Raw genomic sequence first — 144,179 nt, 5'->3', positions numbered from 1 at the left:
TTTGTACACTAGACATTCTGATTCAGTTGAATGGAGGGGTAATTCTAAGTTTTCAGGGCATATTTTTGTAAGGAGTACTTCTTGTTCCATTATGGTATTATTCACTTTTTCATAACCTCGGCCACTGCTATTTATGGCAATTGTATTCGTTTGCTTTTGTTTGTACGCTTCTTCATTAAAATATGGTTCTGTGCTCTTAGTGTGATTCCATTCACCTCAGTTCTTTCTGTTGACATTTCGCTTATTGAGAAGTCTTTTTTGTAATTTAGTTATTAGTTTTGTTAGTGGTTTCATTTTGTTTAACAGTAAAATAAATACATTTCTTTTGAGAAGAATTGCACTGTCCATCAATGCTTCTAAGATTAATTTCCTACGATAGGTTTTAAGCTTTCAACCTGATTTCTCTCCTGTTTTTATAAGATTTTGAAGGACTTTGTGACAGTATATTTTGCCTAAAATACTTTTCTTGGTATGCTTACTTTGCACTATATTAAAATTTGAAGAAGTAGTTTTATCTGTACTGATAGGTGATTTTCTGTTAATTGTTTTTTGGTTTGTTTTACATTTTGATAGAGGAAGCGAAGTTGTTGTACTTGAAACATTTTGTGTTTCACTAAATGATTGTATTAGCTGTTTTGTTTCAACTTTTTTTACAAATTCTGCTAGAGATGGATGCTTATGTTGGACACCTTTATTTTCATTTGTTCTAATTTTGCGTTGCTTTCTACGGAGTTGTCTTTTGGTAGGCATTCTTTAGGGTCTGTTGAAAAAAATAAAGAAGATATGGGTTGGGGTGTTCTGGAATGTATGTGTGCTGTGTGCATGAGTGTTTGAGTAAGATGATAAAGATGTATGTAATGGTGTGTGATTGTGCATTGGGAACTAAAACTAGTAGGGGTAGGTATTCTTGAATTTATGTGTCACTAAACTGGGGTTCAGATGACAAAAAAAAAGTAAGCTAGTGGTGTGGAAAAGTACAAATAGTAAATGTAATGTATACAATTAAAACACTTGTTTGTTCTATAATATGAAAATTGTAGTGGTTCAGTTGGCTAATTTGTGTGTCCAAAAATAGACATTTGTGGGCCATTCTGGTTGTAAATCGCTGTTTACGACATGGACATTTTTGGACAAAATGGTATAAAATCTCTATTTTAAGAAACCAAAATAGCTGGTATTAATGTTATAGTATATTTGATTAATAATATAAATAATATGGTGATATTTTACTTACTTTTTTTTTAAAATTAACAGGTAACTTCTTAGTTTTTCTTTCTTCTTCGAATTCAGCTGCTTAAAGGTGTATAAGTGGTAGTTGATTTTAGGAAATTGAAAAAAGTACAGTAAATTCATTTAGCAGATTTTACAAGGTAAAAGTCTGTTTGAAAATGTGTTCATCTACCATAGCTCTCAAGTCACACGCTTTTGGCGGGTGTCACACGCCTTGTAAAGGGCAGACTCACCCGCCAAGCCTCCTGCACGCCCATTCATTCCAATGGGCGTCTCACCCGCTAAAAACAAAATCGGGTGATTTCACCCGCCTTTAAAACAAAAATGGTTGAGAGCTATGTCATGTACTATACAGAAAATATGCATACCTGAAGTTTGTGTTCATGCATATGGATATGCGTGGAGCTGCAAGTAGAAATCTTGAAGACTTGTACAGTATTTGTGGTAGATGCTGCTTGCCAATGATATGACACTTGTACTCAGAGAGATTCAGAGTACATTTGCAGTGCTGATCTATGATGATGCAGTTAGATGTAGAGGTCTTGAATGTGATTGGTGCATGGTCATGTGATTTTTGAGGTACATCCAATGAGGGAATGGCAGAGAGAGTGTAGTGGAAATGGTAGAAGGGCTGTTCATGTTACGATATGTCCGCGGACATGGCGGTAGTTCCAGGACATGGGGAGTTACATCTGGGGATTTTTGGGTTCAGAAGTCATGCAAATGAGAATAAGCACTGAAAGGGATTGGTCAGGAAAGTTTGGTGGGTGTGTTGTGCCAGGAGAGATTTTTTGAGATACTCTTTTTGCTGAGAGAACAAAAGATAGCTATGGCTGTGTGTTTCAGAAAACAGATTGTTTGGATTTTAGGAGATTCGTGGATACATTGGTTGAAGGTGCATGCAGAAAGCTGTGGAGTATCTGTAGATCTTGGATTCCCACATGTGGAAGTACACTGGCATGGAGTACGTGGAATGAAGGGGTTGGATTTGCTACCTCTCTGTGCTACTTTGGAGACAGAGCAACATCCAGACATAATTGTAATTCATTGTGGAGGGAACAGTTTAGGGCATGTGACTGGAATTTTTTTGCAATTTGCTATGAAAGAAGGACTGAGGAAGGTTATGGACATGTTTCCTAATTCGCAAGTGATATTTTCACAGATTGCGCAGAGACAAATGTGGCTTCGTTCTTCTTCATTTGGTCCACAAATGGAAAAAGCAAGGCGCAATGTTAATAAGGCTGTTTGTGGCTTTCTAAGAGATTTTGGCATGTCTTCTTTTCACAATGAAAATATTATGTTTTGTAGTACATACATTTTTCGCAGAGATGGAGTCCATCTTACTTATGCTGGCAATCAGATTTTTCTGAGAAATGTACAAAATGCATTGTGACCTTTTTTGGAATTACAACAACGATTTTGAGTTAGGTGTTAAGCATTTATAATTTTTGACTTACAAACACCACCCAAAGGGTCTTTTCAGAGCCACCACTTCTTTCCAGAGAAAATTACAATGTTTGTGATGGAGTAGTAACCCAATTTTTTTAATGTTCGCGAACTGATCGCGGACTTCTAAAAAATACAAAGAGCCCTGCTTCATTTATTTTCACTTCTATTTTTTAACTGGGAAAGGCGGCTCTGAAAAGAGCCTTATTTTTTTTGATTTTTGTAATTTTGTATTTTTTTTCAGACACGACACAGTGGGAGAGGAGGGTAAAGGAGGGTAAAGGGGGGGCCACCAACCACAGGGATAAGAAAGGGCGAGCTGAGAGAGGAAGATGTAGAGTGGGTTTTATTTGGGTAGTGAGCAGGTCTTCTCGTGCTCTGAGACGATAGTCTCAAAAGCACTCCGAAGTCGCTCCCCCCTGCAGAATACTGTGTCACAGTACATACATACAACTGTGACCCTCGAAAGGTAAGGGTCATCAGCATTCTGTATGGCCTGTGAGGCAGCTTGAGAAAGACGCTGTCCCACAGAGGTGGTCCTTGTGGTGACAGGATCAGAAACAGAGGATGAAGTAGAGGAAATCAACCTGCTACGTTCTTCGCAAGGTACAACCCTGCGAATAGCCCCAGAGTGAAATGACCTCAGGTGTCACTTCATAGTAGTGGTCCCAAAGCTGTAGTTACCGTGCTTCCCGCGACTGAGTATCATTTTGCACTCATTGCAGGTAACATGGTTCGCACGAGCCTTAGGACTATTCCCATGAATGGTAAATAACTGCCACACCCAAGACTCACGCCTGGTGCGGGTAGTAGGGATTTCCTCTACCTCATTCTCATCATCCTCTTCTTCCTCCTCCGCATCCTCACTCCTGTTCCCCTCTTCAGGCCCTTGGGGAGGTGGTGGTGGTGGAGGGGGTGGTGGTGGTGCTGAAGCAGGTGCAGCACCAAGTGGCAGTTCAGCAGCCAAGGATGCCATGTCGATGATGGTGTAGTCTGCAGGTGGCAGCAAAAATCACTGTGTTCTGAAGAATAGCCAGAAACACAATGGGAATAAGCTCTTGGGCGTGGTCTTTTATAGGGGTGCTTGTGCGCGGTCCGCGGACATGCGCACTGTGCGCGGACAGATCGAACACAAAAAAAGGACTTGTGGCATGGTGAGATTTTATTGAAAAATATTATGGATTAACTGAAAATGTACTTTTAAATTGTTCGGGGACACGAACAGTGTCCGCATTTCAGGACACACGATGAGCGTGGGCGCGGTCATATGATCTGTTTGCGAACTAGTCTGCGAAGGAAGCGCCTGTCCGCAGGACACCAAGTGCACGGAGATTGGTTAGCACATGCGCATTGATGTCCTACGGACACTGTTCGGGTTCTGAAGTAATTAAAAGTGCGTCACACGTGAAACGAATATTTCAGGACACCGCGTGTGTTCTTAGAACAGTTTAAACTTGGTAGCGAACAGTAAGGACAGATAAAGTGTTCTTCAGGACACGTGTAATTTAGTTTATGTAGGAACATTTCAGGACACCAATTGTGTTCTTAGAACACTTTCAATTGGGTAGCGAACACTACGAACAGTTGTACTGTTGTTCAGGACACATCATTTTCGTGTATTTACGAACATTTCAGGACAGCAATTGTGTTCTTAGGACAGTTTTAAGTTGATAGCGAACATTACGGACAGATATAGTGTTCTTTAGAACACTTTAATTTTTGTTTCTTTACGAACATTTCAGGACACCACGTGTGTTCTTAGAACAGTTTCAACTTGCTAGCGAACAGTACGAACAGGTGTGGTGTTCTTCAGGACACCTCCATTTTCGTTTATGTACGAACATTTCAGAACACTCGCACTGTCCGCGGACACTTTTATTGTTTTTAAAAAAAAACAGAAACTGTTCACAATACAATATAAAAATTAAACTTTATTTAACATATATTAATAATTTATGACAGAGAAGGTGAGGCAGAAACAGAAACAAAAACAGGAGAATTTGGGGTTTCAACATGATTGGTATTAGGTGAGGAAGGGATGGAAATCTCATCAAAACGTTTTGGATTATGGAGAGGGTTTGGGGATAATTGACTGGGATATGGTGGGAGGGACAAGTACATGTGGGGCAATGGTATGACGTTTTTGTTTTAAAATGATCTTCAACAAAAGTTTTCAAATTATTAAAATTGGTCAACAGTAAATCAATTTTTTCTTTTATGTTGTCAAGCGTGTTTTCCATAACAGCTTCTTCAGAGGTAGTTTCTATTTTGTTATGCTCTGTATAAAAAATATATATATATATGTTAAATGTATACAAAATAATAATAATTAAATGGTTTATATTATAAAGTGTTAACCATTAGTTTCACTATCTTGTGACATTTCTTCATGTGGGAAATTGTCCTCTAGCCATTCCAGAGTACTAGACATTTCTGTGAGAAAAAAAAAAGAAAAGATAATATATTTTTTAATCTAATACAGAAAGTTTATAAATATATGAGTAACATGAAGTACACTTACTATTTCTGGTAAGATAAGTCCTATGTATTCAGTGGGTCTGGTCTTGTTCTCAGTTCTGTTGTGTCTGTGAGGTAATTATGTTGGAAGCCAATTTATGTTCTTGTGGTATATTCCATTTCAGAACATATTGTATTTAAATGAATGGTTAGTGTGTTACATATATGGGTTACATTTCTTATGTATTACTATATATAATGTGTTTGTGTGCTGCTTTTTGAATTTGTTAAATGTTCTTATATTATGATATAACAATCAAACATACCCCCCCCAAAGTTTTTAGGTAGTGGTACTGTTCTCCGAACATGTCCGCGAACATTAAATAAGTTCGCGGACATCAAGTTCATAAGAAGAGATCTAGTCAGTTCCATATGACATGTATATAAAGTCAAAGTCATTATTGTTAAGTTTTGCTACTAAAAACCTATGAAATTCCGTGAAAAAACTTTGTTAAAGGGACGTTATGGTTAAGTTGCGCTACTAAAAACCTATGAAATTCAGTGAAAAAAACGTTGTTAAAGGGACGTTATGGTTAAGTTGCGCTACTAAAAACCTATGAAATTCAGTGAAAAAACTTTGTTAAAGGGACGTTATGGCTCCAAGTAAAACCGAAAAACCCTTGAAATTCGCCAGTTATGGTAAGCTAAGCAACCATAACTCGCGCCACCACCGTGCTCTGCTAAGACTAACACCCAGGACATCAAAGATGACATCACAAATGTCATTGATGACATCACTGATGACATCACATGTGCATTTACCTTTCATGAAAAGTCTGTACAAGGGTTTCTTATTGTAATGTTAATTTTAAAAAAAGTGTCAATGATCATTGGAATAAATATCAAGGGCTATTTAGTCCATCCAGTATACTAAGGTGCTCATGTAGAAACATAGGCATTGTGTGCAGCATACATGATGGAGGTGCAATATTCATAAGCTTGCCATGTTGAATAGAGAAATGATAACTGTTTTCTTATTAGTCTTTTGCATACTGTGAAACATGTGATAGGTAGATAATAAAACACAAAGGCCCTCATTACGACCCTGGCGGAATTCGGAAAACGATGGCGGAAATGCAATACCGCCATCGAATAGCGCTCGGTGCGACTATGACCCGTCACCGCAAAGTACGAAGCCATTAGCGACACCGTAGTGAACGCCAACGCTAACTGCACCAAGCACGCGCGCGCGCGCCATGCCAAACCGCAAACACCACCATGGCGCAAGGGTACGCCAATTCTGACCCTAGCGGACATGTACCTAACGCCATCAAGCATGGCGGAATGTACCATTCCGCCATGGTGAGAAGTACGGCATCGCGAATCAACCGTAAACGGCCCCACTGAGTGCCTGTACACCGCTCCCTGCCCACAAAGCACAACTCCCCGTAGGTGCAATGAAGTCACAATGCAACCAGTGAAATGTACAAGTCACCCATGCATGCCAACGAACAAAAGAAACACAAGAGGGGCCAATGGGAGCTGCAGGGCACAGATGGCACGAATACAGAAGCCATCCCAATCGACATGACCACAGTCCCCCACCAAGAAACGCACGCAAACACAGGCACCTGTGACCAGCAATATTCCGAGAATCACATCATTCCACCAGTCCACCTGGCTGACCGGCATCTGTTACACAAAACCCAATCCCCCGCCCCTGAGCAGGACAACATTCAAACTGTCATATTGGCAGCCCCCATCCCTGACCACACGGGCTTCGTAGGCAAACGCGCCCAGTACAGTACCACGCAACTAAACTCCGAAGCTGGAACCCAATGCAGATCTCCTCACAATACATCGCCCCCCAAATAGGCACATGCCACATCACTTGCAAAGAAAAACGCTACACGGGCCAAATCAGAATAGTAATTTAATGCACATCAAAATCACCAAGCCCATACAGCCATCAGGCCATGAACTCCAAAACACTTTTCACCATTGTGGGCTGCATCCGCAAGAAATGACCAGCCACTACTTGTGTGACGCCCTGTTCCATCATGGTACACAGAGCCACATTCACGTACGAAAAGGCAACATGGAAGCGCACAGAACCGCAGGGCCGTCCCAATGGGGAGGCACTAGTCCAGCTGAAAGGCCGAAATGTTGCTCCGAGCCACCAGTACTGCGTAAGGGCATGTGGCCCATTGGCGATCGTCCCATAAGATCGTAATGCTGCTCCACTGATTAACACGAAGCAGCAGGTGTCGGGAGTAAAACCCATCTGCAGGAGTGGCATACAGATGGCAGTGGCAAAAGGGGAGGAGATACCTGTCAACCAAAAGAAAAGAAAAAGAACAGAATGGCCATCAGAACTACATTCCAACAACTCACTCCAATGATCACACTAAATCCACAGCCATATGCATGCTAGCCCACTCCAAAGGATCATCACCACCCAAAAACCACTTGCGACTCATAACCATCTATATCGAGGTGCAAACACCATCACGAACGAGTGTACCTGTGCATGCGTCTGTCAAAACAGAATCCATCAGATGGGAATGTTAACGTGCATGGACACAAGTGTCTGAGGGCGCGTCGAGACAGGGAGGGCTCAACAAGGCCAGATAGACGATGGTCCCACTATGGCAGCCCTGCATCACATAGCGTAGGGGAGGCGGATAGATCCCAAGAAGCCCTGTACATGGCAAACTCTGTATCAAATCACCTGCCCATGCATCCATTCATCATTCCCTCATCCCGGGATTAAAACGCCTGAATATTTACTCACATAACATTAGAAATATCCATTGAGTCTGTGCGTTATGCAGCCTGCAAAATCCACAGTGCCCCAGCCCGGAATTCCAGTGTAGTGAAGTAACATGTATTTGGGAACGTCCGGCCTCACCGCCCACGTCGCAATTGCGCATCCCAAACTATTCATATCAATCATTGCATCCTCGCCATGGCCCCTGTCTCAAGGACATAGAACAATAGTACGTTATATTTGCAGTCAGACCTGTGGGCATTTCCTCGCCGCTAGCTGAAAACCGAAAGCGCCGCCCTTCGAATTCCTCATTTGCAACATCACGTCGAAGAGGCATCTGTGGCCGTTTGAAATCACTAATTATTCCATCGAGTGCGGCTGTGTGTGAAAATGGCAACTGCCTTCACCCACAAATGGGACGCCCCACCCGTCGTTGCAACTCGGTACAGTGATGCATGAGGGCCCACCGTTACTCGAGTACTACGTTCCACTGACCCTTCACAAGTCTGTTCGCGACTGCACAGATAGTATGTGAAACAATGGGACCACAGCAGAATGAACATATCAAACAATCTTACACGGCCATCGGGTACAAATACATGATTGCAATAGCAAGATGCCATTCCCCGAATTGCAGCGTTGTGCGCGGGACGTGCCCGGCCAAAGGGGAGAGCAGTTTGCACAGGTGGAATGAATCACCACAGGTGGAGGCCATACAGCCTGAAAACACATAAATTGCACAGCCAGTCTCCTCCCACACCCACTCCGAAATGCTACCGGCAGGACTCGCGATGTTGGCCCTGGGGGACCTGATAGCACTGCAAGTACTCCAACTCCAAGAAGAAGACGAACACCAACTACAACCGGCCGCACGGAGGAGACGCAGGAGGAGGAGGAGGGCAAGGCAGGGCCAGCAAGGGCCGCCAGCACAGCCACTACCACCACGCAGGCAGCCCGCAATCCCACGCCTCCGAGCACATCCGTTCAACCTCACTGATGAGCAGATCCACACCCTCTACCGTTTGGACCGGGACACCATAACCGCCATTGTGGACATGACACAGGCTGACCTTGTCAGCATGATAGATAGCCCAACCGCCATCCCACCCCTACTGAAGGTGGTGTCTGTACTCCACTTCCTGGCCACAGGCACCTACCAGCACACAGTCGGACAGTTGCATGGCATTTCTCAGCCACTGTTCTCACGGACACTATTTCAAGTGCTCGATGCCCTCCTGCAGCACGCAGACGACTACATCTCTCTACCACGCTCGGAGCAGGAAATTACCAACACAAAGGTGGGATTCCATGCACTTGCCGGCATACCGGGTTGCATTGGTGCCATCGACTGCACCCATGTGGAATTGGTCGTCCCACATGCCATGGAGGCCCAGTACCGCAACCGAAAACAATTTCATTCCCTGAATGTACAAATGGTGTGTGACTCCAACAGGATCATTACACATTGTTGTGCCCGATTCCCTGGATCAACCCATGATTCTATGGTCTTGAGGAACTCTACAATACCACGCTACATGGAGCGACACGCAGGGAACAGATCCTGGCTACTCGGTGAGTCTCATTACATGCATGATTATGTGGGGTATGTGATTTGGCAATGACCTGGCAGGAAGGGGGGGGGGGTGCGTACGTAGCAATGGCATTCCACATTATACGTTTCTCGTCCACATACAGGTGATGCTGGATATCCACTGAACCCACGGGACCAGCATGAGGAGGACTACAACCATGCCCACTCACGTACCCGTGTAGTCATTGAACAGGCATTCGGCCTACTGAAGGGTCGTTTCCGCTGCCTCAGCAGGTCTGGCGGGGCACTCCTGTACCGCCATGTGAAGGTTGCAAAGATGGTCATGGCATGTGTCATGCTCCACAACAAGTGCGTACGTAGAAATGTGCCCATGCCCCCTGACGCAGAACTGCAAGCACCTGATGATGGTCATGATGAGGGTGGGGATGTGGCAGCACCTCATGGAGTCTGCGAGGCACCGGAGGCCCGTGACATTCGTCAGCATCTCATTGATGTATGCTTCTAGCACTCACGCCTGGTGGCTGATACATGGACACGGGACTCGTGGCACTGTGTGTGTCTGGGACATGCACAATATGGACTGTACGCCTATGATGACCTAGTACACAAAGATCAATGTCCACACATCTCATTGGTTGATCGTGCACTGTTTATGGCATATGTGATATCATGTTAAACACCCTATCGACCCGCCACCCAAGTGAGCCCAACACACCCCCTCCACCCTCCTACCTCCCCCCCGAACACCAGTGTCCAAAGATGCTCATTGTCAGTGGGCTGTCGCTATTGCAAGCCCCCTCTGCGGGTATCAGGGGCACCCCTGCCTGTGGAGCGCAGGTTCCTCCCAGATCTACGTTGGGGGCTGCCCTGGACGGAACTTGCAACGGATGATGTGTCTGCCTGCTCACGTCCATGCATGTCCCTAAGGGTTTGCGAGAGCTCAGTGAGCACACGGCGCACTGCGGCAAGTTCGGCACATACGTCTTTGGACGTCGCATGCAGTTCCCCCCTCAGGCTCTCGGTGCTTCTCTCCATTTGGACTCTCAGGCTCTCGGTGCTACTCTCCATTTGGACTCTCAGGCTCTCGGTGCTACTCTCCATTTGGACTCTCAGGCTCTCGGTGCTACTCTCCATTTGTGCCCTTAGCGTCTCTGTACCTCTCTCCATTTCTGCCCTAAGTGTCTCAGTTGATGTTTCTATGTCTGCCTTAGTGCCCCCACATTCATCGGCATGGTCCTTGAGGAGCGTGGCCAGTTGCTGCTGTTGCACGATTAACTGGTCGAGGGACTGTTGCCTCTGCTGGGCCATGGCCATTTGCGGGGGTGTCACAGAGGGGCTGTTGTCCTCATGTTGCCTTGCCACAGGGCTTGTGGGGGATGGCCAGTCGTCGTCTTGTGGGTGCCCCTGCGTGGTATCCTCATGTTGTACGGGATGGGACAGACAGGGGGATTGGGACAGGTCATGGATGGATCTGACTTCGACATCCCCGTTTTCTGTGTCGGAGCATGCTGCCATCAACGGGGTGTCACCTATGGTGCTGCTGCCACCAGAGGCAGTGCCTTCTGTGGCATCCATTGGGGGGACCTGTGGTGGTGGTGTTGTGGGCATGCTGGCTGCTGGGGTGCCTGTTGATGTTCCCTCCTCTGTGCTGCCACATGATTTGTGCTGCTGCCGTGTCTTGATGCGTGCAGCTGAGGTGGAGGGTCTCTGGCCGTTGGTCTTGGCCCTCTTTGCAGGTGTGCTGGTAGGGGTGTCCTGTAGCTCGTCGTTTGGATCGGACTCTGTGGTGGAGTAAAGGAGGGCGAGGGTTATTGATGGGTCTGTGGGAATTGGAATGGCATTGTATCACATGCATTGGGGTGGTACCTGAGGGTGATTTGGGTCGGGGCCTTGGAGGTGCTTTCATTTGTGTGTGGAGTGAGGGTGCAGTTGTTTGGCAGCCTGCAGTTAGGGTGTGCCTGCTGCACGTGTAGTGCGTGTTTTAGGGGTTTTTAATTATTTATGTATTTATTGTGGGTTTTTACGTGCGCTATCAGGCCGATGTGTGTGGACGTTCTCCTGGACATGTGTTTCTGTTGCACTATGTGGACGCATGGTACTTCACATGGATGGACTGTGTGGATTTGGCATTGTTTTATTTGGGCCACCTACCTGATTCTTCGGATGTCTGCACTCCTTTCTCCATCCCTCCGACTCCCTCTATGCTCTCCATTCCGATGGTGGAGGCACATATTTCTTCCCAGGGGGTCAACTTGATGGGTGATTCAGGACCTCCCCCGGTGGCTGTGGCAATGTTGCGGTTGGCAGAGAGTATGCTGCGGACGCGTATCCGCAGGTCGTCCCATCGCTTGCGGCATTGCTGTGGGGTGCGGGGTGCGGTCCCCACTGCACTTACCCGCTGTGCCACCAGAGCCCATATGGCCTTCTTGTTTGCAAGTGCCGTTCTGGTCATTTGCGTGGAGAAGACGACGGCAGCATTCTCCTGGAGGGTCTCTGTTAGCACGGTGAGTTCCTCACGGGAGAAGTGGACCTGCCGCTTGCGGTCGCACGCTTTCTTCGCTACTTTTCCCATTTTTCTTGGTTTCGCTAGGGTGGATGACGGGTTGGGGTGTGTTTCAGGGTAGTGATTTTAGTGGTTGTGTGGTTTTAGTGGTTTTATAGGTGTACGGCGGGATGTTTCCCGTTCCGGGCCCATGTTTTAGCTTCCGTTTCCGTATATTTCCGGTCACCGTACTTTCCGGTAGGCGCACACTGCGGTGACCGCTAAGAGGGGTGGCGGTATTGCACCTAGGGCGCCGTACGGCGGCGGTGTGGGCCGTTTTGGGGTCATTTCCGCCATCGCGGACTTTGCACTTCCGCCATGGCGTGGTGCTCGTGCCCGATGGGTCGGAATGGGCCGCACTTTGCTCCTTCGTGCAATGGCGGAAACGCTATTTACGCTGTGGCGGTCCGGTCAGTCACTTTCCGCCAGGGTCGTAATGAGGGCCAAAGAGACAACACCACATACAAATATGAGTATATACAAAGAAATAGAAGTAGTAGCAAAAAGTGTTCATAACCTAACTGATTACCTTTATGCAGAGAAATGATTGTTCTGTTTCAAAGCTGCTACTTACCCTATATATATATATATCACATGATGTGCCTGGTCTCTAAGGAAAGTAGTGTGAATACAAGATATAAAAATATGAGCATATACAGGGAAAGTACAGTAATAAAAAAACAACAGAACTATCAGAAAGTGCTGACAACTCTACTGATTATTTTAATGCACAGAAAGGATTGCTGTCTTTCCAGCTTGTGTCTTCCCCTATGTATATGTTTCATATGATATGACTGGATCCTAAGGGAATTATTGTAAGAACATACTTGAAGGATAAGTCTACAAATATACTACCATTTCCACTTTTAATTCCTGACTGTTACTGAAGAAAACCATGTGGCCTAGATATGTCAGTAAAGGAAAAAAGGCGGAACCAGACATGTGATGTCATCAGTGATGTCATCAATGACATTTGTGATGTCATCTTTGATGTCCTGGGTGTTAGTCTTAGCAGAGCACGGTGGTGGCGCGAGTTATGGTTGCTTAGCTTACCATAACTGGCGAATTTCAAGGGTTTTTCGGTTTTACTTGGAACCATAACGTCCCTTTAACAAAGTTTTTTCACTGAATTTCATAGGTTTTTAGTAGCGCAACTGGACGTTATGGTTCAAAGTAAAACCAAAAAACCCCTGAAATTCGGCAGTTATGGTAAAATAAGCAACCATAACTCGCGCCACCGTGCACTGCTAACACTAACACCCAGGACATCAAAGATGTTTTTGTATACATTTAACATATACATTTTTTTTATTACAGACCATACAAAAATTCCAAGCATCTCACAACAACAATCAGAGGATATCACTCTACAACAGATTAATCAAAAAATGGACGACCTTATGCAAAATTTTATGGATTTGAAAAACTTTGGGCCTCATTACAACTCAGGCGTTAAGGGTTAACGTCGTCGTTAACCCTTAATGCCTGATTCCAATTTTAACGGCTGCTTTTAGCAGGCGTTAAAATCCATGGCGCTAAACCGCCTTGGTGCTAATTACGGCACCGTAATTTACGGTGCCGTAATTAGCGCCTTCCCCACTCCCATTATGCCCTATGGGGCAAAAATGGGAATGGGGAAGGGTAAATGGGAAATGGGGATTTACCGCCCCACTCACCTTGGAATCGGGCGGTAAATCAGCCATCCACCATGGTGTAAACGTAGTTTACACCATGGTGGTAAAGTTGGTGTACTTACCGCCTGGGTCGTAATGACCCCATTTGTGGAAAATCATGTGAAACTACCAACAGCACACGATTGTCCAACCTGCACTTGTCCCCCCTCACCCTATCCCACTCAGTTAACCCCAAACCCTGTCTATGGACCAAAGCGTTGAGATGAGCTTTCCTTCCCTTCTTCACCTGATCCCAGTTATCTAGAAATCCCAAATTCTCCTGTTTTTGTTTCCGTTTCTGCCCCACCTTCCCAGTCATAATTGTATATATATATGAAATAAAGTTACTTTTCTTATATTCTGTTGTAATTACTTTCAGTTCTTTGTGATGAAACCAATTTAGGTGTCCAGGGACAGCGCGGTTGTTCGGAAATGTTCGTAAAGAAACGAAAATGTAACTGTCCTGAGGACACTACATCTGTCCGTAATGTTCTCATGCAAGTTGAAACTGTTCTAAGAACACTCGGGGTGTCCTGAATTGTTCGTAAATAAACGAAAATGGAGGTGTGCTTGAAACGCTATGTCTGTCCGTATTGTTAGCAAATAAATTAAACTGTGCTAAGAACAAACGGCTGTCTGTAACTGTTCGTTTTACATGTGACGCACTTTTAATTAGTTCAGGACCCGAACACTGTCCGTAGAACATCAACACGCATGCGCAAAACAATGTCCGTACATTGGGTGTCCTGCGGACGGCCGCTACCTTAGCGAACATGCTAATAAGACAACAATTGGACTACTGTGCTGGAATGGTGAAATTCACTATAAACTCACAGGAAGATCCACAAGAATTTTTAATGTACTTACTACTGGAAAACAAAAACATACCTATAAATGAAATCTTCCAGATTTCATACATGTGGAAACATACATGCACTCTCTGCAACAATGTGACACAAGAACAAATCCCAAATGAGCGCATTGTGTATATATCAATACCTAATTGTGAATCCGTTCCATTTCAGCAACTTGTACAAAATGCAAACCACGGTAGATTATGTTACACCTGCAATTCAGATATTCGCTCCACGTTAGTAATGCAAACACATAGTAAATACGTAATACTAATGCTTATACGTTACAATGCAGATGGGACCAAAAACAACTGCAAGCTGACTGGATTCACACATGGTCAAATATCACTTGGTAGGAAAACCTTCACAACAATAGGTATCATCTACCACGCAGGAGCCACAACCAACTCAGGACACTACACTGCATATATAAAAAAGAAATGTGGATGGTTTGAATGTAATGATAGTACCATTACTCTAAAGCAGAGATTACCAGCAAATCTTACAAATGCTTATTTAATGTTCTTAAAACCAAAATTTGATAACTAAACTGTACTTCAACCTTAAGTACACTTGTAGTAAAAAAATATAAACTGTCACAATATTCCAAAAGCTATCTAACTGCCCAAAGATGCTACAACAACTAAACAGATAAATTAGGACTACTCAAATAAATATAAAAATAGACAGTTAGAATACGCCAATTGGTATCTAACTGTCCCAAAATTTAGAAATATTCAAACAGATAAATCAATACCACGAATATATATCAACATATAAACAGATAGAATATGCCTACTGGTATCTAACTGCTCCAAAACTGTACAATATCCGAACAAATACCTAATATCTTACTGCTCCCAAAAACTGGAACAAATCAGTGTATAAAGCATTAGCCAAAAACAACAAGCAAACACTGAAAACAAACAAACAAATAAACTGTAGCATAACAGAATTTTTTTTTTTTAATCCAGCATGAAAGGTAGGGAGCACCCTGCTTGCTTCATCAGCAGGAAGCTGAAGGAACCAGAAACAAGGTGGGCAACCATAGAGCGTGATCGCTTTGCTATTGGGTGGCCACTGAAGAAGTTTAGGCCATACTTGTATGGATATACTTTTGTGATTCAGACTGACCACCAACCCTTGAGATGGGTGATGCAAATGAAAGGGGAAAACCCAAAACTACTGATATGGTCAATCAGCCTGCAAGGCAGGGCTCAAGTCGAGGGTCCACGCGGGGGGACGGAGTCACCCACTTTTTTCATTTTTTTTTTCCCACAGACCCAATGATTTTATCACTAAACACAGAAACTGAGCAAATTGCAGAGTACTCTCGTTTGTCATCGACTAAATATGAGGGTAAAAAAAAAAAAATGTTGATTGTACAATGTAATAACTCTTTATAAAATACTAATACTAACATGCTATTTTCTTTTATCACAGAAATCACAGAAATGAACAAGAAAAACATGGACTCCCGTTACTAAACCAAATAGTAAGTATAACATCATAAATACAACCATCGCAGCATATCACACCCATACTGGCTTATAACAATGTTCCTTATAAATTTGTTTTTGACCCAAAGTTATAAGCCACTCTGAGTGTGATATGCTGTGTGCTTCTGGCCAGGGCATACACTCTTGAGTGCATGGCATATGACTGTGATATGCTGCAGAGCTTCTGGCCAGGGGATAGACTCTTGGGTGCATGGCATATGACTATGTCACACCCATAGATTCAAGCATTGCAACCATTTTAATGTCTGCGGACACAAGGAAGGTCCTAGAACACATTCAACTTGCCAGAGGACAATACGGACAGCGTCCTCAGGACACCCCCATTTTCTTTGTGTACGAACATTTCAGGACACCGCGACTGTTCTTAGAACACTTTCAGCTTGCCAGCGAACAATACAGACAACGTCTCCAGGACACCCCCTGTGAACATTCCAACACCCCACGAGTGTTCTTAGCCACTATGAGTGTGATATGCTGCTATACTTGTGGCCAGGGCATAGACTCTTGGGTGCATGACATATGACTGTGATATGCTACAATACTTCTAGCCAGGGCATAGACTCTTGGGTGCATGGCATATGACTGTGATATGCAGCGGTGGTTGTGGCCAGGCCATAGAGTGTTGGGTACATGGCCAAATGGCCATGCACCCAACATTCTATACCCTGGCCAGAACCACTGCAGCATATCACACCCATAGATTCAAGCATTGCAACCATTTTAATGTCCTCAGACACAAGGAAGGTCCTAGAACACATTCAACTTGCCAGAGGACAATACGGACAGCGTCCTCAAGACACCCCCATTTTCTTTGTGTACGAACATTTCAGGACACCGTGAATGTTCTTAGAAAACATTCAACTTGCCAGAGAACAATACGGATAGCGTCTTCAGGACACCCCCTACGAACATTTCAGGACACCGCAACAGTTCTTAGAACACTTTCAACTTGACAACGAACAATACGGACAGCGTCCTCAGAACACCCCCATTTTGATTATTTGCGAACATTTCAGGTAACCGTGAGTGTTATTAGAACACATTCAACTTGCCATCGAAAAATACGGACAGCGTCCTCAGGACATCCCCATTTTGTGTATTTACAAACATTTCAGGACATCACGAGTGTTCTTAGAACACATTCAACTTGCCAGAGAACAATACGGACAGCAACTTCAGGACACACCCTACGAACATTTCAGGACACCGCAAGTGTTCTTAGAACGAACACTTTAAAGTTGACAACGAACAATACGGACAGCTGTCCGAGGTCGGCAGCGAATGCAAGATGGCGGGCACGACAGAAAATCTGACGCGCATTACGCACCACACCGCCCAATCAGCGAACACGTTGCATGTCCGCGGACATGACGCAAGCCGATGGGCCAATCGGGGTGCTGTCCGCGGAGCGAACAGGGAAGTCCGTCCGTGAAGCAAACACAGATATCACTAATTTTTTCCCTTACATTTTGGTCATTTCTAAAAAAACTACTGGACGGATTTACACCAAGCACGCTTTCTGGACCAAGCCACCGCTCCTGCCGCAAATTTGGTGTAAATCGGTCCAGCGGTTCGGGCTGTAGCCGTGCGCAAAGTTTTTTCCCATTATGTCTATGGGAAAAACAAACGTTTTGGGACCCTCCCTATAACTTTGCCCCCCCTGGACCAAACCTCTCCAAACTTTGCAAAAAAAATTCAGAGTGGGCCATATACTTTTTTTGCAAAGTTTGGTGAGAATTTGTCCAGAGGGAGCGAAGTTATAAGCCACCCAAAAAGTGCTCTTCCTATGGAAACAACAACTTAACCATGACTACATGGACGCTACCTCGTCCATGTAATATATATATATATATATATATATATATATATATATATATGTATAACTTACAGATGTTAGCTCAATCCTACACATGTTGAGCTGTCTCCAAAAAAAGTGTTATCAAGAATATCCCAATAGGAGTGTTTGTAAGAGCTAAAAGAAACTGTAGTCAGACCATATGTTTAACGAGGAACGTAACTTGCTGACCATGAGATTCAGGGAACGGGGAAACACAGACACCTGTGTGTCTAACACACCAGCAAGGGTTTCAAAAATTACCAGAGACTCTACTTTGCAAACTAAGGCTTAGAAAGTGCAAACATTCAAACATACGACCAAACAGATAACTAAAAAACATTCTAATATGCTATATTCAGGTATCAAAAAACATTAGTATCTATTGCACTTGAATTGTGATCTGAGTAAATGTATAGATGCCAGACCAGGCATCATTTATACTAAAGCAACTACCCAGGGAAATTATTTGATTCCATCATTTATGAGTAAATCAGAGGTCAACATTAACCCTGCTAGGACTTGGTTACAACCACCTGTAGAGGAGCAGGTAGATGCACATAACCCACCCCATCGCCACCATCATACTGGAACAGCAGGAGAATAGCTGCATGTTGGTCCCCCTGTGTTGTCTCTATACCACATTGAATGTAATGTTATACACTCAGAAAAACAAACCGAATGTACCCTCCCATCGAGAGAGTGGATGGATGTCTTCATTTATCCTTTGACATCATGGAACGATGAGCGACATCTTACGTGAGCATAGTAATATCATAAAGAAAATATTCAAGGACATGCTGAAACAATATGAAAATACTTAAGAATCAGAAGTTACTGAAGTAACAAGAGAAACATGTACAAAATGATTCAATAATTGTGAATTCAAAAACAAGATAAAGTACCATGTGGATCAATAAATGTGTATATACGCAGTAAAGCAAGGAACACAAGACAGATAGAAGGTTGCTATAGAGGAATATATAACATGGTTAGGGCAGCCATAATTGGAAAATGGATGCTGGCTTGGGCAAAGATTCCTTCTAACTACTTCAGAAACATACCACAGATGAAGAGTCAGGAGACACTAGAAAACAGCCTTGTGTGCAAATGAAGAGGAGTTTATGTTGGCCTGGGATCAAGGATGCTTTCAAGAAATAACTGCAAAGCACAAAGGGAGGCAGATGGATAACGACATGAGCGTGAGACATAATTCTCTTAGATTAAAGAAGATGAAAACATGTTCAAGAGACAAGTATTGGACACTTAACAGTTAATAAGGCTCATGCAAGATGGGGTGAGCAAGCCTTTAGAGGCCAAAGGAGCAATAAACCACAGTATAATTGAATCAAATAGCAGTAAATAGGGGGTCAAAATTGATACATTTGCGGTCTCATTACATGTGAAGAGGAAGTTGAAAACAAGGGCTATTAATTAAGCTGTGATTAAAGATAAATGACATGCCCATATTGCCTTGAATGTCCTAGAACAGAGAGCAATGGCAAGGTCAATGCCAGATGGGAAACTTCGGCTTATGGTCAAGCTAATGAGAGATGATGGACTAATTGGACTAGTGGGGAGAAATCTGACGTGGCTCAAGCACCTGGGTTTCTTTTTGCTTATGTGCTGCTAGCTGAGCCGAAGGTCCAAGGTTGGGTGGGATGCCAACTAATCAGTGGGACTATGCAGAAACCTAATACACAATGTTGCTTAGACCAATCCAATGCCATTTTGTCTGCTTTCATCAGAATTATATGTATTTAGAGGTAGTTTGAGGTGTGTCTTGCGCACAAGAAGTAGCCAATGAAGTCCTAACCTGTATACGTCCTATAAGTGGATTTGTGCCCCTAACCAATCCCTACTGCCAGTAGGTTGTTTTGCAATTTGCAACGTAGAATGTTGTCATAGATGGTGTATATTGGGTATAAGACCTCTGTGTAATCAAGTTTGTGTGTGTGACTGCAATCATCAGTCCGATGTCTGCCTGTGTACCCTGCTTTATTCAATTGAGAATAAAGTAGTAGTGACATATTCTTTAAGTCTAAGTACTGATTCAGGGAATAACAGTGCGGTGTGCGCTAGTCCTAATAATTATGATTTTGTGGTCTGATTGCTGCAAGTATCAGCACATTTGGTCTCCCTGAGCCAACACCCTCATATTAAACCAAACATAAGTAGTGCTGACTTGCGCTAGGACCTTAAGACTAGATCGCAACAAATATAGTCCACATGTTATATTAATGTCCAATGAATCCATTTAATTGATACAGTTGTCCAATGAATCCATTAACTTGATACAGCCTACACGTGTTTCGACCAAAAGGTTGTTCTCAAGGCCAATCTGGAAATAGAAGCTCGATGCGAGATGTGTGGAAAAAACTGAGTATAGGCAGGTATGATTATGGACTGAGATTTTCACAATTCCCTTTATTTGAGACCACAATTTATACCATGGCCGAAAATGGATAGAAATATTTTAAGATGCTAATTACTGAGTTTAACTTCTGGTGCAGGAAAATTGATTCATGAGTTAGAGAGAATGACATCAGGAATGATGTTAGCCATAATGGACATAAAACGCCTGCTGGCAGCAATCATTGGAGAGAGTGCTGATGATGTTTGGAAGCGAGCAGGATGCGCAGGTATGACTGCACAAAACACAACACACAATGGAACACCATTTAATAATAGCAAAGCAGATGTATGGTGGGCACTGAGTGCAATATCCTGATACATCAGACATGGGTGCCATTATGACTAGGAAAATGTAAGACGATGAGGACCCTGTCACTTATATTCAAGATGATCAAGAGAAATGGTGCCTTGAGATGTGTGAACTATGGGACAAAACAGTGGCATTATTTACCACATTCTGTGTGAGTGCAATGGCAGCTGAAGAAACAGGTGGGAATGGAAGTGAAATCATGGCCAGAAATACAACTGGCCATCGTCCATCATGGCTGATTAGTGCAGGAGAAAAACAAGAAGAAAGCTGACATTAGAAAGCAGGAAGAAGTAAATTTGGTTCAGATCAAATTGTCAAAAATAGCCATGAAGCTGCATTGACGAGTAATGAAGGTGGGGTGACAAAGGAGATGCAACCAGTACGGCAAGGTAATGCAATGTATCCCCTACATCAAAGTAGGTATAATTATTGGAGAAGATGAAGCGGTAATGGGCCTAGAGGAGGAGGAAGAGGTGCATTTCAAAACCCTCTGGGAAGGAGAGGATTTAATGGTGGACAACCTCAACAATGTTGGAATTGCAGGAGAACAGGACACATAGCTAGAACATGTAGAAGCAGAGGAGGCCTGCTCAAAATTGGCAAGCTCCAAGAGGGGGGGGGTGGGCTATATTCTGCAATACAATACAGAATCACAGGAGTATTATGCCCAAGATCACACGCAGGGTCAGCATATGCGCCGCAACCACAGCAAAAGAAGCAAGTGCCATTACAAATGAAATCGCCAGAAGGGCATTTACAGCAAATGCCCATGCAAACAGAACAGCCACAACTTCAGTAAATTCAGGCACAACAGGCTATGGTACTACAATGGAATATGAAAACAGCAGTTCAGCAAGCACTCACACACAAATTGGGAAGTGTGACTGTGGTAGGCGGAAATCCTTTCACAGGTAGAGGGATGCATTTATATCCACAATAGGACAGCCCAGAGAGTGACCTCATGTGTTCAGTACTGTTTGGGACACCAGACCTCCAAGAGAAACCAAGGGTCATGGTGACAATAGGAGGCAAGACATTCTCATTTCTTGTAGACACTGGAGCAACTTATTCTTGTGTCTGTGAGGCGAAATAGTCAATGTCAGGTATTGCCATGAATGCGCAGGGATTCTCTGCGGCAATACATTTACAGACGAATTATCAATCTCTATAGAACATGAAGTATCAATGGCGTTTTTATATTCTATGCAGACGCCAGTTAATATATTAGGGCGAAACTCAACATGACAATGGGTCTCATTACACGGATGGCGCTAAGGGATTACCGGCACCGGTAAGGGCACCGGTGCCGGTAATCCCTTAGCGCCATACTACGAGGTCCCTCAGCGGGTCCCGTCCTTAACGTGTGGCCAGACCACACGTTAAGGAAGCGACCCGCTGAGGGACTTCAGGGCAAATAACGGTACCGCTAAGAGCGGTACCGTTATTTGCTCCTTCCCCATTCCCATTGAGCCCTATGGGGGCTCAACTGGGAATGGGGAAGGGCCTTGGTGAATGGGGAATTACCGCCCGTCCAACCTTGGAATGGGGCGGTAATTCCCCAATTCACCAAGGCGGACTCGGTAAAATACCGGCAGCAACCATGGCGCTAATAGCGCCATGGTTACCGCCGTCTGTGTAATGAGGCCCAATATGTTTTACTGATGAAGGAATAGTGAGTTTCACCCTCGGAATACGTTATCTGCCTGGGAGGGAACTTATATTAGCCTTTACAGGCCAGAAGGCATTACAAGGAGTACCTTTAGTTCCTGATGTATTTTTGTATGAAGTGACTGTTGTATTATCATGGTTACCCATACTGATAAACACCCTATTAAGAATACCTGACAAGTTTTTGTTCAGACCAGAAATATGATGAAGAAGGGCAGATTATCCCCTTAAGGTTAGAAGCAGCAATGGTGGTCAGAGACGAAAGAGTGGTTCTTCTTGGGACAGATGATGAGGGAAGAGGATGGAGAACAGTGATAGCTCTCAGTGAAAGATGCAGGTTGACAGATATGACAGATAAAGAGCTGTTTAAGGATGAACATGCAGACGATGAGCTAGTATTTTCCATAAATCTCACTTATTGGATTAAAGTAGAGAATAGAGAAATTACGCAGAGAATGGTGATGGTAAAAAAGGTCCCGACATTCCTCCAAAAACGATTTAGAGAAAGTACTGAACACTTTATGGACCACAAGTCCATATGATGTGGGTATATTTAAAGGAGTCGGAGCAGTTAAAATCAAACTTAAACCAGGAGTTTGTTTGCCTTGTAAAAAGCAATACGCCATGGCTAGAGAAGTGGATGAAGGTATATTTGAGATCATCTAATGAAGCAGGACATATTGGTGCCATCTGACTCTCCATGTGTACCCATGTGTACCCAGTGAGAAAATTGACAGGGGAGTTGTGGGGGGGATTTATACAGGACCTTTGCCCTCTAAACAATATAGTTGAAGCTGTGTTTCCTTTAGTTCCAATCCCGTGACACTATTGTGCAGTTATTGATTTAAAAAATGCATTCTCTTCAATTCCCCTTCATGAAGACTCTTAAGATTTGAATTCCTACTTGTATAGAAATATCAGTCTGAAACATACTCCATTGCCTCAGTCCTTCAGATGGATCTAAGTAATGTCCAGCTCAAAAGCACAATAGTTCAATATGTGGATGACATTTCTGGTGTGCAGTGAGACAGAGGAAAGAGGCAGAGGCGATTCAGTGAAGCTGATGACTATACTCTCAGAGAAGGGGTATAAGGTGGACAAAGAGAAGTTACAATATCATCAGAAAGAGGTCTTGTATATAGGACAAGTGATTTCCCAGGAGGGGAGGAAAGTGACACCTGAGAGAGAAGAAGCAAATATGAAGACCGTAGAATGTAAAACAGTGAGGGCAATGCTACAGTTTCTTGGCCTATTTAATTATTGTGGGACCTGGGTTTTTAATTACAGTATTTATATTCAACCACTTTTAAAAGGACTTAAAGAGGTACAGGAGGGCAAGAGCAATATCATTAGGACAGATGAGATGACTGAAGGATTTGAAGAATTGAAAAAGGCAATCAGTACAGTCCCTGTGCTGGGAATTCCAGATTAACATGAAGAGTTTTATTTATTAAGTTATGACAGCAGTTCTTACACAGAAAATTATATTAGGACATGGACACAGGCCATTGGCCTATTATAGTGGGATTTTAAATCCAGTTATGAAAGGACAGTATCCCTAGAGAAGCCTTTAGCTGCTGCTGCATTCATGATTGCAAAAGCTTCAAGGTTTACAATTGGAAGTTCAGTAACACTATTTGTAGAGCATGCATTTGTTAGGGAGATTGCTCACAAACATGCTTAATTCCCTCTACCTTAGAGCCCTCCAGCTCTTTTGCTCTATTTTTGGGCTTTGAACTTTTCATTTTCAATGTGTTTTACATTTTTTGCTCATGGACTATGGAGTCTCACCCACTACATAGGCATCATCTTTTTACTTGTGTCATCCAGCACCTTTAGTGCAGTGATACAGGGTTGTCTTTTCAGACTTCCCACTTTAAACTCCATTTTCTGGGACTGACTACTGTTTCCCAGAACATGTAAAGTTACCATTGACTTTACTAGTCTTTTTAAATTTAAAGACTCAGTACACCCTATCTCCCAATAGAGTACCGGAGGGGTTAATAGTTATCCCCTTTTGTCTGATTCTCATGGAATATTGTTATGTTCCCCTTTCTCTAGGATTTTGCTGGTGGCAGTGGTATCTACCAATTTTATTGTACTGCGGACTATGAAAATAGCCTCTGTACCGTTAGAGGCTATGGTGGTAGCCTCAAACGAAACCCGGTAATCCATGTTTTTTCTAACTTAATTCCGGTTCAGTTCTTTTGCCATATCTTTTTGTAAAGGTCTTTCTAGTGTTTTACTCTGCGCGCCAAACCAGCCTTGGTTCCTTTGTTTGCCGTCCTTTGGCGGGCTTCTGCACAGAAGCCCTCCTTAGGCGCCTGAGTGTCTGAGTGGGCAGGATGTGAGGGAGGGGTTTCAGGCCCCCTACACAGTGTCTCCTTGGAGACCCAAGTCACACTCTTGTTGATTGGCTAGGTGGCTGTCCTGCCAGGACAGCCACCCTGCTGTGTGATTGACAGCCAGGCTGTGTGAATGGGGGATTTGGTGCATAAAAAGCCAATCTCTGGGACTGGAAGGCAGAGTCCCCACTGGAACGAGAGTATCAATGAGGAGCTGAAGGAAGACGACTGCTGCAACTGCTGGACACCCGGTGCAGCCCTGATGCAGGTCCAAATTACCTGAAACTTCAACGACAGAGGAGATCTGCAAGGAATCTTCTTCCCTTGAGCTTGGTGGGAACAACCAGCTTGCCAAACACCAGACACCAGTCCTCATCCTGGTTGAATTTGCTGTGCATCACTGCAGTAGATCGGATAGCCAGTGGGAAGAGAACCAGTTTGGGTTTTAAGGAGCGCACCGTTTATTCAAGTTTTGTTCCGCTGCTGGCTTCTTCCCTGGGCAGTGCAGGACCCTCCAGCATTCCTCCTTCTTGTCAACACGACTGAAGCTTCAGGAACCGCGAGCCTGCAGGAACTGCCAGGAACAACTGCCTCAACTACAGCATTCTTCTTCTTTTAAGGTACTGTTCAAATCCAGTCGTTCTTTCCGTCCAACTGTGGTGAAAGTGCTTGAAATCTTTCACCTCTCCGAAAGCTTGTCCTTATCTTCTCCTTTAAATAACTTTTCCTCCGACTAACTTCGTTTTGTACTCTTGGCAAAGACTTAACCACAAACTACTCTGAACTGTGTGATCCTCTGCAAAGACTCTGAACCATTAACATTGGCCCAGGCCTATTGACTTGAATCCTAGTTGTAGTAGTTTTTTCTAGATTGCCCTGCCTATAACTTGTTGGTGTTGTTGATTTTGAATAACCTTGTATTTTCTCCCTTTTAAATTGCTGGAGTGCCATTTTGCTCACACTTCACTTTGAGCTTAACTTGTCCAGAATTGATTGGGTGTTATTGTAGTATATTAGGGCTGTGATTTTCTGCTTCTTTATAATAGTGAGCTGTTTTACAAGTGATGGTGTAAACAAATGTATATTATTTTACTCAGAAACCTTGAATCAGTGTTTGTTTGAACCGTAGTAATTGCTGTCCTTTGTGTCCTGTGTGTAACTTCTTGTACTGCTCACTTTACTCTTGAGATAAGTCTGGCTGCTCAGCCATCACTACTATCGCTACCTGTAGTCTTAATTGTGTGTGGTGTTCCCAAAGGGTACTGCATATGATTCTGCCTAACAGCATTATTTGCAATTTTAGAGAAGCTCAAAAGTACATTGACCACACAAAGAGCTTCAGGATACAAGGTACTTATATTAAATCCTGCGATTAAAATTGTTAGATGCAAGACAGTGGGCCTCAGTACGGGGCTTGGCGGTAACAGTGCCAGTGATACCAGCCGGGTTGTCACCCAACCCATAATTATTTACCGGTGCGTGATTTCCCGGTAACACCAGGGGATTATAACCCATGAAAACTCTGCAGGCGATTGCCGTTCCGCATGGCAGGTCTGACCAGGTCTGACCTTCCAGGCAGGATGACACCAGCTGCAGAGCTATAAGTTAAGTGTGCCAAGTCCGGGAAACAACTGTGCCAGTAACCTTACCAGCACTGTTATTTCCGGACCGGCACACTTATAATGACACCCAGTAAATCTAGCAACATTCATAGCTGAACCAGGAGAGAAGGAGGATTTTATTGATGATTGCACAATGTACATTGAAAATTACAAAGAAATTCCCCCAAGTTTGAGAAAATACTATTGGGAGATGTGAAGTTGTCTTGATTGATGGCTCTTTGAAAATTGACCAAACGACTGGTGAAAGGCATACTGGATCAGCAGTGGTAAAGCTGAACTGAGAGGTTGAAATTGAAGTAGTGACACACGTGAGATTGCCTTTGCATTACTCAGCACAGGCTGCAAAATTAGTGGCGCCTATTGTCGTGCTTCAGAAATTCAAAGATGAAGAAGTGACGGTGTATCTGCCTATCTGATGTCAACTGTACACGCAGGGTTGTCATGTTGGAAAAGGAGGATCTTCGTCCATGCAGACGGCACTCCAGTGCAACATGCAGCCCTATTGTATAAACATATTTAAATATTAGCCCTCCCATTAACTTTAGCAGTTTTAGAATGCACAGCCCATACTAAAAGAGAAGAGGTACATTCCTGTGGAAACATCCCCCACTGAGGCAGTGTATTTATTTATTTAATTCATGAATTTATTTGTAACACGCTGGAACATCGCCCATAGGCATAGACACACGGGGATAAGACAGACAACAAAAAACAGGGCAAACAATTAGACATGTGGTATCAGCACAGGATACAAGAGAATTATTCAAAGGGAAAGGTCTTCAATCTGTGTCTGATAGACAATATGGTACTGCATACTATCAGATCTAGAAGCAGGGCATTACATAGCCTAGGTGCTGCTGCAGAGAAGCATCTATTCTGCACCTGTGATAACTTTGCTGTAGACACTTCTAATAGTCACATACGGTTAGACTGTAGTGCTCACCTAACCGGTAGCCATGTTAGCTGTTTTGTCAGATACACAGGGCTTTTCCCATAGAGGCATGCATGAGTGATGCACAATGTCCTGAATAGGATCCGTTTTTGAACAGGAAGCCATGTAATAACCTTCTTTCTGCATAAACATGATCAGTTCTATGAAGGCCAGTAACTTCTCAAACTGCATTGCTTTGGACCACCTGCAGACGGCTGAGCTCTCGCTTGTGAATGCCCTGCACAATAATCCAAGTGAGACCCAATTATCGCACAAGCTAGTATAGCGATATCTGCTGTATCAAAGAAGGGCCAGATTTGCACCAGTAGCTTGATATAGTATGAAGAGTGACACACAAGATTGATGACATGCCATTTCATTGAAAGTTCTGAATCCAGTAACATACTGAATGTTTTTACTTTCGATAGTGTTGCCAGATAAAAATCAGCAACTTGAAAGATGGAGTAGGCAGGATCCATTTGGCGCAGCTTTGATTCAGTTCCAACCATCATAATTTCAGTCTTTCCATTGTTGAAAACTAGCCCATTTAGCACCATTTAGTGCTGAATTAGATTGTAGTTTTTCTTGACAGTCAGTGAATCGAATACATAATTGCAAGTGAGTGAAAAATGGCACTGGGTGTCATCCGCATAGTTTGTGTACACAATGCGTTCTGTGTCCAAAAGATTGAAGAGAGGAACAGTGAAAATGTTGAACAGTGTTGGGGACACACAGGTCCCCTGTGGTATGCCACAGTCCAATTCATATCCTTCTGACCTACTATCCTCTTGGAATACTCTAGCAGTTCATTTTGAAAGTAATTACACAACCCAGCTGGACGCCTCTGTAGGAAACAAGGCAGAGTTTTGTAATCGGCAGGCAAAAAGACTGGATAGCACTGAAAAGCCAGTTATGCCTCTAGAATTATTGAGTATAACATTGGAGCGACTCCACTAACCTGTGCAAATGACTCTAGAGAGACTAGTTGCAACAATTGCAGAAGAATGGTCCTTGCCAAAACTGTTAGAACATGTGGCACAGTATATTGTAAATTGCATTGTGTACCAGACATGTACTGCAGGGCACACTTTGTGAACAGTGAGAGGAGCAATTCCTAGACCCAATGGCCACTTTCAACACCTACCTATATATGCTGGTCGTGGTATGTCCTTTTTCTAAATGGATCGAGGCAGTTTCTTGTACAATAAGTATTTCCAAGATTGTGTGTGTGTGAGAATTTGCAGTCTGACAATGGACCAAATTTTGTAAATGAGCTTTTTGAGCAAATAGTTCTTCTATTAGGCCTTAAGCATACGTATTCCTCTGCATATCATCCACAAGTGAATAGTTTTTGTGAAAGCTTAAATGGATTGTTGAAGGAGAGGATAGCAAAAGTCCAAATTACTTTGAAGAAGGGATGGCTATATTGCCTATCCATTGCTCTTTGCGCCTTAAGAAACCAGCCTGGCTCAGATCACCCTCTAACTCCTCATGAATGGTGACTGGACACTGCATGAGAACTCCCTTTGCTTTGCCAACTAACTTAACAACTGATGCCCACAGTGTAGCGAGGGTATTAGGTGACAACATGAATGAAACAATGACTGCAAGTGTTTCTTTAATGTCTCAACAGGTCAAAAACCAGAGGGAGGGATCAAAGAGAATTTACAAAGACAATCAATCTATTGAAGTAGAAGATTTGTTGAAATAACCCAGCATATACCCAGGAGACCAGGTGCTGGTACGAAAATGTGTGCGTACCTTGTAGCACGTTCCGCTTAAGAGGTCCGTACAAGGTTGGAGAAGTTACCCCAACAGCTGTAAAATTAAAATGAAGGTGAGCTTGATTACATTTGCATGTCATTAACCCATATAAAGGAGAAACTCTGAACCATCCTGAAGGTACTGTAGGTGAAGCAAGAGAAGAAGATGATCTGCCCATGCAGCCTAGTTTGATGGCCAGGAGCAAAGACAAGGAAAATGAAGAGCAGAACAGTACTTTGAACCAAGGGCCAATATCTTTCAATTTGGACAGGCTCACAGAACATTACATTGAACTATCAAAGTTGAAAGAATTAAAACACACATCCATCTTTATGCCACCTGTTGCAATAGCATTCCACACATTCCTGTTTGCTGTTTTTACCTACATATTACAGTCTTATCCAGCTAAGTATAGCTCAGTGGCAATGTGCTTGTCTTAGAAACAAGATGACGTAGAGCAACACAGGTTTGAATTCAGGGTCCGCGCTTAGAAACCTCTCTGGTACTAGGCACGTTATAAAAAAACAATGATAATACTAATAAGAAATGTGAATATAGTTAAAAAAAATTGAAATCCTAAGAATAATGATATCATTTTAAAAATAATTGTAGCAATCAGTTTGCAGTTCTTGATCTAAAAGTGTGCTACATAAAGAATTACAGAGTTGCATATTCATAATTAAAACAACATGAGGAGGTTTCAGAATATGAGAGATTCATTGCCATCAAGAAAATCGATGAGCTTTCATGCAATACTAATTGTGTTGTCATTTTGTATTATGATTGGTGTTTTCCTCCTGATTAATGTGGCATTCAGACAGGTTATGATGAATAATGCAGAAATAATGGGGAACAATGAGGCAGTTACTATTATCCCTAATGGAATCACAAACAGCATTTTCTATAATCTTATAAGACATATAGTTAGATTTAAAAGGGGTGTTGGGGAAAACCATGAAGATATAAATACATATCTTGATAAATCAGCTCATTTAAAAAATAACCTATAGTATCAGCCCATGAAAAAGGTCGGAAGACGAACGTCAGATGAAAGCTGCTATACGTTTTCCCTAATACCTTATGCTTTGTTAACCTCTAAAAATTATTCATAGCCACAGAAGTATCAATGAAAAAGGCACATTGCCTGACACACCTTGCACTTTGCCTGACAAGAGGACAGTTTCAAGGCAGAACTGCATCCATAGAGTGGATGAATAAAGCGACATCTCAACGAGAACACAATTAGGTACAAGATTTAAAGGCAAGATAGAAGCCTGAAACAAAGCATCACAAAATACAAACAGCCTTGTATAGATGTGCCCCAGCCCTCTAACAATCACCCCAATTATCAGCAGAGAACACTTGGGCCATCAAAGACTCCCTGTCATAAGAACGGAAAACTCAGCCAGGCGGCTATGCTACTGTCTTTATTAGCAAACAAAATGACAGGTATCACACCAGAAAAACAATTATCCTGCAGAGCTCTCGTATTCTATGCATGTGTCACCGGCTTTATCCTGGTGTGATGTCACAAGTTCAGGTTCCATCCCAGAAACCTCTCACACATTTACATTGGTCAGATTGGGTAAGATACATTTAGAACATATATGGGTTAGTTCTACAATTGGATAGCAATATGTAGGGGCTCCTCCTAGCACCACCTCTACTAGTATCAATCTAAAATGTTGCAGGGTTGCATAGAGACCATTAGGCCTTACAACAAATGATATCCCCACATGCTCAGTGAATCTGGATTGGGCAGAATTTGTCCTCCCATCCCTGGGACTCTGGACAGCTACCAGACTGAGTGTACCTTTTCAAGGCAATAGGTATGAATATGGAAGTGTGAAGTGTTCCCTAATTTTGCATCTCTGATCAGCTAAGCCTGGGAGAGTGCATTCAGTTGGCAGTTCATGGGCAACACTTTCCTCCCTCTGGTTTGATGGGAACAGCTGTTTTCATCTGCCTCAATTCAATGGGCATTGTCCTGTTCTGCTGGGTCACTTGTGTTGAGACCACACAATTAAGCTGTTTTGCTTATAATTATGAAAATTTTAGCCGGATTTTCTGCAGGTGGTTTATTGTCTTGGTAACTGGAACTTTCTGTCTCCACTTGTCCTTGGATGGGTGCCTTGTCTCTGCGCACCTATGCCTGTGGTGATCATGTCAGCATTTCACTGTATTCAAAGCCTGTCTCTCTTTTGCCATCCATTTCAGACACCTATAGCTTCCATATCATTGCTTATGGCTTATCCATGTTAGTAGCAGTCATGGGATGTGCAAGCTAAATATATGAATACTTTGCATCTTGCGATTTCGGCTTTGGCAAAGGAAATTAATATAAAGAGATATGCATGTGTGTCCATCCTCTATCTACGTGAGTCATAAGCATGTGCATCATGCCTATATGCAATAAACTAGTGCATGTTCATGTAATCTTCATGAATGGGTGAATATGCACGTCGTGATGTCATGGATGATGTCATTGATTTCTAGCTTTGCAGTCCATCAACCTTCTCGATTAATGTCATTTCCATATCATCCAAATCATCGATTGGGTATGGTGTGAAGGTCTGTATGAGAGAATAACCCTTCTCACACCTGTGATACATCGAGGATTGCTTTGATGAGCCTAACAGTGAGGCACATCTGTTGTTTTTACTGCCTTCATGTTGACAGTCGTGTGGGGGGCATGAGAGTCAGATGTGTCCCCCCATCTACAATTCCCCTCTGGTCAACCTGATCCACACTACCTGCATGATTCTCTTGGTTTATCTGCAATGTCGAGAGCCAAACCTGTGTTATCCCTCAGAGATGTCATTGTCACGTAACTGAGGAACACGTCAAGGTTGCACCAAACCCATTTTCCCCAATAATCATGGGTGTTGTAGGGAATGTTCCTGTCAAGAACAGGGGACACTGTGTCAATTGTGATTTCAGTGCATTTTGTGTTTTTGTTTCTTCATCTTCTTTTGTCTCTCCGTCTATCAGCACTTTCATCCATAAGGACTTTTTAGTTGTCTTTCTACACTGCATGATAATTATCCAGATGACACAAACTGTCAGCAACACTAATATCAAAGATGCTGCCAGCACTTGCAGTCCATTGGCCATCCATGTGAGAATATATATGACAGCCATCTTTTGTCATTTCCTATGTTTTTAGTTTCTGCCTCCATCTTTGTGCGCAGTTCATATCATATATCTTTTCTTTCTTTTGTTGGTATTCATTTTAGTAAACCATTCTATTTGTATGTCCTTCTGAGGCACTACTAATGCTGGGGTGTTCAGATGTACTAGTGAACATATTCCTTCCCAGTTGGGTGGCAGCTGCAAATATGCCTTCAACCCGCAGGCCCAATTGTGGTCCATGAGCACTGCTGTTCCAATCTTCAAGCCTGGTACCTTTGAAATCTGCTTGCATCCTTGATTTTCCCCAACCTCTACGTTGCCATAATTCTAGAAACATAAATCTGCTTCCTTGAGCGTATGATGGGCATGGGCCTTGCTTCGTTTTCTACTCATTTGAGCAGTTTGGCCCTCGCTTCCCATTCATTGAGGCACTTTCATTTTCTTACTGTACTACTCCACTGGAACCACTAGGAGAGCATGTGCTTTGCTCCCAACTACTCCTTCTTTCCATCCGTCTGTCGTGTATACTTGTCCATACCCCAGCATCTACGGTCTTTCCCAGCGTCCAGGCATTCCTCCTATTTCTGTGTGTCCTGTCTTGGGACACTGTAACTCCTTTGTGTCACTGTCTGCACTTCCCCCTTACGTGGTCCCTCTGAAATATAGTCTATACTTGTATCTGTATTCCAGGAACTGTCCAAAATTTCCTGGGTCTTTTTGTAGTTATCTTTGTATGGGAACGTCTTCTTGGACATGCACCTTAATGTGGCACGCTTCCCTTGAAATCATCCTCTTGTGGTGCGTAGCGATAAATGCATGAAGCATTGCGCTCTTGTCGCTGGAATTTCAGTTGCTACAAATGTTCTGGATGCACATATGGGATAGGGGATGAGAGAGCTGAGCACATATGGGATAGGGGATGAGAGAGCTGACAACAGAGCTCTCTTTTGTAATTTGTTTTACCACGTTGGCCATGTGGCTATAACACATTTTGTTTGATATATGGGCCGAATGAGCTAAATAAGAATTTCCCTGGTTAAAATCTACTCCTGCATTGTGCCAAGCTCATTTTACTTACTTAGCAGTGCATATTACCTGCCCATATATGACTTCTGTAACAGCATGGATCGAGGTTATGTTTGTAAGGGTCAAAGCTTGTGCTTGGGAAACCATCAACCATCATTGAACAAGGAGTGTAAAGAGGTAGACACAGCAGAAGGCACACAACATTATCACACCATTACAAATTACATTTAATTTCTTGTTGTTCTTGAGTGCTTCTTTGTTTTGTTCCAAGGGCTAATGCAGCTCACCTGAAAATCCTGACAAATGCATATGGCTCAGACAGTTCTTACTTTCTTCTACGAATACCTATTGTAAGAAAAAGAACATGTGTTTAGTCTAGGCGTGCCTATTGTCCTTCCCTAGCTCTCTTGCTATGGACCTTGTTATCCACAGGTGTTGTTATTCATCTTTGTCTTTGTCTTCCTCTTCCATCAAATCGTCTTCTTTTAGATGGCATGAGGTCTTACATCTTCAGGGCTTAACGTCTCCTATGAGGTTCCATGCTTTTTTTCCCATTCAGTTTCACTGCATGTTCTGTGGCTTGCTCTACAATATAGGGGCTCTCGAACCTCGGTTTAAAGCAGGGCCATACAAAACTCGAGAGTTGGACTGTGTACCCCAGATAAAGTAGTGATTGCGTGAGGAGTCTTTCACTTGCAGCTGGGATGATGTCTTTCTCGCTATTCTTTGACCTCTCCCTCTGCGCCTGCAGTTGACGAGAAATAGAAGATGCACTAGTTATAAAAGAAGCCACATATTCGTACATTTCATTTCCAAAAACATCAGAGGTTGCATTTGCATCTGGCAATGCCCTAGTGGGAGAAGCCAGGGGTAGTCGCATGCACTGTCCTGTTACCACCTCATAGTGAGTTAAGTGGTGGTCGGACCCGGGCTGTTTGCGCAATATAAACAGTGCAAAGGGCAAACAGTGAAGTCATCCATTTATTAAAGTGGCTTTTATTTTCGCAATCTTTTTTTGGAGTAGGCCATTTAGGGGCTCACTCACTCCGTTCGGTTGCGGCTGATAGGCACAGGAGAATTTGTGCTGTATCTCTGTTTGGGTTGTTATGTGCTCAAAAGTCTAATTCACGGTTGTCTGACCACAGGACCTCACACACCCCCCATCGCAGGACTACTTCTCTAACAAGAAATGTTGCAGAAATGTTGCAGCCTTGGGGGCATCAGGTTGTGAGCAGGGGTCAGCTTTTATGCATCAGGAGAATTGGCACACAACCACTATCATATAGTGGTAGCCCTGGCACACCTGGATCATATTGACATGATCTATGTGGAGATGTTGGAATGTAAAGTATGTAATGCATTGAACATTTTACATGTAACACAGTTCTCCATAAACTCCTTTCTCCTCCACATTCAGAGGGGCTCACACCATCATCCCGCAGCCTCCAACTACATAGAGCCCTTCCACCGGGCCTGGCGGCCTTCCCCACCACCTGATTTTGTCCCCTCATGCTCTGCCTGGAGGCTGGCTGATTGGATCCTACAACCAAGAAAGTCTGGTGCCAGAAGATGTCATGCAAACAACACACCCCTTGTCTTGGCCTTTCTCCTCCACCTTTAGAGGGGCTCACACCATCTGCGCGCAGCAACACACCACATGGATCCCTTCCACTGGGCCTGGTGGCCTTCCCCATCATGGCCATCACCACCTGACTTTGTCGCGTTATGCTCTGCCTGGAGGCAGAGCTGATTGTATCCTACAACCAACAAAGTCCGGTGGTCTGAAGCCAGCAATGAATGCCAACCCTCATGCAAGGGCCTCATATAAGGGACACTGGAGACCCTGTCTGGGCCTGACCGGGGCTTATGTTTGCTAGGGCACAACTCGCTGCACTCCTCTCCCTGCCTTCCTAAGATCGATCCAATCTTGCCTCCCATGCTTCCACTCCAGCACTGTAGCCTGTAATCCTACATGGAACTCTTTCACCCCCACACATTATGTTGGAGGAGTCTCACACCACCGGCAAACAAGGTGAGCACTGTTAGGGAGAATTTTCACCCAAATGCTAAATTCCCTCTACCTTAGAGCCCTCCAGCTCTTTTGTTATATTTTGGGACTTTGAACCTTTCATTTTAAATGTGTTTTACTCTTGTGTTCTTTGGTTATGGAGTTTTAGATAACCCCATAAGGCATAATCTTTTTATTGTTGTGTCACACAGCACCTTTAGTGCAGTGGCACAGGGGTGTCCCATGGACACCCCAAGGTTTAAATACCTTCTCTGGGACAAACTACTGTTCCCTAGAGAATGTAAAGTAAAATTGACTTTGCTAGTCTTTTTAAAATCATAGACCCAGCACACACCATCTTACAATGGAGTGCTGGAGGGGTTACCTAGTAACCCATGTGTCTCCACACTCTTGTAGCAGTCAAATGCTACTGTTTCCTGTCGAAATGGCTGGTGGCAGTGGTTTTATAACGAACTACCATATTTTTCCTGACCGCGAACACCGGTAGCTAAAAATCAAGGTAGACATGTTTTTCAAGATGGCGCACCAGAACCCTCCGGTCATCTTTTTTTGCTGTGTCTTTGTGGAAAGGTCCTTCTTGGGTTTAATTCAGTGCACCAAACCAGGTTTGGTCCCTTTGTTCGTGAGCCTTTGGCGGGCTTCAGGACTGAAGTCCGCCCATGGCGTCTGAGTGTCTGGGTTGGGCAGGAAGTGAGGGAGGTGCCTGAAACTCCCTCTGGTTAGTCTCATAGGAGACCCAAATGCACTCTGGCGTGATTGGCTGGCTGACTGTCCGGCAAGGACAGCCACCCTGCTTTGTGAGTGGCAGCTAGGCTGGAATGAATGGGAGAAAACTGTTTAAAAGCGAGTCTTCAGGACTGGAAGGCAGAGTCGACAGCTGGAAAGAAAGAACCGAAGACGAGCTGGAAGAGGACAGCTGCTGCAACCACTGGACAATTGGTTTGCCTAGTGAAGCCCCACCACAACCCCAAATTGCCAGATCAACAATCGACAGAGAAGCTCGTTCAAGGACGGCTTCTCCCTTTGAGTTGGTGGGACCAATCAACTGAGCAAACACCTGGATACCATTCTCAGAGCTGGTTAAGGTTAACCAGGGGGAAGGATACCAGTTTGTGTTTGGAAGCCACAGCTACTTGAGCTAAAGTGATGCCATTTTGTTTGCTCCGACGATGATCCTGTGCAGTGGTGGAGTCCCCCAAAGTCCTCCCTATTGTCCCCACGACTGAGGCTCAGGAACAGCGAGACCTGCAGGACCTGCCAGGAACCAATGTCTTCAGCTGCATCTTTTTGCTCTACTTTTAAGGTACTGTGTTATATGGTTCAGAGATCCCAACTCTGGCATGGAAGTTCATTCAACTTTCCCAACTCGCAGGCAAAATCAGCTTGTGACCCGATATATCTTTCTTTACCATCTGAACTTCTTCTAAAAACCTTTACAAATACTTCTCCATTTGTACCAGAACTGTGCTATCCTATCCAAGAACACTAGACTATTGACTTTGGCCTGGCCCTATTGAATCAAATTGACCCTCCTTGTACATTGAACCTTTGCATTAACTAAAAGAAGTGTTTTCTAACCCTTTGTACAAACCTATGCTTTTTATTCCTATTTAAAAGTGTTGCAGTGCTATTTGGCTCCTTTTTCTCGGGAGCGCAAACTGTCTTAATAACTTAGTGTTTGATACTGTAGTATATTGGTGTTTAATATTGAGTTGATTTCTACTAGTGAAAGTTTTCTAAATGACTGTGTAAATAAATGTTTAAGTATTTTTTACCAAAAAACCTTGAGTGTAAGTGTCTACTTGAACCACTGTGATTGCAATACTTCTGTGTAACTGCTTTTGCTGCTCACATTCCCTCTTGAGATAAGCCTGGCTGCTCAGCTCGCAACCAAAAGTGTGTGGTACAGACTTACACCATAGGTAGGTTTTTGCTTACACCTGTAGTCCTAATTGTGTGTGGTGTTCCCAGAGGGTACTGCCTGCAATTCTGCCTAACAAGCACTGCGATCAACAAAGCTGCACCTCTTCTGCTTCTTTCACCCTGTCGTTTACCAGACTTGACTTTCCCCCATTCCACTTGCTCTTGATACTTTACTTCGCCCTGATCTCTTCCTGGTCATCTGAGACACTGCTGCTGATTTTCACATCCACTGACAATTCTATGCGGAATTTTGACTTGTACTATTAGCCGGCTTCTGCTCACCACTGCGCTGTGTACTCCCATCATACCACTGCTACCTGCTTGCATCTTCTGCTGCTCTGTCATCTCCTTCCGCTGGTCTATTCCATTTCTTGTCTGTCCCATCCCTTCTTCTCCTCCCTCCCCTCATTATTGTCAATGCTCTTACACTATCTGAATTGTTGTCAGGCCTAGCACAATAGTTACTTGTTTGTCATTTTGAATGACGTAAGGCCTTGTAAGAATGACTATTGTATTTTCCCTTGTTCCCTCCCATCATTGAAGCACTTTGAAATACTTTTTTGTGTATAGGCGTAACGCGGCTGTATGCTCTGCCAGATTAGGGCAGAACTAATCTTCCCCAATGTGAGTTGCAAGTACCTCTTTTGCCATATGAGTAGGATAATGCAGTTGCGTAAGTACAATCGGCAATAATGCTGTTGGGGGTACTAGCTTGCCTGTGCTTTCTTGTCACCCAAAAGCATCCGTAGGGGATATTGGCACTCCTTTCTCACCTATAATTCCTACTCCTCCGTCAGAGCCCTTCCTTGAAACTCCATTATCTGCGTGTCTGGCAGTGCATTATAGCCTTTCTTTAGAATCATATTGTGCACATGGATACTTGTGTTTTGTAGAGGAGCAGCTGAATGCCTGTGCAGGAAGCCCTGCCCCTATTCTGCCCATATGTTGGAAACCAGAAATTGTGACATGTGCAATGCCAGTAATGATACCTAAACCTATACCACAACAAACCTTTGACACAAGGCATCCACTGAGAAAACCCTATGTGAGCACAGAGGCCATATGTAGAGTCCATAGGTCTGGTGAGGGAATGACAAAGAGGATGTCGGTGAAAATTTGCTTGGAGGAGGCACTGGTATAGGTGTCAGCGATAGGGTGGCCTGGGTTGGAGACCAGGATGTCCATTTAAAACCTCTTCCTACCAGATTTAGTGAGGAGAGCAGGATAGCTAATAGAGAAGCAGTTAGAAAAGATAGGAGAGACAGAGATCACCATAGAGTAGGTAGGGAGAGGAGGGAAGAGGAAGGGAGTGGGACGGGGTAGGGAAGAACACTAGGGAAGGACACAGGGTAGGGTGCAAGCAGACGAGACAGAGACGAGAACAGTTGACAGTTGGGCAAGACGACAGGCGCTGAGATAGTGGTAGAAGGTTAGTTAGATGAGTGCCTTGCTAGGAGAGAAAACCACAGAACGGCAATACTTTCACAATGCATTCTTTAAATCCAGGAGAAAAGCACACCTACTTTTGGGAGTCCTGAGTAGTGGAGAAAAGGTCTAGGATTCAAAATGCAATTTCGAATACTCACAGAGCAATTTTAAATACTTTCACAGTGCAATTTTTAAATACAGGAGAAAAACATACTGAAGTTTGAGAGTCCTGAATAGTGGGGAAAAGGCCTAGGTTTTACAATGCAATTTTAAATACTAACAGCGCAATTTCAAATACTTTCACGGTGCAATTTTTAAATACAGGAGAAAAACACACCTAAGTTTGAAAGTCCTGAATGGTGGGGAAAAGGCCTAGGTTTCACAGTGCGATTTGAAATACTCACAGTGCAATTTCAGAATACTTTCACAGTGCAATTTTGAACAGGAGAAAGCACACCTAAGTTTGAGAGTCCTGAATAGTGGAGAAAAGGCCTAGGTTTCCGAATGCAATTTTAAATACTCACAGTGCAATTTTAAGCAGGAGAGAGCACATCTAAGTTTGAGAATCTGCTGTGTGGAGAGGTATTCAGGGTAGAGTGAGGTTCAATACCTAACCCGGCCACTCCTACCTTCCTTAGTTGCTGGTTGACGGCTGGCCTCTGGCTTCCCCTGCAGACACAGCTGGAGTCACCTCTGTGGGAGCCGCCCTTTGCCTTTGTGCCCTTAGGCGCAGGGGCTTCTGGGCAAAGGGCTGCCCGGGGAGGGTCCATTAAGTTTAACAAAATGGCCAATGGCGGGAGGTGGGCAGGAGAAGGAAGGAAGGCTGCAGAGAAGCAGGTGCGGATGCTGAGTGGGGAACTCAAAAATGTTGCCAACAAATTTAGATTGAGGACCTAGAGGGGTCGAGGGCTCCAACTCACCTGGGCACGCCTGGGCAAAGTGGCGTGCTCACGGTGTTGCCGGAGGACTACGCAGTCAAGAAAACAAAATGCCAATGGGGGAGGTGGGCGTTCTGGGAGACGGAAGGGAGAAAGAAGGAAGCAGAGAAGCAGGCACAGATGCCGGGTTGGGGGTCTCAAAAGCATTGCCAACAAATTTAGATTCAGGCGCCGGAGGGGTCGAGGGCTCTAACTCACCTGGGTACACCTGGGCAAAGTGGCATGCTCACGATGTTGCCGGAGGACTACGGCAGCTAGGAAAACACATGGCCAATGGGGGAGGTGGGAAGGCTGGGAGGTGGGAGGGAGAAAGAAGGAAGCAGAGAAGCAGGCACGGATGCTGGGGTGGGGGACTCGAAAACATTGCCAACAAATTTAGATTTAGGCCCCGGAAGGGTTGAGGGCTCTAACTCATCTGGGCACGCCTAGGCAAAGTGGTGTGCTCACTGTGTTGCCGGAGGACTATGGCAGCCAAGAAAACAAATAGCCAACAGGGGAGGTATGAGGGCTGGGAGGCGGGAGGGAGAAGAAGGAAGCAGAGAAGCAGGCATGGACGCCGGGGTGGGGACTCAAAAACGTTGCCAACAAATTTTGATTCAGGCCCCGGAGATGTCGAGGGCTCTAACTCACCTGGGCACGCCTGGGCAAAGTGAGGATGAAGTTGATGAGCCCAAGGATGATGGCTGGTTTTCATCTCTGTTTTCATGGATTCCAACTTGGCTGGCGGGTGCCTTCAAATTACTTGAAGCAGTACTAGTGTTTGTATTGCTAGGAGTTTGTCTCATAAGGATCGTCTTGTGACAATGCAAAAAGACAGCCAATAAAGCTACTTGGGATGAAGATCATGATTGACATAGATGCTGGAAGTGGTGAACTGATGCCAAATGATTAAAGTACCTATGATGATATAAAGAAGAGTACACTTGCACCACCTGGAATGGAATTCTACTATTCTAAGAATCTTAAAAAATACAGAGGACGCTGGATATTCTGCCCACCATCAGAAGATTGCTGTCACATGACCCGGAGTGTGGAGGAACATATATAAATTGCAGGTCACCTGAGGAGGGTGACAAAGATATGGATCCCAAAGAAACAACAGTATGAAGTAGATTGAAGAGGAGAATGTGGTTCAGTACTCGACCAGAGGGGGTAATGTAGAGGTTGTCCGTATACCACATTGAGTGTATGAGAGACGATATGCACTGAGACAACATACCAAAAGTACCCTTATGTCAAGAGAGTGGATGATATCTGCACGCACCATTAGACATCATGGAGTGCTGAGTGACATCTAACAAGGGTAGAATGATGTCATAAAGAAGATATACACCACATTCTGAAACAATAAGAAAACACATAAGAATGATCATTGTAACTGAAGTGGCAAAAGACAAATTTATGAAATGGTAAAGTAATCATGTATGCATAAACAAGATAAAGTAACTTCTGGATCAATAAGTGTAAATATGCAGTAACCAAAGGTAGACAAGGCATATAGAAGCTTGATATAGACGTGGCTAGGACCTCCAAAATTGGAAAATGGACAGCGGCTTGTGTAAAGATGAATTCTAACTACCTTAGAAACAGACCAGAGATGAAGAGTCAGGAGATGCTGGAAAAACAGCTTTGTGTGCAAAGAAATAGGAGTCTACGTTGTCCTGGGATCAAGGATGTTATTTCACAAAATAACTGCAAAGCACAAAGGAAGCAAGATGGATAATGTCATGAGCGTGAGACATATTTCTCTTAGATTAAAGAAGATGAAAACATGTGCAAGAGCCAAGTATTGGACAATTAGCAGTTTGGTTTCCACCCTAGACAGGGGATGGAAACAGCTTTACTGGATTTAAAAATTCAAATGGACAATCTGAGGGACAATGGGAAACTAGCAGTGCTTCTTCTCTTAGACCTCTCCGCTGCGTTGGATCTGGTGGACCACAACATTCTATGTGAGCACCTAGCATCATCAGCTAACTTCTCTTCTAACGCCACACTCTGAATTAATTCCTTTCCTCAGCGACAGAACAGTGAAAGTCTTCACCCCCAAAGCCGAAGCCCCCCCACCACAGTCACCTCTGGAGTACCACAAGGCTCCTATGTGGCCCCCACCTTCTATGACATATTCACAAAACCACTCTTTGACCGCCTTGACGACTTGGGTGTCATCTACACCAACTACGCAGATGACACCCAGGTCCTCATACCCATCTCAGGAGACCATAACACCGACAGGACCACCCTCAACACCATGTACCGATCTATCCAAGACTGGATGGCGCAACATGGGCTATGCTTAAATGACGATAAGACTGAGCTACTTATCATCGGCTCTCAACTTAAAATCGCCAAACTTGATCACCTCTTCAAGTCTTTCATCATTGATGGACACACCATCAAAGTCACCAATCAGGTAAAAACGCTGGGCTTCCACCTATACTCCGCACTCAATCTCAACAAACAAGTAAATGCCACCACCTCAGCCACCGCATACACATGCAGACTCCTTAGCGCCTGCAGAAAATTCCTCACACCAGACAGTTGTCTTACTATAGCCAGAGCCCTCGTCCTCACATGCCTCGACTACTCTAATGCACTATTCGCTGGGAAAAAGATACAGAATATCCGAAAGCTACAGGTCCTACAAAATAATGCTCTCAGGGCTGCTCAACATCGCCAGATCTGCACACATCTCAGCCACGAGACACCAACATCACAGGCTCCCAATACAGGAACGCAGAACGTTCAAATCGTTCACCCTCACACACAAATGTCTCCACCAGATGGCTCCAGCCTACCTGTCCAACAGCATCACAACAACACGATGCTCCAGACCCACCCATTCTACCTTTCAGAACTGCCTAGCCACTCCCAGGCTCAAGCTTTAAAAGGCAGGCAGCAGCAGTTTCCCCAAATTCTCCAGCAAACTCAAACTCTGGAACTCAGTGCCTCTCCCACTCAGAGCTCAAGACTCCTTCTGGACTTTTAGGAAAAACTCAAAACACACCTCTTCACCCAAAGATTAACAAACCAGCCCTCCCTCTCAAGTAGCACATCACCAACCCTTCCCTCTCCTACCTGTAACTGAAAACCTTTTATGTTATTATGTATGTTATTATTTTCCCGACATTTCGCTGTAATGCCATTTTCTTCACTGTGTCTGTGGGCCTCATTACGACCCAGGCGGTAAATTACCGCCTGGGTCGTACCTTTACCACCATGGCGTAAACTACGTTTACGCCATGGTGGTTGGCGGATTTACCGCCCCATTCCGAGGTTGGCGGGGCGGTAAGTCCCCATTAACCCATTTACCCTTCCCCATTCCCATTTTTGCCCCATAGGGCATAATGGGAGTGGGGAAGGCGTTAATTACGCCACCGTAAATTACGGTGGCGTAATTAACAACAAGGTCCCTTAGCGCCATGGATTTTAACACCTGCTAAAAGCCGGTGTTAAAACCTCCATGGCGCTATGGGACCGCGGAATCAGGCGGTAAGGGTTGGCGCTGTTTACGCCGCCGTAAACCCCTTACCGCCTGGCTCCTAATGAGGCCCTGTGTCTTTCATGTACATGCCTTGCAACCACTGTAACCTCTAAACTCTGTAAGAAAGCACCCATATGCCTTTGGGCTTGGCGATTTATATAAGCTTCAAAATAAATATATAAAGAGTGAATAAGGCTCACACAAAATGGAGTGAGCAAGCCTCTAGAGGCCAGTGGAGCAATAACACCCAGTTTAATTAATGACATGTATTGGGGTATAAGATCTTTGTGTAATCAAGTTTGTGTGTGAGTGCAAGAATCAGTCTGATCTGTATTGGTAATTCCATGTAGCACAAGAAATGCTTCAAGGTGCTAGAGCACACAACAACTAGTGGTTTTTTAAAATGTGGTACTTGCACCATGTGCAAATATGCACGCAGTGATTACAAGGTATTTGGTACAACAATGAGAGGGCAATTCATTTAAAGGATTTCATTAATTGTCAATCAAAATGTGCTGTTTATGGCATTATTTGCTTGTGTGACAAAATGTGTGGGGAGCACCATCAGACAACTTAGAATCAGACTGTGTGAACATTTGTCAACATTTGGCAGCCAGGACCAGAGATATTCTCTCACAACACATTGGCAAGAGAAGCACCAATGGGGAGACAAATCAGGATTAAGATTCATTGGACTATTGAAGGACTCAGTTGGCAAGAGAGGAGGGGACTTGGAGCGCAAGCTATGTCAACTAGAGGCTAAACTTGTATGCAAGTTACGTACTACTATTCATGGACTGAATGACAATCACGAAATGGCAGCATTCCTATGATTGTTCTGAAAACTCCCTGTAGTAATTTTGAAGAGATAACTATGTCTTCTGCCAATATGTTATGACTGGTTTTAATTCAGAGAAAGTATCAGTGATGTCATTACTCTCACTATGTAGCTTTTTATCAACAATGATATGAATCTGTTTGGGGGCGCAAATGATACATACCTGGACATTGGGACAGTGTACAAGAAGTACTTTACTTACAGTGTGTAATGGGGCTATTATTCCCATAATAGGTGCTATCACAATTAGTGAGCGATTTGACTGTCATTATCACGTTTATTGGTCCAACTGGATATAGGTACAAGAGAAAAAAAACTGTACTTAAGACTGGTGAACATATACAGTCCATGTTTTTCTTTGGGGCACGATCAAGTGTAATTATTTTATTTAATGTGGCTTTGTGTGCGCAGAACATGTGACATCTTCAATGGACTCTGACCAATGGTGACGCACGCTTTGACTAAATGTGAGTGACGTCATTCCCTGAATAAAAACATGAATCCAAAACGGTGGCTGTGAACATCACACATGGATCGGGATCGGAGCATTCCTGTAAGGGCCAGGAATCATGTAGCCCTATTCTACTGACCTAACTGGACTGGTGAGACACTACAACCACTACAACTCAACAGATTCATTTGGATGTAGTACACATTCCATTTAAACCAGGTGATAATAATAATGGTATATGACCATTTCATTTGCAGTGGGGATATATGCAAGGAGGAGACTGATCCTTTTCTACTAACTGACACAAGTAAAAACTCAACCTATAAGGTAAGAACTTTTTTAGAACAGATTAAAGGATAGTTCCGGGACTTATTTTTATTGTCCCTACGGATCGGCCATGTGTTTTTAAGCATAAATCGGTAGATCGTAGAAAACTTTCCTATGGACCTTACCCGACTTTTCGTCCATTAACGCACTCGAAATCAGCCGCCATTTTGTGATAATCCTATCATTTCCCCCCATCGACCTGGCTCACCTGCGTTTGCGGCACCAAATCAAATCCCACGCCCCTGAAACAGACTTTATCAAAACATTCATATTCCCCGCCTCTATCCGTGACGTGACTGTGCTGCGTAGGCAAACGCGCCCAGGCGTCTTCTACGCGACTCCACACAGAACCCGGAAACCAACACAGATCAGCTCACAACACAGCGCGCCACAATTCGGAATATGAAACTGTACTTTTAAATCAAACCGCAAGATTGTACATTTGGCAAAGTACATTTATTGGACATCAAATGTTTAGAGAATATTCAGCGATTTGCATTTTTCTTTGCTCTCGATCCAAAATAGTTTGTCTTGAGGCAAGCGATGTTCGTGTGCAGTACACAGGGTGTTGGTTTACGATAAAATAAGCTCTTCGGTCGCACTGATAATCGCATGGCTGTTCCAACAACGAGGCACTAGGCCACCACAACGGTATGTATGTTGCATCTAGCCATTAGTACCGCGTAAGGGCATACTTGTACTTGGCGATCGTCCCATAAAATGGTCAGGGTGGTAACGTTGTTCACGCGGAGAAGCAACTGGCGGTTGTAAAAGCCATCCGCCGGTGTCTGGTACTCGTGACACAGACAATAATGAAGGATGTACCTGTTTTAAAAACATAAAAAATGAAATTAGTCTCACCATCAGATCTTTATTAAAATTATTCATTTTATATATTAGGTCGGGAAATTATTTCATAGGTAGGACAGTGCAACTGGGTATTATACGTCATTTCCAGAAACCCACCCCCTCTCCTCCGCCTTTTTCAGAGCCGCCTGAGCGCCAGTGGACCACTTCGTCACTGATATGATATAACATGGCATTTGCAACGCGCCTATACACAAGTGTTTCAAGGCGTGGCGAGGCAGGGAGGGGGGGGGGAACAAGGAGAAGACAGACAACGATCCTACTAGGCCAGGTGTCATTCAGATCGCGCAAGTGCAGGGGTAGGGGGAAGGTAAAAGTGCAAGGGGAAGGGGAGGGGGGAAGTGGAGTACAAGGTAAGTAGCATAAAATAATAAATACATAGGGCCAGCTGGTGGCGAGTGCAAGGTAAGTGCAGAACAAGTACTGGGAAGGGGGGGCTGTAGGATACTGAGACAGTCCCCCAGTGCAGGGGTTGACAGGGAGGCAGTGCAGGTGGAGAGTGGAAGGGCCCAGGACCGAGGTCGCAGACAGTGGACCAGTTGTAGCAGGGGAGAGGGAGAGAGAAAGCAGAAGCAAAGAGGAAGGTTTTGAGGTGCTTCCGTAAAAGGAGATGGTTCTCCTCAAGATAGTGCGCGGCACAAAACAATATGCCACATAGAACGAACAAGTACAACTTAACCCGTCTTTAAAGCTACTGTATAGTAATTAAATTGCGGTATAAACTCATCTAAAGAGTTACTTATATTATATTTGCATTTTGCATTGTGTCTGTGCGTATGGCAGCCCCGAAATACCACTCCTTCTATGCCGACGTTATTTCTTCTAATGAACGAACATTAAATGGCTATCGTTTCTGAAATTTTATTCATTATCGTTTCTTACGTTATTGCACCACACCCCCACAAAGAAGTCTTTCGGGATGGTCCCGGCCTGTCAAGGTCAAATAACAATAGGACCTTATACTGAGTCGTGGGCCATTCCGGCACCCGAGCAAAAAATCAAAGCAGCTGACCTTCACTTTGAACGAGCACACATTCCTAGTTAGCTACATTCAGTGTAAGGCCATCTCACAGGACTTGAAATTTACACTCCATCTTTGCATTTTGTCTGCGTGCTTTGCAGCCCCAGAGAACCATAAATACAGAGACATTCTATATTTTTTGAAAAATGATTTATATTACTGTTTGGTTTAATTTAATGCGCAAATGAACAAGGTTGGATAGACACATTGCATGTACACTGAGCAATCACTTTTATTTACACAATACATAGCTACACATATTCAATGGGCCTGCGACATGAGGAGACTCGAGAGCAAAGTCACAGGTGTCACCCGGGTGGTTCGCACTACTGCACGGTGAAGGGAGGGGCAAGGGTGGAGAGACACATTGCATGTACACTGAGCAATCACTTTTATTTACACATTACATAGATACACATATTCAATGGGCCTGCAACATAAGGAGACTTGAGAGAACAGACAATCAAATTACAATCATTTAAACCGTGATGTGTATTTCTCAATGAGCTCTGCTTTAGGTGGACATGGAACAGAGGCAATGTTGGGTGGCAATGCAGTTGTCCCCTGCACAGGTTCGTTCACAACTCCATGTATGTGCCTATCTAGGACATCAACAATAAGTCTCTCAATAAACTCATATTGCATATCCTCAAACACTGGTTTGATCACCCATTGTTTACTTCTTTTAGTGATGGCCTTATTGTAGCGAAGCGTCCCTAAAGTTCCGGTCGTCCTACTTTGTTGACGGCCAACATTATGGTTATGTGCCAAGACCGCTAGAAGAGTCCGATTTATCATGCCCTCCATGCCAAAATGCAATCGTTTTGGCCTGTACTTTAGGCACATATTGTGGAACACCTCCAAATCTCCTGTGTGGCAGAATTCCGTGAGTCCCCTCAAATCTCTTGTTATAGTTTTATCAAATACAATCTTTTCAATGGCTTTGTGAGTGGGTGATGAAGGAATCAACCACTTCTTCTTCCGTGCCTCCTCTGTGGACAAATGGCCATGTTCACAATTGTGGAAATGTTGGTTTGTGGTCCAGCGGTGAACGTTGCTACAGTGTAGCATTACTGACCGCCATTTTTCCAGTAGAATTTCCAACGACCCTTCACATGTTTTTGAGCTCCACCAAAGATGGTTGCTGATTGACTTGGACCACTGTGAAATACCTTGCATATCTTTTTTTTTTACCTGCAGCCGACATTTTTTTATTGATTGTTTTTGCAAGATGCCATACGTCAAATTGGTGATTTATATTTTTGTACTCTTCTCTCATTGTCTTGGCAATTGAAACGTGTCTGTCCGTGGCTATCAGGTCGATCACCATTCCCCGCGATTGTAGTTCTTGCAATGATGCTACAAAGCCAACTTTCTCCATGGCCACTGAGGATGTACTTTGTGACACCTGCACGACCACCGAACTCACAATTTTCTTACTTTCCATGTCCTGAAAGTGGTAGGTGCAGTACTTGGCTGAAAATCCTGGGCTGTCGCACTGTCCATCACCGGCTAGCCTGAACCGTTTGCCTGCGAATGTACTTTCAATAGACATTTTTTCCATTCTCCAAGCTTCGCTAATGGCTGGAAATAGATAATCGGTTTGGTATTTGTAGAACTGAGTTTTCGCAATGAAATGGATTCCCACAAACTGAAAGAAATACTCTAACTTTTTAAAACTTGAACCACTAAAAAGTGCGGCCGCTGCACAAAGTAGATTGCCTGCTGGCAGTTGCCCCAGCATGGGTTGTGCAGACCATGAGAACGGATGATATTGTGTACAGGTGGCATGTATTTTAAGGTTAGTGCCTCGAATTGCACGAGTCACATTAATCAATGGCTCCCCACATACTTCCCCACCAACCGAATGCCCACATTTCATCATAATAATAATATCAATCAAACAACTATCGAATACAATGAATTTGGCCTCTTGCATCCCAGCTGGTTCGGCCTGCCACTCTGCATCCCAGCTGGTTCGGCCTGTAACGTTGAGGACATGTCACTCACATTAAAGGTACAATCTCTGATATCGTCTTCCGCTATGTTCAGTGATATTGATGGTGTTTCATTGTCGTCCATTTCATTCTCTTCCATTGCAACATCTGTTCCTTCTCCGGCGATGGGAGAATAAAACAATTTCTTCAACTTTCTCGCGGTCTTAGTTTTTGCGGGTGTGGATTCTGTGAATTGATCTCCGACTGCATCCAAACTACCAGGAGGACATTCACTATCAATGGCTGGTGGTGGTATAGCTCCGTTGTCAATCACTTCATATTCTTCCCATTGGCACGATGCATCTCCAGTCTCAAGTCCCTGCCAAAAGGTTTGACAAGCAACATCTCTCGTTCGCTTCACTGTCTGTGTAGATGTAGTTCGTACACCCACTCGCAACTAGAGGACAGATTGGAAAAGGGATGTTCAGTTTAAACACAACTTACAGTATTGAACTATTAACAGTGAAAAACAACATAATATAGTGACCAGGACACTAACCTTCTTTTGCTTTCTTTTCTTTGAAACTTTCTTGCCTCGAACTTCAACATCTGGACGCTGTTGCTCCGACTCGTGTGTGCATGTCTCCACTTCCTCTTGCGCTGCAACGACTATATTTTCATGATAAGCACATCCATCACGCACTGACGCTCCATCGACTCCCTGAAACATAGAACTTTCATTAGTATGTATAATAATATTGAAAACACAAAATGTACTTGGGGACCAATACCCACGTACATCTCAATAGCAAAACACGAATGAACGCATTGTGTAGAACATTCAAACGACAATTATTCACGCATTGTTGATCTAGTTAGATGGAACTGTCAAGATCCATACCTCGGGCTCCGCATAGACTTCTATTGATGATATTATTGAAGATGACGCTTCAGCAACTCCCTGAAACACAGTAGTTGCATTAGTATGGTTTTCTATTTTGTTAAAAAGAACATAAACTTTGTGCAGGCGTCAACGGCTCATCTAAATAGACCTGCACAAATGATCAGTTGTCTAAAATAAATAATGGATATCTAAATATGATTCGATTTGCTCGATCGTAGGAAGTGTCACCACCCAGAGATCTGCATCCACTACTAGGGGTGATGTTCTTGTAGAAGAAGCTCCGTCATCTCCCTGAAACATAGTACTTGCGTTAATAAAGAAGGAAGTATAGCGGATGTAATCACGTCATATGATCTCGCTTGATCGAACTGTCAGTATCCATACCTCGAAATGCATAAGAACATCAAGGGACGCTGTAACTGCGGTGCACACTTCTGCAAGCTGTTGCGCCGACCCGTAACTGCATGCTCCCCCTTCTTCTTGGACTAATGCTCCATCGACTCCCTGAAACATAGGACTTTCATTAGTAATGAACACAATATTGAAAAAAGAAGACACAGAGGAGGGCGACGACAGAAGGACATATCAATGGCTAAAAACGAAAGAAACATTGTGTGTAACAATCACGCTACAAGAATGCAAGATCTGATGATCACCATCGATGGAACTGTCCGGAAACGTACCTCGAGCATCTGAGTGACATCAACGGTTGTCGTCAATTCGTTGGACTCCTCAGCATCTCCCTGAAAGACAGTACTTGCATTATTTTGGATAACAATAATTATAACTGAAAACAAAGACTAGAGGACGAGTACTAGGGTGTACCATTAGGTAAAATAATTACACGATTAATTAAAACTATTGATTTACATGCCTAAAACAAGTCAGTGGCAGAATAGCTAAGTAAGATTACCCGATAGGCTCTTGAAGTGGCTGATGACTGCAATAACGACACGGACGGAGAATCTTCCACCTTCATATTGAGTGGATACATAAATGGGGAAATTATTGTTAGCTAATGCTACACACTACCGCAAGGCCGAGAGCTAAATCCGTAAACTTGACTCACCGGTGGAGGGATGTGGACGAATAGAGTGGGAATAGCGGTTGAGAGCATTTTTCGCGTCGCTCGCAGTGTTTTCTTCTTTATTAGCAATGATGTGGAGTACATGTCTGAGCTAAAGTGCCTGCTGCAGATGCGGTATCGATCACCCCTCTTGTCCGCAAAGACTTCTAGGACTCTACTTTCAAGCTCAGACGGTGGATATCCGCAATATCGGACCCATTCTCTTATCTGATCTATTGTCTTAGGGAAAACATGCATTATAGTACCTTCAGATTTATTATGGGTCTTCGAAGGGCAACCGCCAATGGAACAGGCAGGCATTGTGGAAAGTTCTGAAAAGTAAAGATCAACAATTCTCAATGAATACCAATGTGTTAAAAAATTAAATGACACATAAAAGGTCCAATGTAAGGTTCGTTTTGGTTGTTGGAACTATACACGTTATTCACATGCGGATAAGTATTTGAATAACTTTAAAAAAATAGAAAAATAATTTGACTAAACTCAGAACATGTGATTAGTTCCTTGCATGTACTGTCTTGAACGAAAAGAAAACATGGATGCAATTTGATGACTACTAGCAAATAGATATAAATTAAAAAATTGGACGCAAAATGATTATGGTACATGGCCTTACCTTGACGAACAAACAGTTAGATGCAGGGATCAGAGTAGTTTCTTGTCGTAGAACAGGGAGCAGTTCACAGGTTGCAAACTGACGAGTTTGCTCGAAGTGGTCACGGAAGTTCACAGAGACGAAGAGCAAATAACCAGCACCTTCACGGGTTGACTAGCAAAGCGCAAAGAAGTTCTCATTAGAAATATGAAGTGGGTTATAAAGAATTCGAAACAGGGGTGTGTTTGTGAATGAATGACGTGTATATGTCGTGGCATTATGCGGTTTGCAGGGGGGCGTCCAGCGTGAGGGAGGATGCTTGGCAGGAGACACGGGGTCTGGAGGTAGACATGGGAACAACAACCCATGCTCTATAGACCACTTTGAAGTGTACATGGTCTTTGGCACCTCTTGGCCTTTATTGCTCCCTGACAGCTCCACTTGCCAGCGCAAGTACCCCGGTGCGAACTGCCTTTGATAGGGCGGGGGGTGGATTGGGGCGGTGTTCGTGCAGACAAGACACAGGAAGACTCGTGAATGGAGACACACTTATGTGGATTGAAGGTGGGCGGCCAGCGTGAGGGAGGATGCTTGGCAGGAGACACGGGGTCTGGAGGTAGACATGGGAACAACAACCCATGCTCTATAGACCACTTTGAAGTGTACATGGTCTTTGGCACCTCTTGGCCTTTATCGCTCCCTGACAGCTCCACTTGCCAGCGCAAGTACCCCGGTGCGAACTGCCTTTGATAGGGCGGGGGGTGGATTGGGGCGGTGGTCGTGCAGACAAGACACAGGAAGACTCGTGAATGGAGACACACTTATGTGGATTGAAGGTGGGCGGCCAGCGTGAGGGAGGATGCTTGGCAGGAGACACGGGGTCTGGAGGTAGACATGGGAACAACAACCCATGCTCTATAGACCACTTTGAAGTGTACATGCTCTTTGGCACCTCTTGGCCTTTATCGCTCCCTGACAGCTCCACTTGCCAGCGCAAGTACCCCGGTGTGAACTGCCTTTGATAGGGCGGGGGGTGGATTGGGGCGGTGGTCGTGCAGACAAGACACAGGAAGACTCGTGAATGGAGACACACTTATGTGGATTGAAGGTGGGCGGCCAGCGTGAGGGAGGATGCTGGCCGGAGACATGTGGTGTGACAAGACAAGGCACAGGAAGACTATTCAATGGAGACACACTAGATTCATTTAAAAAATCAAAACAACCATTGTTAAAATATATGTTGGGTTTTATTTTAGATCTTAATTTCAATTGAACATAAATAATAAACATTACACATTGTAAAGTTCCGGTTGCAGCACATCCAGGGAAAATCCACGGTATTGTCCACTGTCGCTGGGGAAATGTTGTCTAATGGCAAGTACCGCACAGGCAGGTATTACTCTCTGAACGCGGTGTCCGAGCCTCCCGTGAAGCCACCAAGTGAAGCAACGATAGGCCACCAGCCTGTACCACCTGTGAAAAAGAAAGATGCAAACTGTATTAAAATGACAAAACTTTCTTATCAATGTTGATTCAGGTAAAAAATGTCATTCTGCTTTGAAAAAAATTCTATCTAGAAAATGCACAATATGGAACCAATTTACATGCGTTCGAATGATATGTAGATGTAATTTTATATGTGGGAGACGACCATGAAATAGTAGTGGCATCACTGACATCACAACCAGAGTATACTTACTCGTTACTCGGATTACGCGGACGAACAGTGCCACGAAGTTCGTGCATAATCACCATCATCATCCTCAACACGGTCCGTGAGAGGCAGGCTTCCCTGAACTCTGGCAGCTCGGTGATGCATTGCGGACTTGGCTCGCCTTCCGAAATGTAGGCCAAGCACCCGGAATTTTCACGGCAGCAGCAGTTCTCCTCCTCAGTTGGCATTAGCTCGCACCGATTGCACGTGCACCAGGTGGAGATGCCGTCCATGCGACATGGTCCGGGCTCTTCATCCGTTGACTGGTCCTCCCAACTGCCGTCCGAATCCCCATCGTTTTTGCGTGCTTGCCTTTCCAGTAGTACCTCCTCGGTGTACTCGGGCTCGTATATATACGGCATTATTGTAGCCATTGTGTGGTAAAGAAAGTAAAATAATTTACAGAGATGGTACAGGTGTTCACAAGGCCTAGAAGTGGCGAAGGTAGCTGACCAGAGCACAGAAACGAGTCACAGAATACTCAAAGTAACACAGAGAGAGGAATGGAATCGAAAATCTGCTGCTGTGTGTTGTGAAACGGTGTGTTTATACTTATTGAGGAAAGAGGCGTCCTGCCATTTCCATGGCGACACTTCATTAGCTGAGGCGCAGCGATTGTTGACAAGAAACATGCTTTGGCGTTGGGAAATGGGCGGTACGCGTCTGCTGATGTCTGTTTCAGGGGCGGGGGATTTGATTTAGTGCCGCAAACGCAGGTGAGCCAGGTCGATGGGGGGAAATGATAGGATTATCACAAAATGGCGGCTGATTTCGAGTGCGTTAATGGACGAAAAGTCGGGTAAGGTCCATAGGAAAGTTTTCTACGATCTACCGATTTATGCTTAAAAACACATGGCCGAACCGTAGGGACAATAAAAAAAAAGTCCCGGAACTATCCTTTAAGCAGCACCAAGCCATTAGGACTATACCAATAGTAATAATGACTTACTCATTATGATTTTATAGGAAGTTTTTGTCAATTCCAACAACTTGGATACATAATTTGAGGGCAAGATGCCTCTATCCTCATTAGATGAGAGACAGATTTTCAATAATATACTAAGAACGCCTTGCCCACGAGTGAAATGAATATGGAGTAATCCAATAGCTCACCAAGGAGATTATCACTTTATATTCTATTTCTTGTAGCATATAAGTCAAAAATGGAATGCTTCAACTGACCCAAAAGTGTTAAATGTGCACATACCTTAACATGTTCAGTCAATCTTAGATTAAGTAAGCATGAACTATTAAATTATGTTGGAATTCTATCCAACTCCAATCGATATATTTACACATGTTTTACCGAGATTAATTTAATACAACACCAAATCCAAAGGTCCTAATGCTGAGCACTGGCTAGTTGTGTGACACTTTCTATAGCCACTTAGAAATTATGCATGAGCAAATAATGACTATGAGCATGGAGTGGCGGGTTTAATCGCTCACTAAAGGTGATGGCTCTATATCCTTTGAGCGACATGCAAATAGTAATGATTTAATCACCATTGAGAGAGGACTTATATTAACAACTAAAGAGGTAATGGTAAAATGTTGTTATTTCTAATTATAGCTTCTTCCTGGTCGGATCCCATATCTAAGACTGTATTGTCTCATCATTTTCTCAGAATACAATGTTTTCAATAAACGTTTACAGAACCAATATTGATTATAGTTCATTATGTTACAGACAAGGTGTACCATAATAAGCCCAGCCTTGAGAAAGACCGAAAGCAAGGTTGAAACACTTGTTGGCCTAGGGGCGACACCTTTGGGTGTGAGTTTATGATAATTGTGATTTAACTAGGTTTACCCATTGTGGATAAACTATTTAACACCAATCTGTGCAATTGTTCATGTGACATTAACATTGGGAGAATTGCATTTGTGTATCAGATGTCACTGAGTATAACTCAATACTTACCTGTATTCTAAACTGTGGGACAACAAAGGTGTGTTTACTACTGTACTATTGACTGTGTGCTGAATAACAGAGTCAAAAATAACCAAATTATCAGATACAACTCTATGAATAAAATAGAGTATAATGCAACTATTATATTTCTTGTTTGGTCTCATTGTGCTTTTCTGAAATAGTTGATCAATATTTGGACCTTTTTGTCTTTTTGTGTTAAATTGAGTGTTGTGTGCATGGTGTATGGTGTATTATTGTTACACATTAACAATGAAAGGGTCTATGATGAGTTCCGTAGGGAGTTCAGCTGATTGTAACAAGCTGCAGTGATGATGGCAGGGAAAAGGTTTCCAGGTTATGTGCTTGGTCTAAGGCCACTGAATAGTGGAGCTGTCTCTCAGTCATGGGCTGGGGGCATAGTTTTATGTCTGCCTGGGTTATAGCTGACCTGATGTTCTGCACTTATTCAGAACGGACTGTGCAGAGGTTGTTTGTGAGTATCTGTGCTTTTGAAATGGTGATGGTGAACCGTAGTATAACATTGAACAGCTCACTACAAACGTTGACAGTTTAAATGATTTTAGGGGGCAAATATGGATCATTTTTCTGCAAGGATAGATTTGTAGTGTGCAATGTCCGCATGCCTCAAGTCAAAATGAGATTTAGTAGTCTGTGTTCCATCCAGAAATATTCAATCTTGAGCTACCTTTACGTTAACTGATTAATCATGTCTTTGAAACAATGTTTGCCATATCTGATCAGTGGTGCCAATCTGGCTAATAATACATGTTAATGGCCAGGACAGCAAGATATGCCTATTGACGTTGATTGTAAGCATTGTCTTGCAGTTAAACATAAAGAGGTTTATGTTTCTGCAGACAATTAAGGTTTATTTTTGTTGTTATGGTGTTGAGATGTGTGATGACAAAAGCGAGAATTCTGAGGGAACACAAACTAATTGTGAGTGTGTTGGCTTTGCTGGTCAAAGGACATGTTATGGAATTGTCTTGAGGCATTGACCCTTGTTATAGAAGGGACTGTCAAGGGTTTTTGAAAGCATCATCTTACTGCCATAAGCAGAAATATCATTCATCTAGGAGTTGCCCAGAGGTTACACGAACTGAAGGCGAAGTCAGCAAAGTATTCCAAGAATGTTTAGTATTGCTAGGGACGGAGACAGTCCATATTTAGATGCAAATGGCTTCATATTTGATCCTAGAGGTTAATTGGGTCATATCAAGGGTGCGTTTGTGAAACATTTCTTCACCTACCACCTTAGAAGGTTCAATTCGGTACACGTAATATTTTATGCCTTTTGACACGATGTACTCAAAAGCAGGGTGATGGAATCAGTGAAATCAGTTCTTGTGATCAGCACAAGGCAAGGTGTCTATCAATGCTTAAGTCCCACACCTTCCAGCAATGCCAAATCGCACACCTAGCAATGGTCAAGACAACTTTGCACTTAATGTCCCTCATTACAACCCAGGCGTTAAGGGGTTAACGGCGCCGTAAAAGGTGGCGGCGCCGTTAAACCCTTAACGCCTGATTACGAGGTCCCTTTGCGGGTTGGAGACTTTAACGCCTGCTTTTTGCAGGCGTTAAAAACCAACCTGCAAAGGGACCTTGGTGCTAAGTACGTTGCCGCAATTTGCGGCACCGTACTTAGCGCCTTCCCCATTCCCATTGAGCCCCATGGGGCAAAAATAGGAATGGGGAAGGGCCACGGCGGCATGGGGAATTACCGCCCCGCCAACCTCGGATTGAGGCGGTAATTCCCCATTCCGCCATGGCGGAGTTGGTAGGTTACCGGCATGGACCATGGTGCTGTTAGCACCATGATCCAAATCCAGGGTCGTAATGAGGGCCAATGTGTTGTAGCAGCGATTATTTTGAGCATAGAGTTTACCTTTATATCACATTTCTTAGAATATCAAATGAGGCAAGTACTTTGTATTTCAAAATACTTTGATGCTGTTGCCAGTGTCTCTATCCGTGCCTTGTATGAGTCACTGGGGACAGTGAGGGAATTGTTACCTCCATGTGTGATGCCTTGCCATTCAGACACAAGAGCTAAAATCTAGGTGTTCTGACTCTGAACAAAGAAAACTAGCGGCTTTGAGTAGATGTAGACCCTACAGAACTTGCACTAACGTGCTCCTCCACATCGGAAGGGAGCTTTGGTGAGGAGGCTTAAGAATGATTGGGTGAGTTGTGAGACACAGGAATCGGCTTATTTGGAGCCAGTCGTGATGGGCTCTCCGATCACATGCTTCTCTCTCTGCATTGCCTCAAAGGGAGACTTCTGCAGTGGCATGTCCAGGGAGTGGCACGGGGTGACACGTGTACCCCTGGAATCTGATTGGCCACCCATTTATCCTAAACTATGATCATCATGTGTGTGTTCACCATTCGTATTTATTCATAAATCAGTGCCCCAATGGGGCCACCCCAGTGAAAAGAGTCTTGACACGCCACTGGACTTAGGCTACATTGGCATTGGGTGCTTTCCTAGTTCTACCCATTTGATTACGTATCTCACCATTCAAGAGACAGCACGAATTATTTTGCATAGAAGGCTGATTTGAGAATCCCTCAACCTGTCTTTTTCTTGCTTGTTTTGCCCTAAAAATAGCAGTGTTTTTTGGTGCAAATTGAACTTCAGAAGGTTGCATTGTATGCTTGCCCTGTTTTGGTGATGCCTCCAGGAAATCAGTAATTGGTATGGACAATAATTCTTGCCAACATGGTCTTGCATACTACATACATATGTTTCATTTATATAGGCATGTTTTCATTAGCATGCCTCTGTTGACTAGGCCAGAATGTGAACAATGGCAGGATTTTCTATACTTTTTACCAGATAAAAGGCACATTTCAACCAAATGACCGCTTCGAATGTACGAGAACACAAAGTGGTGTGAACCCCCCCATAAAATGTTCCCAAAATCCTATTGTACTTTAAAGACATTAAAAAAGCATATTTTGATGAGGGCACCCACAGAAGTCATCCTTTGGCAAGACATACCGCTGTGTGTGATGTGACAAACGATTTGCTTCATCCATAACAAACCTTTTTTTATACTTTTCACAAGCAGACGTTATTGAAATAAGCTAATAAGCTAAACAGTTTAACAACAAACAGTGTTTGTCATTCAATGTTTTGTCTTAGAAGATTAGATTGTATTGCATCCAAACAGGAGAGAAGACAATACATACATGAATGATGTGTATTTCAATACACAGTAACATACAGCCTCACACCGACAACGTCCACCCCTAGGTCATACCCTTCACCAACTGCTTCCTCTTGCAACAGGACCCCGCTATCTTGGCAGTGGTGTGCTGATGAGCATTGTTCTGTATCCAGATGTACTTTGAAATGTAGAGGGTCACACAAACGTGCAAGACAATACCAAGACCACCACACCTCTGTTCCTAACACCCTGGAACAACAAACCAATATGTCTTCCATTAGCATCTAATTTATTGGTCTTGCTTGAACAAACTACCTCTCGCTCCTTTTTCCACCTCTTAAAATCAAATAGCATAGCAGTGTTACTCTCCATTTTGATACTTTTTGTCCATGGGGGTAGGATTTGGGGGATGTGCGGGGGGGGGGGTTCAAATCCCGCCCACAATTATAAGTGGGGGGATATAATATCTTATATCCCTCCCAGATTATGTGTGTATCTGCTGTCAAATACGACTGCAGGCTGCAGTTGTCATGTAAACTTGCAAAAGTTTAAGTAGAGTCTACTTTTGCAAGTTTACAGTGGACAGACTAACTCCAACTTCTGCTGCTGCCCCATGCACTGGCATAACAGTGGCCCCCACAGGCCCCGTGTTGCAGGGGGCCCCACCAGCACATATCCTGGGAGGAGGCCCCACCTGTAGAAAAGAAAATGAAAAACATCTGGACGCTGTTGCTCCGACTCGTGTGTGCATGTCTCCACTTCCTCTTGCGCTGCAACGACTATATTTTCATGATAAGCACATCCATCACGCACTGACGCTCCATCGACTCCCTGAAACATAGAACTTTCATTAGTATGTATAATAATATTGAAAACACAAAATGTACTTGGGGACCAATACCCACGTACATCTCAATAGCAAAACACGAATGAACGCATTGTGTAGAACATTAAAACGACAATTATTCACGCATTGTTGATCTAGTTAGATGGAACTGTCAAGATCCATACCTCGGGCTCCGCATAGACTTCCATTGATGATATTATTGAAGATGACGCTTCAGCAACTCGCTGAAACACAGTAGTTGCATTAGTATGGTTTTCTATTTTGTTAAAAAGAACATAAACTTTGTGCAGGCGTCAACGGCTCATCTAAATAGACCTGCACAAATGATCAGTTGTCTAAAATAAATAATGGATATCTAAATATGATTCGATTTGCTCGATCGTAGGAAGTGTCACCACCCAGAGATCTGCATCCACTACTAGGGGTGATGTTCTTGTAGAAGAAGCTCCGTCATCTCCCTGAAACATAGTACTTGCGTTAATAAAGAAGGAAGTATAGCGGATGTAATCATGTCATATGATCTCGCTTGATCGAACTGTCAGTATCCATACCTCGAAATGCATAAGAACATCAAGGGATGCTGTAACTGCGGTGCACACTTCTGCAAGCTGTTGCGCCGACCCGTAACTGCATGCTCCCCCTTCTTCTTGGACTAATGCTCCATCGACTCCCTGAAACATAGGACTTTCATTAGTAATGAACACAATATTGAAAAAAGAAGACACATAGGAGGGCGACGACAGAAGGACATATCAATGGCTAAAAACGAAAGAAACATTGTGTGTAACAATCACGCTACAAGAATGCAAGATCTGATGATCTCCATCGATGGAACTGTCCGGAAACGTACCTCGAGCATCTGAGTGAAATCAACAATTGTCGTCAATTCGTTGGACTCCTCAGCATCTCCCTGAAAGATAGTACTTGCATTATTTTGGATAACAATAATTATAACTGAAAACAAAGACTAGAGGACGAGTACTAGGGTGTACCATTAGGTAAAATAATTACACGATAAATTAAAACTATTGATTTACATGCCTAAAACAAGTCAGTGGCAGAATAGCTAAGTAAGATTACCCGATAGGCTCTTGAAGTGGCTGATGACTGCAATAACGACACGGACAGAGAATCTTCCGCCTTCATATTGAGTGGATACATAAATGGGGAAATTATTGTTAGCTAATGCTACACACTACCGCAAGGCCGAGAGCTAAATCCGTAAACTTGACTCACCAGTGGAGGGATGTGGACGAATAGAGTGGGAATAGCGGTTGAGAGCATTTTTCGCGTCGCTCGCAGTGTTTTCTTCTTTATTAGCAATGATGTGGAGTACATGTCTGAGCTAAAGTGCCTGCTGCAGATGCGGTATCGATCACCCCTCTTGTCCGCAAAGACTTCTAGGACTCTACTTTCAAGCTCAGACGGTGGATATCCGCAATATCGGACCCATTCTCTTATCTGATCTATTGTTTTAGGGAAAACATGCATTATAGTACCTTCAGATTTATTATGGGTCTTCGAAGGGCAACCGCCAATGGAACAGGCAGGCATTGTGGAAAGTTCTGAAAAGTAAAGATCAACAATTCTCAATGAATACCAATGTGTTAAAAAATTAAATGACACATAAAAGGTCCAATGTAAGGTTCGTTTTTGTTCTTGGAACTATACACGTTATTCACATGCGGATAAGTATTTGAATAACTTTAAAAAAATAGAAAAATAATTTGACTAAACTCAGAACATGTGATTAGTTCCTTGCATGTACTGTCTTGAATGAAAAGAAAACATGGATGCAATTTGATGACTACTAGCAAATAGATATAAATTAAAAAATTGGACGCAAAATGATTATGGTACATGGCCTTACCTTGACGAACAAACAGTTAGATGCAGGGATCAGAGTAGTTTCTTGTCGTAGAACAGGGAGCAGTTCACAGGTTGCAAACTGACGAGTTTGCTCGAAGTGGTCACGGAAGTTCACAGAGACGAAGAGCAAATAACCAGCACCTTCACGGGTTGACTAGCAAAGCGCAAAGAAGTTCTCATTAGAAATATGAAGTGGGTTATAAAGAATTCGAAACAGGGGTGTGTTTGTGAATGAATGACGTGTATATGTCGTGGCATTATGCGGTTTGCAGGGGGGCGTCCAGCGTGAGGGAGGATGCTTGGCAGGAGACACGGGGTCTGGAGGTAGACATGGGAACAACAACCCATGCTCTATAGACCACTTTGAAGTGTACATGGTCTTTGACACCTCTTGGCCTTTATTGCTCCCTGACAGCTCCACTTGCCAGCGCAAGTACCCCGGTGCGAACTGCCTTTGATAGGGCGGGGGGTGAATTGGGGCGGTGGTCGTGCAGACAAGACACAGGAAGACTCGTGAATGGAGACACACTTATGTGGATTGAAGGTGGGCGGCCAGCGTGAGGGAGGATGCTTGGCAGGAGACACGGGGTCTGGAGGTAGACATGGGAACAACAACCCATGCTCTATAGACCACTTTGAAGTGTACATGGTCTTTGGCACCTCTTGGCCTTTATCGCTCCCTGACAGCTCCACTTGCCAGCGCAAGTACCCCGGTGCAAACTGCCTTTGATAGGGCGGGGGGTGGATTGGGGCGGTGGTCGTGCAGACAAGACACAGGAAGACTCGTGAATGGAGACACACTTATATGGATTGAAGGTGGGCGGCCAGCGTGAGGGAGTATGCTTGGCAGGAGACACGGGGTCTGGAGGTAGACATGGGAACAACAACCCATGCTCTATAGACCACTTTGAAGTGTACATGCTCTTTGGCACCTCTTGGCCTTTATCGCTCCCTGACAGCTCCACTTGCCAGCGCAAGTACCCCGGTGCGAACTGCCTTTGATAGGGCGGGGGTGGATTGGGGCGGTGGTCGTGCAGACAAGACACAGGAAGACTCGTGAATGGAGACACACTTATGTGGATTGAAGGTGGGCGGCCAGCGTGAGGGAGGATGCTGGCCGGAGACATGTGGTGTGACAAGACAAGGCACAGGAAGACTATTCAATGGAGACACACTAGATTCATTTAAAAAATCAAAACAACCATTGTTAAAATATATGTTGGGTTTTATTTTAGATCTTAATTTCAATTGAACATAAATAATAAACATTACACATTGTAAAGTTCCGGTTGCAGCACATCCAGGGAAAATCCACGGTATTGTCCACTGTCGCTGGGGAAATGTTGTCTAATGGCAAGTACCGCACAGGCAGGTATTACTCTCCGAACGCGGTGTCCGAGCCTCCCGTGAAGCCACCAAGTGAAGCAACGATAGGCCACCAGCCTGTACCACCTGTGAAAAAGAAAGATGCAAACTGTATTAAAATGACAAAACTTTCTTATCAATGTTGATTCAGGTAAAAAATGTCATTCTGCTTTGAAAAAAATTCTATCTAGAAAATGCACAATATGGAACCAATTTACATGCGTTCGAATGATATGTAGATGTAATTTTATATGTGGGAGACGACCATGAAATAGTAGTGGCATCACTGACATCACAACCAGAGTATACTTACTCGTTACTCGGATTACACGGACGAACAGTGCCACGAAGTTCGTGCATAAGCACCATCATCATCCTCAACACGGTCCGTGAGAGGCAGGCTTCCCTGAACTCTGGCAGCTCGGTGATGCATTGCGGACTTGGCTCGCCTTCCGAAATGTAGGCCAAGCACCCGGAATTTTCACGGCAGCAGCAGTTCTCCTCCTCAGTTGGCATTAGCTCGTACCGATTGCACGTGCACCAGGTGGAGACGCCGTCCATGCGACATGGTCCAGGCTCTTCATCCGTTGACTGGTCCTCCCAAATGCCGTCCGAATCCCCATCGTTTTCGCGTGCTTGCCTTTCCAGTAGTACCTCCTCGGTGTACTCGGGCTCGTATATATACGGCATTATTGTAGCCATTGTGTGGTAAAGAAAGTAAAATAATTTACAGAGATGGTACAGGTGTTCACAAGGCCTAGAAGCGGCGAAGGTAGCTGACCAGAGCACAGAAACGAGTCACAGAATACTCAAAGTAACACAGAGAGAGGAATGGAATCGAAAATCTGCTGCTGTGTGTTGTGAAACGGTGTGTTTATACTTATTGAGGAAAGAGGCGTCCTGCCATTTCCATGGCGACACTTCATTAGCTGAGGCGCAGCGATTGTTGACACGAAACATGCTTTGGCGTTGGGAAATGGGCGGTACGCGTCTGCTGATGTCTGTTTCAGGGGCGGGGGATTTGATTTAGTGCCGCAAACGCAGGTGAGCCAGGTCGATGGGGGGAAATGATAGGATTATCACAAAATGGCGGCTGATTTCGAGTGCGTTAATGGACGAAAAGTCGGGTAAGGTCCATAGGAAAGTTTTCTACGATCTACCGATTTATGCTTAAAAACACATGGCCGAACCGTAGGGACAATAAAAAAAAAGTCCCGGAACTATCCTTTAAGCAGCACCAAGCCATTAGGACTATACCAATAGTAATAATGACTTACTCATTATGATTTTATAGGAAGTTTTTGTCAATTCCAACAACTTGGATACATAATTTGAGGGCAAGATGCCTCTATCCTCATTAGATGAGAGACAGATTTTCAATAATATACTAAGAACGCCTTGCCCACGAGTGAAATGAATATGGAGTAATCCAATAGCTCACCAAGGAGATTATCACTTTATATTCTATTTCTTGTAGCATATAAGTCAAAAATGGAATGCTTCAACTGACCCAAAAGTGTTAAATGTGCACATACCTTAACATGTTCAGTCAATCTTAGATTAAGTAAGCATGAACTATTAAATTATGTTGGAATTCTATCCAACTCCAATCGATATATTTACACATGTTTTACCGAGATTAATTTAATACAACACCAAATCCAAAGGTCCTAATGCTGAGCACTGGCTAGTTGTGTGACACTTTCTATAGCCACTTAGAAATTATGCATGAGCAAATAATGACTATGAGCATGGAGTGGCGGGTTTAATCGCTCACTAAAGGTGATGGCTCTATATCCTTTGAGCGACATGCAAATAGTAATGATTTAATCACCATTGAGAGAGGACTTATATTAACAACTAAAGAGGTAATGGTAAAATGTTGTTATTTCTAATTATAGCTTCTTCCTGGTCGGATCCCATATCTAAGACTGTATTGTCTCATCATTTTCTCAGAATACAATGTTTTCAATAAACGTTTACAGAACCAATATTGATTATAGTTCATTATGTTACAGACAAGGTGTACCATAATAAGCCCAGCCTTGAGAAAGACCGAAAGCAAGGTTGAAACACTTGTTGGCCTAGGGGCGACACCTTTGGGTGTGAGTTTATGATAATTGTGATTTAACTAGGTTTACCCATTGTGGATAAACTATTTAACACCAATCTGTGCAATTTTTCATGTGACATTAACATTGGGAGAATTGCATTTGTGTATCAGATGTCACTGAGTATAACTCAATACTTACCTGTATTCTAAACTGTGGGACAACAAAGGTGTGTTTACTACTGTACTATTGACTGTGTGCTGAATAACAGAGTCAAAAATAACCAAATTATCAGATACAACTCTATGAATAAAATAGAGTATAATGCAACTATTATATTTCTTGTTTGGTCTCATTGTGCTTTTCTGAAATAGTTGATCAATATTTGGACCTTTTTGTCTTTTTGTGTTAAATTGAGTGTTGTGTGCATGGTGTATGGTGTATTATTGTTACACATTAACAATGAAAGGGTCTATGATGAGTTCCGTAGGGAGTTCAGCTGATTGTAACAAGCTGCAGTGATGATGGCAGGGAAAAGGTTTCCAGGTTATGTGCTTGGTCTAAGGCCACTGAATAGTGGAGCTGTCTCTCAGTCATGGGCTGGGGGCATAGTTTTATGTCTGCCTGGGTTATAGCTGACCTGATGTTCTGCACTTATTCAGAACGGACTGTGCAGAGGTTGTTTGTGAGTATCTGTGCTTTTGAAATGGTGATGGTGAACCGTAGTATAACATTGAACAGCTCACTACAAACGTTGACAGTTTAAATGAGCTTAGGGGGCAAATATGGATCATTTTTCTGCAAGGATAGATTTGTAGTGTGCAATGTCCGCATGCCTCAAGTCAAAATGAGATTTAGTAGTCTGTGTTCCATCCAGAAATATTCAATCTTGAGCTACCTTTACGTTAACTGATTAATCATGTCTTTGAAACAATGTTTGCCATATCTGATCAGTGGTGCCAATCTGGCTAATAATACATGTCAATGGCCAGGACAGCAAGATATGCCTGTTGACGTTGATTGTAAGCATTGTCTTGCAGTTAAACATAAAGAGGTTTATGTTTCTGCAGACAATGAAGGTTTATTTTTGTTGTTATGGTGTTGAGATGTGTGATGACAAAAGCGAGAATTCTGAGGGAACACAAACTAATTGTGAGTGTGTTGGCTTTGCTGGTCAAAGGACATGTTATGGAATTGTCTTGAGGCATTGACCCTTGTTATAGAAGGGACTGTCAAGGGTTTTTGAAAGCATCATCTTACTGCCATAAGCAGAAATATCATTCATCTAGGAGTTGCCCAGAGGTTACACGAACTGAAGGCGAAGTCAGCAAAGTATTCCAAGAATGTTTAGTATTGCTAGGGACGGAGACAGTCCATATTTAGATGCAAATGGCTTCATATTTGATCCTAGAGGTTAATTGGGTCATTAATTGGGTCATATCAAGGGTGCGTTTGTGAAACATTTCTTCACCTACCACCTTAGAAGGTTGAATTCGGTACACGTAATATTTTATGCCTTTTGACACGATGTACTCAAAAGCAGGGTGATGGAATCAGTGAAATCAGTTCTTGTGATCAGCACAAGGCAAGGTGTCTATCAATGCTTAAGTCCCACACCATCCAGCAATGCCAAATTGCACACCTAGCAATGCTCAAGACAACTTTGCACTTAATGGCCCTCATTACAACCCAGGCGTTAAGGGGTTAACGGCGCCGTAAAAGGTGGCGGCGCCGTTAAATCCTTAACGCCTGATTACGAGGTCCCTTTGCGATTTGGAGACTTTAACGCCTGCTTTTTGCAGGCGTTAAAAACCAACCTGCAAAGGGACCTTGGTGCTAAGTACGTTGCCGCAATTTGCGGCACCGTACTTAGCGCCTTCCCCATTCCCATTGAGCCCTATGAGGCAAAAATAGGAATGGGGAAGGGCCACAGCGGCATGGGGAATTACCGCCCCGCCAACCTCGGAATGAGGCGGTAATTCCCCATTCCGCCATGGCGGAGTCGGTAAGTTACCGGCATGGACCATGGTGCTATTAGCACCATGGTCCAACGCCAGGGTCGTAATGAGGGCCAATGTGTTGTAGCAGCGATTATTTTGAGCATAGAGTTTACCTTTATATCACATTTCTTAGAATATCAAATGAGGCAAGTACTTTGTATTTCAAAATACTTTGATGCTGTTGCCAGTGTCTCTATCCGTGCCTTGTATGAGTCACTGGGGACAGTGAGGGAATTGTTACCTCCATGTGTGATGCCTTGCCATTCAGACACAAGAGCTAAAATCTAGGTGTTCCGACTCTGAACAAAGAAAACTAGCGGCTTTGAGTAGATGTAGACCCTACAGAACTTGCACTAACGTGCTCCTCCACATCGGAAGGGAGCTTTGGTGAGGAGGCTTAAGAATGATTGGGTGAGTTGTGAGATACAGGAATCGGCTTATTTGGAGCCAGTCGTGAAGGGTTCTCCGATCACATGCTTCTCTCTCTGCATTGCCTCAAAGGGAGACTTCTGCAGTGGCATGTCCAGGGAGTGGCGCGGGGTGACACGTGTACCCCTGGAATCTGATTGGCCACCCATTTATCCTAAACTATGATCATCATGTGTGTGTTCACCATTCGTATTTATTCATAAATCAGTGCCCCAATGGGGCCACCCCAGTGAAAAGAGTCTTGACACGCCACTGGACTTAGGCTACATTGGCATTGGGTGCTTTCCTAGTTCTACCCATTTGATTACGTATCTCACCATTCAAGAGACAGCACAAATTATTTTGCATAGAAGGCTGATTTGAGAATCCCCCAACCTGTCTTTTTCTTGCTTGTTTTGACCTAAAAATAGCAGGGTTTTTTGGTGCAAATTGAACTTCAGAAGGTTGCATTGTATGCTTGCCCTGTTTTGGTGATGCCTCCAGGAAATCAGTAATTGGTATGGACAATAATTCTTGCCAACATGGTCTTGCATACTACATACATATGTTTCATTTATATAGGCATGTTTTCTTTAGCATGCCTCTGTTGACCAGGCCAGAATGTGAACAATGGCGGGATTTTCTATACTTTTTACCAGATAAAAGGCACATTTCAACCAAATGACCGCTTCCAATGTACGAGAACACAAAGTGGTGTGAACCCCCCCATAAAATGTTCCCAAAATCCTATTGTACTTTAAAGACATTAAAAAAGCATATTTTGATGAGGGCACCCACAGAAGTCATCCTTTGGCAAGACATACCGCTGTGTGTGATGTGACAAACGATTTGCTTCATCCATAACAAACCTTTTTTTATACTTTTCACAAGCAGACGTTATTGAAATAAGCTAATAAGCTAAACAGTTTAACAACAAACAGTGTTTGTCATTCAATGTTTTGTCTTAGAAGATTAGATTGTATTGCATCCAAACAGGAGAGAAGACAATACATACATGAATGATGTGTATTTCAATACACAGTAACATACAGCCTCACACCGACAACGTCCACCCCTAGGTCATACCCTTCACCAACTGCTTCCTCTTGCAACAGGACCCCGCTATCTTGGCAGTGGTGTGCTGATGAGCATTGTTCTGTATCCAGATGTACTTTGAAATGTAGGGGGTCACACAAACGTGCAAGACAATACCAAGACCACCACACCTCTGTTCCTAACACCCTCGAACAACAAACCAATATGTCTTCCATTAGCATCTAATTTATTGGTCTTGCTTGAACAAACTACCTCTCGCTCCTTTTTCCACCTCTTAAAATCAAATAGCATAGCAGTGTTACTCTCCATTTTGATACTTTTTGTCCATGGGGGTAGGATTTGGGGGATGTGCGGGGGGGGGGTTCAAATCCCGCCCACAATTATAAGTGGGGGGATATAATATCTTATATCCCTCCCAGATTATGTGTGTATCTGCTGTCAAATACGACTGCAGGCTGCAGTTGTCATGTAAACTTGCAAAAGTTTATGTAGAGTCTACTTTTGCAAGTTTACAGTGGACAGACTAACTCCAACTTCTGGTGCTGCCCCATGCACTGGCATAACAGTGGCCCCCACAGGCCCCGTGTTGCAGGGGGCCCCACCAGCACATATCCTGGGAGGAGGCCCCACCTGTAGAAAAGAAAATGAAAAATATTTTTTTTGCAAAAAAAACATTGTTTTTCTTTTTGATTTTACTTTGTCTTCATAAAAAAAATATTTCTGTAACAGAAATAATTTCTTTATGAAGGCAGAGTGACTACAAAAAGAAACTGTCTTTTTGAAGTACGAGGGATCCCCCCCCCCACCCCATGCATTGGAAGACCCTAGGCCGGAGGCCTCCATGTCATGGGGTGGGGAAGCCCTATGACTTAAAAAAAAAACTGTATCTTGTTGAAGTCACTCTACATTCATAAAGACATTATTTCCATTATGGTTCAGTTCAAAGTGACTTCAAAAAGAAACCATTTTTTTTTTAAGTAATAGGGCTCCCTCCCCTCAACCCCATGACGAGAGCATGTGTGAGTGTAAGGTGAAAGGGTGCACACTTAATTGTACGGGTGACTGCCTGGGTGTGCCTACATGGTGAAAGGGTACACACTTAAATGTAGAGGTGGCTGCCTGCGTGAGTGAATGGTGAAAGGGTGCACACTTAAATGTACGGGTGGCCGCCTGGGTGTGCTTGTATGGTGAAAGTATGCACACTTAAATGTATGGATGGCTGCTGGGTGTGCCTGTATGGTGAGAGTGCACACTTAAATGCATGGATGGCTGGGTGTGCATGTGTGTATACAGTGAATGGTGTGTGTGCTTGAGTTCAGGGGTGCAACAAAACCTACATTTCGGCGGGCTAACCCTTCAAATGTTGGGAGAGGCGCAAACTTCACGGGCGGTTGAGGAAGGGCAGACGTATTTGTGTGGGCCATCTTATTTCTGTACGCATTTTAATGGGACTATTCTAGTGTAGCTTCAATGCTACAAGCAGTTAACTCTGTCCTTTAAGGTTGAAAGCTCCCACTTATGGACTGCTGCGAGAATTGAGCGGTCTCCTCTACCCTTCCAATCACTCCCCTGGCATGCAAGTACTAAACCCACATCACGATTTCAATTGTCTAAAAAATGTGGCTTTTGAATGCAGGTACTAACAGTGAAATGCTTTATGTTGGTAATTGCTGGACTCTTGATAACAGTGAAACCCAGGTGCCGTTTAACATCTTTATCCTGTTCTGTCCTGCAACTGCTCTGAAGGGTGAGGAGGAATGCTGAATCCCAGTCAATCAATGGTGTTGCACCACTACTTGTGTTTAATGCCTTGGTTACTTATTGGTAATCTTCATTACTCCTAGCCCCATTCTTCCACGTCCCAGTACTTGCGTATGAGGCACTCTGCCTCATACACAATTACTAGGATGAGGTAGAGGTACATGGAGGTAATGTCTGACTTAGCTACCTGTAATCTTCATTACTCCTAGTCTCACTATTCCTCATCCCAGTACTTACCTGTGAGTCAAGGAGCCTCATATGTTAGCTCTGGGACAAGGAAGAGGGACATGGAGGTAATTCTGGGCCAAGGAGCTGATTTCGGAGGTTGAGGTAGAGGTGGGAGGGAGAGGGGTTGTTTTTGGGGGGCAGGATTGTGCGCCAAATGATGATGGCTGTCCATGTCCAGGCTAAGCAGGCATGATATGTGGTATTAGTGGCTAGAGAGGCATTTTGTTGCAGCCAGTCTAGTCATTCCTCAGTTTGGCATGACTTTTTTTTATAACTGGGCATTTCTGATAAAGCAGTCCTGCTAAGTGTAATTACCTGGCCAGACTAGTCATTTCTTACTGGGGCACTGTATATTGTTCTGGGAATCTGTGATAAAATGATATGATATAAGTCATTTATAATGCGCCTGTACACAAGTGTTTCTAGGCGTGACAAGACACGGTAAAGAAGATAGAGAGAGGGCAAGATAACCGATCTTACTAGGCATTGTGTCATTCAGATTGTGCAGGTGCAAGAACGAGAAGTGCAAGGGGAAAGGGAGGGGGGAAGTGCAAGGCAGAGGGGAGGGAAAAACAGGGCAGCAAGGCTCTGAGAAGTGCAGCCAAGTCAGTGCGTCTCTGGGTAGTGCAAGGAGAACAAGGGACTGTAGGGTTACAGTTATAGCCCCTAAGTGCGTGGTAGTCCCAGAGGCAGTGCAGGGGTGACTGATCAAGAAAGAGTCTGGACATAGTGAGACTCTGAGGGTAGCCCAGCAACCAGTAGGTACAGCAGACAGGTAGGTCAGGTAGGCCAGCAGGGGAGGGAGAGAGAGAAAGCAGAGGAGAAGATGAACATTTTTGAGCTGCTTCCGGATCTTCTGGTGGTCCGGCTCAAGTTTGAGAGAGGCAGGGAGGCCTTTCCAGAGGGAGCCACCTGCATAGGAGAGAGATCTACCCCCCACTCTCTGTCTGGGGAAGCATCTAACCCTTAGAAAGTTGGAGGTAGCTGAGCTGAGGGCTTGAGAAGGAAGGTATTTTGGAAGAGAGCATTAGATGTAGTATGTGACCGGGCCCAAAAAACTTTGTGGACAATGCAAAGGGTCTTGAACTTGATCCTTCCAGCAACCGGGAGCGAGTGGAGAGATTTCAGGGCTGGAGAGATATGATCCCTGGGCTTGAGGCCAAGGATAAATCTTGCAGTCCTGTTCTGGATTAGTTGCAGAGGGCAGAGAGAAAGAGGCTGTTTTAGTAGTCCTGCCTAGAGAGAGCCAGGGCTCTGGAGACAGTGAGTTTCTGGGGGAAAGTCAGAAAGGGAAGAGTCCCTTTGAGGAGGAGCAGCTGGTAGTGGGATTTCTTGGCGATGTCCGAGATGTGAGGAGAGAGAGAGAGGGTGGAGTCAAAGATGACAACAACATTTTTTGCCTCGCAGGATGGCAAAGGAAGAGGGCCCAAGGCAGGTGGCCAGAATGCAAGAGGGAAAGCAGGGGTCCCAATGAGAAGGATCTCTATCTTACTGGCAATAAGGGACAGATCGGGGGATGTGCACCAATACTGAATTGCGGATAGAGAGTCAGGAATTAGAGAGAGAGAGAGGAGAAGAGCCTGAGGGGAGCCTGAAGGAAAGCTGAGTTTCATCTGCATAAGAGGAGAAGGTAGAGATCAGGTGGGCCAAAGGGGCCAAGAAGAGGTGAGATCGGAGCCCTGTGGAACATCACAGGTATAGAGAGATGCTGCAGAGAGAAAGGAACCAAGTTGCACCTTGGAGGGGCAGTCCAATAGGAAGGAGGTCAGCCACTCAAAGGCCTGATCTGTGATGCCCAGGTTCTCATGGAGTCGATTGATCAGGATGACGAGGTTGACCGTGTCGAAAGCAGAGGAAATATCAAGGAGGATGAGGACAGAAGGAATACTGCAATCAAGGTTGGAGAGCAGATCGTCACGGGTGTTCAGGAGAACAGTTTCCGTGCCTCTGCCAGCTCTGAAGCCAGACTGATGGTCATGGAGACAACCAACCGATTCAGTGTGGAGAGTAAGCCCAGTTGCCCAGGAAAGGGGCCAAGGGGATTGGGTGATAGTTTGCCAGGCAGGCAGGAAAAGGCAGACGGCTTCTCGAGGAGTGGGTGCACAAGGGAGTGCTTAAGGGGAGAGAGGAACATTCCAGTGGTGAAAGAGTGATTACAGAAATCGGCCAAGGTTGGAGTGAGGGTGTCAATATGGTCCTTGATGGTTCTAGAGGAGCAGGGGAGCACCTGTTTGGACAACACTTTCATAGATCGGACTCGTCTAGAAACCTCATTAGGTATTGTCAGAGAAAAAGAGGAGAAAGGAGGAATAGAAGTAGAGCTGGCCAAAGGGGGGCCAAGAAAGGAAGAGGGAGAGGAAGAGGAGATGGGGACAGGATTTCCTGGTTTTTAGCAGAGAAGTGAGAGAACAGAGCCAAACAGAGGGCCTGGGAGGAAACAAGAGAGGTAAAGACCGCAGCATGATTGACCAGTTACTTGCAGATTTTAAAGAGTTTGGCCGTGTTGTTAGAGGCCACAGAGACACGTGCTTGAATGTGTGTTCTGTTCTTGATGAGTGTTATTGCTTCGACTGGAATTTTGGTGCAACCAGTCTAGGTATGTCTAAATGAGGCCTTGCATGCTTTACTGTAATGTTATTACGTGTCTACACTGGTCTACATTGTGCAGCCAGTTGGACATGTTTCCATTTTGGTATGGCATTTTGATAGCAAAGCATTAATGTTCCTGTGCACTGTTGGTGACTTGCATGTATTGGATTGGTATTAACCTACAAAACCATTGCAAATACTCTAGCTTTTTAGCCAATTTTTCTCAGAAAGTGTGCTGTATATTGCATTAAAACACATATTTATATCTTTCTCCTAGTGCAGTGTGTGGCATACCCCTTCAACAGCACATTTTTGCGTATTGCGCAAGTGTGATAATCTAGGCCAGCCCAGAGTGTGGTGCGACCCGTGATTTGTTGCTGAGTTGCTGGGCCCCTCAGCACGGCTCGCAGGAGGGCCCCCACATTTTGTGTTACACCACTGGCCCTGGGCCTGCGCATAATAAACTCGCCCAGGCCAGGAAACAAACAAACTGCACATGACCTACCTGCGCAGTGCACTGCTGTGCAGCCTCAGCCTTCACTTTTCAGAACGAAGGAGAAGCCAGGCAGCGACGAGTGCTGAAGTGACTCTGTGCTCGTGACAGAGTGTGTGCTATCGAGTGAGAACAGGCTGGATTTTGGGGTAGCGCCTCGGCAGTACGTGGATTTAGTGACTTCTGTGTCTGTCCCCCCTTCCAAATATCCATGCTTCTGACTATTTCTTAAGAGTTAACGCTTGTAGGTATCAATGGGCCCTTTTAAGGTCATGGATCTGGCTTGCTTGTTCCAGCTTATTCTGAGAAGCTATATGGAGTGGTTGGTCATGCAAGATGTGCAAGAGAAAACCTGTGAAATGTAAGCCAGAATATCGAGGGTGCCCTGAAGACTGAGGAGAAAGGGTTGAGTAACTGTAGAGGAGAGTTGTGGGGTGCTGGCCATGGGGAAATGGGAAGCGAGGGGCTGGGGTGCAGTAGAGTGTGGGACTGCAAAGTGAAACATTGGTAGAACGGGTGCAGAGGACAGAAAAAGAGAGGAGAAAGGGGGAGGAGAGATGGGAACAAGAACGTAGTGCAGATGAAAGATAGGGATGGTTTGCAGCACAGGGTGACCAGCGTGTGCAGGGGATAGAGGGGTGCAGGAAAGACCATAACACAGGGACAGTGGTGTAGGGCAGAAATGGCATAGGAGGTGCTTTGGGTTTTGCAAATGAGAGAGAAGTACAGACAAGTGAGAAAGTGCAGAGGGCAGTGTGTCAGAGGAGTGACTTGGTGTGGGGTGCAGGGAAGAGACATGGGAGAAAAGGGTGTACAGCAGACGAGAGTGGAGTACAGAGTGGAGATTTGTACAAGGAAGAATGGTGCCTCGCCTCATGTTCCCAGATAAAGGGTGGAGTCACAAATGTGTCTTCTTCTAATGCTTGATCCATACTCATGAGGCCTGCATGAGGACGATTAGAAGTCATTTGTTGAAATAATTGCAGATATATGCACTACACCATATCTGTCTGCGCATTGATTGGGTCTGATAATACACAAAGTGGCCCCTCTCTCCCAGGTGCAGGCCGGCATGGGGAGCATTTATTAGTGGGAACGTGGGAGCTCAGGCTTGGTGCTCTCCCACTGCCCCAGTGTCATCTGCGCTCCTGTCTGGGCCCTCTCCAGGCGGAGACAGTCACAGCAGGCTGTTCCTGCATCAACCCAATTTTCAATCAATCCAACCTTCAGCCTAGGTCTGAAGTCAGGACTCACCTTAAATGAGGTATATATTCACCTCTGACCTGTCCTGTAGCGGGAGCTGGTGCCAGGGTGCGTGGCATCTTGCCTTGCGACACAGAATCATGTTATTTGGGCTATTTTAGCAACTTTTGTGGGTTTTTGGTGGATGGATGCCACGCGGGCCGCAGACTCATTTTACGCCATAAACTATTCCTTTAAAAAAAACACTAAAATGATCTCAAAAGGACACATAAAGTGCCAGTTCTGGTTTAGATAAAGCGACTGACTTAGGGATGTTTACTACAAAGCCATGTGTAGTTAATAACTTAATTGGAGCTAGGAAGATACTACTGGTGTAATACAAATGTCTTATCCAGGGATGCCTTCATCCACTCCTTTTCACATTAATTGTTCATTGCACTTGCACTATCTGAAATGTCATCAGGCGGATTATGATAGTTATTCTTCACATTCTTAATTGTTTCACGGACCTGTAAGAATGTAACTTTATTCCTCCCATGCTCCGTCCCCCCTTGAAACGCTTTGAAACACATTGTGTATAGGCGCTATACAAATAAACAATCAATCAATCAAAAATCAAGCAATCACTCTATCAGCACTATGCATTTCCTTCACTGAAGTCCTGCTAAAAACCAGCAATGGCAAGTGTTTGCTTGTCTATATGTATTGGGCATTTGCCAGGCACTGCTATTAAATGTTCAGGTACTTGCACCATTTTGCAGCTGCTACCATCATTGGGTAACTAATACCACTATGGCGATGCTTGTTAAGGGCCTTTTCCAACGCTTGTTTTCAAATAGGGATGCAACTGCATTTTAGGTACCTACCACCAGCTGAATAATGTGTTGTAGCCAAGTTTTAATAGAGGCCACCATAAGCCATCTGGGTGACCCAGAAAAAAATAAAGCAGAGCCTTGAGATTCAAAACAGCACTTGTTCCGCTATCTGTGTAAATCCAGTGAATACCCTGGTGCCGAGGTATGATTGCAGCCCATACACTGCTGTAAAGTGTTCCACCATTGAGGGTTCAAGTGGAATACTATAGGAAGGGTTGGCGAAACTCCATAAAGCATCTGCACTTAAAGCGCAGGTGAGAGTATTATAAAAGATCTCTCTAAAGGTCCATCGCTGGAAGGATTTTATACTCTGAACTGCTTTTCTTTTTTTAAATTTTCTTCAGTTTTCTTCTCTTCTTTTCTTTTGTTTTATACAGTGATGATATATGTAATTTAATACACACTGCTATTTGGATTTTGTGAAAAGTCGAGTTCTTTGACTAAAACACAACAAATAAATAAAAAAAACAAAGTCCCCAAGGTGTCCCCTGTCCCCTCCAGATTGTATGGGTCTCCTACGCCCCTGCTTTTGGCAAATTGATTATTTAGTCCATCCTTCGTATATATGGCAAGGGAGCAGTATCCTAGCAGTGTTCCAGAGGCAGAGTGGGGCAAATGTTTCCCCCATTGTAGTGCCTGAAAGTTGCTCAAAGAATTCAAGCTAAAACAGGAAAAAGTACTTTGTAAGGGCTACTTCAGCCAGTTGCATGATGAGAGTGACTGGTATAGCCAATGGTGGGTCTTTCGACTGTAAAGGTCTGCCAATCACTGTCAGAGTTGTCTCCTGGGGGATTCAGGTACACAAGGATACTATATCCAGGGTGACAAGAAACTGTTTTACAGGATTAAAGGAGATATACGCTGGTTGGCCTTTAGGACTGCTGTAATGTACTTGGGTTATGACTTCATTTTAGTTACCTCCTCTCTGTTGGGTATTTTGTGGATATTTGGGGCTTTGCGGTATTTTCTTACCGCCAAAATACCTTTAGCAATAATCACTCTCTGTATTCATATTGGGTCACACATAACAATAATACATTACATTATTTTAGAATTTAGACCTATTTAGATGATGTGCGCGGTAATTTGCGTGGTTGGTTTATTTGTGGCCCCAATATCCAACATCCCTTGTTTTTTATCTAGATTGTTCTTGATCACTAGAGAGACCTCAGGCCTACATTTTAGGGATACCACATTTTCAGTGTTAGTGTTGTGTGCCACCATGGGCTATTGTGGTATTTTTGTGGTAATTTCCACTACCTTATATACGGTATGGAACTATGTCCAGAGAGTCTCTCTTCCCGTTGGCTCATGTACCTCCAACCGACTATGCTACAAACAGTCACTCACAACTGTCCATACTGAATATAATCATGCACACATCTGTTTTAAAATGACAATTGCACTGTTTAAAAATCTACCCACTTTTAAACCTTTTCCCATGCAAAATGAAAGAGAGAAATAATACACACTAGCTATCTGTTTTCAGATATTTTTGTATTATAGAATTTTTTTTTAAACACAGTTTAACTTTTTTTTACAGAAATAAATGAAATGGTACAACATTATTTGTGATAAAATGAACAGAGAGCTGCGAGAATATATTCAATTGGTAACATTAAATATGCTGATAAGGGACTGGGACTCCCTCGAATACACTGACTGAACAGTTTCGCACACTTTCGCACAGCTCCCACATGCTTCTGTAATTACCTTATCTGTTCAGCATGAGTTTTCTCCGGCTATTCTCTTTCTGAATTTGGCTCCCTTGAAGATTAACCCCAGTGAAAACAAGCGTCTGCCGTTCTCAAACCAGGGTTATTGCCTGAAATTCTCAGCTTTTGCAGCAGGAATCTCAGCCAGGAAACAGGTCCTTCTCCCAGCTCTGCAAGATCTCGATTGATCTCCCCCTCTCCTCAAGCTTCCCCAGCAAAACTCTAATCACAGCCTCTAGCATGATACTTGCTATGACGCTGCTCCAATCAGAATCAATCATGTCATCTCCTCCCTCACTTCACAATGGCTCATTTCTACAGTAAAAATTGTAACAAACTGATTTCCTGTTCCTTCGAGCTCTTTGCTTCCTGTAGTTATGTGGACAGGGCAGCAGAGAAAAAAAAATGAATGTGCGTTTAAAAGTTCACTTTCAGAGTAGGCCTAATTCTGCAGTGGAGACACATTTTTATTAGTGGGTTATGTTAAATGAAGTTTAATTAGTCAGGTTAGTTATTAATAAGGTTACTTATTAATTTTCAAATGTGTCTCTTGCAACATAGGCATTTCAGGTGAAAAATAATGTGCATTTTGAACGTGCACATGTGTGCTTTTAACTGTAAAAATAGATTTGCATCTTATATGTAAAAATCGTTTTTGACTGAATAGCCTGTCTTTACTTATATGTCCATGTTACTCTGGCAACACTTATAGCAATGCACCACACCCATGTGGTGGTGCTGCATCAAAAAAAAATGCTACCTGTGCAGTAGTGCTGTACTCTGTGCTGTAACACGCCAAATATCCTTACATACCCTCCTTTCGTTTTTAGAACTTGGCTACGATCCAAGCCAATTCCTAAAAACAACTTGTTCTTTTTTTTCTTTTAAAATGCATGTGTATTGGGATATCTTTCTCTTCCTGACGTAGCTACTAAAATCAGTAACATTTTCATTTTTACTGATAGCACAATCAACCATCCACCCATGATTAGCACCAGGACAGCCAAACCCACTATTGAGCGTTCCCCCCAGGTTCCCCAATTAAATCTTTCCACTTCTATTATCCCCAGATTACTAATTGTAATATTGTTTTTTCTCAAATTCATTTTTATAACATGTATTTCTTTGTGATTCAATAAATATTCCACATCCGGATCTATTGGATAAGTATCCCTTTGAAAAGAATCGATATTTTCCACTTGGCTTTCCCAAACATCATTTGTTACATGAAACAATGTTAACCCCCCAATTGACACAATTGTATCCTTTGGAACCTGTAAATAAAAAACATTATATTTCACCTGTTTAACCACGTATGTTCCATGGTTTAAATGTACTACCGTCATGCTCTTTAAACAGGTGCTGACCAACCATTTACCTATGACCATCTTAGCCTGTGCCAGTTCTTCACTCTCCATATTGCTAATAATCACTTCACATCCTTCTGATATACTTGGGTCAGATTTCAAACCACAAATAGCATCTGTGGCATCAGGAACAAACAGTTTACCTGGACACATATAATTTTGTTCTTTAAATTTGACACATGTTTCCAGGTTTGGTATTAAATAAACTTCAGGTTCCCATGACTGAAATGCCACCACTTCTGGAGTCTTAATCTTAATAAATGTGTCCTCTTGCCAAAATCCCACGTTGTGTACCCACTTCGTTTGATAAATAAGTTCAGGGGCTACATATGGGATGCATAGCAAAAATCTGATCACTAGTCTTTCCAAGTCCACGTATAACGGCATTGCATTACCCATTTCGAATGCAATTTTTACCTGTATTATATCAATTTCCCGCCTGGTCAATCTTTCTATCATTTGACGAATAATATCCTGCGAAACAAAATACAAGGGGGTATGTCCTTGAATCAATTGTGAAACTGCAGTTTGAACTTCTCTCATATAATGTGTTAATAGTCTATCAACAGGACTCATTATGTTCAATATTTCATTTAAAGTTCTGTCATGCTTAAGTATTATTTTAGTCGCCCGTTGTATCACATCTGCTTGTTCATTTAGAATGATTGCAGTTTCATTTATGAATCTTACTTGTTCATCCAGTCCCCCTCTAATCCCATCTAATGTTTTTTTGTATTATTTCTAGGTCAATACTCAGTTGTTGCGCTTTAGTACTCAGTGTTCCTACCGAAATAGAATTGGCTGTTGATATTGTGGTACCTATTATGGCTCCAACTATAGACATTACCAATGATATCGCGAGCATCACCGCACCTCTCTTTCCTCTCCTCTTCTTAATGTCTGCTGAATTCACAAATGTTTTCTCCAACTGCATTAATATATCTCTTATTGACTGCTCATTGTCCTCTTTTCTTATTTCCAGCCACTCTTTAGTCTGTTCAATCTTAATTCCGGTATTGTTCAAATGTTTTTCAATCAAAATCTCAGGATTCAATGGTATGTAGATATTTTGGAAAATCATCCTTCTATCACTCATGATGAATCCTGGTGCCTCTTCCACCGCGATACCAGATGCTGGTCCAGGTTCAATGACAACCTGTGCTTCTGAATTCTTGAAGATCCCTCCAAATATCATCATCATTAACCATATCATTGGTATCATCTTCAATGCTGATCGCTTTGCAGTCTTGGTCTTCACCCCTCTTTGGGGCTTTCCCGGAATCCGTCCACGTGGGCTCCAGGACTCCATCGTCTCCCGTGGCCTCTGATCCCGGAACCTCTGACCAAATAATGTTAATATTCTAAATCAAATAGAAAAGAAACAAATTAAGTACATAGCACAATACTAACTTCACCCTTTTGCCAAAAATAAAACATGCTTGGTAAAAACATTTTTTTTTTTTTTATTTTTTTTAATTTTTTTCTGAAATTAAACACAAGTTAAAAAGAAAACAAGCATATATAAAACAGCATTCAATACTTAATACATTTTCTCTCTGCACACCAACCATGAGCTTCCATTATATATATTTATTTATTTGTTTACTTATTTTATATTATATATTTTTACATAAATTACAGTGTTTATGTGCCATTATAACAATCAACTTTTTAACTTCTCTGTCACTGCCTCCTAATTGTACCCATTTATTTTCTCTTTTTGTGTTCAAGGGACTTTATCTGTTTCTACATGCTCAAGCTGCCTGATCTCATGTCTGGGATGGCATGGTTTGATTTGATTTACATGGACAAACTGCTCTATTGCCGTTTCACCTTCATTTTTCAAAATTTTATAAACTACAGGAGAGACCTTATCTATAATTCGAAATGGCCCCTGCCAGGCTGCTAGGAATTTAGAATTTTTCTGTTTACTTTTTCCAAAATGAAACTTGTACACCTGATCCCCTACACTGTATTCCTTTACTGATGTATTTTTGTCATAATAGGACTTTGCACTGTCAGCAGCCCTTTCCAGATTTCTCTGCACAAAAGCAAATGCATGTTGCAAATGCTTCCTCAGTTCATCAATGTACTCATGAACTGTGGATGCACTCACAAGTGTCTGCTCATGTGTCCTGTATAGTAGGTGTTGTGGTAACACCATTTTCCTACCTGTTAAGACCTCATGGAGGCTAACACCTGTTGCTTTGGCAGGAGTTGATCTGATTGCCATCAAAACCAACGGTAAACGTAAATCCCAGCTGGAACCTGCTTCTGCCACAAATTTCTTTAAAATATCCACAACAGACCTATTGCTCCTTTCAACTGTACCTGAAGACGCTGCCCGATATGCGATATGTAGTTTCCTTTTCACACCTAGTATTTGCCATACCTTACTCATTAGAGTACTTGTGAAATGACTTCCTCTGTCTGACTCAATTCTTTGTGGCAACCCAAACCTTGAGAACACATGGTTCACCAGCAATGTGGCTGCTGTTTGCGCACTACAATCTGGTGCAGGAATGCATTCAATCCACTTCGACATCAAACATATCACACTTAAAATATAACGGTTTCCCCTGCTCGACCTTTTTAAAGGACCTACATAGTCTATTTGCAAATCTGACCATGGGAGAGTTAGGCCTCTTTTCATCAATGGTGCTCTATGCATTGGTGAAGCAGGTTTAAATTGGGCGCATACTAGACATCCTCTAGTATATAATTCCACATCTTGGGACATATGTGGTTCAATAAATATAATCTTTTAGTATTTCTAATGTTTTTTGTGAACCTCTATGGCCTGCAGTTATGGCATCATGTGCATGGTGTAGCATTAGCCCTCTGAATGAAAGGGGTACCACCCACTGTATTTGTCCTGTTATGGACTCTCTAATCATGAGTCCATCCTGTAATCTAATTCGTGTTTTGTTCTTCAATAGCACCCTCAACTCTTCTTTTCCCATACAATCATTTTCTGTTAAAGGATTTTGTTCAGGATCTATCAAATGGTTATAATAGATTCCCAAAATTCGATCATTCTTTTGTGCCTCAATCAAATCTTGATCTGGCGTGTCATGACTCCACTGTACCACTGGTTGATCTACCTCCTTTGGTGCTTTAGAACGTGTTACTGCATCAATTTGTATTTCACCCATTAAATAATCAATAGGTAGCAATTCTCCCATCACAGCCCCAATCTTAGCCAGGTGGTCTGCCTTATCATTTCCCTCCTTATCCTCTCCTGGGGTTTTTAAATGCCCACAAATTTTTCTCCAGTATATTGTTAAATTATTCTCTGACACCAATTTGTCTATGGCTTGTATCATTTTTCCATGTTTAAGTGGCTTTTTGTTGTATGTAAGCATGCCTCTTGCTTTCCAACCAGGCAAATACTCCACAAAGCTATTCCGTGCATAGTCAGAATCAGTCACCAGGACAATTTCACTGAGCTTTTTATCAACTGCAGTAGCAATTGCTTTATAAATGGCTGCCAATTCCGCCACCTGACTGCTCCTAGCTCCAATCCTCATCCCTATACTGGGGACGCCTTCACATTTCAACCAGACATTTCCTATTCCTGCCACTAATTGTTTATTACTGTCATTTTCAATGTGAAAAGCACAACCATCCACATATACAGTTGGCAAATCCTTGCATGTTTTTTCATCAAAAGCTTTGTGTGGTGATTGTTCAAATTTCTGCAAACTAGTTTCCACTTCCATTTCATTTGGTCCTTGTTCAGCTGCGCAGTCATGTAAGTCAGCTAACCCTTGAGCAATTGGGTTCTTTTTATTTTGTCCATATCTCACTTCTACAGGAAAACCTTGTAGTGCCAGCGTCCATGAAGTGATTCTGGACTGCGCTTGATTACCTGATCTAATTCTTTAACTCTCTAAAAATTGCAAAGGTTGATGATTTGTTTCAATAATCACCTTTTCTCCCTGAACAATGGGGCGGAAATGTTGTAGCGCCCACACAATGGTTAATAGGGCCTTTTCACATTCATTAAATTTCATTTCAACTTGGGAAAATGCCTTACTTGCATAGGCAATGGTTTTGTGATTCAAATCGTGTTTTTGTGATAACACTGCTGACATACAATGTTCAGAAAAACCTATTTCTATAAAGAAATCCCTGTCCGTTATGGGATATGCTAAACATGGTGCCTTTACAAGACATTCCTTTAATTTAGCCACTGCATCAGACTGCTCTTTTTCCCATTTCCAGGGAGTATTCAGTTTAAGCAGTTTAGTCAATGGTTGAGTGATTTCTGCATAATTTTCAATGAACTTTCTGTTATAGCCTGTCATCCCTAATAAACTTTTTACTCCTTTCACATTTTTAGGATCTTTTAATCTTTGTATGGCCTCTATTTTCTTCTTTTGTGGATTTAGCCCAAGTTCAGTCACTTCATGCCCTGGAAAGTTCACTTTTTTCTTGCACCATTGTGCTTTTTGCAAAGATACTTTGGCGCCTGCTTTCTGCAATTGGCCAAGTACATGTCTTATTTCATCAAAATGGCTTTTCAGGCTTTCATTTTTTATCAGGACATCGTCCACGTAAACTATTGTTCCTCTTTCCGCTTCATCCGGCATGGCCTTTCTCAAAAATATGCCAAATTCACTCCCACTATTGATGTACCCGAACGGAGCTCTAAGCCAGGCGTATTGAGTCCTGTCAAATGTAAAGGAAAATAAATGATGTATCTCCTCTGCCAATGGCACGCACCAATATCCAGAGGTGAGATCTAATGTGGTAAATACATTTGAACCATGTACCTGAGCTAGGCCCTGATCAATGAATGGCAGTGGCCATCAAGATACTGGTACTCTTTTATTTAACTCTCTCAAGTCTGCACATAGCCGCCATTGACCATGTGGCTTTAACACACCTAAAATAGGTGTATTGGATGTGCTGATGATTCCCCGCGATTCCAAATTTTTAATTATCTCTGCCAATGATTCTAAACATGCCAGCGGTAGTCTATACTGGCGTACAAACACTGGATTTCTGCTACACCCTTCTGGTAGTGTGGCCACATATAAATCAGTTAAACCACAATCATAAGCATCTTTTGCAAATACATCCTTAAACTCCATAAATATCTCCCTCAGATTGTCCCTATCCTCATTGCTTTCACACGCATCCACTAAGGAGATCTGCTCTTCTACCGTTTTGGAAAATTCTGGAAAATCTTCTGGTAAGGGAATCTCGGCGCTTTCCTCTAACTGTGTGGCTGTGTCTTTTTGTAAAGCTGCTACTTTTAAATATTTTGGCATATCAGCTTCCACTTCAAAGGGCTGATTTTCTGTTTCATTTTCATTTAAATTAAATATTATGCAATCCTCTTGATGGCAGCACACTGTCTCATTTGAATCATAAGGTTACATAGAATGAATTTTAAATATTCCTTTGGGCTGAGAGTCCAGGTGTTCTGGCAACTCACCCTTGGCATCTACATACTTTTCAGGGATATTTCCAATCACCATGTTATTTAAATCTGCCGTATAATGTGATTTTTGTATGGCCATTCGTAATGGGGAGTTTTCCTCTAAATGAATATCCTGACAACCTTTATTATTTACCATAATTTTTACAGATCCTTCACCAATGTCTACCAATGGAATGTATTCATAATACAGGCCTTGCTGTTTTATGGATTCATTCAGGCATACAAATGCATCAGAGCCTTTCATCTGCTGTCCATTTTTGCATTTCAGTGTTATTGCAAACTGTTTTGTAAATGCAGGAATAATAGTATCTTTCCTCATTTGTAATTCGATTGCATAAGGAACCAGTTGTGCACAATGATAAGACCTTCTTTTGTCTTCAAATTCAGGTGCCGGACCACCTAGGCGTGACCATATTTTTTGATTAAGGAAATCTAACACCATACACATTCTGTGCATGATGTAATTGCCCATGTAAAATTCATTTTGTGCTCCACTCACTATCCATACATTATGGTAAATTGTTTTCTGCCCAATGCTAATTTTAAGCATGCATCTGCCTGCAATTCGGTTTTCAAAGTCTAGACAGTCCAACCCAGAAACATGTTGGTTTTTAATCCTAAATTTTGGGATTTCTTCCCTCTCCATTATTTTTTACAACAATTTCTCATTAATGAAACTCCTTTCATGTCCAAGCGCTAAAGTGGCTTTTATTGTTTTAAAATAGTCATTTATACCAACATGAACCCATGGTTGCTCATCTTCCATGTGTATTTCTGCCAGAGTGGTAATGTGTTTTTCTGAATCTGTTTTAGGATCAATATTCTGTTTGCATGTTTTCTCTTTTAAATAAAAACGTAATGTGTGCTCATCTATGGCAGTCTGCCAATTTTTCCTTGGGTCCAAGTATATTTGTACAGGTAGTTTTTCATTGTCGCTTTGCATTTTGTCTTGACACATTAATATAATAGTGACACTAGGTATGCAGCTATTCTGGAGATATACCTCCACAGCATCATTTGTTTTGGCAACGGTGTGACATTCATTTATATTGCTGTTTTGTGATTTTCGTTTCTTAGGCCTCAATGGTTTTTTGGTTAAGGACCACAGCACTCCATTCACCCCATCTATGAGAGGAGACAATCTTTTCAGGCAATCTGTCCCCATCAGAAATGGAATTTCACAAATAGATGTGATCAATACCTCTTGTTTCATTCTGTGCTTTCCTATTTTTATGTCAACCTCAGTTACACCTATGATGGGCACCTCCTCCCATTAAAGTTATGCACTGGACCTTTATTTTCCTTCACTGTGATCTGACTCTGTGGGGGTCTCCCTTCATTGATACTCTTTACCAGCTCCTTGGACATAATTGTGGCCTGTGCGCCAGTGTCAATCATAGCAAAGGTGTGGCATTTTTCTTCTACAGTGATGGGTGCATAATATCTGTCCTCAACTTCCTCTAATACACATAAGAAGTGTGAATTCTTACTGATTTCAGGGCTCACCTTTCTCAGGTCTTTTTCACTTTTGGCTAAGCACATTGGTAAATGGAAAGACATTTTTCCCTCCTTTTTACCCATTTCTGCGCGAGAGACTTTATTCATTTCTCCATGATCAGAGGTTTTTTGGAGAGTGGCCACTGTTCGCCCATCCATCTGGGTAACATCAGAGACCACATTACAACCTTCCAACGGAACATGTGTAACAACATCATTCAGCAATTTGTCATTTTTTAATTCTGTGCATTTGTGATCATTTAGTGTGATACCAGCCCTTTCAGCCTCTTCAAAAATATGTGGCTCAAAGAATTCTTCAGGTGATTGACTTGTACCCTCCTTTTGAGTATTTCCTTTTTCTGTCTGTGTTTGGTCATTGTTTTGCTTGCCCAGGGAAGGTGCTATAGCATCCCCACTTACTCCCTGTTCACTGGTATTCCCCATGCATGAGTCATTTTTCTTAAATCTGTCCCTTTGTTCTTTTGGAATTCCTAATGTTTCTTTTTCATTTGTGCAAATCCTTACTGTTTTATTTAGCTCTAGGTTAAACCGTACCTCTTTTTTAGAAGTATTTGCACTTTCTGTCACAAGTTCATTTACTGGCACTTTCATTTTTAATCCATTAGGCATCTCAGAGTCGTTATGCAAAATTATATCAGAGCAATCTGTCATTTTGGCACTGCAGTTATCATGAGTACTTAGTCACTTTTTTCGGAAGCCCCCCGGTCATTGCTATGGCCATCATCCCCCTCTTTGGAAGGTTGTTTTTGCGCTGTATAGAGCTTTCCTATTTGCACAGCTAACATTTTCACTTGGGCATCAAGGCACTGGAACCTTTCCATCTCTCTAGAATCCTCTTTCTGTGGCCTAGGTCGATATTGGTTGTTTTCCCCCTGATTGGATCTATTCTGATACCTCTCAGGTGATTGATGTCGGTTGGGATGGTTTCTGAACTCTTGATTCATTTGTGGAGGGGAGCGGGTTGCACCCATCCTTTGATTATAGTCCCCTGGTGGGGAATCATTGTACTGACGTGGATTGTAGTTCACGTTTTGCCTCATGTCCTGTCTCTCAGATTGTGGGTACTGGCCCCTATGTTGATTTCCATTATCAGTAAATCGATCCACATATCGGGGTCTATCCTGATTACCATATATCATGGTATTGGGATCAAATCTGCTCTGTGTCCCCAATGACTGGTAGGGACCATCATTTCTTTGATCTTGATTTTGTCTCTGGTTATTGTTCATACCTGCCATATCAGGCCGATATCCTACCCGGGGTCTGTCCCCTAAATACCTAGGGCTGATGTAGCTCTCTCTATTACTAGGATCATGTGATAGGAACATTGGTACAGGAAATGGCGATCTTTGTTGATTACCCCTTTGTTCAGGTGTCACATTATTTTTACCTTGGCTTTGAGCAGACTCAAGGGACATTTTGGCTGACCTGATTTCCATTACTGTGGCTGAGGGTTCTTTAGATTTAGGTCTAGTATCTTTCATTTTATCACTTTCTCTACCCTGACAATAGAGTACCTCATATAGTTTTGTGCTTTGATGTAGAATCCATTCAAGGGACTTGTCACGGTCAAAGTCACGGACCAATTGGGATATGATGTCTTTCTGTAGCCCATAGCAGTATGCAGTTTTAAACTCATTGGAATTTGGGTCAAAAGATACATCAAAGCGAGAAAATGCTCTTTTTAAGTCTTGTAAAAATTGGCGAGGGGATGTATTAGGTCCAGCAGTAATTGTGTAAGCGACTTTCTTTGCCTCCTGCAATGAATGAAAAGGAGAAAAATGACGCCTAATTTCTTTTTCAAACTCCAACCAGGTCATATTCTGCTGTTCATTTAATCCCCTTATGATGCTGGCCATCGGGGCATCTAAAGTTAAATGAAAATATTGTCTGTACTGTTCCTTAGGTATCTGGAGTGCTTTAAAAATGTCATGCACCGCTTCTAAGTGATCCTCAATGCAGCATTCACCTCCCTTTTTAAATGGTTTGATCAGGGCTTTAATGGATTTCATTATTTTTATGGGGCTACTTGTTGCAATGCATGGAATTGTACTATTTTGTGATTCAATCCTGTTTTCAGGTGTATGAGATTGGTGGCTGCCCCCAATGGGAGTATCAAATCCCCCAAGGGCGCTGCAACCAAGTTCAGTCACCGGCCCAGTCACTGGAGCACTAGCTCTTTGGGCAGAGCTAGAATTCACCTCCACTCCATTGAATGTGGTACCCTGCCGCCTCTCCTGGGACCTGGGAATGCACATTTGCTGTTCTAAGTCCTTACACTTTTTAAGGAGTCTGTTTGCTTCATTTTGCAAATAGTTGTTTTCATCACTCATCTTATTAATCACCTCCTGCATGTCGCACATGTGCATTTGGCATTCATTGAACTCTTATTTCTCTTGTCTCTTTCTTGAATCATTTTAATCATTTCTTGTTCTGCACTCTGGAGATCACATTCTTTTTCACAATGTTCTTTTTGTAAAATCTGCATTTCTGAAACAACCTCATCTTTATCCTGTCTAATGTGGTCCACTAAGGCTGTTAAGTGTACCAATTCTTGCTCACTATCCTCAAATTGTTTCTTGCTTTTGGATAACTGAGCATCAAAGTCTCTGCATTTTAATTGCATGTCTTTTTGGCATACATCCAATTCTGCTCTTAACATTTCCTGATTTTTACTTGCCCCATCTAATTCAGTCTTTAACCTGTTAATTAGCTGGGTATCATTCTCCTGCATTCGCAGGGACTTATTCAAAATAAACCATATTTTGCCGCATAGCTGTATTAAACAGTCTTTCTCTGCACTTTTATCGGCTGCAGTCAATAATCTTGTAAGGCAGACCTGAATTATGCTGCCTTCTGCAAAAATATTGTCTAGTTTTTCTTTCTGCACCTCACCCTGAATGCGGTCACGCCATTCTAAGGTGCTGTTCGACGACCACGTCCCATGTGCAAACAACTTTGCCTCTAAATATTGCACTATGTCTGAAAATGTGGTTTCCCTTTGTGACATTCTGAAATTAGTTTTTAGTGGCACACTGCTATTGTAAAATGGGTTTCCTTTAATGTGCAAAGGGCAGTGTGAGACACGCTTGCCACGCCCAGTAGGTACTCTATGATCACTTTCCCGGCCTGCAACGCACCACAAATATGTTGGGTATTTTGTGGATATTTGGGGCTTTGCAGTATTTTCTTACCGCCAAAATACCTTTAGCAATAATCACTCTCTGTATTCATATTGGGTCACACATAACAATAATACATTGCATTATTTCAGAATTCAGACCTATTTAGATGATGTGCGCGGTAATTTGCGTGGTTGGTTTATTTGTGGCCCCAATATCCAACATCCCTTGTTTTTTATCTAGATTGTTCTTGATCACTAGAGAGACCTCAGGCCTACATTTTAGGGATACCACATTTTCAGTATTAGTGTTGTGTGCCACCATGGGCTATTGTGGTATTTTTGTGGTAATTTCCACTACCTTATATACGGTATGGAACTATGTCCAGAGAGTCTCTCTTCCCATTGGCTCATGTACCTCCAACCGGCTATGCTACAAACAGTCACTCACAACTGTCCATACTGAATATAATCATGCACACATCTGTTTTAAAATGACAATTGCACTGTTTAAAAATCTACCCACGTTTAAACCTTTTCCCATGCAAAATGAAAAAGAGAAATAATACACATTAGCTATCTGTTTTCAGATATTTTTGTATTATAGAATGTTTTTTTAAACACAGTTTAACTTTTTTTACAGAAATAAATGAAATGGTACAACATTATTTGTGATAAAATGAACAGAGAGCTGCGAGAATATATTCAATTGGTAACATTAAATATGCTGATAAGGGACTGTGACTCCTTCGAATACACTGACTGAACAGTTTCGCACACTTTCGCACAGCTCCCACACGCTTCTGTAATTACCTTTTCTGTTCAGCATGAGTTTTCTCCGGCTATTCTCTTTCTGAATTTGGCTCCCTTGAAGATTAACCCCAGTGAAAACAAGCGTCTGCCGTTCTCAAACCGGGGTTATTGCCTGAAATTCTCAGCTTTTGCAGCAGGAATCTCAGCCAGGAAACAGGTCCTTCTCCCAGCTCTGCAAGATCTCGATTGATCTCCCCCTCTCCTCAAGCTTCCCCAGCAAAACTCTAATCACAGCCTCTAGCATGATACTTGCTATGACGCTGCTCCAATCAGAATCAATCATGTCATCTCCTCCCTCACTACACAATGGCTCATTTTTACAGTAAAAATTGTAACAAACTGATTTCCTGTTCCTTCGAGCTCTTTGCTTCCTGTAGTTATGTGGACAGGGCAGCAGAGAAAAAAAAATGAATGTGCGTTTAAAAGTTCACTTTCAGAGTAGGCCTAATTCTGCAGTGGAGACACATTTTTATTAGTGGGTTATATTAAAGGAAGTTTTATTAGTCAGGTTAGTTATTAATAAGGTTAGTTATTAATTTTCAAATGTGTCTCTTGCAACATAGGCATTTCAGGTGAAAAATAGTGTGCATTTTGAATGTGCACATGTGTGCTTTTAACTGTAAAAATAGATTTGCATCTTATATGTAAAAATCGTTTTTGACTGAATAGCCTGTCTTTACTTATATGTCCATGTTACTCTGGCAACACATATAGCAATGCACCACACCCATGTGGTGGTGCTGCATCAAAAAAAAATGCTACCTGTGCAGTAGTGCTGTACTCTGTGCTGTAACATGCCAAATATCTTTACAGGATTAAAGGAGATATACGCTGGTTGGCCTTTAGGACTGCTGTAATGTCCTTGGGTTATGACTTCATTTTAGTTACCTCCTCTCTCAGGAAATAATCAACAAACTGAGAGGGGCTCTAGAATCTATACCAGAGATGATGGGTCGTCGAGGGGGAGGATTTAGTCCCTTCTGGACCTTTGGAATGGCATAAAAGGTGGGGAATTTTGGATGCACAAGAATAAAGAAATCGACTTATTTCTGGCTTATATTACCCTCAATATTTGCTTATTCTATGATGGGTTCAATAAGTAATTTGATGTTAGGTGACGCGACTGTAGCCAGGCTTCTATCGCTTGAACTGTCATTAAGAAGTGTTTGGACTATTTCACGATAGACTATGGTATTCATAATTACAATAACACCTGCCTTGTCTGCTGGTTTTATTGTCATGGAATTATTGTTCCGTAGGAACTGTAGGGTGATGTGTTCATTTTTTCTGAAGATATGAAAGGGTGCTTGCATGGTAGTTTCAAGCTCTTGTAATTTCAAGAATATTGCATGTTCAAACGTGATAGACTCAGTGCTTTTCCCAGATCTAGGAAGATTTGTTGCGTAAATTGGTGGCACTCATGGTATCTTCAAAGGTATTCTCCCCAAAATACTGTTTCAGATGCACTTTGCGGATCAGTTGTGTTATCTCGATTGTAGTTTGAAACGGTTCATATTAAGCTGTGGGCACGAAAGAAAACCCTCTCTCTATCGGTCAGGCAGGTGGTGCAGATGTTGATGGGGCAGACCCGCTGTCATCAGATCAGAACTGGAAAAAGTCCAGTTATCTGGTCTTGCACGACAAATCAAAATGTGTTTCTTGTGATTCTGCCCATTGTGAGTATTCTCCTTGTTTTTCTGATCTTCGTAATTCTGGTTGGTGGTATATGGGCACAATTTTTCATGGGTAAAGGATGAAATATCATTTTTAAGCTTGTTCATCTTTTTGTTCAAATTGAATTCTTTGAATTCTTTCATTGCCGTATTTAGGTCTTCTAGGCTTTTCTTATATTTAGTAAGCAGGAGTTAGTTCTGGAGTGAGTCCTGTTTTTCTTGTATCTCCATCATTAGTTTCTTTAAGACAGTCTTTGCTGTGCTTATTATTAGGATGAGCCTATCGCAAGTGTATTTATTTGCAATGTTACGCTAATCCTTTCAGAATTTTGGCCAAGGAAAATGCATGGCTCTATCCTAATTATAAGACTGTTGGGAGCAGAGTGAGACAGGAGATACTCGGTCGTGATAGCACCATGCAATTTAGTATGGATACACAGTTTTTCTAGAATTTCCAGGTTATTCCATTCATCACTCGAAGCTCCGATCCCTAGGGGGATATCAGTGTCTAGGATGGATTGGTTGGCGAGGATGCCCTCAATCAGTTCTTCGGCATAGGCGAGGTAATTCGTTTCAGCCATGATTCTGTGTGTCATCATGATCTGTGGTGGAGTGTAATGCACTCCTACCTACCGGAAAGGCTATGTATATATACATATAGGAAGAGTTAGATAAGAGCTTAAAGAAATGAGTATTCGCAAAACATTTGTGAAGGTCCATAGCACTAGATGCTGTAGGAAAAACACAAAAGCCAATTTAGGAACACAAAGGCAGCTAGACCTGGACCCAAGGTGTGTAAAATGAGTACACAAGGGAGTCCAGGTAATTTTACTTGACTTGATATTTTGTTAAAGCTATATAGTTTCACTATACTTGTCCTCCAACCACCACTAACTGCCCCTCATGTGGTGACTAGCCCTAATATGTGCTTTTGTGCCACCTATCTAGAGTTATGAGAAAGACGAGAGAAACTAGCCCTGACTAAATTGAGACCAGGATCTCGGAACGGTGCATCAAAAACATTATTGGCAGGAAAAATCCCACAAGGTGCTAAAATCTGGACTTTGACAACAATTCAAATGGAATATTTAAAAGAGAGTTAATATATATATATCTATTTATCTATCTATCTATCTATCTATCTATCTATCTATCTATCTATCTATCTATCTATCTATCTATCTATCTATCTATATTTATAAAAGTGAACATTTGTGACTTTATGGCTGGGTTTGTGGCTTGGCAAAGCATGGTTCCTTATACAATCCCACACTGTTTCCCCAATCTGCACCAAATTTTGCATAGCAACCTCTTAGGACCCTGCAGACAATGCTGTCTACATGATATTTTGACATCCCACTCCGTTCACTGGATTTCAGCAAAAGTCAACATTTGTTTGTTGACTTGTGGCTTGGTAAAGCATTGTTCCTTATAAAATTCCACACTGTTTCATCAATCTGCTCCAGACATTACTGGCTACATGAAATAAGGACACCCCACCACTTTCCCCAGATTACAGCAAAACTCCAAATTTGTATGTAGATTTGTGGCTTGGTGAAACGAGGTTTCTTTTACAATTTCACACCGTTTCACCAATCTGCACCACATTTTGCATAGTTTCCTTTTAGGACCCTCCGGACATTACTGGCTACATGACCTTTGGACACCCCACCCCTTTCCATGGATTGCTGCACCTTTGCACAGGAGATGGTTGCTTGAAATTGGCAAAACATCAATGTGGACATAGAAGGACCAGTCCTCAACCGTAGAATGCATGGTTTCTGGGATATTTGTACTGCAATGCACCACAATGAACTGTACTACGCCATGGTGAGGCATCAGGTAAGGGCAGAGCTCAGTCAATCCCAGTATGCAGCAGCACATCAACTCACACCTCCCCCCCAACGTTTGCTCCGGGGTATGTCATCCAGCCACACGCACCCATTCTCAGTGAAGTTAACTTCGGAGTGCAAAGCACATCGAGCGATACGTGAATCGGAACAGTGACCTACAGGATCATTGATTTTCAACAATTGGTGACAGTGTTGTTATGTCTAGCCACAGAACCCATTTGTGGAATGGGTACTTTTTGGTAATATTCACTATAAAGCAAATAATTGCCTCTCTGTCTCATATTATGTCACTTTCTTGCTTTCTCTGTGCAACTGAGAGTGTAAATATAGTATCAAATGTTCTGTATAACTTGATTTCAAACCCCCGCACAAATTGCTCTAGAACTAAGTTGAATCCTTATCATTGGAGATACAGCCCACAAACATACCATTTATGACATTTCAACCTTTCTCTTATCTTGTGTAATGCCCAGCAAATGCATTTCACATAACACAAGCACATGTTCTTTGACTGCCACAATGCCACCCTGTTGTACTACTCAGCAAAGACAAGTCTTTCATGCCTGCCACAAGTGCCATAACCATTGTCCATGCACCGTACTCACAGGAGTCACAATGCAACATTGGCCAATCTGAAAGACGTCCAACACATGTCATTAGAGGACTGGGAAAATGTGCTCACATCACCCCATTTCTCAAGGAGCTGCACTGGCTATCCCTTCATGGGCACATACCACTCAATATGACCTGCATCCTCAACAAAGCAGTCAACACCAAAACAACACTCTACCTGAATGAGGCCAACTGACCAATCGGAAGCATCCATATATCCAGACTGGAAACAAAGAACTGCAAGAGGGAAAACAAGAGGAAAACCACTTTCCTGTTATCCATGTTGATTCTGGAACAGGTTACCGATACATATAAGACTGGCACCTCTATCCTAGATTTTTAGGAAGGACTTGAAGACCCTACTCTTCAAAGAACATCTCACCAGTTGCTGATCACTCTGCTGAACCCTACGTCTCCCCCTCCAGAGCTCCCACTTTCTCCAGCTCCGCTGCTGCCTCTGTACACTACTTGTAAGCCGCTGGGTGCAGCCAGTATGTATGCCTCTCCATTACTTCCCAGCTAGGTTCATGGTTCATGTTTTTGAATCTGTGCATCCATGGTTACTATTCATGCATGGCGTCTCACCATATTTAGGTCACTTAACCTTTGTCAGACAAGTGGATTTTGATTTGATGACTAGAAATGTATTATTACACTCTGAATGGATAATATACCCCTTTGCCCAATCCTCTTTACATATTAGACTACTCCACATCACACTATTCCATAGGCCGAAGGAAAAGGGCACCTCCATTGCCTGTTTGCACTTCCTTGCCTTGGGTGCCCTACTAAGCCGCCTATGGCAACAACCAGCTAAGGTCGTAGGAATTTGAAGCACGGACCGTGCTGTGCTTCTGAAATTCTGCCACTACTGTATTACTACCATTCAATTCTTACCAATCGTGCTGCACTCAAACGTTTACAAAAGCTAGCTACAGCATTGAACTTCAGTGCAGGTTAGGTATAGCTGGTGGGTCAAACATATGTGCTTATTTGAGCATAGCCACTGTATTGAAGGTAGATGAACATTTGACTACAGCCACTGAATATTTTGCTGAATATTTAGTTTAGCTGAATATTTGATGCACCTGTCCACTAACTCTAATAAACACTCTCCAGTTTCCTGCATACTCACCCTCAAACACAGAATGAAACACACTCATACCTTACACATAAATCACCACATACACTCTCATACACTCTCATACACCAAACACTGCATAACTTCTACCTACTAAAAACAAACCAGCACACAGTGACAGTTTTTTTTCTAACGGAAGTTACCAACAGCACATCAAAGCTCTCTTGCACTTTTCTCTCTCAATGCCACTAAGCCCTCCTAGTCCTCGAGACCATGAAAAATGCAGCGGTGTGCGGTATAAATCACCATACCATAACATCTTTATTCTTGAATGTGTTTTTGCATTGTGAATGTCTATTGTACCCCAGTAACCTTTCTATTTAACCCTGCTCGTCATTAGAATCTTCTTCCTCCCCTCTCCGGTTTGCTCATGTCTCCATGAAGCAGCACTCGCCTGAAATAGGTGCCAGACCAATCATCAATGCATGAACAAATACACGACAAAGCCCGAAAACATCTTGAAAGAAACATTTCCAAAATCATATTTTTCCATGAGTGGACAATGGTGAACCATACGGCTCATGGCTACAACCTGCCAGAATATCAATTCATTTTATGACATGCATTTAAAGACTCATTGTTTAGAGCACATCTGGTTTAAGATGTCGCTCTTGCTTTTTCCCTTCATTATCCTTTTATTTGCTGCTAGAGAAAAAACAAGAGTCTGCTTCTGTGGTTTAAATGTGCCCGCAAGTACATTAATCCGAGGTTGAGAATTTCCAGTTCAGTAATTTTCAGACAACTTTGTATGAGATGGACAATGTGAAGTGACAGACTTGAATGTCACCCCAAATGCCGAATTATGACAAGGAGACCTTTTATAATGAGCTTGAAATTATGATCCAGAGAATACTAAAACAATGAGTAATTGCTGTTCTTTATCCAAACTCTAATACCGTTACAGACAACGGCATGAAAAAGTGATCTTTCTGGGCTCTTCTCGGCTGTTACATCAATTGGTTGCAGGCTGCATTCTTTTCTTATTGCTGTCATCTCAAGCATATGAAGCTGGAGGCTATATTTAATGCTTGCCCTGTCATTTTATAGGTCTGGCTAATGAGCTAGAGCTGTTCTATTTAACAATCATGAAAAGGTACACCCGAGTTACCTTTCCGTGTTGTTGTTTCAATCCACACTCGTTAACGAAAAATGCATTTACTTGTGGGTCATTTTAGGCGTTAAAAAACGGGATGAAAGCTAAACTTCAAACGTCGCTCCTAGGATACTCCTCTTCAAAGACTGGTACTCACAACCCTGACCTACAAAGGAAATCGTGTGAGCTTTCAGTTCACATAAGCCTGCAAAGAAGTAAGCATGGCACAGCACGGCAGCATCATACATTATCATGTGTTCCACCAAGACGCACATAGGTTTTGCGGGTTTGCTCTAACACCACACTGCAGAGAGAGAGACAGGGCGTGCTATTCATTTCTATGTTCGTTTGTCAGCTATGGTGAAACACGATATGATTTCCCCAGAGAGAGCTGCCATCAGAGCAAAGGGTGCATCATGTGTTGGATGATAAAACACGGGAGGTACCTGCATTGAATGAGACAAGAGAGCATTTTAGATAAAATCAGATGCAGTGCATACTGGGGGTAGAAAGCGTGTGTGGTTATCTGTATGAAGAGGTGTGGAGTGCGTACTGTGAATTGTGTTCTTACAGGGACCCAGTGGCGTACCACAGAATTTGCAGGCCCCCTGCAAGCCTTGCTGAGGGACCCCCCATCCTCATCAACAAATCACTGGTCGCGCCACATTCTGGACTGGCCTAGACTACAACCTTGACCACAAAAATCAGCTCCACATCCCAGAATCCATGCCCCTCTTTTTTGTACCCGGAACTCACCTATGAAACACGTTGTCTCATAGGTAAGTACTTGGATGAGAAAGAGTGGGATTACAGTTAACTAAACCAGGCATTACATCCACCTTCTTCTACCTTGTCCCAGTACTTGTGTATGAGGCAATGTGCCTCATTGACAAGTACTGGAATGAGGAAGAGTAGAGCTAGAAGTAAAGAAGATGACCAATAAGTAACCCAGGTATTAAACACAAGCTCACACTATTACCTACAGGTCCTTCTTCCTTGTTCCAGTTCTTCCCTATGAGGCACCTTGCCTCGTAGCTAAATCTCGGGACGAAGAAGAGTGGGATTAGGAGTAAAGAAGACTACAGGTAACTAAGCCAGGCATTACATCCACTTCCCTCTACCCTGTCTCAGTATTTGTGTATGAGGCAATGTGACTCATTTACAAGTACTGTGATGAGGAAGAGTCCTACTAGGAATAATGAATCTTTCCGGTAAGTAATCGGAGCATTCACAATACCTTCACACACGCGCACCTAGTCACCCATACATTTACATCCTTTCACCATACACTCACATGCACACCCAGGCAGCCACCCATATGTCATACACTCACTCACTCATTCACATATACACACTTACATGAACGCACCCAAATTTACACAAAATACATTCCCTTACCATTGAATCCATTGAACCAGGACAGGGAACGAGGCTTCCAATGCAGTAGGAACGCTTTTTCCTGTCATGGAGCTGAAGGCCCCCATGTTACGGTGTGTGGGGGACCCCTATGACTTAAAAAAAATGGTTTCTTCTTGAAGTCACTCTGCCTTCATAAAGAAATTATTTCCATTACAGGTCCAATTACCATTAAGGAACTAGTTTCTTTAAAAAGGCAGAAGGCTCCCCCAACCCATGACTTGGAGGCTTCCAACCTGGAAGCCTCCATGTCATGGTGTACGTTGGGCGGTGGGGAGTATGACTTCAAAAAGAAAAACGGCCTCATTATGAGACCGGCGGAAGCCATGCCAGCAAAACAGGTATGGCTGCTGCCGGTGTAATTTTTTTCTGGCACCTGGGAATGGGCAATTACTGGATCATTATGACCCCTCCGGACCCGGTATTTGCCAATTCCCGGGAGCTGGAAAAAAATGCTCCCCATTCCCATTCGAGCCCATAAGGCTCAATGGGAATGGTGCCAGCGCATCCGACATGGCCTGCTCGTGGGTGCCAGTCCGCCCGCCAGTTCAGAACTGGCGGACTGAAAGGTACACACAAACAGAACTCGTAGTTTGATGGTCTGGTCACAACGGTACCGACAAGCTTACTGGTATCGTTGTTACTTGTCCGGTAAACTTGTAATGAGGCCCATATTCTTGTTCTGAAGTCCTTCTGCCTTCATAAAGAAATAATTTCTGTTGCAGCACCGTATCGGAAATCATTTCTTATTGAAGTCGGAATGACTACAAAAAAAAAATTCTTTTTTAAATCCAAGGCCTCCGCACCCACCAAGACATATGGAAGCGAGGCCCCACCGCGAGTGGTGCAGAGGCCTCCACTACGCCATTGTAGGGACAGCTGTACTGATGCATACTAAGCCATAGATTGCACTATGCACGCTTCTATACTGAGGGCCAGATTCTCATCTTGGTGCAATGAGCGTGTTAAATAGCATGACTCACTGCGCCATTTCTTGATGCCCAGGCACCACTGCTCTTCTCATGTGGGCCTGGGCGTCTTCGCAAAGCATGACAGTGCTTTTGCTATAATCCGCCTGTTTCTAATGGAAACATGCGGATTGCAGAAACTCAGCAGCATTTTCGTTAAATAACGAGGGGATTGTTATATAACGAAAATGCTGCCGAGATGAAAACAAAAATGCAGATGCTTTTTGAGTGTGCAGATGCTGACAGGTGGGTCCTGCACTGCATTTCTTTATCTTTATTTGCAGAAGAGTTCATACTGCCATCCATATGGCAGTATGCAGTGGATGGCAGTATGCACTCTCCTGGAAACAAAGATAAAACAATGCAGCGCTGGACCTACCTGTCACCATCTACAAACCCAAACAGCCGTGTGCTTCTTGTGGCACTCCTTCTGTATGTGTGCTTCTTGTGGCACTCCTCCTCCTCCACCGTACTTCAGCACCAAATTCAAGCGCTTACGAATTTGGAGGGGTGTCATAAGAATAACCATGCAAACGGAGAGATAACGAAAGTGCCGGTTGCTAAGTCGGTTTCCAGCCCTCCCTAGCAACTGGCACCCATATTCCAAATGTGGCGCAATCAGTCCGACTTCGGAAGATTGCGCCACCTTCAGAATAGGTACTAATTACCGAAAATGTTGTTAGCACTTTTTAAGACATTTTCGGTAATTAGCACCAACTTGAGAATCGGGCCCTGAGTAAGATTATATTTTGGGACATTCAGCCCTGTGGGGAAATATGCACAGGATGAGTTAAGTATAGTTTGGCATATGTAGTTATGTGCGCGCGCCAATAGCGACAGAGGCAAAGTAAAAACATTTGAAACAACAGTGATGAGTAGGTATAACGAACCTGCACAGCTGTAGTTGGTGTCAGGTTGGACACTGGTTTGCTGAAGGAGATAATGTTGTGGTCATTGCAGAGGCAGGGCAGATTGTTTGTGACCATGATTTTGCAGTTCAGGTCAATCAGCCAATCTACTATGCAGCCTTTGTAATGGTTGTGGTTAAGGAATGTTGCATGAAGCTAGATGCTTTAATGTCGCTTGTTAAGGATATGGCATTTAAGTTGGTGTCATCTTTGAAACCCAAGTTGAAGTCCTCCATAAGTATGGTTTTAGAAGTAGGTTTGGCATTGGTCGAGAGGAGTTGCATGATGTCCTCTTCCAAGGAGAATGGTGGGCCTGGAGGTTGATAGACCAGGTGCATGTTTATTGTGGCAGTGCATGAAAGGGTATGTTTAAATGATAGGATTTCTCCAGTTGGGATGGTGGCGTTACTGCTTTCTCTAATGAGAAGGGAGTCTCTGGCAATAAGGTCAACCCCACCCCCTCTTCCGTTTATTCTGTCTTATAAATAGTGTACTTATGCAGCACAGCTAAAGACAGAGCCGGGCCAGATAGAGCTTTCAGCAATGTTTCACAGAGTTTCAGGCCACACAGGTTTGAAGCCAGATTTGTATTTTTGTTCATCTGAAGAACAGGGCTGTCAATTTTGATCTGAAATGCCTTCCAATAACACACTCACAGATGGTGGAATCATTGCAACGAAGGATGCCTGTACAAGAGAATAAAGACGAGAACAATTAGTGAGCCAGTTTTTGAGGGTGTAAACCATTAGGACATATAGTAGAAACAAAACAAAAGAAACATAAGCAAAATGTATATAAGAAAACAGGTTACTTACAAAGGTAATATTAACGGAAGGTGGCAAGTGTTTCATACTAAGGAGGAGTACTGGAGGCAGTGGTGGCGTCAGGAAGGGAGGATGGGGCAGGGAGAGCTCCCTATTTAGCAAACAAATGAAGTGTAAGCCGAATGTTGACTAGTGCCACAGTTGGGCTGGCTTTGATTTATATGGGCAGAGGGTTCCAGTGAAGCAGGGCTAGTAGGGGAAAGAGCGGATACGAGAGTAGGCACATGGAGGGTATGGGACGGGGAGGTTGAGTGCACAGGAGGAACAGATGGAACCATATGGTGAGCAAACTGAGATACAATCAGACAGGTGCCGAGAAGCAAGACCATTGATTGCTTTGTAGACTAGGAGAAGGAACTTGAAAAGATAGTGGTCGTGCATGAAGAGCCAAACAGCATGGTGTTTGTAGGAAGAAGTGGGGGATTTTAAGGAGGCAGGGAAGAGTCCAGCAGAGAGAGAGAGAGAGAGAGGTTAAAGTGCTCAGAATGATAAGGGCAAGTGATTGAGACTAAGTCCTTGACCATTTAAGAAGCAAAAGGTTTGATAGAAGTGCAAGATGGTTTGGCATTGCAAAGGATGGATACTAATTCAATTAACGAGGAAGAGGAGAGGATATTCAAGCACAAAAGAGGTAGGGGAGAGGTGGTGAACAGAAAGAGGGTTGGAGAGGGTGAGATAGAGCTGTGACAATATCACAAACTGTAGAGATTTAAGAGAAAAATAGTGAGCCAATTCATTAGCAGAAAGGGAAGAGGCGATGATATTGGAGGTTTAGCAGTGTCAAGTGCAGATGTTAGGGCAGCAAGGGAATCCTTTAGAGGCTGGGAGCAGGGAAGCTACATGTAATTTGAGCCAGCAACATAGGTCACGCAGCTTTTTTGTTTTGGGTGTCTGAATTTTCAGAGGTAGGGGAGAGGAAGGTGTGAATGTGCAAGCAGGATAGTGTTGGTCAAATGGAGTAATACGTGCATAGTGAATGTCAGAGAAAGCAGGGCCAATGAAAGAGGGGAAAGAGACATGCATGAGGTCCTCACTTCATCAAGAAAAGGGGTTTGAGAGACCTGCCTGAATTTCCTCTTAGTCACTGAAGAGGAGATATAAAGAATAAAAGGTGGAGGGACTGAGATGTTAAAGTGAACAATGAAGTGATTAGAGCAAAAGTGGTCAAGGGAGGTCTGACCAGATTGAGCAGGCTGGTCATGGAGGGTGTAGAGGGGGTGGTCAGACAAGAGGGATTTAGGTTCAATGCAGGAGGGTGCAGAGGCCTTCGGAAGGTTAAAGTCCCCCAGCATGGCAATGGGGAAGTCAGTAGGAAGAAGTGTCAGAGCTTGAAGAAAACCAGGGAGTCCATAGAGAGCCAGAGTTGAGGTCAGAAGGGGGTCGAGATGGAGTGTTGAGGCATATCGATAAGGAACCCCAAAACACCCCTTCCCAACAGTTCTGGGGGAAGGAGAAACGTATCAGAGTCTGATGAGCTGCTAGTGTAGCAGAGTCATGAGGGGAGACCAGGTTTCTGTGATAGCAAGAAGTCATATAGATAAGAGTTGAAGTAATAACAAAGAGTGATTGTATGAGGGAAAGCAACCCATTATTTTCACAACCAATTAATAAAGAATTGGGTAATTTTATTCACTACTTCCTGCTCCCCTGTTCGCAGGGGTGGATCAAATTCTATAAGGCCATTTTGCAGATTTTCTTGGATATTCACCCAACATTTGCCAATTTACCCCAATTATGAGCTGCCAGAACTATGTGATTCCTGTCTATGGAATTCCAACATAAAAATGGTGGACAAACTGAGCAGTTTCTGATATTAGAAATGTAAAATGTGAGTTTTTACACAACCAAAGTTGGCTTGCAAAATAATTTTTCTCTGAAATGACAAAAGTGACATTTAATGTGAAATTCATCAATGTTGCTTTTCCAGCTGCCCTTCATATTTGTCCTCCTAAACCACTAATGACACTTCTCCCAGATCAAATATAGCCCTTACTCCTATAAACAGTGTGTGTGGAATTCAGAAGTTTGTAATCCTGATATATTTGTGGAGGACATCAACAATAATGAGCTTCACAATGGAACTTACCTAAATCATTCAATGATGCTCAGAGCAATTAAAAAGACTGATCAGCGCACAATGCTCAGGCAACAATCGCCAGATGCACATTTGTCTTTATACAGGCTTGTACGCAAAAAGCCTTACATTTCTCACAGTACGTGTGCATGTCCTCATCATTAACAGAAGTGGTCTGTGGGCTTGAGGCCAAGGACAAGTCTTGCAGTCCTATTCTGGATCAGTTGAAGGGGGGCAAAGGGTGGAGTTAGGTAAGTTGACGAAGAGGGTGTTGCAGTAGTCCAGCCTGGAGAGGACCAGACCTCTGGAGACATTGAGTTTCTGGGGGAAGATGAGCAAAGGAAGAATGCCTCTGAGGAGGTGATGCTTAAAGTGAGCCTTCTTGGCAAGGTCAGTGATGTGAGGAGAGCAGGAGAGAGAGGAGTCGAAGATGACACCATGGTTTTTTGCCTCACTGGAGGGTGAGTGAAGCGGGCTCATGGAGGGCGGCCAGAGAGGAGAAGCTTGGGAGTAGAGGCCAGGAGAGAAGAAGTGAGGTCAGCCCACTCTCAGAGGAAAAGGGAGACCTGGCCAGGGAGCCTGTAGGTTGTGGCCAGAGCCAGAGAGAGGACAAGAGAGACACCAAGCCTGCAGACAAGGCATTCAAAAGGGGAGTAGGCTTGAGTGGGTATGATAGTAGTAGGGCTAGTATGATAGTAGTAGACCTAGACCTAGTGTAAATCCATATTGGCTGTCAGGTGGTACACCATTCTCTTCAAACCATTTTGTAATCTTGAAAGCACAGATTTATCAAAAACCTTAAGTGAGACAATACTTGAAGCATATACAATCCATTGTGTTGCCTTCTTTGAAGATTGTATCTAGTAATGTGTTAGGTACAGTTCTAACTCTTAGAGAACATTCCAAAAAGGGGTGCAGAGATCAGGTTTATGTTTACCTGGAATGCCATTGGCACTGTTGAATTATAGCAATGAAGGTCCAATACATATGTTTTAAACTCTTTGATCATCACAGCATTAGCTCATGTCTCTAAACTTTCAAATATAAATTGATCATATTTGGTCAGTATACCAGTATTATTGTGCATAGCCAAACATTTGTTGAACCCTTCAAATGTTACCCACCAAAACTTCTTCTATAGAACTCTAATGATCTCCATTTGCAACCATATGCCTGAAAGGTCTGGTATCTCGAACTGAACATGAATTCAATATATAATCCCATGAATCAGATTCCCTTTGGTGTTTTGCTCTTTTTAGTTCAATTGATAGTTTGTTTTCGATCTTTGATTGAGCTAACAGTAAGCTGTCATTTGGTTTTAAATTGTTTAAATACCTCAGCATACCATGCCTGTTCTATGTATGCTGAGTAACATTATCAATGGCGTCAAATGCATCTATAACTAAACTAGATGTTGTTTTAACATTATGACAAGTGACAGCTGCTTCTTCACTTTGTCAAATTTCCTATTTTAGTATACTACAAACATTTTAATTCATCCATTTAATCTTAGTTATATTAATATTTATATTACTATTAACAGATTGTGTGTTGAATATTTAACATTTCGTATGAGAAATAAACTAAAGTGACAACCATTCTATAACTGGAAAGTGATTCATGTGTGGTCTAGTTAAGTCACATGTTATATGAATTATGTAATTAGTTGCACCTAAAGGTCTACTTGTAGATGTACATTTTGCTTGCTGATTGGTTTAATTGACACCTCCCATTTAAAACACATACACTGTGCTCCTCCCTTAACTTAATTAAGCATTTCACTTGTAGATTCACACATTGTGACTTAGTAATTATTTGAGGAATCCCCTAACCATAAACCTCATTTATATACAGAATAGTTGATTTAACTGGGTTTCCAATGCACATGTCGAAATCAACCAATAATAAGACACACCTGTAATTCATGTCAAAGAGTACTATTTATACAAAAATGTATCAAACAATGTATCTAATTCTGCCATACATGCATTCAAACCCTTCACACTTCCATCATCATTCTAAACATTAGAAAAGCTCTGATCTCATCAGATATTGTTTTAAAATTAATAACCTGACTATTATTCGTAGAAGATGTTTTATGAGTAAAAACTGTAGTAGCGGTGTTAGAAATAAAACAAACCAAACCACCTTTAGCTCGACCGTTATGATCTTTTTTTTATTTCTGCTATGTTACTTAATAAATGATTAGCTAGTATAGCAGGAATAAAAAAAAGTTTGATATCCTGAGATGTCTGATGGGGAGTCTAGTGCCCAACATTCCTGTAGAAAAACATATCAAATGTATATATAGATTTGCACTTATCAGGGTATTGTATTTTATATAGAAGGCCTGAGATATTCCTAACTTTAATACTTCACTGGAGATAACTGTTAATGCACACTCTCTACGAATCAACCATACTTAGCTCATTCCTAATATTCACTGGCAAGTTTTCAGTGATATGATTCAAATTATATAAGCATGGATCAATAGTATGAATGCTCACATTAGTCAAATAGTGGATATTGTACGATCTTTGACATGGCACAACCCCACACCCAGCGATGCACATGCAGAGGGAGTGTCCCATAAGTCCAATATTATAAAATGTCCTTCCTTACTCCCCAATGTGCTGCTCCCTTTGATTATTTGACTATTGTTCATTGGCAATTCCTTACACGTGTCTTGTTTTGTCTCACAATTGCATTACTGAGCGTTCGGGTGTCATATACATAACTGAAATGGTAGCATACTTTGTGCTGCATGGGATTATTGAAAAGTGAATTTGATAAAGTCTAAGGAATAACCCTCCATCACTAAATAATTATATTGCTATATGGTTTCAGTGAGCATACAACTGAGAGACAACCCTGTGCATGAGCTATCCAATCAATAGATGTACTTTGTTGTGAATATCGATTCTCCTAAATTCTGGATTTAAGCTTAGATATGTCACATACATACACAAATGTTGTTTTTATGATGATTGTTGAAAATACCTAATACATTCATTATTCACAGAGTTATCCTGTCTTTGATTCTCACTTCTCTTGTTAGTGGGGTCTAAAGTGTGGTAGTCCAAACTGAGTTCTAATTTACCTTCTAACTGTCTTGGTTGCCTATCACTGCTTCTAAAGATGGATCAGTATTAATTTTAACTTCAGTGTGATTAGTTTCTTTGTTAAATGGAAATACAGGCTTCAGATTGAGCCGAGGCAAAGGGGAGGTAAAGAACTGCATTTAATATTTCCCGTATAAAGCTTCACACAGGTTTAATGATGGCTAATGTATTCTTAAGCCTTTGACAATTTACAGTTAATCATCTCTTAGACGTGTAACTAGGGCCTAATCATCTCTTAGACGTGTAACTAGGTTTGACAGAAAGTAACACTTATCACAAGAACAATTATATGTAGGAATCACAGGCCTTCAATGCATCTCATGTATTTCCACATTGTAACCACATATAACTGGGATGGGTATCTTCATGTCTTTCATTTAAAAGTGTGGCAGCGTGTAAACATTTCTATTTAAGATAACTAACGTATTTCCTCATTTGTAGGGTAATTCATAGAATTCAGCGCACAAGTAGCGCACGCGGCTGGCGCACAGCGTGCGCGTGCGATAGTCTGCGCCAGCCGCGTGCGCCAAAACCGAATCCGGCGCACAGCGTATTCATGGATTTTAGGCACCCAAACCAGCCGTGGCGCAGAGTATCGCAGCGACCCTGCAGCAGCGCCAGTAACGCCCCCAAGAACGCCCTCGCGCAAGGAAAAGCCATCAAAATCGCTAAATCATCGCAAAGGGCTGCGCTAACCCTGGACCAGTTTACAGGGCTGCCAAACAAGGAACGCAAAGCGGGTAACGTGCATATCAGGGGTACGCGTGAAGTTATACACGCGATTAGCCAGGGTACGTGTATTACAGGGGTATGCGGGAAGTTTAACATGCGATTAGCCAGGGTACGTGTATTACAGGGGTACGCGGGAAGTTCAACACGCGATTAGCCAGGGAACGTGTATTACAGGGGTACGCGTGAAGTAGAACACGCGATAGGCCAGGGAACGTGTATCACAGGGGTACGCGGGAATCATCACACGCGAACAGCCAGGGTGCGTGTATTACAGGGGTAGCGGGAAGTTCAACACGCGATTGGCCAGGGTACGTGTATTACAGGGGTACGCGTGAAGTAGAACACGCGATTGGCCAGGGTACGTGTATCACAGGGGTGCGTGGGAATTATCACACGCGAATAGGCTGGGTGGGCCCTCACAGGTGTACCCTGTACACCCTCCACGGCCCCTGCAGGCAGCCCACAAAACAGGGGACTACCCTGCACACCTGATCATGTCCCCCTGCACCCCCATCCACCAGGGGCACCCTCCACCAGGCCCCCACCCATGTCTCCCACCACCCCCACCCCCCAGCAGTGCAGGGGCACCTGCCATCAGGCCCCCACCCATGTCTCCCACCACCCCCACCCCCCATCCACCAGGGGCACCCTCCACCAGGCCCCCACCCATGTCTCCCACCACCCCCACCCACCAGCACTGTGGGGCACGTGGCCAGCAGGCAGTCAGGCAGCAGCAGATGGCAGGTGGGAGCGTGCTCAGGGCTCTGGGGGACTGCGATTCGGCCTCCTGGCCAGGAGCGTGGTCTTTCGTGTTTGGACGCGTGGACAGCCTGATAGGGAGTGATTTAGCACGTGAAAACCCCACACTCAGCGAATCGCGCGAAAACCCGTCACCAGCATATGTGCGTCTATAGTTACCTGCACGTGCAGTGTCAAAGCGTGTGATTGGTGAAAATGGATCTACACGCAGGAGTGACAAAGCGTGTGATTGGTGAAAATTGATCTACACGCAGGAGTGACAAAGCGTGTGATTGGTGAAAAGTGAGCTACACGCAGGAGTGTCAAAGCGTGTGATTGGTGAAAAAGGATCCACACGCAGAAGTGACAAAGCGTGTGATTGGTGAACATGGGCCAAGCACGTACACGCCGTAAGTGACGCTGTACGTGTGGGCCTGTATATAAGGTAGTGTTGAACACCATTTCCTTGTACGTGCTTTTCGTGGAGAGCGAGTGGGTGAATTCTGTACTTCTTGTCGTTTCACACGTGATTTACTTCACGGCGTTTCCAGTTCGTACTCCCTGTTACCTCTGACAGCTTTTTCTCTTTTTCCTCTTGTACTGGTTTACCTGGGCCTGTTCCCTCAAACAGTGTCCCCTTCTACTGTTGTCCTGTCTCCTCAGACAGCGTACACATCTTCTTTTGGCGGGGGTGTTGCCAACCAAACGCGCTCATTTTTCACGCTCTTTTACCTGGCAGACGGTGAGTCACGCACGTATCTAACTTCTGTGCTTGCCCCGTGTGTAGCCTACCCCTTCAGAGGTCATTCTAGGCTGCGTGTGACACGCATACGTTCATTGTGTTACTGGATGCCACAGCGTAGTGCAGGGTTTTCCATCAGCACACGTGGTCTAGGAGGGGTATTGTGCACGTTCCTTAACTTTTCTGGGGTGCCTGTGCGTTGCGTGACCCGTCATCTTTCCCCAGGGGTGTCATATAGCCTTGCCACTGCACTAGGGTACGAATACCATCTGGTACCCAACCCCTTTGACACCCAATTGCCCAGGACAATTGTGCACACCGACTCCCATACGCACAATAACATCAGTGCCATGGTTGGGAGGCGTGCAAGCCGTAAGGGTGGCAAAGGTGGCCGAGCCACACGTGGTGGCCGTGGAGGATCCACTAGGGGACGTGGTTGTGACTTGCAGGGTGCCCCTGTCCCCCCCAGTCTGGAGGACCAGTCAGGGACACCCATGCCCCCCCCCCCCAGTTGAGGGTCATGTGGCTGATACCAACCCTGATCAGCCCTTGTTGGACCAGCCCATTGTGGCAGCAGACCTGTCCGAGGGTGATCCCATCGCTGACATCCAGATCCAGGTCAGCAGGTCCACTGCACGTGCACCGGTGCACATTGGTGTCATCAGGGCACGCGCATCTATGCCAGATAGGTCATCTGCTGGCCCCCGTATCCAGGGTGTGGCTCCATCCACCCCACCTCTCATACACCCTGCCAAGACTGTGTCGGTCCTAGTACATGCACCTCAGATCAGGCCTGACCCCATCCCACTACCCCCAATGCCTGCACCTACTCCCATGCTGAGTGTGCAATCCCACACACCCAGTACTGAGTCCACCACGGCTCCTGCCCCTAGTGTCCACAGTGGCGTAGGACACTCTGGATCCCCACCCCCTTCCAAGCGCAAGAGGAAGAGTGCACGTCCGGCACAGGCTGATTCCCCAGGCACGGCTGCACAGTCCGGCCCATCAAGGAAGCCAAGCTTCACAGACGCCGAACTGAATGCACTTGTTCAGTATGTGTCAGATCATGATAGGGAAATGGTCATCGTTGCAGGGTCCAAGACCACACATGCCAGACGCCAGGCACACTGGCAGACCATTGCTGACAGAATAAGTGCCCTTGGAGTAGTGAGGCGCACAGCTAGTGATTGCCAGAAGCGCTGGAATGACCTTAAGCGCAGGGCAAAGGATAATCTGGCCTCAAGTCATGCCGCAACCTTGGTGACTGGAGGTGGGTCCCCAGCACAGGAAATAGAACTCACACCACACGAGTCCGTAGCTGGATCCTACGTCACCGAGGGACAACTCCAAGGTGTGGGAGATCTCCCTGATTACGAGGCATCATCCGGTGAGTGCACATGCATGTGTGTATTATCCATGTGCATGGTGTGTGTGTGAAGCATCCATGTTGGGTGCCTGTCAAGGGGGTGTGTGGCAGAGTAGATAGTGGCACCCATGTGCCTCATCCAGTATGTTCAGTGCAACACCATCTGCCCACAGCACTATCCCAACTGGCAACAGTGCACATATGGCCCTACACCATGGAAGTTGCCCTTGAATTGTCATTTTGTCACTACATTGTTGCTCATACTCCCCTGTCTATTCATCTGATGTCTTACATACCATTCCTATACTTTCCCCCAGCCAATCAAGTTTCATCTTCACATGCCTGACATGCAATGATACCACATGCTAATGCGTCCTCTGTATATAAATGCCAACCAACATGCTGTCATACTGTGGATGTTGCCTTGACATCCACCTCCTACCTGTGTGCTTTGGTACCGTCTGGTTTCGAGCCCCATTCCCTCACACTCCATGCTGCTCTTCATGGTCTATCTTCCCTGACTTCTACAGTTCAGACCATCGTGCCCTACTCACGACACCTGCTTGCTAACAGTTAAATGAGGGCACCCTGCCCTCCAATGCGACCCACCCTATTGCTGACAAGTGCATCTGAGCCTACTCAAAGCCAACTCTCACTGACATCTGCTCATACATGCCTTTGCCTGTCCCATAGACCCTTCACATGGTCCCTGTCCTCTCTCCTTGCTCCTCTTCCACCATCAATGGTGGGACCCGTTGGGGTGTACTCCTGGCCTCCTTCCAATCCTCAGAGGCCACAATTGATGTGCATGGTAATGGGAGCATCTCAGTCCAAGGCCCTTAGGCCAACCTCATTCTCCTTGAGAAATGCTAGCCACATCTCATCAACTTCCTTACCTCTCCTGCTGTCCCCCCTCCTCTCTCCTCATCAATCCTGCACTGCCTCCCTGCACCCTCCCATGATCCTTCTCCGCCTCCCACTCCAACTCCTACACATGCTGCACCTCTGATCTCTAGCACTCCCCGTAAGTCCTCCAAGGCTGTCAACCTCCTCCACAATTACACTCCTTTCACTGCGGCTGCATCAGGCATTCCTCCGATATCTGTCACTTACATGAGGTTATGCACCTTGACATCCTTGGTCTCATGGAAACATGTCTGACGGCCAGCTCTGTCTGCATCCTTCACACACTCCTACCTGATGTTCAGGAGACCCTCTCCTTTGCCCGCCACTACTGTGCAGGGGGGGTGTGCCCTTGGCTTCCCTGAGGGTATTCCTGCCACTGTCACTCCTACTTAGACCTACTCCACTCTGGAATGGCTTGTGTGACGTCTCCCTCTACCACACCTTGACATTCACAAACTGTGCGTACTGTGTCTGGGAAAACTGGTCAAATGTACTACTTCCTTTCTGAGTGTCCTCACCTCTCCTCCTCACTCATGTCCCCAGACACAGAAATCCTCTTCCTTGTTGCTGTACGCATCCACCTGCATGCTTGTTGACCCCCCCACGTGACCTTTCTGTGACCTCAGCAACTCCCTCTCACCCTCTAGACTCCCGTCTGTCCCTACTCATTCTGCAGGGCACACTCTTGATGCTCTGATCTCATCTGACTTTCCCCTCTCCGTCCATCTCTGCACTCCTCTCTCCTGGAGTGATCACATTCTCCTCTCCTCCCAGCTCACCCTCACCACACCAGAGGCAAAGCCACCCTCACCACTATCACACACCTTCTTGGTATTCCAACCCATGAAGTGTGTGTCAGTCGAGGCTCATGCTGCCAAAATCTCCCCCCCATCCAGCTCCCCCTTAGGCTCACTCCCATCCTGACAGGGCCCACTCCATGCTCCACTCTATGTCAGGTACACTGGATGTCTTTGCCACGGTCATGACCACCTGTCTGAAGCCCCATGCCAATGCAGAGTCCTGGCATGACTCGGATCATGTGAACCCAGACCACAGGTGCCGGGTGGCAGAGAGGGAATGTCCTGCATCATGCTCATCCTCTGGCAAACTGGCCTGCCACATGCTCCAAAGGCAATAGCGCCTCACCCTTTTCACCAAGATGAGATCCCCAATCCAAGGGCACATATCTGCGGCATGTGACAACTCTGCAGGACAGATAGAAATCTGCAAGGACCTTGCCGAGCCAGATGCAGTGTGTACCTCCCCTGTCCCCTCCGAGCCCACAGCACTGCATGATTGTCTCTGTACCCCTATAGGCCACCCCCCCAGCACTTGTCTGCGCCTAACACCATCTGCCCTTGACGTTAAGTCCTACTTACCTTGTACAGCACTTCCAGCCGCCACTTCCCCTTGCACATCATTGTGCCACCCACCCCTGCACTTGCGTGACATGAATGACACCAGCACCAGTAGGATTGTTGACTGGCATCTCCTACTGCCCCACCACCCCTCAGTGCTCCGCTGTACCTTCATACATTTCTGGACCGGTGCTTCACGAATGCTATATGATTCCTTTACAGGTGATGGGGAGGTGGAATCTCATTGTTTACTGCATTTTGTTGATGTAGACAAGGCACTGTGCATCGTGGCCAATTTGGACTAGCAGATCCATGTACAACATGTCAACTTATTGATGTGATGATGCAATGTCAGGACCAGAGTGGTAGAAATCCAAAAAAGTTGCCCTCCTCTCCCTCTTCACTTGGTGGCTATGTCACATGCCATGTGTGTGATGGCATGTGCCTTTGACATGGCAATCACCGGCCAATGTGTGATGGCAGTGCTAGGCAGCATGGTGAGCAGGCGTTGCTCTCCAATCTGTACATTGTATGCCCTGAGCCTCCCCTACAGACCCAGTGATGGTGAATGCATAGGAGGTCTCCCAGTCATGTGGGACATGTGTCGTAGAACTACTGCCTCTGTTGTTCATCAGCCCTTGTTGCATGCCATGGTGCTAATGCCTGTTTCCATTTTTCTCTTTCATGTCTTTGCAGGGGACAAAGCACTTGTTGATGCTGGGGATGTGGTGGTTGAGCCGTCCCAGGAGGGCAACCCGGGCCGACCTTCCACAAGTGAGGGACGTGGTGTGTTTGTGGGTGAAAACCCACAAGTGCTGCAGGTCGTGCTGTCGAGGGGTGTCTCTGGGGGTTCCTCCCCCGAGCAGTATTCAGGTGTAGACTCGGAGGATGACACCTATGTGCAGTCGCAGGTGAGTGTTCTTGGGAGAGAATCTCCTCTGTCCGACCCACCTGCAGCCGGGCCATTGCCCTCAATGGGGATGTCAGTGTCGGCAGCTCAGCCTCCGGTGGTTACGGATGCAGGGCCACACCACACAATCTCTGATCCTGTTCCTGGGGCTGCAGATCAGAGAGGGAATGCAGTCCTGCAGCCTGAGGCCTTGCCGGCACAGCAAGGCGCAGTCCGCCTTGCCCCAGGCAGGTGTGGTGCCCGTCAACGTGGTGGCCGTATGCCACCTGGCAATACCGCTTGGGAGCAATCCATCTACGGTATGGCCAACCAACAGGCAGCATCATCCGAGATGATTGCACAGGCCATGGATAGGGTGGCCACTTCCATTGTCCCCCCAGAAAGGCTGATGGAGCGACTGGAGCAGGCTACAGAGTCCATCAGCCAGGCACACAGGGAGGATATGTTGGCGTCCAACAAGGACAGGCGGGCGGCACTGGCGACTCTGCGGGAATCACTTTCCATGGAGTCCCAGCGCCACAGGGAAGGCCTGAGGGAAGAATTCCGTCACCTCAGGTCGACCCTGTTAGAGCTTGAGGCTTCATCCCATAGAAGGACAGAGGAGCAGCTGGAGCGTCTGACACGGACGCTCTCGGCCGAGATGCAGGCAACTCGTGCGGAGGTCAGGTCATCCCGGGAGTTACTGCATGGGGACCTCCGCATGATTATAACCCAGAACCAGAACTACCAGACCCGCCTGCTTGCAGCCATGGAGGAGCAAACTCGTGCTTTGCGTGGGCTGCCTCCCATTGTCACACCATCTTCTGAGGCAGCTCCCCCACCTCCTGAGTCAGCTGCAGGGTCTGGCCAGAGCGATAGCGACTCATCTCCCACAACAGAGTAGCCGTGTGGGCCACGAGCCTATGGGGTGTTTTAGTTTCCCATGATCCACACAGGTGGATTGTGGCGTGCATCCTGTCCTCGGACCTCATAGGTGCCCCCCCCCCCCCCCCGCCGGCCCTTTCATGGCCATTTTTTCTCAATTTTCTTTTTTCTTTTCCAAGAGTGTTGCCTTGTGTGGGTACCTGTGCATACACTGTATTGTGGCTGGGCACATGCAGGCTTGTCCTGAGTTTGGTTTCGATGCTTGGGTAGCAGACATCCACACCCCTCCTGCTTCCCTTTCCATGGGCTTGCAAAGGGTGTGCCCAAGTGACAGCAAATTACACGGTGACATTGGACTCCCATGAGCTGTTGGCCAGTCCATAGTCAATACTGTGTAGACATTCATAGTGTACATTGTTGTTGCACCTAACTATGCATGATGGTTTGATATGTGCCTCTACTTACATATGTTGCTCATGTTTTGCAGGTATTTCACACAGTTCTTCACACGGGCATACTCTCTGGAGTCAGACTACATGTCGGTAGATGTGCACTGACACTTTTGCGTGGCGCCATCACTGTACATCTGGACGGTGAGGACATACCAGCAGAATCAGGTAATGAGACTACCATTGATTACATGCATTGTGTCTTGTTTGGGTGGGCTTCAGGATGGGTTGGTGTGTAATTTGATTGAAATTACTCTTACACAGGTGTGTAGCAGTGGCTCCAGCGCGGTTAGCTGTTCAAGTGCGGCTATGTTCCATTTGGGGCACTGCTATTTGTGACACCGGTGTCATGTTGTGATGGCCAGTTTGTTTGCTCTCACATACCATGACATGGTGTCCTCAGTGGCGGGACTGTGAAGGGGATGGGTGACATGGCAATGTTGTCATGTAGTGAATTGCCTGTGGCAATGCATATTTGATTGATGGAGTTGTGTCTTCTCGTTGTGATGCATTGCTGGTGTATGTGTAGGTAGGGGTGCACACATAGTGACACTTCCATGTTAACAATCTCAGGCTGATGTGTATCTGACAGTTTATTGTCGAGTAATTTAGTGACATTGTCAGGTAGTGTCATCATTGATTGTCAGATGGTATGTGCCAGAGCAGTGTGCACTAGCCAGCACTGTGATTCCTAGGTGAAGAAGTTGGCCACCAGTTGCGTACGGGCTGCCACCCCCCGTGCCCTTTCCCCTCCCATGCGCAGCGGGCGTGCATGTGGTTGTGGATGTGGGGGCACCACCATGTCCACGGGCAGGCCCCGGCGTGTTGCAACGTTGTGCAGGACACATGCTGCCACTATGATCCTGCACACTATTCGGGGAGCATATAACAGCTGCCCGCCAGAACGGTCAAGGGAGCGAAAGCGTGACTTCAGCACTCCGAATGTGCGCTCCACTATGCCCCGTGTTGCAATGTGGGCTGTGTTGTACCTTACCTCGGGTGGCGTGGTGGGGTTCCAGATTGGGGTCATCATGTGGGGGCTGATAGGGTAGGCACTGTCCCCTGCGGAGGTGGTGATGGGTATCATTAGTGGTGTTGTGTCATGACCCAGTATCTGACATGCATGCATGTGCAGTGGCATTCATGCTCACCAAGCAGCCATGTATCTCCATGCTGGCCAGCCTCCAGGTCCCGGCATAGTGTAGACATTCTGTAGATGAAGCTGTCGTGGGTGGACCCGGGATAGTTGGCATATACTGATGTGATTATTCCCTTGGCATTGCATACAACTTGCACGTTGATGGAATGCCAGTGCTTGCGGTTTCTATAGATGTGCTCTGTTGCCCTGGGTGGACGTAGAGCCACATGTGTGCAGTCAATTGCACCAAGCACTTTGGGGAATTGAGCCACACCATAGAATTCCTGGATGCACGTCCGCCTTTCTGCATGAGTCCTGGGGAGATATATGTGCCTGCGGACTGATGGCCGTGCAGTGATGATGTTCAAGACCTGGTGTAGGCAGCGTGACTGCGTGGCCTGTGACACACCACCCACTATGGCACTTGTCCGCTGAAAGGATCCAGTGGCCAAGAAGTGCAGTACATTCAGGACCTTCTGCAGGGGGCTGAGTGCTTGGGAGCACAGGGTGGGTGATGTGAGGTCATCCTCCCACTCACTGACCAGGTCCAGTATGATGTGTGCTGGAAACCTGTACCTCCCATACACCTGGTCATCAGGCATCCCGAATAGGCTGGTTCTGGGTGTGAATATTCTGGCCCTGACTCTCCTCCTCCTCCTCCTTTGGTAGCCCACTGCCACTGCTGCTAGGAACGGTATGTTCATCCTGGCATCTGGCTTGTTCATTGATAAGTGCACAAATTAATGCCTTGTGCGTGTTCTAGGCGAGCGTGTGACCCTCGCACCCCTGGAATCTAGTTCCCACTCCAATAGCGTGTGGAAATTCCCACGCAGCAGGCATACAGGTGCGCAGACGTACTTGCGTGTGTAAGTGCCCGCGCACCCCTGTAATACACGTACATTGGCCAATCGCGTGTACGCGCACTTTTGGCCAATTACACGCGATGTAATACACGTACATTGGCCAATCGCGTGTACGCGCACTTTTGGCCAATTACACGCGATGACACTCTGACGTGCAGTATTTCCACGTGTGCTCCGTCATCACGTGCTGAGTGGGGAACGCCCGTGCGGATCACGTCAGACGCGCTTACGCTTACGCGGTGAGGGACTCTGGTCCAATAGAATCGCGTATGCGTGCTGATGCACTTACGCGCTAAGGCCCTTTCCTCGGATTTCACGCTGACGTGCAGGAATTTCACATGCCAAATCACTCCGTATCAAGCTGGCCACCCGAAAACACACGGAACACCACGCTCCTGCCCAGAAGGCCGAGTTACTGCCCCCCAGTGCCCTGAGCAGCCTCCCACGTGCTATCTGCTGCTGCCTGCCTGCCTGCCTGCTGCCACCGTGCCCTGCCATTTGGTGCCTGCACATCAGCCATCTGCAGGGGTCCAGTTGCTGTGTCCACCCCTGCTGGAACTGAAGACTCCCAACTGGGATTACATCGCTCCACAGCCCAGCCCCAGGACCCAGTTGCCCACCCACACCTGCCTCTGGGGTTGCCATGTCGGGCACTTCGACATCTGGCACCAGTGGCAACCCCAGGCCAGAGGGGCAGAGGGGCACCAGCTTCACTGCCACCGAAGTTGGTGTCCTGGTGGAGCATGTCCTGGGGCAGTATGATGCCCTCTTTGGATCGTCCCGCGCCAGCAAGGAAGGACGGGAGAGGATCTGGGCCGACTGTGTGGTTGCCATCAACGCGGAGGGGGTGGCAACCCGCAACGTCCAGAAGATCAAGAAGCGCTGGGAGGACTTGAGGTCCAGGACCCTTGTGAAGGCCCGGCGCCTCGTGGAGGGGGGCCAGGGCCGCATGAGTTCCATCCAGAAGAGGGTCCTGGAACGCGTACGCCCAGCGCTCCACGCCCAGGTCCTTGAGAGGGAGGCCCGTCTGGAGTTGAGCGGTAAGTGTGCAAGCATTACTGTGTGAGACAGGGCATGTTGCGGTGTGCTGGTTCTATGATACTTGCCTGTATGTGTGCCATGGGCCATGTATGCATGTATGTGTGCAGGGACATCATGGTAATGCATGTGCGACCAGTGATGTGTGACCCACATGGTTGTTGCATGTGTTGAAATGTGGCATGGGGAGCCCTATGCAGATTTAGGACATGAGAGCATGCCAGTCTCTGTACCTGGACATGGATGGGGGTGAAGGATGGGTGCTGATGCCAGGTACATATATGGTAGCCATGTCTGTGTGCCTGACCTGCGTGTCTGTGACTTGTGCATGCCATGGATGCATGACACATGTGTGTGACAATGCACAGATTCTGTGACGCACCCAACTAACCCTTGTTTCGCCTGTGTTCGTTGTGTTTGGGGCCAGATGGATGTGACTGAGGTGAAGTGTGTGCATGTGATATGCATGAGCCATGATGCATGTGAGTCACATATCATTGAATGTTTCAAGAGTCAATTGGACATGCATGGAAATGTGCATGGCATGCACCATGCCTGTTACTGTGTGTGTTTTGCCTGGACTGACCCATGTGTTGTGGAGGGACATGATGGAAGTGTACTTTGACAGGGGTGCTCATCTGCTATTGCTTCCTGTCTAGGGGACCATTTTACAGTAGCCTGATGCTTGTGTCCTTTGTCTCCCTCTACGCAGCGGCTAGTGAAGAAGAGGGCGGAGACGGCGCTGTGGAGCAAGGCGGCGGGGATGCCCCCACGGCTGCAGCGGAAGGGGTGGGTGAGCCCCCACAGGGGCCTGCTACGGCGGGAGACGGTGAGGAGCCATCCAGGTTGGTGGTTTGCACAGAGGAGGAGGAGGCCGACACTGGTGCACACATGGGGCCTGGTGGGAGCATCCCTGCTGGTGCAAGTGGTGCAGTCCAGGGCCAGGGGCAGGAGGCAGCACAGGTCACCGTGGAGGTGCCTGTGCATGTCGCTGTCCCTGACCCTGTGAGTGCACCACCATGCACCAGCAGGGATGCCCCGTCCCAGGCCCGTCCGCAGATAATTGGGATGTCCATGTCAACTGACTCCCCTCCACCTGCGGCCGTGGGAACCTCTGGCCGCGTGGAGCAGGTCCTGATTGGGGTCGCGATGCGCACGGCTGTGATTCGTGATGACGTGCGTGCTTCCCGGGAGGAGCACGCACGTCATCACGAAGTGCACCGTGCCGACGTGGCCCAATTGGGATCGGCCATGTTCGGGGGGTTCCTGCATGTGTTGGCCAATCTGACGGCCCTCTCCTCCTCTGTGCAGGTTATCCAACGGTCGTTCTCCTTGCCGTCTTCCGGCCCAGATGCCACCATGGCCCCCTGTGGACCTGCCCCGACCAATGCAGCCAGCTCGGTGGGGATCCCATCCCTGCCACAGTTGGGAGTCGGAGGTCCAGCAGGGGTGGACGACACAGCAAGTGGACCCCAGCAGATGGAAGATGTGCCGGCATCATCGGGCAGGGCACGTGCACAACGGCGTCGGTGGTTACCATCAGCCTGGATGCCGTCGTGCTGGCAGAGGCAGTGGCGTCGGAGGCAGCAGCGGGCTCGACGTGGGAGGCATCATGGCTCAGGGCCATCAAGATCAGAGGGGCAGGCATCGGCCGGAGGGCAGGGCAACCCTGGCATGGCGGTGTGTTCCGTGTGGGAGGAGTTTGGCCAGCGGATAGGTGCGGAGCGGCAGCGGGCGGAAGAGGAGCGGCTCGCCATGGCCAGGGCGGAGATCTCCATGCATTGGGCATTGAGGCGGGCTGAGTGCCTCGAGGAGGCTCGCAGGGATTTTGGTGAGCACATGGGGTTGTCCCTGCGAGACCTCGGGGCCAGGACAGAGTCCCGCCTCCAGGACATTGACATGGAGTTCGAGGATGCCCTGGCCAGCATCACCAAGTGAGCCGCAGGACTAGCCCGCTGCCTTTGTATATAGTTTTGTAGTTAGTTAGTGCTAGGTTTCCTTTATTTATTTTTATTATTTTGGACCGCTCGGACAATGGCCACTTTTTTGTACATATTTATTTTATTAGTTAGTATTAGGTTTCATTTGTGCTGTTGGGCTCATGGACCCTGGAACATTCCTGTATATATTGATCTATTTTGGGAGATACATTTTTTAAATTTTTTATTGTTTACACCATGACGTAATGGTTTTTCTTTGATTTCCTACTACATGGTTTTGCTTTGGACAAATTATATTGATTTTTTCATCCTTTGTTTTTTGGTTTATCATTTTTGTTCTCGGACATGGACCTTTTATTTACTTTGCCACATAGTTGTAAGTTTTATTGGTTTACTTGATTTGTGTTTTTAATACATTTTTATATTATCTTACACTTGTGTTATTTTCTCTTTGGTTTCTTACATGTCATGATATGGGTTTTGACATTCACTTGCACCCATTGTGTATGTGTGTGTGACAGACATGTGTTCTTTTGCATACTTGCCTTTGGGGTTGTGTCATGTGATTGCATTCACTATGTGGGTGCATGCAATCCTTGCCTGGGTGTTTGTGCTGGGTATGCTGGCCATTACTGCCATGATTGTGTATCGTCAGGACCTGGGGCCAGGGGGAAATGGGTGGGGGCCTGCTGGCAGGTTCCCCACAGTGCTGGGGGTGGTGGGAGACATGGGTTGGACATGGGTGGGGGCCTGCTGGCAGGTTCCCCACAGTGCTGGGGGTGGGGGGGGTGGGAGACATGGGTTGGACATGGGTGGGGGCCTGCTGGCAGGTTCCCCACAGTGCTGGGGGTGGTGGGAGACATGGGTGGGGGCCTGGTGGAGGGTGTCCCTGGTGGATGGGGGGTGGGGGTGGTGGGAGACATGGGTTGGACATGGGTGGGGGCCTGCTGGCAGGTTCCCCACAGTGCTGGGGGTGGGGGTGGTGGGAGACATGGGTTGGACATGGGTGGGGGCCTGCTGGCAGGTTCCCCACAGTGCTGGGGGTGGGGGTGGTGGGAGACATGGGTTGGACATGGGTGGGGGCCTGCTGGCAGGTTCCCCACAGTGCTGGGGGTGGGGGGGGTGGGAGACATGGGTTGGACATGGGTGGGGGCCTGCTGGCAGGTTCCCCACAGTGCTGGGGGTGGGGGTGGTGGGAGACATGGGTTGGACATGAGTGGGGGCCTGCTGGCAGGTTCCCCACAGTGCTGGGGGTGGTGGGAGACATGGGTGGGGGCCTGGTGGAGGGTGTCCCTGGTGGATGGGGGGTGGGGGTGGTGGGAGACATGGGTGGGGGCCTGGTGGAGGGTGTCCCTGGTGGATGGGGGGTGGGGGTGGTGGGAGACATGAGCAGGTGTGCAGGGTAGTTCCCTGTGGTGTGTGCTGCCTGCAGGGGCCGTGGAGGGTGTACAGGTAATGCCTGGGAGCACACAGCCATATCGCGTGTGGGACTTCCCGCGCACCCCTGAAATCCACGTACCCGGCCATATCGCGTGTGGAACTTCCCGCGCACCCCTGCAATCCACGTACCCGGCCATATCGCGTGTGGAACTTCCCGCGCACCCCTGCAATCCACGTACCCGGCCATATCGCGTGTGGAACTTCCCGCGCACCCCTGAAATCCACGTACCCGGCCATATCGCGTGTGGAACTTCCCGCGCACCCCTGTAATCCACGTACCCGGCCATATCGCGTGTGGAACTTCCCGCGCACCCCTGAAATCCACGTACCCGGCCATATCGCGTGTGGAACTTCCCGCGCACCCCTGAAATCCACGTACACGGCCATATCGCGTGTGGAACTTCCCGCGCACCCCTGAAATCCACGTACCCGGCCATATCGCGTGTGGAACTTCCCGCGCACCCCTGCAATCCACGTACCCGGCCATATCGCGTGTGGAACTTCCCGCGCACCCCTGAAATCCACGTACCCGGCCATATCGCGTGTGGAACTTCCCGCGCACCCCTGCAATCCACGTACCCGGCCATATCGCGTGTGGAACTTCCCGCGCACCCCTGAAATCCACGTACACGGCCATATCGCGTGTGGAACTTCCCGCGCACCCCTGAAATCCACGTACCCGGCCATATCGCGTGTGGAACTTCCCGCGCACCCCTGCAATCCACGTACCCGGCCATATCGCGTGTGGAACTTCCCGCGCACCCCTGAAATCCACGTACCCGGCCATATCGCGTGTGGAACTTCCCGCGCACCCCTGTAATCCACGTACCCGGCCATATCGCGTGTGGAACTTCCCGCGCACCCCTGAAATCCACGTACCCGGCCATATCGCGTGTGGAACTTCCCGCGCACCCCTGAAATCCACGTACCCGGCCATATCGCGTGTGGAACTTCCCGCGCACCCCTGTAATCCACGTACCCGGCCATATCGCGTGTGGGACTTCCCGCGCACCCCTGCAATCCACGTACCCGGCCATATCGCGTGTGGAACTTCCCGCGCACCCCTGAAATCAACGTACCCGGCCATATCGCGTGTGGGACTTCCCGCGCACCCCTGCAATCCACGTACCCGGCCATATCGCGTGTGGAACTTCCCGCGCACCCCTGAAATCCACGTACACGGCCATATCGCGTGTGGAACTTCCCGCGCACCCCTGAAATCCACGTACCCAGCCATATCGCGTGTGGAACTTCCCGCGCACCCCTGCAATCCACGTACCCGGCCATATCGCGTGTGGAACTTCCCGCGCACCCCTGAAATCCACGTACCCGGCCATATCGCGTGTGGGACTTCCCGCGCACCCCTGCAATCCACGTACCCGGCCATATCGCGTGTGGAACTTCCCGCGCACCCCTGAAATCAACGTACCCGGCCATATCGCGTGTGGGACTTCCCGCGCACCCCTGCAATCCACGTACCCGGCCATATCGCGTGTGGAACTTCCCGCGCACCCCTGAAATCCACGTACACGGCCATATCGCGTGTGGAACTTCCCGCGCACCCCTGAAATCCACGTACCCGGCCATATCGCGTGTGGAACTTCCCGCGCACCCCTGCAATCCACGTACCCGGCCATATCGCGTGTGGAACTTCCCGCGCACCCTGAAATCCACGTACCCGGCCATATCGCGTGTGGAACTTCCCGCGCACCCCTGTAATCCACGTACCCGGCCATATCGCGTGTGGAACTTCCCGCGCACCCCTGAAATCCACGTACCCGGCCATATCGCGTGTGGAACTTCCCGCGCACCCCTGCAATCCACGTACCTGGCCATATCGCGTGTCGAACTTCCCGCGCACCCCTGTAATCCACGTACCCGGCCATATCGCGTGTGCAACTTCCCGCGCACCCCGGTATGCACGCACACGTTTATTTTTTCTCTCAGCGCGTGTCTGTGTTTGTGGGTACCCCTTTGTACGTCATTTGTCCTGGAGGGCCACAGTATTGGACATTGATCATGTCTGTATATAGGTGCTATTTGTTGGCGCACCTTTTAGCGCACATTTCTTGCAGGCGCAGAGACGCTACCGCCTGCTTTCTTGTGGCGGTCGTGTTTGTGCCTGTTTGTGCCTGTGCGCTGCTTTGAGCGTGCGCTTTTTTGCCCTATTCTATTCCATGAATACGTGTTGTATGCGAGCGTGTGGGCGTTCCGCGCACTTGCCTCCTATACTTTCCCGTGCCGCCCACATTCTTCCCCATTCCGAGTGTTGTGCCCCATTTTATTCCCCATTCCGAGTGTCCCGCCCTGTGTTCCGCCTACTTTAGAGCTGTGCGCTGCGCTCAGAGTGATAGCGCAGTGGCCGTGGCGCACGACGTTGGTTGACCTGTGCGCCGGCCTGCGCCGCGCGCTTTTTCGGCGCACGTCCTCTGCTTTTCTTGCGCACGGACTTCCATGAATCGACGTGCGCTGGTTTCCCTGCGCTTTTCGCTAATTTTCGGCGCAGCGCACGTATTGGCCCCTCTGCGCCGGGATTTTCGGCGCACATTTATTCCATGAATCGGCCTGTTGATGTCATACATTTTTCTTGTGTCACAGGCAAAACTCCAAAATCAGTGTATGTTCAAAAATTCCCATCACCAGTCTCAATTTTCTTTCAATGGGCCATTAGACTAGTAAGTTCTGTGGTCGAAATGTATGAAAAGAAATAGAGGAATTTCAACTGCTTCCAACACTTTTATTTTAAAACGAAACCATTCTGGAACGGTTTCTTTTTAAAATAAAAGTATGGGAACAGAAATACATAATAAAATAAGTAGAGGAGCACCTCTCCCAATTGCTTCCACCCACTTCGATCACTGAGTAAAATAGACAAGGCTATAGCAGGTGGTATCAATATAAAATTATGATTGACTAATTGTCATCAACTGATTTAGGACCAGCAATAACCTTGATAGTAATTTGACACATTTGATGGTGTAATTCAGTTGGTAAAACAATATCATACCTGTCCTCTTAATGCAGTTTGTTTGGAACTTCAAAGCATGCTAATAGTTTGTCAGATTTCTTATCCTGCACTGTAAGCAGTGGCACGTCCTGAGTATGTGCAGACATTAGGTGTTACAATTGGACTCAACAGCAGTTTCACATAGATCAAAACATAGATCAATGCTGAGGCAAGTCCAATGCTCAGGTAGGACCACAACTCAGAAACCAAGGAGGTGAAGTCAACACAAGGGCTGGAACCGCTGAGAGAAATGTCCTTGATACAGTAGACAGGGCAGCTAGCAGTGGAGGTCACACAGGTAGGTGAATGAAATATCTTCAAGTTAGTGGGGCTTTGAAAACAAACAGAACATTATTCCTCTCCAGACCTGGAGGGTCAGCTAAGCCCCAGCAGCTACGAAGATGGATGGTTTCAGCATTGTGTACCACTAACTGACAGATGAGCAGGTGTGCCGGCTAACATTTCATTGGATTCTGAACAGGGTTCCTCCAGGAGTAGGGAAACTGGAAGGGCTGAGAAAAGATAAGGGGGCAGAAGGAAGGTAGAGTGGTCCCAGTTAAGAGTACCACAGGGAATCTAGACCTCTGAGGGTGGAGAATGGCTGTTCAAGTACTGTATTGTTTTGTATTGCAGTCATCATTTATAAAGCACCATTTTCCCATTTGTATGGCCTCAATGCGCTTTGTGGTTAGAATGCCCTCAGGGACCGAAGTCCAGGTATGCTTGTTTACCAAGAGAGTAGAATATCTTCTGCCCCAAAATTGTAAGGGACAAACAGCTGCCGCACTAATGATCAATCACATCTTCTCTCATTTCGGCCTGCCCCAAATGATTGAGTCAGACCGAGGAAGTAATTTTACCAGCGAGGTGATGACCAAGATGTGCGAGATTCTAGGGGTTAAAAGAAAACTCCACATTGCCAATCGCTAGCCTCGAACAGGGAGTTGAAAGGTACAATAAAACAATTGTGGGCATCTTGAAGACGTTTTTGACGGATTCTGGACCAAGGTGTGACATCCGATTTTTGCTTGTCCTAATGGCCATCTTGTCCACACCGTCTTCTGCAACCAAAACGTCTCCATTTAAGCTCATGACTGGTGCTGCCTTAGCATCTGCTCTACATACCTCAAGAGCAGACCATGATCAATCTTTCCACTACCCATGAGTACATTGAGAATTTACGGAAACACATTCAGCACGCTTTTGCTTAGCATACTGTAGAAAAGTCAGCAGAAGGAATGAAAGCCTACTGTGACTTAAAACTACCAAGAAGGAGTATGAAGTAGGAGACAGGGTCTACCTGTACAGTTTCCAAAGGGACCAGACCAAGGAGCGGAAGTTCCTCTCCTTTTGGTGCAGTGCCTTTGAAATTGTCGATAAAATCTCGCCTACGGATATAAGATCTGCATCCCTAAAGGAGAATATACGGAAGAGAAATGGGTCCATATCAATCAGTTGAAGAGCTGTCACGACAGACAGGCGCTACAACTGATTGAAGAACCCAGTCAGGGTAGAGCCCAGGAACCATCTGAACAATGAAAGGAAAGCATGGAAACCCAGGTGGAGAATATCACACATTTACAGGCAGTAAAGGAATGTATACTTACAAAGAATGTATACAAATTAGAAAAAAATATGTAAATAATATGTGTAGAAATGTTCATGTAATGGAAATAAATGTCAATGGGCCTCATTATGAGGTTGGAGGCAGCTATGGAGCTGTTAGCTCCATGCTGCCTCCAAAACCCTTCCGACTCCGCCCTGGTGAATGGAGCAATTACCGGTCCATTCTGAGGTCAGAGGGACCAGTAATTCCCCATTCACCAGGGCCATTCCCCATTCCCATTTGAGCCCCCAGAGGGCTCAATGGGAATGGGGAAGGCGCTAATAATGGTACTGCAAATTACGGTACCGTTATTAGCTCTAGAGTCCCTTTGCGGGTCCCATCCTTAACGCCTGCAAAAATCAGGCATTAAGGAAGGACCCGCAAAGGGAACTCGTAATAGGGAGGTAAGGGATTACCGGCACCAGTGCCCTTACTGGTGCCGGTAATCGCTTACCTCCCACCTCGTAATGAGGCCCAATGTGTTATGTGATGTTGTTTTGTTGTTCAAGTTTTATGTCTATTTACCAGGGAAAGAAGTACAGTATAAGATACTTAACCTCCCTTTTACTCTTGGCAGACTCAATAACTCCTTACCTTCTCAACCTGGGGGTAGAAGTTTCCAAAAAAGGATGAGTTCCAGGACCAAACCCCAAAATCTGAAAAGAGTGGAGTGCACCACAGCGCCACTCCCTCAGGACATGAAAAGAGCAGATGTGCTCCAACGAGGAAATTCATGGAATGATCAAAAGCAAAAACCCACTCTCCCTTGCTCTTCTCTATGTGTCAACTGAGTCAAAGACCCAATGGGGGTGGGCTTGTGGGGTTAAAAGACAGCCTCAGAGTGACAGAGATGGAGAGGCCATGCTAGGCCCCTATTGTGAGAGTGAAGCTGGCTAATGTGGTGTTCCATTGACATATGAAAGCCAGCACAAAACAGTAATTTTGACATAAGGCCTAGTGAAAGACATGATATAACAACTGCAGCAGTGCACGTGGAAAGAAAAGACACCTTAGAAACACTGCACATTTGAAAGATAAAAAGGAGGAATGATACCTGACATTTAAGAAATAAATTAAAGTTACAGATTGCGTTTATCAAGAATAAATAGACTTAATTTCTATAATATAAAATTACAGCCTATGAAGAGAAAGGCCTATTTCCAAAGGGACCAGACCAAGGTCTTATTATTATTATGTTTTATTATTATTTCACTTTTGGTTTCCTATGTTAACTGTGGCCTATCTGTGTGCATAAGGTTAATCATGTATTTACCTCTGTTCTAATATAGTAGAAAATAAAGATTGTATTTATGAACAGCAGGCCTAGATATAATGCTAAAATGTTACATGTAAGCACATCTTGTTGATTTAAAGCTGTATTCTCTGAAGTATGGATGCAGCTGGTGTTTTCCCCACTGAACTGAAAGGTCTGTACCTTTGAAAATGTGTCCTCAAGACATTTGGCTGAAGACCTCTAGGAGAAGAAGTTCTGGTTTTCACTTTAATAAATGCTAAGATATGCAGAGAATTAGATCAGAATTATGGGATTTGCAGATAACACAGCCAGCAGAATTTACCTTTAAGGCCAGGTCTCCCCACTAACTGTGCATTAGCTTCGAACAAAAACCTCTGAAGCCCAGGAGAGGAGGGCATGATCACATGGGCCAGCCAGATGTCCTGATCAGGTCATGGAAGTTAAATGCAACCTAAGAATTGGTGGGGGCTATGTCAAACTGAGGAGCCTGTGGTACATTGACATTGACTAACATTGAATACATTTTCTTGAATAAAAAGAGCATTGGTTGTCCCAGAGAGCTCACCCCCGACTCATATTGAAGAGGGTAACAATCATGGACCATGTAAAAATGAATCTTGTGTGATGGATACAACTGGAGTTATGAGAAAGATTATGATTCTGGCTTCCCATAATTCCAACGGAAATTAAAGATGATGGGATGATAGGTTATGGAAGTAAGGTTTCAATAAGGAAGGGGCAAATATGTGACTATTTCAGCTCAGTAGAAATCAATAGAACATGGTAGCTTCTCCCAGGAAGGGTGTGCCAAAATACAATTAGTATTTTGTGACTCGCCATAGTGGAAATGATCTGAAAAATGGGGGTAGCTGTCATGTTGTTAGATGTTAAGGACACTGAAGCAGTTAAACCTATTTGTCATTTTGGGATGATGAATCTTTCTCCTCCCTTCCATCATTCACACCCCCTAACTCCTTGTCCTATTATCAGGCAGTGTGTGTATTGGGGGGAGTGAGAGGGAGAGAGCTGGACAATCTGTAGCATGGGAAACATGATAATAATGGAGTGCCACCAGCCCTATACGATCTCAGTTTTCTATCTGAGACAGGCTGGCTGATCTTCAACTCTTTGATTTTCCCTTGAATTTCCCACTCTGTTGCTAAGCCTTAAACATTATGTGGGAGACAGAGACTGGGAAATCTAGAAGCTAGCTGGGCCTGCCATTTGAGCAGCAGGGGGAAGTCTGGGTGCTGCAGACTACCCTTAACCAAAGCCTTTCACCAGATGTGTGCTGTCCTCAGTGGAACCATGCTGTTTTCCTGGATGCCCCATAATCAATGCCTCCCATGTAAGTAGATATATCCAAAGCTATCAAAAGTGTGGGGGGTAATCTGCCAGCCTTACTCCCCATCTCGCATAGCTGGTACGCGGCTGCTACTGGGGAGACAATTGGCAATTGGCAAATGAATTCCACTATAGAAAATCACCCTATCCATTTAAATTGAATTGTGTTGGGAACTGCCTGCCTTTATCCTTTCAATTATATTGTGTGTAGGGGGAAGCTATGTAGATCCTTAGCACATTGAATTGAGATTAAATCAATTAATTTCCATTCAGAAAATCACAGGATGAGTGTTGTTAGAGTTTGAAACAGTGAGACACCTAAAGGCATCTCACTCGCTAGTCCCCGGGGATCTGTCATCAAGGTGGCTAGGACATGGCCATTGCTATTGGATCCAGTTCCTGGGGGTTGACCAGTGTGGGAGGATCACCTGGATGAGGTGTCCTCAGGGAGTGGAAGTTGGACACTCAAGGGTGAGATGCAGTATCCCCTTGCCTGTAACACCTTTTCCCCATCCTACCAGGTAGGATACTTAGAAGCTCAACCACCCCCACCCTTTCCTGGCATGAATACTGACAGTTCATCGTGAGCAACAACAGACTAACACCCGAGCCATATAGCTGACACGTCCCAAAATAAGGGTCAGGCAGAGGCAGGCAATTACTGATAATTACACACACCTGACTTCCATCACACTTCCCCCACATGGATAAATGGCGGAAAGCACAATGTGAGAAAGGTGGCAGTATAACACAAGGAGAAAGGCAGCAAGACCATAAAGGGTTGCAAGGAGGGAATTGCCCTTGTCCTAATGAGAGGATAAAAAACGCTACTTTCACAAGCCCTCAACAATAAGAAACATAATACCGCGGAGGTATATTGTGTGTCAAAGGTACCCAGAGCTCTCCTGCATCAATAGCCGAGGCAGGGAGGAGTGATTGCCGCCTTCGTACTGTCCTTGGCTCCTACAAGAAAGCTGTTCCAGTAAAGTCAGCACGACTGGTGAGTCGGGGATAGCAGACCGCTCTGTGTTAGAATCAAGGTTTGCACAAGGCAACATTGTATGAAGAAATCTGCAAAGAACAGAGTGTTAGGAATAATTGAATATCCAAGGAGTTATTGCACTTTTGAAACCAAGGTAGATGCCATATACAGAGTGGTCTGGTGCTATGTGGGTGCTCATTCGAAAGATTCAGTCAGGCATCCAATTGAGAGTGTAACATTGTGAACTATGAAATCTAAGTGGTCCTGCAACGGGTCAAGCAAAACCCTGTGCACATTCAAAAGTCTTTGATTGCTAATATAAACTGTAATTGTTCCAAGCCCGGCTGAGGGATACTAATAGTGTAAAATGGATCAGAGCCCAGCTTAGGGGGATCTGGGGTGAGCCATGACTCACCCAAGAAAAGATATTACATAATCATTGGTCAAGAGGATCTGAGCCCAGAAGAGGGGGATCAATACTAAAGATTGTGGTAGAAAAAGGATCTGAGTCAGGCTGAGGGGGATCCAGGGTGAAGAGTGAATCACCCTACTTTAATACTTGGAAGGGAACCTTTTTGATTGTTTGATACACCAGGTCCTCTGGATCAAGATACTTTTGATAACTTAAAAGACTTGGGCACAGAAGGCCCTGGTGCGTGTAATAGAACTGTGTCCCTGTGCCAAAGAAGCCCACGAGTGTGCTATGCTCGAGTGAACTGCCTTGTCCCATGCTGAAAACGTGGAGAGGGGAGGCCAATGGCCTGAACATCCTGATTTATCATTTTGTGAACACTTCTTTGTTTTTCATGAACATTACCCCACACTATTTGTAGCTAAGCTATAGGGATTGACAATAGGTTTTTTACCATACGCCCTTTTATTTTGATGAGACTGCACTAGGACAGCAGTATCATTATTTTGATGGTCATAGCTTGCTCCAATCTTAGATTTAGGTTTAGATGTTTATCACACCCTTGATAAAGTTCAATAAATACCCTTGAACTGTGGTCACTTGTGTCACTTGTGTCTGTCTTACTTTGATACCCTGCCTTCCTTGCAAAACTAACAAAGTTCAAGCCCAGGGTGTTAAGTCAGTATAGACAATAAAGTACTTGGGTGACTCTGCCTTTCTGAAACCCCTGTCTTCTCTACATGAGGGGTGTGTCCATAATCCCAAAATAAGAAACCCTACAACACTGCTATTCAAGTGAATGTAGAGGGTGCAAAACGAAATTTCCCATTTATTAAATAAAGGATTTTGCTATTGAGTTCCTTTCTTGATTTTGCCTTTCAAATAAAAAAAAAAACAATGTTTCTACTATATTCCCACTCCTTGTATCTTGCCTTCAGATCAGAGGAGTCGTATCTAATTGATGCTTGGAGGGTGTGGGTTGCTGTGAGAAAGGAGTATTGTGCCAAACTAAGCAATCACTGTGTGTTTTGTATGGTTTCTATTGATTAATTTGCAAGAAATCTGATGTAAAGTGATAACTGTCCATCTCTACATTGTACCTGTGTGTTGTAGTATCTGTAAGGTCATTAGAAATATAAGTTATTCAACTGGTGCAAGACATTTTAATTTGTGATATTGTGTAGTGCCACAGCATTGTTGATCGATGTTTTGGTTGCTATTCTTCTTTGTCAAACCTTAAATAAACATATGTTCTTACTAGACACCGGCCTGCCTGGGTGCCCTCCACCTTGCTTGGGGGAAAAGAACTCCCTGATTTGAGAGTGACCGCCTAATACATTAGTCGGTCTGATATCACAGTGAGTAGAGCGCTTGCTTCGACATTTGTGCAGAGCCTGCTGACACAGGTTAGAATCCCGGCAGGGCCAAACTCAGCCTTTCATCCTTCTGAGATCAATAAATGAGCACCATACACTGTGGGTAATAAAAAGCAGCACTCAGATGCCTGATGGTTTGTAGCGCTATATAAATGCTAAATTATTATTATTGTCACAAAGGGCTGGCTAGGCTCCAGTAAGCAACCGAAGAGGTCAGGTACATGGACCGGTGCTGTAGGTGGTCATGTCAGAGATCTAGTGCAGGAGACTCGATGTGTACCTAGATAGACCAAATTTTTCATAGGTTGTCACTGTATGCTAGAACACATGTGGTGTCCTGAAATGTTCGTAAATAAATGAAAATGGAGGTGTCCTGAAGAACACTGTACCTGTCCGTAGTGTTCGCTACCAAGTTGAAAGTGTTCTAAGAACACAAGCGGTGTCCTGAAATGTTCGTAAATAAACAAAAATGGAAGTGTCCTGAGGACGCTGTGTCTCTCCATATTGTTCGCAAGGAAGTTAAACTGTTCTAAGAACAAACGGTTGTCCGTAACGGTTCGTTTGACATGTGACGCACTTTTAATTACTTCAGGACACGAACAGTGTCCGTGGGACATCAACACACATGCGCAAAACAATGTCCGTGCATTTTGTGTCCTGCGGACAGCTGCTTCCTTCGCGAACATGTTTGCGGAGCGATCATGTGACCGACCGCGCCCACGCTGATCGCGTGTTCTGAATGCGGACACTGTTCGTGTCCCCGAACAATTTAAAAGTACATTTTCAAGTAATCCACAATGTTTCTCAATACAAACTCACCATAGCACAAGTCCCACATACTAAACCTGAGTTTCTACATACTTTTTGAAACCTTTTGAACCTTTTATTGTGTTCGATCTGTCCTCGGACAGCGCGCATGTCTGTGAACCGCAGACAAGCACCCCTATAAAAGACCATGCCTTAGAGCTTATTCTCATTGTGTTTCTGGCTATTCTTCAGAACACAGCGATTTTTGCTGCCCTACTGCCACCTGGTGCTACACCTGCTTCAGCACCACCCCCACCCCCTCCACCACCACCACCTCCCCAAGGGCCTGAAGAGGGGAACAGGAGTGAGGATGCAGAGGAGGAAGAAGAGGATGACGAGAATGAGGTAGTGGAAATCCCTACTACCCGCACTAGGCGTGAATCTTGGGTGTGGCGGTTATTTACCGTTCATGGGAATGGTCCTAAGGCTTGTGCGAACCGAGTCACCTGCAATGAGTGCAAAATGGTACTCAGTCACGGGAGGTATGGTTCGTACAGCTTTGGGACCACAACCATGAAGCAACACCTCAGGTCATTTCACTCTGGGGCTGTTCGCAGGGTTGTACCTTGCGAGGAGCATAGTAGGTTTCTTTCCTCTACTTCATCCGCCATTTCCGATCCTATCACCACAAGGAACACGTCTGTGGAACAGCGTCTTCCTCTAGCTGCCTCACAGGCCATACATAATGCTGATGACCCTTACCTTTCGAGGGTCACAGTTGTGTGTATGTACTGCGACACAGTACTCTGCAGGGGGGAGCGACTTCGTAGTGCTTTTGAGACTATAGTCTCAGAGCACGAGAAGACCTGCTCACTACCCAAATAAAACCCACTCTACATCTTCCTCTCTCAGCTCGCCCTTTCTTATCCCGGTGGTTGGTGTCCGCCCCTTTCCTCTCCTTTCCCCTCCTCTCCTAGTGTGTCGTGTATAAAAACCCCAAAAAAATATAAAATAACAAAAATCAAAGAAAAATAAGGCTCTTTTCAGAGCCGCCTTGCACAGTTAAAAAATAGAAGTGAAAATAAATGAAGCAGGGCCCTTTGTATTTTTTAGAAGTCCACAGTCAGTCCGCAGACATCTAACATTTTGGGGTGCTACCCTATCATAAGCATTGCAATTTTCTCTGGGAGGAAGTGGTGGCTCTGAAAAGAGCCTTTGGGAGGTGTTTGTATGTCAAAAATTATAAATACTCAACATCTACTTCAAAATGGATGCTGTAATTCTAAAAAAGGTTGCAATGCATTGTGTACATTTCTCAGAAAAATCTGATTGCCAGCATAAGTAAGATGGACTCCATCTCTGCGAAAAATGTATGTACTACGAAACATAATATTTTCATTGTGAAAAGAGGACATGCCAAAATCTCTTAGAAAGGCACAAACAGCCTTATTAACATTGCGACTTGCTTTTTCCACTTGTGGACCAAATGAAGAAGAACGAAGCCACATTTGTCTCTGCGCAATCCGTGAAAAAATTACTTGAGAATTTGGAAACATGTCCATGACCTTGCCAAGTCCTTCTTTCATTGCAAATTGCAAAGAAATTCCAGACACATGTCCTAAACTGTTCAAGACCTCTACATCTAACTGCATCATCATAGATCAGCACTCCAAATGTACTGTGAATCTCTCTGAGTGCAAGTGTCATATCATTGGCAAGCACCATGTACAAGAAATACTGTACAAGTCTCCAAGATTTCTACTTGCAGCTCCATGCATATCCATATGCATGAACACAAACTACAGGTATGCATATTTTCTGTACAGTACATGAACACATTATCTAACTGACTTTTAGCTTGTATAATCTGTAAAATGAATCTACTGTCTTTTTTTCAATCTCCTAAAATCAACTGTCACTTACAAACCTTTATACTATTTAATTTCTTTATGCAGACACACACTTAAATCATGTTATACTAACATTTTTTAAATGAAATATATAGACTACATATAGTCAAACAAAATTGCATGCACACTCTATATTCAAATCTCACATAATAATACTTGTACAATTACATATTTATTTTATGTATTTATTTAATTACTTACATTTATATAGGACAAGCAGCCCATTACATTGAGGCACTATTACTTGGAAGAGCTTAGTTACAGGAATAATGGTATTCAGTGCTACATTATAAATTTCACAAGACATACTAAAGATATTTTGTTTGCTACAGTTAGTAATTGCAATACAATTTGTTAATTAAGAACATAACATATGTATTCAACTGGTGCAACGTATCTTATGTAAATAAGATAGTTTTAATGGTTTTGAGAAAGGCGCTGAGGACGGCAATTAAAAGTTTAAAACAATGCTATATACAAACAAAATTACTATTTTTTTTTTCTTTTACAATGCAGTGAAGACCATTCTCCTAAAAAGAAGCAGCCAAATTTGAAGTACAAAGAAGAACTAAGAAATAACCTGCTCATTTTAGAAAAAAAAGTAAGTAGAATATCACCATAATATTTGTATTATTATTCAAACACACTGTAAGGTTAATTCATGCTTTTTCTGTGCCTAAAAATAGAGATTCGGCACCATTAAGTCCACAAATCCCCATGTCTTAAACAGCGATTTACAGTCAGAATGGCCACCAAATTCCTATTTTTCGACACACAAATTACCCAACTCAACCGCTAGAATTTAGAAGTTATAGAACAAACAACTGTTTTAATTGTATAACTTTAGATATACTATTTATACTTCTCCTCACCACTAGCTTACTTTTTTTCTGTCCTCTGAACCAAAGTTTAGTAACACATTAATTCAACAATACCCATCCCTACTAGTTGTAGTTCCCAATCCACAATCACACACCATTACATACATCTTTATCATCTTACTCAAACACTCATGCACACAGCACACATACATTGCAGAACACCCCAACCAATACCTTCTTTATTTTTTTCAACAGACCCTAAAGAATGCCTACCAAAACTCAAGTCCATAGAAAGCAACGCAGAAGTAGAGCAAATGAAAATAAAAGTGTCCAAAATAAGCATCCATCTCTAGCACAATTTGTAAAAAAAAGTTGAAACAAAACAGCTAATACAGTCATTTAGTGAAACAAAAGAAGTTTCAAGTATAAAAACTTTGCCTCCTCTATCAAAATGCAAACCAAACCAAAAAACAATTAACAGAAAATCAGCTATCTCTACAGATAAAACTGCTTCTTTAAATCTTGATATAGTTCAAAGTAATCATACCAAGAAAAATATTTTAGCCAAAATGTTCCGTCACAAAGTCCTTCAAAATCTTATAAAAACAGGAGAGAAACCAGGTTCAATGCTTAAAACCTATCGTAGGAAATTAATCTTAGAAGCGTTGATAGACAGTGCAATTCTTCTCAAAAGAAAGTTATTTATTTTAGTGTTAAACAAAATGAAACCACTAACACAACTAATAACTAAATTACAAAAAAAAACTTCTCAATAAACGAAATGTCAACAGAAAGAACTTCTTAAGTATCTACGGAGGTGAATAGAGTCACATTACGAGCACAGAACCATACTTTAATGAAGAAGCATACAAACAAAAGCAAACAAATACAATTGCCATACATAGCAGTGGTCGAGGTTATGAAAAAGTTAATAATACCATAATGGAACAAGAAGTACTCCTTACAAAAATGTGCCCTAAAAACTTAGAATTACCCCTCCATTCAACAGAATCAGAACGTCTAGTGTACAAATGGCCATGCACGTCAATGTGTAACATACCCAAATAATTTTTCAAGTCTTTACGCCAATTCCATAATCAATATGTGAAAAGCAAAGACAAAATCAAAATTAAACTACTGCAAAATATGGATACCTGTCCAGTACAAAAGTACACAGGACTACAAGGACATTCATTGGCCTGCATTACAGGACCTACTTGCAAAACCACCTTCCATGATATCAAAAGGATATCAACACATCATTCAACTATAAGAAATCAAGTTTATAACCTCTACCATGCTAAAAGCCCTGCTTTAGCACTATCCAATTTAAATAACATTCTTCTACATGGTACAGCAAAAGACCTACTAGAAGAAATCGACTATATTCAGAAAAAATATTTTGGAAGTGAAACCCACTTACAGAATGAAATAGCTGTAAACCAAATTAGTAACAATTCTACACATGGTAACCTTTTACTACACACATACAAAAAAGAAATACTAAAATTTAAAAGTACATCAGCTAAAGCAATAAACCATGTGTGTGTATGTTGCCGCAGAACCTTTTATAAAAGTAACACAAAAACTGTAGATCTATCATACAAAATAGAAGACAATGAAGATTTGAAATGGTTTGAATTAGCTCTCTACCTTATAGCAGAAAACAAATATGAAATAACTGACCCCGTAATACTTTGTAGTTACTGCACTACAAAACTTGACAACAACCAAACTCCTTCACATGCTATCACAAATAATTTGGAAATATATCCACTACCAAAACCCCTTCAACAACTTAATTTATATGAGAGCATCATAATTCAAACAGTGCACCCATTTCAAGCAATAATACGCCTTCAACCAAAAACTGCAACATTACCTCCCTCTGAATTAGTGAAAGGTATTCATGGAAAAGTAGTGTATTTACCATTAGATCTGAAAGAGAATGTGTCCACTATAGGAGTGCAACGTCAAATGCAACATTCTTTAATTATCTTGAATGGAGTACCTACAAAAGACAAAAAAATTTGGCAACAGCTGGTAGATTTACATAAAGTTAGAGAAGCCTTGCAACATTCTAAAGAGAAGAATGAATATTACAAAGAAATTAATATTGAAGAAACCTTGAAGGATACAACTGAAATAATTCAAGAGACACAAGAAGCTGGTCAATTTGAGCTACTAGATCCTGCTACAATATCAAACACTTTAAACCATTATACAATTCATCCATTGCACTCTAATGACACCATAGAAGATGCACTGGAAACATACCAAATGCGTCATACAAAAGGATCACCAATCAGCATATGGGAAAAAAGTACAGAAGCATGTTATTTTCCTCTAATCTTTCCTACTGGCGATGATAGACCTATTCAAATATCAGCATCAGAATACCGCTCATTACGGATGTATTCTGAAGATCCCAGATTTAGACAAAATGTGGAATACATATTACACCTACTCTTTGAAAGTGAACTAGCAACTTTATGTTACAGAGTTGCACACATATTAAAATCAGGATCCCACTTTCAAAATATGAGAGCTACACAATTATTACAAAAAGTGCAACAAAAGGATGAGGTTTTACAATCAAATATTACAAATCTATTAGCAAATATGCGTGGTACTAAAGAGTACTGGTTTCGACATCACGGAGATGTACGTTGTATGATCAGAAACCTTCGGCCACCCACTTGGTTTGTTACATTAAGTTGTGCAGAATATGCATGGTAAGATTTAAATGATTTCCTACGCATATCAAACAAAAACAAAACAAACATGGATATACTAACACCTGGAGAAATGTGTTCTCTGGATCCTGTTAATGTTTCAAGATATTTTCACCATCACTTCATTGCTATGCTACATATTATTTGTAATAAAACTGTTCCTCCCCTTGGAGAAGTACAACACTTCTTTTGGAGAAAAGAATACCAAGCCAGAGGAGCACCACATATCCACATGCTTTAATGGATTAAAGATGCTCCTAAATTTGGTCAAGACAGTGATGCCACTGTTTTACAGTTTATTGAATAATATGTCAATTGTGAAATTCCATCAGAATCCAAAAATAGTGATCTTCATGCAGAAATTTTACAATTTCAGAGACACAAAGGTGGCAAATATTGTTGTCGCAAATACAAAAACAAAGGGAAATACTACAACAAATGTTGATTTGGTTTCCATAGACCAGTTACAAATACAGGTCAAGTGAACAACCTCATGTCTTCAGTTAGATATAGTGTTAAAGGTAAGTCACCTAAAAATACATATTACATAAAAAGAAAAGAAGAAAAATATATTAATGATTACAATGCAATCATTGCCCACTTATGCAATGCAAACATAGATGTGCAGTACATTGCAGATAATTCTACTGCAGTTGCACGATATGTCACAGCATACTTAACCAGCATCTGTCATCAGATAAAACAGTATCTCAAAAAGTATACAGCTTGGGCATACAAATGCTGTCCCATAGAGAATGTGAATCCTATGAAGCAGCTGATCGTTTAACTGGTACTGCACTGTATGGTAAATCTGAAAATATAGTATGGCTAAATCTTGGTCCAGCTAAATCTAGAAAAAGAGTTCTATAATCATACGAAGATATAGAAACAATAGCCAAACATGATCCCAACAGCCAAGACATTTAAAAAAAAACAATGTATTGGACACATACTACCCAAACAGGAGTACCACTTTGGAAACCATGGCCCTCATTACGATACTGGCGCTAAACCATGGCGCTATTAGCACCATGGTTGGTGACGGTATCGTAACGAGTCCGCCAATGTTCAATGGGGAATTACCACCACATTCCAAGGTTGGCGGGGCAGTAATTCCCCATTGAACATTGGCCCTTCCCCATTCTCATTTTTGCCCCATAGGGCTCAATGGGACTGGAGAAGGCGCTAAGTACGGTACCGCAAATTGTGGTACCGTACTTAGCACCAAGGTCCCTTGGCGGGTCCCTACTGGTGTAGACCAGCCGTATAGATCGGGTCCCGCAAAGGGACCTCGTAGTAAGGCGCTAATGGGTTAACGGCGCCGCAGGCGCCAGGGTCGTAATGAGGCCCCATGTGTCTATACCACATAGCCCAAAACTACACATACAAAAATAATATAAAACCTGATGAAAAAAACAGTAAATACAGAGTGACAAACTGTGACGGCAGCTTAGTAAAACTCACCAAACCAAATTTAATTAATCATATCAAATTGTCATTAAAGACCCCTCAACATAAAGACGTATATTAAATGTCCCTGCTACAACTCTTTAAACCATGGAGAAAAGAAGAAGAAATACTAGATAACTAAGACTCATATGAAGACACTTTCAAAGCAAATGAAAGCACTATAACTGATGTAAACTTTACACAGAACAAAACAATGTTGCACAATGAACAGCAACACGAAGAAGAACTCCAGGCCCAACTAGATAAGGACACTCCTGACAGTAGTCAACCTTCTGTAACAGGAAGCCAAGAACCACTGGGAGAGCAACTAATAGCAAATGAGGCAGAATTAGCTATGACAGAAGTAGAAAACACCATGTGTCAATATGAAGATAAAGAAGACTTAACTATACTACAATCAAAACTAAACAATGAGCAACGTAGCATTTTTCAAGAAGTAACAAAAGAAATTGCACATGGTGTACAATATGAAAACAAAGAATGCACCTGCCAAAATTACAAACCTATACTATTGTACGTCAGTGGTGAAGCTGGTTCTGGCAAAACATTCCTAATCAAAATCATCAGTAAGTTCCTTCAACAATTGACAAACAACAAACTGTCAGCTGTTGTCGTTGCCCCCACAGGTTTAGCTGCCTACAACATAGGTGGTGTCACTTTACACCGATTACTACTCCTGCCAGTAGAACACCAAAACAAATTAGACTATTACAAGCTTTCTACAGAAGCTGCAATGGAACTACGCAGAGTATTGAAACATATGAAAATGCTACTAATAGATGAAGTGAGCATGGGGTTCCAACCTAATGTTGGCTTTGATTCACCTCAGATTACAAGAATTACTCAAAACAAACTATGAAGAGCTCTTTGCAGGAAAACACATTATTGTTTTCAGAGATCTTCTTCAATTGACACCAGTAAAAGGTGAGCCTATTTTTAAAACATTAGGACACAATCTCTGCCGTAAAACTGTTGGCAGCATTGGAAATGTCAACCTTTGGCAACATTTCCAATACAGAGAATTAACAGAAAACATGCGGCAATCTGCAGATCTCACTTATGCCAACATCTTAAAAAGTATCAGACTTGGTATACTTTCTAAAGAAGCAGAAGCAATATTGAAAACCCGACACATTCATGCACTTTATGGTGATAATGCATGTGCTACAGATGTTATGGAACAATTAGCCCACAAAAATGTCAATTGTATGGCCTTAATGCCAACTCTTGCAAGCTGTTTAAAATTCAATGAAATAATGTTAAGTAAAGAAATGCAACCAATAATGGAAATTAGCGCCACAGACAAACGAGATGTACATGGTATGACACTACCAATGTGTTAGCAAGCCACAACAAGACTAAATAGTTTAGAAAAATCAATCTCAAACACAGCAGGCTTGGAAAAGATATTAAAATTATCCTTAAATTGCAGAGTAATGCTTAAACGTAACCTTGATGTGGACCAAGGACTAGTTAATGGAGCACTGGGTACAGGAAAACCTTCACAACAATAGGAATAATCTACCACGCAGGAGCCACAGCCAATTCAGGGCACTACACTGCATATATAAAAAAGAAATGTGGATGGTTTGAATGTAATGATAGTACCATTACTCTAAAGCAGAGATTACCAGCAGATCTTACAAACATTTATTTGATGTTCTTAAAACCAAAATTTGATAACTAAACTGTACTTAAACCTTAAGTAAACTTGTAGTAAAAAAATATAAACTGTTAAAATATTCCAAAAGCTATCTAACTGCCCAAAGATTCCACAACAACTAATCAGATAAATGAATACCACTAAATTAGAGCAACAATATAGACAATTAGAATACGCCAATTGGTATTGAACTGTCCCAAAATGTAACAATATCCAAACATATAAATCAATACCACTATAATATATAAAGAAATAAACAGTTAGAGTACTCCTACTGGTATCTAACTGCTCCAAATTTTACAATATCCAAACAAATAAATAATATGTTACTGCTGCAAAAAACTGCAACAAGCCAATGTATAAAGCATTAGCCAGAACCAACAAGTGAACACTGAAAACAAACAAACAAACTGAGCATAACAGAATTTTTTTTTTTTTAATCCAACATGGATTTTTTTTCTCCCACAGATCCAATGATTTTATCAACAAACAAAGAAACTGAGCAAATTGCACAGTACTCTGGTTTGAAATCTACTAAATATGAGGGTCCATAAAAAATTTAAAAATGTTGATTATACAATGTAATAAGTCATTACAAAATAGTAATACTAACATACTATTTTCCTTTATCACAGAAATGAACAAAAAATACATGTACTCCAGTTACTAAACCAAACACTAAGTATATTATAATAAGTACAACCATCGCAGCATATCACACCCATAATGGCTTATAACTTTGTTCCTTATTGTTAAGCAGAACCTGTGCAGTTCCCTCTGGGACCACTGCAAAAGATTTAGGCCTACAGGTGTTTGGAAGTAAACCCACTTGGTAGCAGTCTGTACCACACAGATTCACTTGGTAGCTGTGGCTGAGCAGTCAGACTTCCCTCAAGAAAAGTTAGGCAGTATGTGGAGTATACAAGATAGGGCAATTTACACAGTAGAACAAGCAGACACGGGACAGAGCTTGGGTGTAAAGATATATAATTATTTATTTTAAAAACACATCTATGAAAAACACTCTGGCACTAATACGGCAAACTACTTCAATTACAATTACTATAACTATATCGATCCCCTAACAATATTTTGACAAGTCTAGGTTCAACGGCACCACTTATTTGCAGACAGAGGTGAATGCTTTAACCTAGATGGCACTCTAATATTCGTTAGAACGGGAGAGAAAAGGCAGGGTATGAAACCAACTCAGTACCAACACTTTTACGAAGCAAATGCAAGGCAAGTAAGGCAGGGTCTACTGTAAATCACAAAGTTCTGAGGCCAGGCCCACTCGGAGAGAGGCAAGGCGATATGTCCCAAAATGTATCACAGTGGAAATGCACTTCGAGTCTTTGTAGCAAATTGTCACCGAAAGGTTGGACCAATTTAGAACAAAAAGTTAAGAAGGTCTGGAGGCGACCCAGTGGAAACGTAAGGATTTAAGACACCTCACGCTAACCGTCACAAGGGAAGCCAGGCGGACACAGTGCCTTGTAAGTGAAGAGACAGCTCCGGCGGGGGCAGTTGTTCCTGGTGGTGGATGCAAGTCGGGGCTTTGCCAAGAGATGAGATGGCCTTGTTGTTGAAGGAAAGTTGAAGATCGTTGCACCATCAGGGAAGAGACCAGCCGCGGAGTGCTCCGTCACAAGGCACCACCTTTTGGTCGGAGTACGCGCTAGTGGCTATCCGGTTGCCGGGGTGCTCAGCACGGGCAATTCGACCACTACACCCTGGAAGTGAAGAAAAAGCAAAGGGACTGGTTGTTCCCACCAGTCAGGGAAAGAAGACTCTCCGGCAGGGAGATCTCCTCTGTCGTTGGGAAGTGGTGAGTGGGTTCAGCAGGGCTCCACCGGAGGTGTCGTCGTTGCAGGTCAGCTCAGCTTTACCCTCGTCGGATTCTTAGGTCCTGTGGCGACTTCTGAAGATCCAGTCCCAAAAGCCCTGCTTTTATGCAGAAAACCCCCATTCATTCAGCCTAGCTGTCAATCAAACCACGCTAAGTGGTGAGCGGGGCGGCTCACCACTTGGGCCAATCACACCAGAGTGCGTCTTGAGTTGGCAAGGCAACTCAGTCCAGGGTGCCTAAACCCCCTCCCACACCCCCTGTGGTACCCAGACAGAATGGGCCTGTTTACAAGAGCTTAAGGGAGACACTACCATTATTATCAAACAGGCTGACAAAGGCGGTGGGATAGTGGTCTGTGATGCTTCTTTCTATGATACTGAAGTATCTAGACAACTAAACAACACTGACTTTTATCTGAAACTCGGAGGGGACCCGGCAGAAGGCATTACAAAAGAAATCTTAGCCCTAGCTACACGGGCGAAAGATGCAGAGATTTTAAGTACAAAAGAATTTCTATTTCTCACGGACATAGGTACCCGAGCACTGCTGTTTTATATTCTTTTGAAAATCCACAAGAATATTTTGAATCCCCCTGGCAGGCCCATAGTGTCCCTTTGCGGTTCTATTCTTGAACCCTTGGGCAAGTACATTGACCATTTTCTTAAACCTTTGGCCGCTGATACTCCCACCTATTTGGCAGATACCACCAATGCCATTATACATCTAGAATATCTACACTTCGATCCTGTTAACAATCTGTTCATCACCTCGGATGTGGAGTCCTTATACTCTAACATCCCCCAAGCTGAGTCACTACCGATCATCAAATTCTTCTTGGACCTTAGAAGTGATCCCCAGTTGGTTCCGAGTGAATTCATTGTTGACTTCCTCGAAATAACTCTGTCCAAGAACTACTTCAGGTTCAAGGATAATTTTTATTTGCAAGTTAAGGGAACTGCGATGGGAGCTGCATTTGCCCCTAATTATGCAACCTTATTTATGTGGGCTTTTGAAAAGGTCTCCATTTTCGATGACTCCAACCCATTTTTGCCATCTATTATTTTTTACAAGAGATACATAGATGATATCATTATGATTTGGGACAAAACTAAGGGAGACCGGGACCAGGATGAATTCCTGACATGGATTAACTCTCAGAATGACCATCTCCGGTTCACCATGTCCTCAAGCAACACATCCATTTTATTTTTGGATCTCCAGCTAAAGACTAAGGATGGAGCCATCGAGGTTGACCTTTACCGTAAAACTACAGATCGTATTACTATTTTACATTACAATAGCTTCCATCCCCAATCTTTAAGAGAAAGTATTCCCTATGGACAGTTTTTACGAGCCAGACGAAATTGTACAGACAAGAAAGACTTCATTTCTTTATTAATTTTTAATTCATTATCTGTATCCCGTTTCCTTGCTAGAATCGTCCAGTTACACTTGCATCATTCATTGCATGTGTATACATTATGGGCTGTTGTTTGTCCCATCTATTTATGTGCATTAGGTCGTACTGCAGATGTTTGGGAACTCCAGATATGTTGTCCATCTATTCGACACAGATTGACTTAATTAGAACCTCTATTGCAGCCCTACTCCTGACAGAGACTTCTGTCATTGTAAGCTATTGACCGCTATATCTTTAAGCGTTAATCATATGTATGATTGGCCATATTCAGAGGTGAGTTGTGTGCTCTCCTATCCATTGGGATTTCATTTTAAACAACTTTTTTCCTTCCTTGACTCACTGAAGCAAGAGCGTTTAATTTGTTTATTTACTATTCATTCATTTACTTATTTACTTTTGTCTATAGCCTTTAATATTCATATATTTTTTTCTACAGGGACCAACTTCTCGTCGTGTCCTATTACATATGTGAATGTTTTCACCTTAATCTGAGTACGTTCATTAAGATGATGATGAATGACCCTGAAAAGATCCAATTTATGGGAATGCTTTGTCCTGATGAAGATGGATTTCATCTGCTTTGTTCCGCAAGATGTATTTCTTCCATCGAAACTACAAACTTTGAATAATGCCATGCTTTCTTTATTATTAACCACCTTTTGCATGACATTGTAGTAGTTGACACATAGCATCCCTAACTTGTATTACTATGTGTATATGTTTTAGATGTGTTTTTACTCTGGTATTGAGTTTTTTCTAGCTATTGGTCCTCTTGTTTGCTGATTATTATAATCGATTCGGTTTTGACTCTTTGCATTGTGTGGAATGTGTTATTAATAGACATTTGCTATTTACACATTCCAATTATTTCTGGGTCACTGTGGGTTTCCCCGGTCGAGTGACCCCCTTCACTCATCTAGGGATACCCTCGAGTCATCCTTATGTTTATCATCAGGATTTATTACGATCAATTTATTTCCCGTTGATATCACCTCGAGGTTCACAATTTGCACTAGCACTTTACCGCAGTATGCACTTTATTTCTTTATCTCTTTAATTGTACGATACAATTTCATGTATTGCACAGGTATTGTAGACTATTTAATCCCTTTGTAAACTTTTTGAAATAAATGTATAAAAAATGTAATAAACATGTTATCTTTTATCATGTGTTGATTGACGTATGGTGATCTGACTTATGACCAGCAGTGCTGTTTCTATTTCTTTAACGGTAGGACGATGTCCTTGAAGTGAATTCATATTTTGGTTTCCGCTGACTTGACTTTTGTTTACCACGATTTTGCTTCCTCAAAGTCAGCGAAGTAGGGGATACCCATCCACTGCTTTTTCCTTGTACCCAGACAGAATGGCACCACTTTGGAGGGCTTCAGTGCAGAAGCCCGCCAAATGTGGAACAAAGGGCTCAACCTTTGGTTCGGAGTTACAGAGGCGAACACATACGCCATTTTAAAAACTGAGTTCTGGCAGAAAATACCAATCGGTGGATTTATTTAAGATAAATAAACCGGCGGTATGTTAGAGACTAAAGTGAAAAGGTATTAGCCTCCAACAATGGGAAGAATCCCATAGGAATATATTCGGGGTCGAATATAAAAAATAGTTTGCACTGCCACCAGCCAAAACTCGACGAGGGGGGATGGGACAGTGCCCCCTCGAACAACAGACCCAGGGGTAATCGAATTACCCCTACCAATACGTCCACAATAGGATGGTTTGTACGGGTTCTGTTAGTAAATTTAGGTCTAGTAAAGCCAATGGTGACTTTACATGCCCTGGGAGACAGTAGTCAGTCCCAGGGTATGGAGTCTATGGTGGGGGTCACCTAGGACACCCCAGTGTTACGGCACGGAGGGTGCTGTGTAACACACATAGCAAAACACATGAGGCCCTATGGAGTAAAAGACCCCATAGCCCATCGAACACATTGACATTCAAAGTCATTTACCACAAATCATGTCCAAGAGCGGGAGAAACGAGTCTCACTCTTGGCAGGATGACAAAAACAAACTCCAGAAATCCAGCAAAGTTGCTGGGGGACTCACTAGGTTAGGAAATTCAGCCTGAACAGAGAATTCTCCCTAACACTTATACATTTCTTTTTGACTCAAAGTTATAAGCAACTATAAGTGTGATATGCTGCGGTGGTTGTGGCCAGGGCATAGAGTCTTGGGTGCATGGCCAAATGGCCATGCACCCAAGACTCTATGCCCTGGCCACAACCACCGCAGCATATCACACCCATAGAGTCAAACATTTCAACTATGGCGTATGGAAACTTTTAATGTCCACGGACATTATGAGTGTTCTTAGAACACTTTCAAATTGCCAGCAAACAATACGGGCAACGTCCTCAGAACACCCCCATTTTTTTATTTGCGAACATTTGAGGACACCGCAAGTGTTCTTAGAACAAATTGAACTTGCCAGCGAACAATACGGACAGCGTCTTCAGGACACCCCCTACGAACATTTCAGGACACCGTGACAGTTCTTAGAACACTTTCAACTTGACAACGAACAATACGGACAGCGTCCTCAGAACACCCCCATTTTGCTTATTTGCGAACATTTCAGGACACTGCGAGTGTTCTTAGAACACATTCAACTTGCCATCGCACAATACAGACAGCGTCCTCAGGACACCCCCATTTTGTTTATTTACGAACATTTCAGGACACCACGAGTGTTCTTAGAACACATTCAACTTGCCAGAGAACAATACGGACAGCATCTTCAGGAAACCCCCTAAGAACATTTCAGGACACCGCGACTGTTCTTAGAACACTTTAAACTTGACAACGAACAATACAGACAGCGTCCTCAGGACACGCACATTTTGTTTTTTTTCGAACATTTCAGGACACCGCCAGTGTTTTTAAAACACATTCAACTTGCCAGACAACAATACGGACAGCG

The sequence above is a fragment of the Ambystoma mexicanum genome, chromosome 4p (genome assembly GCF_040938575.1).
Source record: "Ambystoma mexicanum isolate Mex_15411 chromosome 4p, UKY_AmexF1_1, whole genome shotgun sequence".
NCBI classification, from domain to species: Eukaryota; Metazoa; Chordata; class Amphibia; order Caudata; family Ambystomatidae; genus Ambystoma; species Ambystoma mexicanum.
This window is presented reverse-complemented; position numbering follows the sequence as displayed.